The sequence below is a fragment of the Muscardinus avellanarius genome (genome assembly GCF_963383645.1).
Source record: "Muscardinus avellanarius genome assembly, chromosome: 18".
Lineage (NCBI taxonomy): Eukaryota > Metazoa > Chordata > Mammalia > Rodentia > Gliridae > Muscardinus > Muscardinus avellanarius.
In genome coordinates, this window is record NC_137804.1 from 7,331,224 (window position 1) to 7,449,735 (window position 118,512).

The window sequence follows — 118,512 nt, forward strand, 5'->3', positions numbered from 1 at the left end:
TTGCAACCGATTATGAAGTCAGAGATCAATGCTCAACAGAAATCAAGTCAGCCTGGAAACCTTGCCTTTGTGTGAGCTGTGTGGGTGGCCTTTCTGATAAGGTGCCCTCGCTCGTGTTGGCGTGTTGAAGGAGCTCTGCATCTCCAGCGCTCCTGGCAGTCCTGTTTTCTTCTCAGTGCCCAGGCGAGGCCGACAGTGCCTTCCCATCCATCCTTCCCAGCTGTGTGAGGGGCCAGACTGGTCCACGAGGCCCGGGCTTTGCTACGTGGATCTAGAGAGGCTGAGATGCCAGCGTGCGTCACCTCCAGCCCCCGGGGCCCCTTCCAGGTCCCTAATACTTCATAGTGGTCCCATAGAGTTTTCTCATTGTTTTTCTTTTTCCAACAACAAAAAATATTTTTTTTTGGTACCGGGGACATTGAACCCAGGGGACATTCTACCTCTGAGCTATACCTCCAGCCCTATTTTATTTTTTAAATTTTAAAACAGGATCTCACTAAGTTGTGGAGGGCCTCACTCAGTCCTGAGGCTGACCAGGGCCTCACTCAGTCCTGAGGCTGACCGTGAACCTCCTGTCTCAGCCTCCCAAGCACTGGGATTACAGGTCAGTACCACCACTCCTGGCTGTTTTTTTAATTTTGCCACAGGGTCTCGCTAAGTTGATGAGGCTGGCCCCAATGCAGTCCTCTTGTCTCAGCCTCCCAAGCGCAGGGGTGCGCCAGCACACTCCAACAGGAAATCTTTAAAGAAAGGATTTTAAGTACCAGGGAATTGCGATCCAATCTGGGGTCGTCGGATCCATCGCCTTTGCTTTGTAGAATCCAGAAAGCAAGTAAGTCAGGAGAGAGATATATAAACTAAAGGGATGGAGTGCCCATCTTGACCTATAGAACACAGCACAGGGCCAGGGAGAAGAGGGAAGGAGGGGCTGAAGGCAGGTGGATAGAGAGAGACTGAGGAGGTGGGCGGGGGCATGGGAGGAGCCCGGCCCCCACGGGGTCCCTGTGCAGAGGAGGCCTGGGATCTGGGAAGGTCTAGGGAGGGGTGAGGGGGAAGGCGGAAGGCCTAGTGGGCCGTTTTCCCAGGATTCCCAACTGCTGACCTAGTCCTTATTGGCTGCCCCGTGGCAGGGTGGCGTGAAGCTTGGCCTTTCCTTCCTAGGAGGGAGGAGGAGGAGCGGCCCCTGTTCTCTCTGTCCCACCCGCTCTAGGTCATGGCTCTGAGTCCTTCCCTCAGCTTTCTGCCATGGTGCAGGTCCTCTCCGAGAGCGATGGCTCCTCTTTTCCTGGCGTCTTCCTGCCGAGACTAGGTGCCGGGCAGACCCAAGTTCTGTAGATCCTGAAGCTCATACCTTGCAGATCTCTTTTCTTTTCTTTCTTTCTTTCTTTCTTTCTTTCTTTCTTTCTTTCTTTTTTTTTTTTTTGTGGTACTGGGGGTGGATCCCAGAGGCTTTCTACCTCCGGGCTATATTCCCAGACCTTTTTTATATTTTATTTGGAAACAAGGTCTCACTAAGTTTCTGAGAGCCTCACTAAGTAGCTGAGGCTGGCCTCGAACCTGTGCGATCCTCCTGTCTCCGCCTCCCAAGCGCGGGGATTACAAGCGTGCGCCACCACGCCCGGCGCAGAGATCTCTCTAGGGAAAAAGAATGTAGACAGAACTTTTGCACGTGAGCACTTTGCCGAGGTCTTCCTCAGTGGAGTTTCAGTGTCCCTGTAAATCTCCCTCTGACAGACAAGACCACAGGAAAGCCAGACCCCGCCTGGGATCCTCAGAAATCTTGGTGGGTCACGGCCAGCTGTGGGGGGTCGAGTCAGGCCCGTCATTCCCAACCTCATAGCAAGGAAGACTGCTTGATGAAGGAGACGCTGAAGGTGGTGTCACCCGCGGGGGGCGGTGGCAAGCCTGAGAACCGTTCTCACGGAGGGGCCGGGAGGCAGGTGACCACGGGCCTGCAGGGAAACCGCCTGCTTTGCAGGAGCTCTTACGGACTTATTAGAAAATTTGTGATGGAGAGCTCCCCTGCCCTCGCCTCCCTCCAGCCCACACCCTGATTACCCTGGTCCTGGAGCTCACTGCGAGCTAATCAGAGGGCTCACACTGCACAGGCCGCTTCAAGTGAGTTTAGAATCCTGCAGGATGGAGTCATGGGGTGCGTGACTGTAAAGAAGAATTCCATAGTAATGATGGTGGGAGGGGCCGGGCTCGGTTGTCCAGGGTTGGTGGGTAGAAGTAGGCTGTTCTCTCTCTCTCTCTCTCTCTCTCTTTTTTTTTAATGGTACTGGGGCTTTTCTATCTCCGGCTATACTCCCAGACTATTTTACACTTTATTTGGAAACAAGGTCTCACTAAGTTTCTGAGAGCCTCACTAAGTAGCTGAGGCTGGCCTCGAACCTGTGCGATCCTCCTGTCTCAGCCTCCCAAGCGCTGGGATTACAAGCGTGCGCCACCACACCCGGCTTGTTCTCTGTCTTTATCAGCTCCCGCCTCCGCAGGCCAACGAGGCGGTGGCTTCCTCCCTGCGTTCTCCCCTGGCCAGCAGCCTCCCTACAGCCCTCGACTCCACTCTGACGCATGGCAGTACTACTTACCCATCGTGGCTGTGACAAGCCTCCACAAATCTAGTGGCTTGGAACAACACAAATTAATTTTCTTAGCACTGGGAAATAAACAGGAGTCAGTCTCACTGGGCTCCAAGCCAGAGGTCAGCAGGCTGTGCTCCTCTGAGGTCCAAGGGAGAATTTGTTCCGTGGGCCTTTCCAGCGTCGAGAGGCGGCGCTTTCCTCTAGACCCATCTTTGAAGTCAGCCACGGCCGGACTCACGTCATGTCACGTCGCCGTGACACTCCTCTGCCTCCTTCTCCCATATTTAGGGACCTTTGTGGTTGTGCTGAGGCCACCTACGCAATCCAGAATCATCTTATTTTATTTTTTGGTAATAGAGATTGAACTCAGCAGCACTCTACCTCCAAGCTACACCCCCAGCCTGATTTTATTTCTTTATTTGGAAACAGGATCTCACTAGGTTGCTGAGAGCCTCACTACGTTGCTGAGGCTGGCTTCAAACCCGTGATTCTCCTGTCTCAGCCCCCCAAGTGCTGGGAATACAAGTGTGCGCCACCACGCCCGGCCGGTCTTATTTTAAAGGCAGCTGATGAGCAACCAGCCCCTCTTTGCCACACAGTGTGACATACCTGGGAGCTAGGGGACGGGGCTGGAGACATCTTTGGGGCCTTTGTCCTGCCGCTGTGACATGACAGCTGGTTTGCTCTGGGTCTTCCTGGGAGGCGGAGTTGGACGCTTACTGGCCCTGGACAGCAAGGAGGAGCCTTGACTGCCCCTCCAGTACAGCCCCAGAGGGCAGGGCGGGTGCTCCTTTGGGGAGGAGGATGCCCGCAGCCTGGTAGCCCCCACGCCCACAGTCCCCTTTCCACACGCACAGTCACGCCTTTCCCCGTCCTCCTCCAACATGTTTCCTTCCCAGCTTCCCCTGTCGTGAGCTCAGTGTCGGGTCTGTGACTACTGCCATAAAACACTGAAAAACTAAGACACTAAAAGCAAAGAAAAGGAAGCGGCTGGGCTTCATCATGGGACCCAACAAGGGGGCAGCACCTGCCCCAGAGAATAAGGCGGCAGAACTCCGCACCTAATGGGGGTGGGTCTGGCCGGACTCTGAAGCAGGGCAAGGTTCAGGCATCCTCCAGTGACGCGGTGATGCAGAAGCCCAGGCAGGGCCAGGCAGAGCTGAAGCCCTGAGAGCAGGAGGTACTAAAAGGCCATCAGCTTCACCTCTGTGAGGTGGGGAGGTGGGAGGCTGTGGGTGCCAGGGAATCGGGCCCAGCAGCCCACAAGATAACAATTCGAATCGAGGATTTATTATTTTTATTTATTTATTTTGGTGGTACTGGGGTTCCTGGAAGCCCTTCTACCTCCAGGCTACACTCCCAGATCTATTTTATATTTTTATTTGGAAACAGGGTCTCTTAAGCCAGCAAGGCTGGCTTCGAACCAGCGTGATCCTCCTGTCTCCGCCTCCCAAGCGTGGGGATTACAAGCATGTGCCACCACCACGCCCGGCTGGCCTTAAAGTTTCAGTCCTCCTGCCTCAGCCTCCTGAATAGCTGGATTACAAGTGTGGGTCACCATGTCCAGCTGAGAAGCACATTTTTTTTGTTTTGTTTTGTTTTGTTTTTTTGTGGTACTGGGGTTCCTGGAAGCCCTTCTACCTCCGGGCTACACTCCCAGACACCTATTTTGTATTTTTATTTGGAAACAGGGTCTCTTAAGCCAGCGCGCGCGCCTGGCTTCGAACCTGCGCGATCCTCCTGTCTCCGCCTCCCAAGCGCGGGGATGACAAGCATGCGCCACCACGCCCGGCGAAGCACATTTTGAATATGACTGATTTCTGCACATTGTGTGTTTTTGCAACCCCGTGACAAGTGGGCTCACCGAGGTGGCCCGTGAAGGGTCACGTTATCCTATGTGGCTTAGAAGGCAGTGCCATTCCTCAACCCAGGTGGGCAGTGGGAGGACATTAGTCACCCCACTGAACATTTCAGCTTCTATCTCAGATTCTTTAGAACACCCTCACAAACGACTAGAGGTAAAGCAGGAAAGTGCTCACTGGCTCAGGTTCTGAATAAACCTCTCTCCTTTCTTTCTTCAAAATATTCCCAGTGGCAATATTTTGTAACATCATGATAGAGCTCTGGGTGTAGGCTTAAGACTCCGATTCTCTCTTTACTCATCCACTCAACAGATATTTCTCGAGTGCCTGCTATATGTCAAGTATGTCGCCAGATGCTGGAGAGCCAGAGATAAAGGCCCATTGCTGCCTTAGGGATTCAGGTGAACAACCAGGTGCTATCAAAGCTAGACAGGAGGCACCGGGCACAGGGAGGGGAAGGGAGGTCTGACATTCACTCAGTCATCCATTGTATTAGGTACGTATTGCTGCATAACAAACAACCCCATGTTATAGTTAGATATGCAATGGCCCCTTGAGCTCATAAATTGGTGTTGAGAGTTGATGTATCTGAATCACCACGGCTGTAATCTCAGCAGTGGATAAAACCTCCATTCTAATGGATTTATCTGCATAGTGGCCTAGGCCAGTAGAGTGTGGCTGGCCCTGGGTTCCAGGGAGTGAGGTCTTGGGGATTATGTATGGTTTTCCCTCTCCTGGTCTCTCTCTTGCTTCCGGCCTCCAAGATGTGAGGACTGCAGCCCATGAGTTCTCCCTCTCTCTGCTGCGCGGTGCCGCCATGTCCCGAGATCCCTGGCTTCATGTGGCCTGAACCTGAAGCCATACGAAAATAGATCTTTTTCCTCTGAGTTTAGATTATTGCTGCAAGAATGCTGCCCGGACACCCCACTACTTAGCTGCCTAAAATGGCAGTGGATATTCCGGCACACAGTATTGTGTTGGTGGGCCAGGGACCCAGGATAGCTCGATGGTGGGGCTCAGAGTTTCTTGTGATGGTGAGTCGAGGTGTCATTCAGAGCTGTCACTTAAATACTTGACTGGGACACAAGTCGAGCTCCCTTGCATGGCCGTTTGGATGGCACAAAGTGGGACTTCAAGTCCCTGAGTCATGGCCGCTACTACCTAGCAGCAAGCTATCCTAGAAGTGAGGTGGCAGCCATGATTGTGTGTGTGTGTGTGTGTGTGTGTGTGTGTGTGTGTGTGTGTGTGTTTAATGACCCAGCCTCACAAAGCCTGCCCCATGGCTTCCGCCACATTCTCTCGATTTCACAGGACTGGATTCAGTACAGCAGGGGGGCTCCCCAAGGGGTGAGTTGGGAACTGGAGATCACGGGGTAGTCGTGGAGGCTGGCTGCCACGCCGGTGCATTCAGGCACAAACGGCTGCTTGCTAAGCACCTGCCAGGAGCCTGCCACCCTGCTCAGGATGGAGGTGCCAATGTGGCCGTGAGTCATTGAGTGGAGGGACTGAGTGTTCGATTTTTCATCCCCAGTGACTGGAACCCAGGAAGTCTCAATCGATGCCTATTGATTTGTCCAAAGAAAGCAGAATGCCTTGGTTAGGAGCCGAGTCTTCCTCGGTTCAACTCACTCCTAGCCCCCTTCCCCGCCTGGGTGCTTTCTGGGTGCATCTTGTCTCACCAGAGTTGGTTTATGCTGCTGCAAGCAAGAATCCCAATTAGTGCACTCAGTGTTCCCACTCATTCCTCTTACTGGCCCAGGGTCCGATCCCAGTCCCCACAGCCATTTTGTTGCCACCTCTGCCGAGCCCCCTGGGATCTGGGCCGGCTCAGTCTTGCCTGGTCCCATGACAACACCACATCCCAGAATATTGATCAGTGCCCGCCCGCCCAGGGGGCCCTCCGTTTGGGTTTCTCTGTGGCGTCTCCATGATTAGACTGAGGAAATGCCTCTTAGATGAGAACACAGCACAAGTCACGCTCTAAAGCGCCAAGGATGTGTGATCTCAGCGCGCCCTGTCCCGGGCCACCTTGGCTTTGATACCCTGGCTCCCGGGCCCCTTTGTGACTAATAATTATTCTATAGGGGAGCCCCGGAGCCTTTGCAAATATCCTGTTTCTTTTCACTCTTTTGCTCACAGTTTATAGCATTCATAGGTGATGCTCTCTGACAGCAGATCTGTTTACCTAATGCTCTTTCCTGCATCCTCCATGACTTCTCCATCAATTAATTGGAATTTTACTAGAGGAGCTGTCTCAGGTGGACTTGGTAGCTCATGCCCATCTGAGTACTTGGGAGGCTGAGACGTGGAGAAATTGCAGGTTTGAGGACAGCCTCAGCAACACAGAAAGACTCTCGTAGCAACCTAGCAAGACCCTGTTTCAAAAGCAAAAACAAAACAACATAAAAACAAATAATAGAGCTCTGAAAAAATATAGGACTGGTGGTGTAGCTTGGAGGTAAAATGCTCTGGTTTCAATCCTTAGCACCAAAAAATAAAAATAAAAAATAAAAAGGGCTAGGAATATAACTCAGAGGTAGAATGTCTCTGGGTTTAGTCCCCAGTGCTACGAACACAAGAGCTCTCCCTTCTTATTTACTTATCCAAGTATTTATTTATTTTATTTATTTTAATTTTTTTTCTTTGGCAGTACTGGGGATTGAACCCAGGGGCATTCTACCTCCAAGCTTTATCCCCAGCCCTGTTTTTTTATTCTTTATTTTGAAATGGGGTCTCACCAAGTTGCCAGGGCCTCACTAAGTAGCTGAGGCTGGCCTCAAACCTGTGATCCTCCTATCTCAGCCTCCCAAGTACTGGGATTACAAGCGTACCCCCCCCACCCAGCATCAAGTATTTATTTATATCAGTATGGATTCGTGGATGTTTCTTTATTCGGTTCTTATAACCCATTACTCTCATCACTTGTTGCCCAAATTCTCAGATTTGGCCACTGGGAAGCCTCTCAAGTTGACTTCTCTCTCTCTCTCTCTCTCTCTCTCTCTCTCTATATATATATATATATATATATATATATATATATATGAGTATTTTTAAAATATCTTTATTTCACGTTATAAAAGTCATCTCTACCTGGGGCTTCTGCACTATCGTCACAACTTCCTGAAAACCTATAATTATTTGAAAAAGAAAAGTAAAAAAATACTCTGTGCTTATGGTAAACATTTTTAAGAAATACAGAAAGGTGGAAAAAACCATCCTGCTCTCAGATACAATTTCTGGCTGTATTCTGGCATTTTTTTTCTCTCTCTCAATTTTTCCTTCTCATCCTAAATGGCGTCGTGACGTAACGGTGGCTGCTCCTAGCGGCCGCATTCTAGTTCTGGAATAGAGAGAACACAGCCTGGAGCGGCAGGGTTTCATCAAACCACCTTCCCCCTCGCAGTGTCTGCCCCGCCCTCAGCGGTGCACGCAGGGAGGGCCGTACTGACCAGCCGGAGCTTGGGGGGCCTCCGGGTTAGTTAGTAAACACCCGAGTTAAGCTAGTGGACGGGGAAGAATGTAGCCAGGTCAGACTGACTTCGCGGACAGTGGGAGGGGGAGTGGCGAGGAGGGGGACACGTTCCCAGAAGGGGAGAAAAGAGAAAAGAAACAGAAAATGTCCAATTTTTGTATTCTTGCGGCCAGGAAAGAGAAGGCAGCCCGAGAACCCGGTGGGTGTTAAGCCAAACAGGGCTGAGGTTCCCATCCAAGACGGACTTCCCGCCTCCGCTCTGGGTTGCCCTGACAACCTCCTCCTGGTATTGACATCCTAGTGAGAGGAGGAGGGCCTGCAAATGAAGACGCAGGTCATTAGCAGCGGAGCCAGCGGAGGTCTGGCTTGTTCCATCCTGGAGGAGTTGGGGAGGCGCTGGGGGGCCAGTGAGCTGCCGCTGCAGAGGTGGGCAGGCTGGAGGGGCAGGGTGGGTTTCCCCTGCAGCGCTGAGCTGGAGTCTGCGTGCTACAGACGTCCAAGGCTTCTCTGTTCTTGGGAAATTGTGGGTCCAGCCCATCTGCGGAATTAAATCTCAACAGCTATACATTCTCATTGTCTCACCTGCTTGCCCATTATTTTGTTGTTGTTTTTGGTACTGGGGGTTGAATGCAGGGTGTTCTACCTCTAAGCTACACCTTTCTTTTATTTTCCTTTATTTCTTTCTCTCTTTCTTTTTTCTTTATTTCTAAACAGGGTCTTGCTAAGTTGCCAGGATTAGCCTTGAACCTGTGATCCTCCTGTCTCAGCCTCCCAAGTACTCCCATTAAGAAGGGCACCACCATAGGTGTCTTCACCTGCTCTCTCTCAATTAGTGAAGGTGCTTAGAGAGAAGCCCCATTGCCCCAGGCTCACGCACCGGATGGCAGCTACTCATTCTTCTGGCAGGACACAGAGTCATCGCATCAGCCCGGCTGCCCTTTCCTCCTTTTACACTGAAGAGGGAGTGAGAAAAGAGGTGCGAGTCAGTGTCACAGAAACAGACGGAGACGTCAAGTAACTTGCCAAGGCCACACAGCCAAGAGATGGTCAGCATCCAAGCCAAGGCTGAGCAAGTTAACCGATTCCTTATAATCTCCAACCTTCTCTCTCTTGATCAACAGCTGCTGCTGGTCCCAGGCGAGAGAAGAAGGAGAAGGAGAAGGAGAAGGAGAAGGAGAAGGAGAAGGAGAAGGAGAAGAGGAAGAAGAAGAGGAGGAGGAGGAGGAGGAGGAGGAGGAGGAGGAGGAGGAAAGGGACTGTGTGTGTGTGTGTGTGTGTGTGTGTGTGTGTGTGTTACTGGGGATGGAACCCAGGGGCATCTACTTCCAAGCTCCACCCCCAGCCCTATTTTTTATTCTTTATTTTGAAACAGGGTCTCACTGAGTTGCAAAGGGCCTCACTAAGTAGCTGAGGCTGTCTGTGAACTGTGATCCTCCCGTCTCAGCCTCCTGAATGGTAGATCGCAAGCGTGCCCACCGTGCCTGGCTGGGTTCTAGTTTACTAAAGCACTGTAATCGTACATGATAGTGAGGTCACAGCGACTCACTCCCACGTGCACGCACCATTCTCTTTGGTCTGCTTCCTCTGGAACCCTCCTTCCCCTCCATCCCTCATCCCCTCCCACGGCTCTCTGGTGTCTCCCCTGGTTTTCCTGGGGCCTCTCTGCTTTGCCCTCTTCTCCAGCTCCCACTCTGGGAGAGGACGCGCAGCCCTCGGTCTTCTGGGCCTGGCTGATCTCATTCAGCACGATGCTCTCAAGTTCCGTCCTTTTTTCTGCAAATGACATGATTTCGTTCTTGATGGCTGAGTTCGGTGGAGTATTAGTTTTTGATGACTGCTAGTATGTTCTCTGCTTTTAAAAACGAAAAGACGGCTCCACGGTCAGTGGTGTGTGGGAGCCCTTTGCTGAACGGTGCTGGGAGGGGCTCTGTGTGGAGCTTCTCATGACCGGGCCATGGCTGCCTTCTGGATAGCATTTGTGGCGCCTTGGAGAAGGCTGGAATGGGCTCACTGGCAGCTTCCTGACTGTTTTGAAAGTGGCTCTCCCTGGTGGGTTCCCCTGTCCCAGGGGTCCATTGACAGGAACGGAGGTCTCTTTTGACGTCTCAAGCCCAGCCTCCTGCTTGGTAGGAGCAGCACTGTGTCCCCAGCCGAGGCTCGCAGGCTGAGAGCCCTGAGTCAGGGACAGCCCCCGGCTCCTGAGGCTCTGCCCTTCTGCAGGGGAGTTCTCACCCTGAGTTACTATAGAGAACCAACAAATTATTTATGTGCTGTCTGCGGGCAACGTTAGTCAGATGTGCTTCATAGGTAGTATAGTTTCTGCTACCGTGGGTGGTGGGGGTGCCTCTGCCCCCTGTTGATGGGGCCAGGAAACTGAAGATGTCTCAGCCAGGCTTGTCCTCAGAGGCCAGAGGACTCCAGAGACTTGGCCCTCCTGGCCACAGGATGTCCATCTTTCTATATACACTTTTTAGACCTTTTTTAAAATTTTTTTTAAAATTTTTGCAGTACTGGGGATGGAACCCAGGGGCATTCTACCTCTGAGCTACACCCCAGCCCTATTTTTTATTCTTTATTTTGAAACAGGGTCTCACTGAGTCACAGAGGGCCTCACTAAGGAGAAGCTGAGGCTGTCCGAGAACTGCAATCCTCCTGTCTCAGCCTCCCAGATCCTGGGATTACAAGTGTGCGCCACCACGGCCGGCTGTCCATCTTTCTAGATCCTACCTGGAGAACTTGAATGAACAGTCAGATATCTGCTATCACAGGAGCAGGACAGCACCGAATTCACCTCCTCCAGGAAGCCTTTCCTCGCCTTCTCCAGGCTGAGAGAGGTTCCCCCTCTGAGTACCACGATGCCTGGGCTTACTACCATCGTAGATGAGGGGTTCAGTCATCTGCCTCCACCATCAAGTCCTGAGACCACGTGTCTGAGGTCTCCCTTCTCTTGGTCCTCAGAATCGAAGATGGTGCTTAGTACAAGATGTTAGAACATCACTAGGTGGGTTGAGTAGATTCTTCATATGGGGCTAGTATAAATCTAATAGAAACTCAGTTATTGCCGGGCATGGTGGTACATGTTTGTAATCCCTGCGCTTGGGAGGCTGAGACAGGAGGATCGCACAGGTTCAAAGCCAGCCTCAGCTACTTAGTGAGGCTCTCAGTAACTTAGTGAGACCCTGTTTCCAAATAAAATATAAAATAGGTCTGGGAGTGTAGCCCAGAGGTAGAAGGCCCCTGGGTTCCACCCCCAGTACCACACACACAAAAAAAGAAGCTCAGTTATTTTGACTTTTGGATCTGCTGAGCACAATTCACACACACACACACACACACACACACACACACACACACAACCCAGGTAGAGATATGTTAAGAATGCTTAAAAAAAAAATCTCCAAGCAGCCGGGCGTGGTGGTACACGCTTGTAAACCCAGTACTTGGGAGGCTGAGACAGGAGAATCATGGTTCCCGGCCAGCCTCAGCTACTTAGTGAGGCCCTCGGCAACTTAGTGAGACCCTGTTTCAAAATTAAAGAATAGCTGGGCGTGGTGGCGTACGCTTGTAATCCCTGTGCTTGGGAGGCGGAGACAGGGGGATCGCGCAGGTTCGAAGCCAGCCACACTGGCTTAAGAGACCCTGTTTCCAAATAAAAAGTATAAAAATAGGCCTGGGAGTGTAGCTCAGAGGTAGAAGGGCTTCCAGGAACCCCAGTACCACCACAAATAAATAAATAAATAAATAAATAAATAAATAAATAAATATAAAAAAATTAAAGAATAAAAAATAGGGTTGGGGTATAGCTTGTAGATAGAATGCCCCAGCACCACAAAATATATCTCCAAGCACATTGGTAGCCACCTTTTAAGCAACAGTTGGCTAGCTTCAAATGATTTAAATGCATTTACTCAAGTAGGTTCAACAGGACCCATCTCTGCTTGGCAAAAGGTCAGCTCTCCTTTACTTTTACTGTTGGGCCTTAGAAGTAATTCACTTTCATTTGTTTCCATCTCTCCCACTTTTTCCTTTTTTCTCTTAAGTTTCACTATCTAAGCTTCTTGTGCGTTCAGATGGGCCTTCACCCCTGCAACCGCAGGATGAGTGAGCACCGCGAGGAGGAGGAGGAGGAGGAGGAGGAGGAGGAGGAGGAGGAGGAGGAGGAGGAGGTACGTCTCAGCCTTGCTTCTGCGACGTTGCGGAGGCCTCTGCCCACCCCAGCACTGGCAGCTAGACCTTTGCCACTCCCAGAGCGTCCCATGGGTGGAAGCCTCTGCATCCCCCGGGAGCCTGAGTATCCCAGGTCCCCTCAGGCCATCTGTATCCATCAGCATTCTTGCAGCTATAATCTTAAAAGGTTGACCACGTAACACAGAGGGGAAAACCCTGGCCTTGCTTCTTTTACAGATGAGCAGCCACTGATGACAGAGGCGGGTCTGCTTGCTGGCGTCCTCCAGGACGCGGACTGCGATAAAGGGCTCTGTAGCTGAGGGCGCTAGTGTCCTCCTCGTCCTCCTGGGGCCAGCATGGTCCAGGCATAACTGGATACAGAACAGTCAGGTTGACAGCAGCGCTCGCCGTGGCGGTCATCTGCCGTGCTCAGCCTTCGGGGCTTGAGAACGGCATTTCCTATCAGGAAGAGCCAGGGCCAGGGAGAGGATCTCCAGCCTGCCCAGGCTTGTGCATGAACCTCTCTTCTCTTCGCTATTCCTTCCCCTGCTCTTTCTCCTCTTCCCCTTCTCTGTTTCTTGTCTCCTCTTCCACTTCTCTTTTTCCCCTTCTCCTCCCTTGGCCACGCATTGGAAGCAAGGTCCTCTTTCTCCCGCTCCCCTCCTGCCCTCCTTGCCGTGGGCTGCAGGTAGGGGGTCGCCACGCTGCAGATGGCCGTCATGCTGCTGATAGATGGCTCAGCCGGCCAGAACTGCCTCGGTCCAGTATCTCTCCCCCCAGGGGAAGGAGGCCGTTCAGCTTAAAGAACTTCCAGTTCTTTTCCCTGGGAAGGGAAATCTCTGTTAGGAGGAGAAATGTATCCTCAGGAGTGATAGATAATGAAAGATATAGAAACTCTGCGCATGTGTGGGAGGGGTACAAAGATACAGAAGGGTCAGGAGGAAAAAGAGATGAGGATGAAGGGCCCTCCCTGCCCAGGACCTGCTTGTCACCAGCATGGGGAAGCCCAGCAGGGAGGCCGCTCCAGCAAGCGCCCGGCCACAGTTTATATTAGCGTTCCAAAGCCAGTTCCCAAGCGCTATTGGTGTTAAATTCTCTGCACACACCAGCTCTACAGCTTAGAGTAGGATCCGGAGGCCTCTGTGTTCTCTCCTTGGCGGCTCCATCCTTCAGGATGGAGAACACCAAGCTGGCCCTTTGGGAGTAGCTCGTAGCCTGTGGTCCTCTGTGAACACCGCTGGGTCACTGATTAAGAGTCAGGTTATCAACTTAATTCATCGATAGACGACTTGGGAAGACAGGTACCTACACACAAATTCAAGGCTAATTAGCTTTCGTTTATTCATTAAAATTGCAGATAACACCAAAAAATGGGTAAAGTTTTGTTTTTGTCTTGTAATTTTGGAAACTGGGGACTAAACCCAGGGGTATTCTACCTCTGTGAGTGACACTCCCAGCCATTTTTATTTTTATTTTGAAGCAGGGTTTTGCTAAGTTCCTGATGGTCTCACTAAATTTCTGTAATCCTCCTGTCTCAGCCTCCTAAGTACTGGGATTACAGGCTGCAGCACCAGGACGGGCGGGCAAGATGTGTTTAATACACTTTGGATTAAATATGCGCCACCTAAGCCCCTTCTTGGGCTAACAATAGCAAGTCCTGGATATCTCCAGGTCAAATGTGCCTGGGTGCTGTTTTCTAAGGGCCGTGTTTCTTCAAATAGGATTATCTTTTTCTAGAAGCAATTGCAAGGCCTAAGAAGATTTACAGTAATGAGAAGGATTTTCTTCCTCTCCTGTAACCAACAGATTAGAAGCTTAATCCCAAGGTCAGTCTCTGTGTCCTCATATAATTGTGGTGTGAGTCACATACACTGGAGAACATCAAGGATTTGAGGAAAAGCCTCATTAAAAGTCGGCGACAGAGGGACCATTCAGCGGTGGGTCCTTCTCTGAGTCGCGCTCTTAGGGAATCGCTGGCTTAACTCCAGGCCCAGAGGCTTCGCGGCCACTTTCAGAAGGTGTCCACCCCCATCTCCCTAGCTCCTGACCTGGACGCTGGCTTTGTGAAGGTAGCATGAGCCTCTGGCTCAAAACTTCCTGCTGTGTGCCACCCCCAGTGGCACATAGCTGACACTGAGTGGTAAAGATGAGAGCTGTCGCAGTGGTCCAGGTGGAAGAGGAAAACCAAACCAGGGGACATAACAGGTGCAGGGCGCCATGGAGGGGTGAGGAAGGCAGCAGAGGGAACGGGCCACACACGCGGAGACATGCTGTGTGGAGACATGCTGTGTGCACACAGTCCCTAGAGTTGGGTACATGGGCAGAGCAGACACGCTTTATTGCGGTAAGCAGAAATCTCAAGTGAGGTAGTTTGAAAAATGAAGTGGCCTCACCAGCTCCTGGGCCTGGAAAACCCAGGGCAGTGTGGGCTTCAGGCAGGCCTTGATCCAGCACACCTTTCTATGGTGCCAGGACCCGACTCCTCTTGTAACCAAATTCTGGTACTGGCCCCAATTTGCCAAGTCAAATAATTGGGGCAAGACTTTGAGAAGAAGGAAAAAAAAAAAAAAGTAAAAGAAACGTGTTGATTTTGCTAGCAAATTGGAGAAACCAGTGAACTTAAGCAACCCTAACCCTAACCCGAACACTATGATCTGAGAGGATGTTTGGGGGGTAGAATGGGAGAGGTAAACGTGGTAGTTAGGCAGGAGACAAGGAAGGAAGGAAAGGAGACTGTGGCTTTAAATCTAAAAATCCCACAGTGATCCTTAACTTCACTCTAAAGGGTCTGTGGAGCGCTACACATCTGTTTAATGTGCACACGTATCTTGTCCAGTGGAGTGTATTTTAGGATGATGAGGACTGTCTAGAGGGAGTGTTGCTAAAAGGTCAATGACACTGGTCCAGTCCAGGCGCCGTCCATCAACCAGGTGGCAGAAGCTTGAAGATTTTTAGAAAAACGGGACTGCCACCCCTGCTCTGCCCTCCCCAGCCGCTCTGCCCTCCCCCACCCCCATGCTGTATCAGCCAGCTTTTTTCTTTTTTTGGGGGGGGGGTCTGGGGATGGAACCCAGGGGCATTCGACCTCTGAGCTACACCCCCTGCCCTATTTTTTATTCTTTATTTTGAAACAGGGTCTCACTAAGTTGCAGAGGGCCTCACTAAGTAGCTGAGAGTGTCTGTGAACCACCATCCTCCAGTCTCAGCCTCTCGAGTGCTGGGATTACAAACGTGTGCCACCATGCCCGGCTTCAGCCAGCCTTTTCAACACCATGACCAAAATAAGCACAACTTAGAGGAAGACATGTTTCTTTGGGGCTCATGACTGCAAAGGTTTTGGAGGTTTCAGTTTTTTTTTTTTTTTTTTTTTTTTTTTTTTTTTTTTGGCAGTACTGGGGATGGAACCCAGGGGCATTCTACCCTCGAGCAACACCCTCAGCCCTATTTTTTATTCTTTATTTAGAAACAGGGTCTCACTGAGTTGCAGAGGGCCTAAGTAGCGAGGCTGTCCGCGAACTGTGATCCTCCTGTCTCAGCCTCCCAAGTGCTGGGGTTACAAGCTGTGCCACCACGCACCGCGTGGCCGAGCTTCAAGGCGTGGCAAAGGACGTAAGGCCAGCTCCACGCTCGGCTCCTGACAGCAGGAACCGAGAGGGAGGACGGGCCAGGGACAGACACGGCAAGGCCACGCCCAGTCCGCCTGTCAGCCTACACTCGAGGTTTAGGGAGATGTTTAAATCCAACCAAAACACATGCACAGATAACAAATACATTTCTTCTCTTTCCTTTCCTTTAAAAAAAAAAAAAAAAACGGTAGAACATCTACGTAACCCGGCAACGTTCCTCCTGGGTTTAGTCTTGCAGTTCGCAGCAAGCTCTTCAAGAGTGAAAGGCTTTGCTTTCATGTTACTGTCTTTGATGTAAAAATAGCAGCTTTTCAGCAAAGCAAATGACTTTTAGAAAAATCCTACCTAAGTAATCGTCTGGAAATGTCCGTGTTCACTTTGATTCAGAAGAGGAAAGAGAGCTTTGGAAGCAGAGGAAGGGTGGGGCTGTATTTAGGGTGTTGAGGGTAAGGGGCGCTCTGGCCGCGGGCGGGCATGGGATGCGGTGGAGCCCGAGCTGCCAGGCTGCGGCCTCGGCGTCCGCTCAAACTGAGCACCACGGCAGGGCGGGCAGAGCAGGAGGTCTGGGTTGCGGTCCACCCCATCCACCGCCAACGGGATGCGTGGCCTTCGCGAGCCGTGCTCAGCCTTTGGGCCTCGAGGCCCTCATCTTCCAAGACTAGAAGTGAAAGGGGAATCAGACTAAGAAATAGGGGAGATCAAACTAAGACAGCAAGACAGGATCTTTCCTGTTTCTCCCCCACTTCTCTCCCCTTATCCTGCTTGTGCTGATACCACACTTGTGGTTAACAAAGGGAGAACTGTGCTCCAGCTGCATAGCCAGCTGACCTCGACAGTTACAACCTGGAGATAGCCTTGAGACTAAACTAAGAATGCAGATGTGCTTGAAGCTGGATCCGGTGTAAGGATCACTGTATTCTTGGAACGACCACAAGGTTGCTGATGTTTGCCAAACCTTTATTCCTTTGTTTGTAAGACCTATACAAACCCCTGCGCCCAAAGCTCGGGCTCTCAGCCTCTGTTCAGCTTTGCTGATCATGCTCTGAGCCCCAGCATGCTGGAAGAATAAAACCTTTGGTTTTGCATGAAGAGAGTGGCTTGGGGTCCTCCTTGGTTGTCGTGCGGGGCGCCGATCTCAACAGAAGAGTTCTGACTCATTTTTCATTCTGAAATTTGGGAAGGCCACCTACCAGCCTGGCAGCTGGAGACCCATTTTGAAAAACAAACCTTTTACGAACGTGCACCATGGCCTTGAGCAAGAACTCAGCTCCTGGGGGCCTCAGCTTACACACCTGGAACACGGGCAGGCCGGAGCGCATCAGGACGGGAAGCCTCAGGCTGGACTTGCCCAGGCTTGCGTCGGACCGTTACCATGCAGTCTGATTCAGCAGGCCTGCCTGGCGCCTGAGGTTCCCATTTTTAGGGAGTTCCCCGGTGGGGCTGATGCTGGTTTGACTTGGAATAATGAGGTCTTTAGAATTTTTTTATACTTTTTTTTTTTTTTTTAACCGGGCTCTTAAGCCAGCGTGGCTGTCTTCGAACCTGCTCGATCCGCCTGTCTCCGCCTCCCAAGCACGGGGATTACAGGCGTGCGCCACCAAGCCCGGCCTGAGGTCTTTAGATTTTGAGGTCTCAGGAAATGTTGTGAAGGCCTTGGAAACTGGCACATCACTGTGTCCCTGGGTGGCCCGCAGGCGGCGATCCTACAGGAGCTGCGCACCTCTGCCTGTCGCCTTTTGGTTATTTTCTATTCATCCTGGTAAGAACAGAAGCAGGACGCAGGACAGGGAAGCAGCGGGTAGTAAGGGGACTTGTTTGGGAGAGGTGCAAGTGATTTCATCTCAGTAGGAAAAAAAATGGTTCCCACTCATTATTATTTTTCTTAGATATATTGACTATTTTATACAACTAGCAAATTCATTTTGGCATTCCTAATTGCTGATATAATGTGCCCCCCCTTCTCCTTTAAACTGATTTTATCTTTTTAAAAAGCATACTTTTAACACCATTGCTCTGTTGTAATTCATTGTTTAATTAATTACAAACAAGAAATGTGGCAGGTTCTGGCAAGGAAACACATGTGTGTAAATGCAGGTACCACTGTGACTTTTACGATCGCGTCCAATCACAGCACATGCGTTTAATCAGGAGAGGTAGGACCGCCTGCAGGTGCGCACGCAGAGGCAGGGGGCTGGGTACAAGCTGAGCAGGCGCTCTGTTTTCCTGACGCCCAGTTCTGGTCTTGGCCAGGTAATTCCCTCCCGGGGCAGAAAATCAGGGCTGAGGAGGAGGAAATCAGGAAGTGAGGCGTGTGGTCCAGAGCCCGCCTGACGGCCCCACCATCTTCCACCCCTGCTGGAGTCCATCCAGGTCCAACTCCACGCTCTCCTGCATCTGCAATAGCCTTTCTTTTTTCTTTCTTTCCTTTTCTCTTTTTTCTTTTTTGTTACTAGGGTTTGAATCCAGATGCGCTCTATCTCCGAGCTAGAACACCCCCAGTCCTTTTTATTTTTATTTTCTTATTTTTATTTAATTAAAAATATTTTTTTGTGGTACTAGGAGTGGAACCCAGGGGCTTTTTCTACCTCGGGGCTATACTCCCAGACCTATTTTATACTTTATTTGGAAACAGGGTCTCACTAAGTTGCTAAGAGCCTCACTCAGTAGCTGAGGCTGGCTTGGAATCTCTGCGATCCTCCTGTCTCAGCCTCCCAAGAGCTGGGATGACAAGCGTGCGCCACCACGCCCGGCTTTCTTTTTATTTTTAAGAACAGGGTCCTTACGCCGGGCGCGGTGGCGCACGCTTGTCATCCCCGCGCTTGGGAGGCAGAGACAGGAGGATCGCGCAGGTTCGAAGCCAGCCGCGCGCGCTGGCTTAGGAGACCCTGTTTCCAAATAAAAATGTAAAAATAGGTCTGGGAGTGTAGCCCGGAGGTAGAAGGGCTTCCAGGAACCCCAGTACCACCAAAAAAAAAAAAAACAAAAAACAAAACAAAAAAAAAAACCACAAAGAAACAAAAATAAATAAATAAAAACAGGGTCCTGCTAAATTGCTGAAGGTCTTGCTGGGTTGCTGAGACTGACCTCGACCTGTCTCAGCCTCCTAAGTCGTGGAGTCACAGACACGTACCAGCACACCCGGTGAGAACAGACGTGGGGCGTCCCGCACTCGCCTAGAGGGGCCAGGAGTTCGGCCCGAAGGGGCGGAGCTACCGCAGAGCCCCGCCCCCAGAAGCTCCGCCCGCCCCGCGGGCTGCCGGGAGCCGCCTTCTCCTCTCGCCCCGCCCTCGCCCCGCCCTCCCGCTGTCCTTGTCCGCGCAGCCGCGACCAATAAAGTTGTTGTTCTGTCAACATGGCGGCGCCCATGGTGCCAGGCCGCCCGCGCGCGCTCAGGGGCTCGTGGAGCCCGGCGTAGAGGAGCCCAGGCCCGGCCCGCGCGCAGGTAACCCCGCTGCGGCGACCCCGGCCCGATCGGAGGTGCGGTTCGCCGGGGGGGAAGGGGAGGTGCGGGCGGGTCCGTGGTCCCAGCCTCGCCGCCTCTGAACTGCAGGATCTCAGCCTCGTCTTAAGGTGTGCAAGCCTCGGACCCTGTTGCGAGCTCTGGACGCTTTTCCAGTACAATGCACGTGTGCACATGGCTCCCCGCTGTCCCCCTAGGCCACCCCTGACCCATGCTCCAGCACTGGGGGCTTGGACGCAGTCCGAGGTCCACCCGTGCACCCCGGGGCATCCAGGTCCTCGCCACAGCTTGTTAGGACCGAAGGCCCTCAGAAGTCATGGGTCAGCCGGGCGTGGTGGCGCGAGTTTGTAATCCCAGTACTCGGGAGACTGAGACAGGAGAATCACAGGTTCAAGGCCAGCCTTAGCAGCAGAGTGAGGCCCTCCGGAACTTACTGAGATTCTGTTTCAAAATAAAAAAATAAAATAGGGCTGAGGGTGTAGCTCAGAAGTAGAAGACGCCTGAGTTCAATCCCCATTATCACACACACACACACACACACACACACACACACACACGGAAATCATCGGGATCTCCTCCCTTACCTTATAGTGAGATAGTGAGAACAGGTGAATTTCAGGCAGAAAGTAAGTTGCCTGAGGTGACACGGGGGACTCCTAGCTGCAAAACACAAGATGTGGGTTTTGACCTTGGCTACTTTCTGGGTATTTACCCCGACACTTTTCCCCTTTCTTTGGGGGGCACACGCATGCCTTCCTGCCCTTCTGTCAGGTCCTCCTCTTCTAGGTTCCTCTCTCATCTGTGATCATTTTGGGTCCAGTCCTCAGGTCCTTCCTGTTCTGGAAAACCTTAGCCTTAGGTTCCAGGTGGGGTTGAGGTTAGGGCTGGCCCTCAAGAGGGAGAGCTAGGGGGATTGATGCTTTGGGAGGGTGTGGATGGAGAGATGCGATTCCAAGCCAGAGCTAAGGAAGGCAGGGGCCAAGTGTTGCTGAGTGTAGGACACCTGGGCCTTGCACATTCCTCAGGGCCCTCTGATACACCTGGATGGCAGGCAGGAAGAGGAAACGCCCGCAGTTCTTCAGCAGAGATACTTGGGGTGACCGCGCAGGCCTGGGAAGTGCGGGAAGGGAATAAGGCTGAGATCCTGGAAGTTGTGTGCAAGTCGCAGCCATGTGTACAGACTACTGGTTCCTAGTGAGTTCTCCTAGCAAATGAGAACCTGAGAATGGCCTTGAGGACCCCAAAGCCGAAGGGTGTGAACTCTGTGTGTTTGTTTATTTATGTGTTCATTTTTGCAGTGCTGGGGTGGAACACAGGGCCTGGCACCTGCTAGGGCTAGACGAACACTACCGCTGAGCTACCCCCAGCCAAGAACTTACACTATCTCCTGTGTTTCTTTGTCTTTTTCAGTGCTGGGGTTGAACCCAGGGCCATTGCACATGCTAAGCAAGCCCTCTGCCCCTGAGCCATAGCCCTGGCCTTTGGACTGCTCTCAAAAGATCTTGTATTACCAGATAGGTTGTCCCTTAGAGAGGTAGAATCAGTTGACATTTCCACCTGCAGTGTACAGACATGCATCCATTCTCTTTATTTAAACACATTTTTGCCAACCTGATAAGTAAAATATTTAATTATTGCTTCATTTGCATTTCTTTGATTAGCTGTAAAGCTGATCTTTTTAATATACTTATTAACCATTGTATGGCCACTGTCCTGATTTCCTGTGCCGTGTGAGTTGCTAGGGGTTGAATTCAGGGCTTTGCACATGCTAAGTAATTGCTCTCAAACAGTGATACCCCTGACACATTCCTTTGTGCTTTTTTGGGGGGCGGTGTTGGGGTTGAACCCAGAAACATTCTACCTCTGAGCTGTACCTCAGCCCTATTCTATCTTTTACTTTGAACCAGGGCCTCACTAAATTGCTGACGCTGGTGGTGAACTTGCAATCCTCCTGTCTTGGCCTCCCAAATACCAGGATTACAGGTGAGCACCGCCATGCCCAGTTACCTTTGCCTATTTTTTTTTTAAAGGACTAGGAATTGAATCCAGGAACATTCTACCTCCAAATATCCTCCCCCAGCCTTATTTTTGATTCTTTATTATGAGACTTAAGATCTCACAAAGTTGCAAAGGGCCTCACTAAGTAGCAGAGGCTGTCCTCAAACCGTGATCCTCCTGTATCAGCCCCCCGAATGCTGGGATTACAGTGTGCGCTTCCACGCCCGGCTGGATAATCTGTCGCTCTGTGATCTGCTTGTGCTTTTTCTTTAGGGACTTTAAATTCTTTACGCGCCCAGTTCTACTCAGGCTTCTCTTGTCCACGGGCCTGTGCAAAGGAGAGGTTCTTAGGAGCCAGGTACTGTGAAAGCTTATGCTTGGCATTAGACAGGGCATGGGATTGCATGTCGCTTATGATTTGGTGCTAAGTTAGTTTTGGAGACAGGATAGGAATTTTAAGTGAAAGAATGACCTTTGTATTATTTATATTGACAGTCTGTCTACACTGTGGTATGTCATTCATCACAATGACTCACCAGCATTGGAACCAGAAACTTGGCAGATTGCAATTTGGGTCCGTTTATATGTTCATAATGTTGTGTTTTCTTGAGAGGACAGCCTTGCACAGTCTCCTGTGTGTTCTTCGGGAATGAGTCTGGGAGGGAAGCAGTGGCATCTCAGTGCCTGCTGCTGCACAGACAGACCTTGGCTTGCAGAGGTGTGGAAGTGCTGACCTAGCAAGAGAAGCACACAGTCTAGGGCTTCTCTGGAGAGTTATTTTTAAGCAAGTAGAATTGCCTTCTCTCTACGAAGCCTGTGTACATTTGGTTGGTCATAGAGAGTTTCTAGTACTAACCCGTTGACCCTAATACCTATAGCCACATCCACCAATTTAAAATAGCTAAGCCCAGCTGCTATTTTTTCAGTCTGTCTCTGATTCCACCCCTAAAAAAGCAAGAGGTGCTAAATGTAATGAGAATTGATATGTCAAGGATTTGGGCAGATCTGTTCCCAGAATGCCATGTTATTTCATGTGAGTGTGAACTCCACGTTTATAAGCCTACAGTGGCCTTCCAGGCAACACTGGTGACCCAGTACCTTTTGGAGACAGGCCAAGCCCTAGTAGATAGGGAGGAAGTTTTTGAGAGAATCAGAATGAACACCAGTTCAGAATGCCAAGTTCATTTCTCTAGTTTTTAAAAGATTTGCTTCACTGCTGGACATGGCACACACCTATAATCCCTGTACTTGGGCGGCCGAGACAGGAGGATCAATCACAGTTCACAGCCAGCCTTGGCAACTTAGCGAGGCTCTCAGCAACCTAGAGAGACCCTGTTTCCAAATAAGGTATAAAATTGGACTGGGGGTGTAGCTTGGAGTAGCTTGAGTTCAATCCCCAGTAGCAAAAAAAAAGAAAGAAAAAAGGGAAAGAAATCTGCTTCGCAGTAGCAGCTCGTCAGTGCTATTATGTAAGACAACAGAAAGTTTAGGCTATTTAGTCATACTTTTTTTTTTTTTTGGTGTGGTACTGGGGGTGGAACCCAGAGGCTTTCTACCTCTGGGCTATACTCCTAGACCTATTTTTAAATATTTTATTTGGAAACAGGGTCTCAATACGTTGCTGAGAGCCTCACTAAGTAGCTAAGGCTGGCTTTGATCCTCCTGTCTCAGCCTCCCAAGCGCGGGGATGACAAGCGTGCGCCACCACTCCCGGCCTAGTCATACTTTTTAACTATTTGGTGAAATCTCAACCTCAATACCTTATTATTATTAATTATTTGTACTAGGTATTAAATCCGGGGCATTTTACCTCTGAGCTATACCCCCCACACCCTTTTGATTAGCAACTTAGCAAAGCTGGGTGCCTTGCTAAGTTGCTGAGCCTGGCCTTGAACCTGTGATCCTCCTGTCTCCGACTCCCAAGACCTGGGATTTCAGGTGTACACCACCACACCCAGCTTCAGCTCAACCCTTTAAATAGCGTTAAGACATGAAACTTCTTCCGTGATGTCATTTCCAGAATTCCCTAGGAGGAAACCAGTAGAACAGTAAAGTTGAATTTTGAATTGCCACTGGTCACCTGGTGGGCCCAGCGTGCATTCTCTTCCAAAAAGCTGCATCGCCTCATTGCTGCTGCACAGTGTGTTATATATTTATTTGTTGGTTTCTTCTCTGCTTCCCTACTAGCATGTAATTGCCAGACAGAAGGAATTCATTTGTTTTGCTTTTTGCAGTGCTGAGGATTGAACCCAGGGCTCCTGCGTGCTAAGCACACATTCTGCCTCTGAGCTACGCTCACAAAAGGGGACTGCTGTCTCTCCAGTGCCTGGAAAAGCGTACGGGCCTCAAGACCCCCTAAGGAGTTGGAAAATGAGTGAAGAACTAAATGAATAAGCAGGCCTCTAAATAACGGCTGCGCCCTGGCTTAGCCTGGAGGCGCTATTTAATTCGTAATATGTATGAAAAGTGCTAACCGTAGCTCAGATCTGTGGTCCTCCTCAGAGGCCTGTGTTCAGATCCCTCCTGCTGGCTGCGCCTGGGGCCAAGCCAAGATGTGCTCAGCGAGCTTTGCACCAGGAGAGGCACAGCGCAGCCTGCTCGGCAGACCTGGGCGGCCCAGAGACAAGGAGGGCGCGCCTCCCCGCACCGGATCCCGCAGGAGCTGCCTGGCGGCTCCCTCTCTATGGGGTTTGCGTAGCTTTGGCTTCTGGGGCATGAGCCACTTTTATATTCCATGAAACATTTTTGTTTAAACTTCTAAAATATTCTTTTCAGAGAAAAAGTGATCCAAAGAAGAAGTGAAGGGCTGTGAACAGGCAGGCCACTGGCCGGTGCTGGTGGGAAGAACGAGCCTAGAAGAGGTTCCGGGCGCCCCGAGCGCGCCCTCCCGTCCTCTCTTCCTGGACCGTCCAGCCTCAAGTGCGCCCACCCGTCCTCTCTTCCTGGACCGTCCCACCTCCTGAACCATGGCGTCTGCTTGGCGGGGACTGGGTTTCTGTGCCTCTCTCCTGAAAAAGCAGCTGAGCGGTGGGCCAGACGTCACCAAGTGGGGAAGCAGAGTCATCCCCCCCTGTGTCAGAAGGATTTACAGCGCCACGGGGACGTGGACCAAAGAGTACACGTTGCAGACCAGGAAGGCTGTTGAGGAGTGGTGGCATCCACGGATTAAGGAACAGGCCTCCCACTCTTCAGAAGCCGACGTGAGTATTCGGAGCCGAGGAGGAGGGCCGCAGGCTCGAGCTGGTCTAACGTGCGTGGCCCTACCCGGACGATCGGTCTGTGGGGGCGACGACGGCGGTGCACCTGTGTCCGGGGGGAGGGCTGTGAGAGGGAGGGAGTGCCCAGCCTGGTGGGTGTGTGCATGATGGCGCTGCAGGTGCAGGCTGGGAGTTCACCACACCAGGAGCACCGGCAGGCTCCTGGTCCATGGCTTGGTGGCGTGGCTCTCGGGCCAGCAGGGCAGATGTGAGAGTCCAGGAGAGGCGCTAATGTGTTCTGACAGGGACCTCCCCTTCCCTGGCACGACCTTGGCCTCCCTGATGTCCTTCAGCGCTGCGGTTGGGGTACCAGCCCCTTTCTGGTGTGATCTGGCGTTGGGGCCCGCCTTGCAGAAGCTCCTGGAGCAGTCAGTGGACGCAGGCCTCTGGGCCGCAGCGCAGCACTCCACAAGTTCTGTTGCGTTGTGCTGAGGGAAGTGGCTCCCCCTGGAGCCTGGCCCAGCGGGTCGGTCTTAGACATGCCGCCCTTGTTTCTTGCTGCTGGTCTAAGTGACAAGTGGGAGGCGTGATTAGTCCCTCCGAGATTGGAGTCTGGTCATAGCAAAGCAGGGTAGGAGTTCCGCTCTTCCCTTCTGTCCCTTGTAATCGTGATGGTCACGTGATCTGGGCCGGCCCGGTTGGATCGGCTCGGGTAGGCCAGGCCGGCGCGGACATGGCTGGCGAGGTTCACCTCCCGATCTGTACTGTTAGCACTCTCCTCCAGACACCTCCAGACACCGGGCGAGAAGAGGGGAGCTGTTTGTGTTCAACAGGAAGATGACGTTAGCGTGGCTTAGAAAATCTCGAAGTAAGACAGATGTCCTATAGAGCAAGCGAAATGACCTGATGGAAGGTTTGAGCGTGACGGTCATCTTAGAGTGAAGCTGGACTCCGCCATGCGGAAGTGAGAGCGTGTCCGCAGATGCGCTCCACACTCGGCGCAGTTCGCAGACAGGCTGTGGGGAGCAGCGGGCTGCGCAGGAGCAGAGAGAATCGCACTTCTCCCTTCTCAGCCTGGATTGTGAATTATTGACGTCTCAACATTTTGAAGTTGATTTTGTGTGTGTGTGTGTGTGTGTGTGTGTGTGTGTGTGTGTGTGTTACTGGGAGTGGAACCCAGGGGTTTTTCTACCTCCGGGCTACACTCCCAGACCTGTTTTATATTTTATTTGGAAATAGGGTCTCACTAAGTTGCCGAGAGCCTCACTAAGTAGCTGGGGCTGGCTTCGAACCTGTGTGATCCTCCTGCCTCAGCCTCCCGAGCGCGGGGATCACGAGCATGCCCACCACGCCCGGCTTGATATTGACTGTGTGACAGCTCATTAACCTTAAGCATTTTGTCTTTTGTTCTGGTGACTGGACCCAGGGCTCCCACCACTGAACTGTCTCTGCGGCCCCTTTTTATTTTGAAACAAGGTCTTGCCAGGCTGCTGTGTTTAGTGCCAAGTTGCTGGGCTGGCCTCAGACCTGCATCCATTAAATGGAAAAAAGTAACCATGTTTCTAACTGGGGAAATGGCTTAAGGCTGTCATGTGGTCCCCTGCGGCAGTGTGTCAGGGTTTGCATGGGAAGAGGAGGTGGAGCGACCGGTTGGTAAGGAGCGAGCAAGGCTGCTGTACTTACTGTGCCTCCTGGGAAATCAGTGTGGGCCGGCCAGTCACGTGACCGCCTTGGTACTCAGGCCAGTCACGTGACCTCCCTGATTCGCAGACAGGGCAGTCACGTGACTTCCCTGATTCTCAGACAGGACAGTCACGTGACCTCCTTGAGTCCCAGGCTCCTTGTGTCGTCTATTTCACAGAATTGTTTTGAAAATCCAGTGAGAAAACATGGCTGAAAGCATTTTACAAGCTGAAGTGTTACGTAGAGAGAAGGTACATGTGCTCCATCTTTATTAGGCACAGGGAGTCTGACTGGTGCTGTGGATTCTGCAGCAGTACTCTTGATCGCACTCTGGTACCAGGGATACTTGAAGTTGACCCCGATGGATTTGTGAAATCACATGTGTTGGCAGCGTCAAAAAGAATTTCCATCTAATGAGCACTTACCGTGCCGGGCCTCATCTCTCCATGGGCCTTCTACCTGACTCTAGAAACAGCCCTGAGGAGAGGTGTGGTGCCCTCATCTGGGGTAGGAACTGCCAAGGTGCTCAGCTGGTGTGCGGCTGAGCCGGGCCGGCCTCCACCAAGCGCTTGACCCAGAGCTCCAGCCGCGCGCCAGCCCTCCTCACGTCATGTTGATGAGCAGACAACAGAGCCCGCCCTGAAAGGCACAGGGGGCTTAAGCTGAGTCCCACAGCCGGTGGCAAAGCTGGGACCGGAGCGAGGTCCAGCTCTTGGGTCCGCCCCCCTCTCCGCATGGCGACAGCTTCAGAGCGCGATCCACAGAGCAGACGTCACCTCTCACAGTCAGAAGCCGAGAAAATATCAGGGCCCACTTATAACACCATCCTCTCCCACGCGTGCAATCTTAATTTCTCTTTAAGGCTTAACTTCTTACACTTTTATGTAATTATGAACATTCCCCTTTCACTCAGATTCCTGCTCGGTTATACCATAAACTCCCATCGTTTCTCCTCCTTCCCACCCCACACGGCAGAGCTCAGTTCATTGCCAAGGAGGAAAATGACTTAATTCATGCAGGAAAGCAGAAGGCAGGGCAGGCAGCAGCTGGGTACGTTCTCTGCATGAGCAGGAGCGGCCAGGGGCGTTGAAGGCTTTCCCAGCAGTGCCTTCCTAGTCGCGGGACCATCTGATTTCACTGCTGATTTATCTTTGTTGAATAAAAATGAGAGTCTAGTGAGGAAGCTCTATGTGGAAAAGGGGTTCACGATCCTTAAATATAATAGAGCGAAATAGACTAGCATCAAAATGAGGTGATCGTGCTAAAAATGTTCTCTGTAGAACTTTTAAAATGAAGAACTAGAATAGCATATGTCCGGGATTTTACTATTTTTCTAGCTCCCAAAGAACTCTAACAAAGCATTTTCCTATATCCCTAAAAATTCCCAGAGAAAAGGAAAGGGGCCTAATCTATTGCAGGAAGGAATAAAGAAAACTGTTTTCAAAGAGTGGGCGTTTCTTTGCTTTTATATTTGCACCTTGTAAAAGAATGGGCTGTTGCACCTCTCCTGAGGGACTTGTTTGCAAGCTACGAGGATTTTCTGTCACTCTCGTGCGTGTGTGCATGTGTGTGTCGCTGGGATGGAACCCGAGCCTTGTGCAAGCGAGGCCAGCGCTCCACACTGGGCTGCTTCTCCAGCCTGCCCTCCTTCCTAAGGCAGCGGATCCCCGCGTCTCTGTCCTCTCGCGCTTCTGCGGGCCCCTCCAAGTTCTGCTCGTGACCACGCCCCCTCTTTTAGCTGCCACTTCAGCAGCTCAGGTGACTCTGGAGCTCTGCGTCCCCTCCTGCAGGCGTGGCTCACTGGGAGAAACACTCTCCGGCTCTGCCGTGTGTTGGCGGCGCTGTCAGTTTGCTAAGCTTTGCCGAAGGCTGTTTGAGAACAGGTCACAAATCTGACTTCTGGTTTCTTCTGCTCATCTGACTATGGTTGCTGTCCATTATCAGCTGTGCAAATTGCAAATGTAGAAGGCACTGTTCTCTACTTGTACACTGGTGGGATTATGAATATTCTATTTTTCATTTGTTCTCGTTGCTTTGGGGAAAGATAGCTTTCAGGAAGCTTTGTAGTGCTCTAGGAAGGGAGAGCCGGAAGGCAGGAGTAGGTAAAGAAGCTGTGACGGCAGCAGGCCGGACCCTCAGGGACCACCAGGCGCAGCTCTGTTGCTCTCTCTCCAGGGGACCCCCACCCCCACAGGCCATGTAGGATTTTAGTCCTGGTGGGGGGGGGCCTCCTATGGCCTGGACAGGGCTTGTAAAGCTTGCTGGGACAATGCACTGTGGTAAAAATGCTCCCACAGGCCAGCATTTGCCCAGCAGTTATTAAACTCCTGCTGCGGGGCTGAGAGCTGACTACGCACAGCCCTCGGCCAGGAGATGCAGCTCTGTGCCGGAGCGCTTTCCTAATCCGTGCAAGGCCCTGGATTTAGTCCCCAGCACCAGAAAGTAAAGCAAGCCCGGCCTTTCCCTTGGACAACAGGTCCCCGGTGAGGAACCAGGCAGTGGCTGCTGCCTCTCCTGGAGCTCGACCCTCCAGCCCTTGAGAACAGGCACCACTGTGCCCGGGGAGGTGCCTGCCATACTCCCTGCGTGGCCTCCAACTTTCTTCCCATCTCGCACTGCTTGGGAGGCTGGAGAGTTACAGAGCGCTGACCTGGCTGTGCCTGTTTGCCCCCTGGAAAGCAGCGCCAGCCTTCAGTCCCCGTTGGCTGAGTTTCTCGGTGCCTGCTGGTGCTGCCTGAGGGGCCCTGGGCGTGGGAGGGCTTGTGCTCAGAGAGGTCCCATCATGCAGTTCAGCTCCTGTGTCCTTGCATCAAAGGGATGCGTGTGTTACGCTTATTTGGAGGAAGGAAGAGTTCTTTATGACCTAGATAGAAACTGTCTTCAAAAGAGAAACAAAAATTTAAAAATATATATATAGGTAATTAGTATTTAGAGGTTGTTCAGCATGATTTTGGACGTTCTTTAGCTTAAATTGGGGCTTTAGATTTTGAATTTTGCCATTTTTGTACACTCACATAACGAAAAGTTTTGTGAAAAGAAAGTTTTAAAATGTTATTACCTTGCCAAAATATTAGTGTGTGCAGAATTCCCAGAAATGAGTAATAAACGCTCGCTGTTGTTCTTTTCTAGAAGTCAAAGCCCAAGTTCTATGTGCTTTCCATGTTCCCTTACCCTTCTGGCAAACTGCACATGGGCCACGTGCGTGTCTACACCATCAGCGACACTGTGGCGCGCTTCCAGAGGATGCGTGGGATGCAGGTAAGGACCCTGCCACGGGTGCGTCCACACCATCAGCGGCACCGAGGCGTGCTTCCGGAGGATGTGAGGGTTGCAGGTGAGGAAGGACCCCTCAGCAGACGAGAGTGCAGCCGAGCGTGTTCAGGATGGATGGAGGAGGCTGCTCTTGTGAGGACCGCGGTGGCTTTGAGGGCGTCTCGAGCTCCACATTCTGTTCACACACACCAGACATCGTCACACAGCTCTGGACCAGCGGGGCTGCCGTGCGCCGGGAGTCATGCTAGGCTAGAGATGGGGTGGGAAGGCCAGTGCGAGGGTGGGAACCCGAGGTCCCGGGAGGAGCTCACTCGTGAGTAGAGCCATCGTACGGGGCGATGCACCAGCAGTGCAGAGGCAGGCCACGTGCTGAGTGCCCACTTCCTACCACTGTCACAAATACCGAGGGTCACCTTAGAGAGAGCTTCTAGTTCCCATCTGAGGATTCTAGTTTCCAGCCCATGATCAGGTGGACCCTGTTCTTTGGCCTCTGATGGGGGCGTAGCCCTTAAGGTGGGCAGCACATGGCAGAGCGCACTTCACTTGTGGCCAGGAAGTGAACGCGGATGAGGAGGGCTGGGAACCGGCTCTCGAAGGCTCCACCACCTCTCCATGAGCCACCGGTAGGTGGGCCTGTGGGCAGCCTTTAAGAGGTAAAGTATACCCCGGACATGGTGGCCCACATCTGTGACCTCAGTGCTTGGGAGGCTGCGATAGGAGGATCACAGGTTCACGGACAACCTCAGCGAGTAGTGAGGCTCTCAGAAAACTAGCAAGACCCTGTTTCAAAATAAAAAGTGGGAGCGATGGCACATGCTTGTAATCTTAGTACTTGGGAGGCCGAGATGGGAGGATCGTGGGTTCTAGGACAGCCTCAGCAAGTAGTGAGATTCTCATCAACCTAGTGAGACCCTGTTTCAAAATAAAAATAAAATAGGGCCGGGCATGGTGGCACATGCTTGTAATCCTAGCATTTGGGAGGCTGAGACAGGAGGATTGCGGTTCGAGGGCAGCCTCAGCTACTGCTTAGTGAGGCCCTTGGCAACTCAGTGAGACCCTGTTTCAAAATGAATAAAAAATAGGGCTGGGGTGTAGCTCAGAGGTAGAATGTCCCTGAGTTTTATCCCCAGTACCACTAAGTAAATAAATCAATAAAATAGGGATAGGCACGAGGTTGTAAGACTGCTTCTGGGTTCAATCCCCAGTGCCACACACACGCACGCGCACACACACACACACGCTCACACAGTAAAGTATAGCGCACCATGAATAGCTGATGTGCTGCAGAGATTTCTTTCTGTTGGATAGCTTCCATATTCTTTAATGAGCACGTATTAATTTTATAGTGGAAAAAGATTATAAGATAAAAATATTGGAGCGTCCCAGGCATGGGGAAGGCTCCATTGACGAGGGAGCCTCTGGCCTGGTCTGGAAGGACAGGGAGAGGACAGAGCCTCTTCCTTGGCTGCTTCCCCGAGCCCTCTCTCAGTCTAGCAGCACATCCTCTGGAAGCTGGGTGGGGATACTCATACCTCTCGTAACCATGGAGGGGAAGAGGCAAGATGGCAGAGGGGCCGAGAGCACGGCCGGCGGGCCCTGGCCGCTGGGTTTCAAGTGCCGGCCTTGGACTCATCAGCCACCCCCTCAAGACCTACTTTCCTCTCATCTTGTAAACCACGACGAAATCATGCCTGCCCCATTGGTCCTGTGAGGCTCGGAGCACGCAGCACTGGCTCCTACCCAGCACCTAGCTGTCGCGTCCCTCGACCAGCGATTAAGACACGACACGAAGCTCTTCTTGCAAGCCGTTTATTCAGGATACTCGTAATGGCGGAATGGCGAAGATCTGCCTCGCGCAGGGCATTATAAACATTAACTCCCCCAATCACTTCTTGCCACATCTCACTCACTCACTGGCTCACGCTCGTCAGGTTACCACCACGTCATGTGTTACGCAACCCTAGCCTCCAAATATGGAGTTGCTTCCTGCACAGCCATGTGCCTAATCAAGCTCAGAGGCAGGAAGCCGGCGCCATCTTTCAATGGCGGCTCACCACAATTCCCCCTTTTTGTTTTTATAGGCAACAGGTAAGAGCAGAGGTTTGACCCCTATTAATCACTGGCACCTTTTTCTAGGGACGGGTACTTGGGTGCCTAACCCGTGTGCAGTCAAGCGTACTCTTCCTGAGGACCAAACATGTGTCCTCAGCTGCAGTGCTTTGCCTTGCAACCTGAGCCACTATGCCTTAGCTGCCACGAGCCAGGCTTGGGGTGATTGTCCTGCCTCGATAGCCACACAGGCCTGTATAAACATGGCTGTATTATGATTAAAACTTTGGCGAAGACGAGCAATGCACCAGACACAAAACAACACAGCCACAACCAATAATCCCATCAAGGCCCCCAATCCAGCCCATTTCTTTAGATGATTCATGGCACGAGTTATCCAAGATGACAGTCCTTCAGCCAAACTGATGTCCACACGAGTCGAGTTGACGGTGACCACGGCAGTGCGTAATCTCTCTAGTTGGGTTTCAAATTCTCCCGTCCAGTTGCCTAAAAGATAAATTGACAACTCCCGAGACAGGTTAGCGGCTTTTGTAAAATTTTCATATTGAACGCTGGTAACACAGAGACCAGGATATCTCCATTCACATCCAAGCTGTGCAAGCTGCCATAATACCTCAACTTGTTCTTAATTTTGGTTAGATTACCAGCAGATTCCCCTGAGCTCCTAAGGGATTTCCATGTTCTAATAGCACAAAAATTTATTTGATTATAAACTTCCAAAGGAAGTCGGGTTTGATTTTGGGCATGTAGCCCTTGTCCTAAAATCATATCTCGATCCCATTGAGGATTTCCAGCAAGAGCATTAGCAGCAGCCTGATCAGAGGCATATTCTATGTTAAAGGCCTTCCATTCCAAAAATTGTCCAGGGGTGAGGCACGCTCGTGTTAATCCATTCCAGTCCCCTGGCGTCATGCAGTTTCTAGCCAGAGCTTCCACTTGGGCTAATGTAAAGGAAGCTGTGACCCCATACATGTGAACTGATTCTGCTAATGCCTTAATGACCTTAAAATCAAGGGGTTCATAAAAACAAGCACCCTGTGTATCTTGAAAAATAGGAAAGGCCAACGGGAGCTCAGTTCTAACACGTGACCAAACTTGAGGGCAAAAGGAATTATGAGATCCCTGAGTGGAGGATGGCGGTGGCCCAGGAGGAGGATCTTGTAAACCTGAGGGCATAGGAAAGTCCGGATCTAATTTAGGCAAACGAGATTTTTTCGAGGCTGAATGAATTGACACACAGGCCATTTGTTTCTTTAACGAACCCTTTTCTTCATCAGAAGAATCAGAAGAGGAGTCTGGCCCTTTAAATTCAGACAAATTCGGATAGAGTGAGGAACGGAAAGGTTCCTTTGCTTCACTAACTGCCCGTTCTGACTTATGCTTTTCAGATTTCTGTTCTTTGAGTAACTCGAGGGCGGTTTGCCCTTCCTTAATAGCATCATCATATTTTTGATCTTCTAAACAACCTCTGACCAATTTCCAAATAGGTAGAACACAGGGATTAAGGCTTCCCTGTTGCTTGGCATATTTAAGATCTCGACCAAGCTTTTCCCAACTAGGAACTGTCAGGTTACCTGAGACAGCAAACCATGGAGCAGCTCTGTCACAATCATTTAAAAATTTCTCTAAAGTAGACTCTCTAAATTCTAAACTTCTAGAATAAAGTAGCTCCTGGAGAGCCAAAAAAATTGGATGAGACTGTGAAGCCCCCATCCCAAAACTAAGCTCAAAATGAAATTCAAAAATGGTCCGCTTTGATCGCGGCTCTACCTTCGCGTTCCCGCGTCTGCTTTAACCGCAATTCCACTTTCACTTTTTCGCGTCTGCTTGACCGCAACTCGACTTTCACTTTTTTGCGTCTGCTTTAACCGCAACTCCACTTTCACTTTCCCGCGTCTGCTTGACCGCGGCTCTACTTTTCACTTTCCCGTGTCTGCTTGACCGCGGCTCTACTTCCACTTTCCCGCGTCTGCTTGACCGCGGCTCTACTTCCACTTTCCCGCGTCTGCTTTGATCGCAGCTCTACTGTCACTTTCCCGTCTGCTTTGATCGCAGCTCTACTGTCACTTTCCCGTCTGCTTTGATCGCAGCTCTACTGGATTTGCTCTCCCCTTATCCACAGGTGAGAGCGGTTACCCGCATTTTTCGCGGACCCCCCAACTTACCAGGGGACTTACCGGTGCACCTTCCCTGACGACAGCAAGTTCTGAGCTTCACGCACGGGAGCTGTTTTTTCCCCGTACGGGCCACCAGTTGTCGCGTCCCTCGACCAGCGATTAAGACACGACACGAAGCTCTTCTTGCAAGCCGTTTATTCAGGATACTCGTAATGGCGGAATGGCGAAGATCTGCCTCGCGCAGGGCATTATAAACATTAACTCCCCCAATCACTTCTTGCCACATCTCACTCACTCACTGGCTCACGCTCGTCAGGTCACCACCACGTCATGTGTTACGCAACCCTAGCCTCCAAATATGGAGTTGCTTCCTGCACAGCCATGTGCCTAATCAAACTCAGAGGCAGGAAGCCGGCGCCATCTTTCAATGGCGGCTCACCACACCTAGCCTGTGACCAGGAGATGCCGGGGGCCAGCTGTGGGCAGGAGCCGCTCAAACCGGCTCCGAGGGCGGACTGTGCGCCCCCACCCAGTTTCCTCCATAGTCCTCTCCTTGGCTTGAAAGGCACTACAGTGGGAGATTTACACCAAGCACATTAGCAAATCTACAGTGATGGTGCGCTCCTGGACCCCCGGCACCTGCTGTTCCCAACCTGCCAGGCCCGTGCAGTTGTGCCTGCCCTCCCGCTGCTTTATGAAGACTTCTTTTAGGAAGGTGATTGCGCCTTTTGCCACAGTTGCTGGACTGGCGTTGATGGCAAGAAGTCTCACGGAAAAAGGAGGTCACGTTGTGGTGTCTGTCACCTGAAGAGTTAATGACTCCTGCCAGTTGGAGATTTCAGACCACCTGGATGGGAGAAAGCGCAGGTCAGGCCGCTGGCCCCTGTGGGCACAGCACAGGTTCTACGTGGACTGTGAGCGGAGCGCTGAAGGCTTGGGTTGACGGTCACTCGAGGCTCAAGGGCGTTAGTCAAAGCTGCGATGAGACCTGCCTACAGCCTCAGCCTGGCGCAGGCCTCTGAGTGACCATGAGAACCCTGTGGAAGCCAGAATGCGAGTTTCCAGTGAACCCAGAGAAGAGCAGCAGTAACACGGGGTCTGGAGCTTGGTGTTTGAGCAGCGGCCTTGAAGCTGGAGAGAAACCCTCTTTCAGGAATCGGGAGCGGCTGTGCTGCCAGTCGGTTCCTTGGGAAGCTCACGGAATGCCTGATGACTTAGTTACGGCTCGCTCCATCTGGTGCCTCTGCTGTGTTTTCATATGTCGTGTGCACAGATGGCCCGAGATCGAATTGCCCGCCCCGCCTGGGCTGGCCTCCCGGCACCTTCTGGTCTAGGAGCCGGGCGGCGAGAGGCAGTGTGCAGGACCCCACAGGGTGCTCCCCGCAGGAAGCCGCCACCGCACTGCTCACCCCTGGGCCTCTTCACTGATCACCATGGCGGCAGGGGCGGGGGATGGGGGCTGCGTGTGGTGGAGAGAGATGGGGCTGTGTCGTGTTGGGGCTGGGGACTGCATGTTGTGGGGGACGGGGGCTGTGTCATGGGGGTTGGGGGCTGCGTGTCGTGAGGAATGGGGGCTGTGTTTGGGTGGGGGCTGCGTGTCGTGGCGGGGAGTGGGGGCTGTGTCATAGGGGATGAGGGCTGTGTGTCATGGTGGGGGATGGGGGCTGTGTTGTGGGAGTGGGGGCCGTGTGGCTGCAGAGCCCCCCACCAGCATGAGAAATCACGGGACCCTCGCATAAGGGAGCACAGTGTGTGCCTAGTTGGCTTTCCATTTGCCAGCCCATGGGCACACTGCCAGATTTTTAAATCTCCATGGCGTGTGAAAGCAGCTGATGGATTCCAGGTTTTTCCAGGGTCCCGGGAGGTATCATTTGAAGGGAGACATTGCTGCCTGGACCTTGCCTGGAGCTGGCCAGCTTGGCTGCCCGCCCCGTCCCCGAGGACCCTCACTGGGCCTAGGCACTGCCCTTCACTGCTCTGCTCTGGCTGACTCAGTTGATTTTTATATCCAAATGGAATCATGCGGAGTTTGTGTGTGTGTGTGTGTGTGTGTGTGTGTGTGTGTGTGTTACTAGGAATGGAACCCAGGGGCATTCTACCTCTGAGCTATACCCTCAGCCCGATTTTTTGTTCTTTTTTATTTATTTATTTATTTATTTATTTATTTATTTATTTATTATTTTTGGTGGTACTGGGGGCAGAACCCAGGGGGGCTTTCTACCTCTGGGCTATACTCCCAGACCTATTTTATATTTTATTTAGAAACAGGGTCTCACTAAGTTGCTGAGAGCCTCACTAACTAAGTAGCTGAGGCTGGCTTTGAACCTGTGTGATCCTCCTGTCTCAGCCTCCCAAGTGCGGGGATTATAAGCATGCACCACTACGCCCAGGTTATTCTTTATTTTGAAACAGGATCTCACTGAGTTGCAGAGGGCTTCACTAAGTAACTGAGGCTGTCTGTGAACCATGATCCTCCTGTCTCAGCCTCCCAAATGCTGGGATTACAAGTGTGCCCACCGTGCCGGGCTTGATGGGTTGTTACACTTATGTGGGCGCAGCTTTGTCTCTGGGTGGAAGGCCGGGCAGCCGGTTGGCAGAGCCTCAGCACCCTCGTGTCGTGGCTCCCCTGGCTTGTTCCTGCTGCTTGCTCTTTTCATTTCTATTTATTTTAAAATTGTCCCTAAAATCCCATGTGGCCCCTTTCAGGAGAGAAGCGCGCTTGGACGAGGCCACCTGCCTGGCCTCCTGGCTGGCGGCCAGCCCCTCGGCAACGGCCACAGGCTTCCCCAGGCACAGCCTTCCAGAGCCTCGCCTGCATTGTCACACGGATCTGCATCCTTCCCCTAGTCTGTGTGCCCTGCAGCCTCCCGCCAGCCTGAGACCCAGGCCAGCTGGAGGAAGGCAGAGGCCCTGCGGGTGCCAAGGCCCCAGGACTAGGCCCAGGCCTGTCCCACCCAGCCAGCTCCTGTCTGCCCTGCAGCAGCAGCCTGGCCTCTCTGAGCTCTCACAGCCTGGCTGGCTTGCGGGGCTCGGCGGATCTGCCATTGGAGCCAGGGCTTGTACTGCTCTGTGTCGCTGAAGGCTGGCCCCTCGGGCCACGTGTCTCTAGCTCGGGTCAGCTCCTCCAGCTCTGTTTCAACTGTAGGAAACCTGGGTGAGGCGGGAGGTCAGGAGGGATGGAGAAGCCGGGGAGTCCCCTTGGCCCCTGGCTCCCCACTAACCCACTTACGTTTCGTGGGCCATCTGGGCCCTGCGCGAGGTCCGCCCTGGGCTGTAGGCCGCTTCGCGGTCTCCCTGGCCCACGAGGGCTCGCGCAGTGCTGCAGTCTCCCTGGGCTGCGAGGCCTTGCGCCGTGCCCTGCCCTCTAGCCTTGGGCTGCAGCCGCTCCGCAGTCTCCCTGGGCTGCGAGGGCTCGCGCCGTGCCTGCCCTTTAGCCTGGGTGCTTTGCAGTCCCCTCGGCTCCTCACTTATTTTTGCTATAAGAACTAGGTGTTGCTAATCATTTTCTAGACTCTGGAAGTTTACTTATGGAGTGCCACCGTAAGCTGCTGGGATTCCTGACTCTGTTTCTGTATATTTTTACATTTATTATTTTAAATGATCGTTTGAGACATCTGCTGCCCTCTGTGATGTCACGTTCCCATTGTTCCAAGTTGATGTGTTGTATATTTCAAAGTCTATCTTCAGTAGATGTGAAAAATAAACCCAATACCTGGGGAGCGTCTGGAGCTGCAGAAAGCACCCACGCCCAAGCAGAGGTGCCCTCGGCGTGGAGGCCTCGGGTACTCACTGGAGAGGGAATGCAGATGCTGAGTTTTTGAGGGTACACGTTAGTTATGGGTACAGTTACTTCTTTAACTGGCAGAGAACTAAAACAAGTTATGGTGGTTCAAAGAAAGGAAGAAGAATTTTTAAACCCAAAGGAAGAGTTTAGAGTTCTTCCAGGGGTACTGGGTGGTTTGGATGGTCTTGGAATAAAGAAACCAAGGGCAGAAAACAGCATCAGAGCCCCCCAGCCCCCATGCTGGGGACTGAACCGGGCCCTTGTGCGTGCTAAGCACACACTCTTGACGCCGAGCTGCGTCCCCAGCTAGAAACTGCATCGTCCGCCTAGAATGGAGGCGGTTGGTCCAAACGGTGTTTAAGACGCGCTCCAGGCCGGCACGCGAGGCGGCTGTATCGGCTCTGCCACGTCAGTGGGCCTCAGCAACTTCTCAGGAAGTCGGGAGGGATGGAGGCTCGTGAGGGCCCTAGTGGTCCTCCTGCAGGTCCTCACTGCCCCTCCGCAGGAGGGGGCCTTCCCACAGCACAGTGGGCCCCCGCCTGGGCCGGCCCAGGTACACCCCGAGCCGAGGACAGGGACCCGGTCCCGGGGAAGAGATCTCCTGACTCCGAACTGCAGAAAGGCCTCCCACCGCCTCTGCTCTGCTCTTCTCCCAGGGCAGACACTGATTTTTGCTAATTTTGGTAAGAATCTGAAATATTAAACTTTTTAAGATTTTTCTAACTTTGTGTTTATAGACAGCTTGGATAACATGTGAACTAAGAATATCTCCTCATGTTAATTCCATCTGAAAACAAAAATAGAAATGAATAAGTCTATTATGTAAATGCAGATTCTGTGTGTGTGTGTGTGTGTGTGTGAGAGAGAGAGAGAGAGAGAGAGAGAGAGAGAGAGAGAGAGAGAGAGAGAGAGAGGAGGGGGGGAGGGAGGGAGGGATGGGCAGTGTCCTATTGACTATTTACAATATGGACGACTTAACAATGGTAGCGGGCAGAAGCATTGGGCCGGTGCCGTCCTGGCAGTTCTTGCAGAGACGCCACGTGGTGATTAAGTTGTCCCTTCCTGTGGAACAGTTACACAACAGTCACATTGCGCACTGCTGAAGCAGCCCTGGGAGAATTCCCCGCGCAGCTGGAGCTGAACTCAGCTGTTCTCTGGAACTGTCACAGAGCCTTCAAGTAGTCCAGCACTCGACCCCGCGTTGGATTTTTTTTTAAGCTCTTGAAAATTAAAAAGAAAAAGGAAAGCGCTGAAGGCTCTTGGGGAACCCAGGACGTTCGCCGTCCAGCTCAGGCCGTGTTCAGGAGAGGCCACAGCCCAAAGAGGGGCTGCCAGGGAGGACTCTGGCTGCCTGGGACTGAAGCCTGGCTCGGGCCAGCATCAGCAAAGCGGGAGCTTTGTTCTCACAGATCCTGGGGTTACGTGCAGGGTCCCTGGAGGCCGTGCAGAAGCCAGGTCCTCAGCTCCTCAGCATCCCGCCTCCGCCGGCTCCTCATCTGCTCTGTTTTCTCAGACATTTCCGTGGGAAGGGTGCAGGAGTAGAGCCCTCGGGGCTTAGCTGGAGTGGGCTTTGTCTAGTCAGGTCCTGAAGCTGCACGGCTGAGGGCTTGTGTATGTGGTGCGTAGCTTTAGTCCCAGGACTTAGGAGGCTGAGACAGGAGGATTGCAGGTTTAGAACAGCCTTAGCAAGGTCCTCAGCAGCTTAGCAAGACCGTGTTTCAAAATTTAACCTAGAGAATAGGGCTGGGGGTACAGCTGGGAGGCAGATGCCCTAGTACCAAAAAAAAAAGACATGTGCACATAGCTTCTATCTTGTCCATGTGTCTGTGACCTGGTGATGAAAAGCAGCGTCATAGATGCTCTCCACTGGGTGGGCACGCTCCGGGACGCGGTGTGCATACCATTTGAGTGGGGTGGGTGTAGAAGGGTACCGTGGCTGAGCCACTGGCTGCCAGAGGTGGGGATGGACACAGACCCCGAAACTGAGCAGAGATGAGGAAGCTTCGCGGGGAGCGCGTCTCACGTCAGAGGCGGGGCTCTGGCCTGCGGCGGGTCAGGAGCACTTGGGCTGCTTCACAGCCCAGAGCAGGTGCCGGTGGTGGAGCCCGAGCAGCTGTCCCGCTCTGTCTCAGCGTGTTCCCTCGCAGCGTGGGTAAGGGTGGGGTACGCCCTTAGTCCTGGAAGAAATGAGGAATGAGCCTTTCGGGAGAGTGTTGCTTGGGTTTGGGGAGGGAGCAGGTAGGAGGAACAGACGCTGTGCTGGGGGGGTGTGGCAGGTGTGCAGTGGTGTGTAGGATCTGCGGGTCCCCGGGGAGGGGCCGGGATGGCCTGCTCGGACAGCGCTGTCCACTGGCCCTGCAGGCACAGCTCTTGTTCATGGACCGAGTGGCTCATGCACTTTGGGAAGGTGGCCAGTGAGACTGAGAGCTGAGTGCTTTATTTTACTTGATTTTAGTTAAACAAGCTTGAAGACATTAGCCCGTGTGGCTGGGTTACTGGACAGCACAGCTTCCTAGCTGGAGAGTTCTCCAGGAGATGAGCTCTTTGAAAGCCTGTAAACTTATATGTATATGCTTATAGTGCATATTTTTGGAATCGAAGGAAGCTTCTTATAATTTTAGAAAAAGGTTGGGGTCACCGGGCGTGGTGGCGCACGCTTGTAATCCCCGCGCTTGGGAGGCTGAGGCAGGAGGATCGCCCAGGTTCAAAGCCAGCCTCAGCTAGTGAGGCTCTCGGCAACTCAGTGAGACCCTGTTTCCAAATAAAGTGTAAAATAGGTCTGGGAGTGTAGCCCGGAGGTAGAAAGCCCCTGGGTTCCACCCTCAGTACCACCCAAAAAAAAGAAAAGAAAAAGGTTAGGTATATTAAAGACAATACAGACAAGACGAAGGAAGTAAAGGGTTCTCATGAGAATGCCTGCTCAGAGACCCCTGCTGTGAGGCTCGTGTATAACCTTCTAAGTTCTTCCCTGTGCTTATTTATCCGCAGGCATCCAGCTGGCTCTCAAACACAGGGTCAGGAATCTCTGGGAAAGGGATGACGCCAGCTGGCAGGAGAGAGCGCTGCCCAGGGGAGAATGCTCACAGGGCCCAGCGGTTTGCCAGGCTGATGCTTCTCTTCTTGGTGCAGGTCATCAACCCCATGGGGTGGGACGCTTTTGGACTGCCTGCTGAGAATGCTGCCATAGAGAGGAATTTACACCCAGAAAGCTGGACCCAGAGGTACGTGTTGACAGGCATGTCCAAACACTTGTATACAGAAACCTTAAAAAACGATTAGCCCGTACATGGGAGAGAGGAAGCCAAGCAAGCGAAACACTACAGCCTGCCAAGACAAATGGAACTGCAAGTCAGTATTTATCTTTTAACACACTGCTCTCATCTACAACTATCAAAGAACATTGGGCGTTTATTCATTCATATGTTCATTTTTATGCTTTGTAACTTATCAAGTTATTCTTCCTTTGAGTATATGCATTGGGGAAGAAAAAGGTCATAATTTATTTGCTAAATCTCCATAATGCTGTCTTCTCAAGCAGTCGACCCATATTCAACACTCCGTCAGAATCTTCTCTGAGTGTTAATTATTCTGTCTCCACCATTCATGAGCAAGCGCACTTAGACAGTCAGTGTGAACACGGGGGGCCCTGGGAGCCAGGCTGGGGCACCCCAGTCTCCCTGTGCCTCGGCCAGCCTTGTCCTCCTGATGAGACCTGGGCAACGAAAGATGAAAAGCCCTCCGAGGAAGTGGCTGGAAAGCAGGGGCCCTAGGAATGATAACATATTTTTAATTAGAGCAAGCTCTATCTTATTTATTTGTTTATTTATTTATTGTGGTACTGGAGCTGGAACCCTGGGGCACTGTACCTCCGAGCTACATCCCCAGTTCTAGTTTTTCGTCTTTTTATTTTTGAAACAGGGTCTCACTGAGTTGCGAAGGGCCTTGCCAAGTAGCTGAGGCTGTCCGTGAACCGCGATCTCCGGTCTCTGCCTCCCGAATGCTGGGATTACAAGCGTGCGCCACCACGCCCGGCTTTTTTTTTTGTGTGTGTGTGATAAACAGAGTCTTGCTAAGGTACTGAGCGCCTCACTAAATTGCTAAGGCTAGCCTCAAACCTGCAACCCCCTGTCTCAGCCTCCCAAGTGCTGGGATTACAGGCGTGCGCCCCGCGCTCGGCTCCAGTTATGCGTGTGAACTAAGAAGTGTTCCACATGTGGCGTCTCGGTGCCTCTCAGTTTGTCATCTGTAACATGGGCCAGAGCGGTAGCTACTTTATTAGGTCATCACGAGGATTGACTGAGTTAATAAAAGTGCTGAGGACAGTGACGCTGTTGACATAGTGTTGACCGTTAGTTTACTATTGTTAGTAGTGGTAGTTTAAGTTATCATTTAAACTTCTCTTCCCACACCAGAACACGGCTGAGTCTTCTAGGCTCACTGCCTCAGCCCTTCTACAGAGACCTGAGACCTCCCTGCCCCTCAAGCTTCGAGGTGTAGACACCGCCTCCTTTCCTGTCCCGTGCCTGTCCCGCCCCGCTCCACTCGCCCGAGGCTACCTGTAACAGCATCCTGCGCTTCTACCCTTATTCCTGTTTCTCTTCCCCCCCAATCCCTAGTTTCTGTTTTCCATTTGCTTAATTCTAGTTTAATGGGAGGGATGCAAAGAAAAGGAAGTGATGTTTCAAATAAACGGACCAGACAAGGCTGAAGTTTGATGTAAGCTGACCAAGGCTTGGCAAGCTGCCACTGCGGGCCGAATCTCTCCTTGTCTGTTGTGTAGACACAGTCCTGTTAGAGCCAGTCAGATGCACGTACTGCAGAGCGCCCTGCTGTTCTGTGAGCAGGGCAGAGCTGCGCACGGTGCCCGTGTGGCTCCCAAGCGGGAGGCCTCACCGTCTGGCCCCGACGGGGGTCTGCTGCCTCCCAGCGCGGGCCGGCGGGTGGCCCCACTCCCCGCGAGGCCGAGGCCTGCCTCTCCCGCCAGCTGCTCCCGTGGGCAGCTGTCTTAGCCTCTCTGCGCCTTGCTTCACGCATCTGTACAAACGGGATAATCCTAGCTCTTCCCTCCTGTGATTGGATGAAAGTGAGAGCGTTTGCCCACCGTGCTAAACACGGGCCTGGAACTTAAGAAGCTCTCACCAGCTATGCAGAGACAGTTTGGAGGGCTCCTTTAGGGGGCTCGTGACTTCATTCTGCTTGCACTGAGAGAACCTGTCATGGAAGTGAATTAGTTATTGTTTTTTAAAAAGAGAAAAAGGATTTATGTTTTATCCCAAGCTGTATTATAAATGGATTAGCTCGCTCTTTTCCCTGTTTCCTATTGGACAGTTTTAGGGTTTAGAGTTGGATTGATAAAGAACTGCTTGTTTGTTTTTTTAATCCCCACAGTTTGTCCATTTGGGTTTTTTTTTTTTTTTTTTTTTTTTTTTTGCTGGTCTGGGGATGGAACCCAGGGGCATTCTGCCTCCGAGCTACACCCCCTGCCCTATTTTTCATTCTTTATTTTGAAACCGGGTCTCACTGAGTTGCAGAGGACCTCATTAAGTAGCTGAGGCTGTCCGCGAACCGCGATCCTCCAGGTCTCAGCCTCCCGAATGCTGGGATTACAAGCGTGTGCCACCACGCCCGGCTCCATTTGGGGTTTTTTAGGGAGGGTTTGTGCTGCTGCTGTGTTTGTGGTACTGGGGAGCAAACCCAGGGCCTTATACCTGCCAAGCAAGTGCTGCACCACAGAGCTACATCCTCATCCCTTTTACATTTTTAAGATAGGAACTTGCTAGGTTGCCCGGTTGGCCTCAGACTTGCGATCCTCCTGCCCCGGCCTCCTGTGATGTGAGCAGCTGGGACTGAAGCTGCGCGGCAGCACACGGCCTCGATCTCTTCCGAACTTGTACTTGCCTGGCTGAGCGCTGTGCTGAGTGCAGGATGTGGATGGGCCAGGAGCACGTGTATCGAGGGGAAGGGTCGTCTGTCTGAATGGCGAGGGGAAGGGCAGTCCCGGGGCCAAGGCTGCTGTGATTTGTGGTGGACTGTGGTGTGTCCAGTCAGTGGGTGTCTTCTAGGATGCCGGTATTTCACTGATTCCCAGTGGTTCACGCTCCCAGTGGTTCACGCTCCCTGGAATAACTAGACTTGCGCCATCCCCCGCGTCTCTGGGCGGCGCCGCTCCGAGGCTTTAACGTCACGCTTGTCTTTGTTTCGCAGTAATATCAAACACATGAGGAAACAGCTGGACCGACTGGGCCTGTGCTTCAGCTGGGACAGGGTAAGCCGGCCCTCCTGCCGGGGTGGCGGGTGGGCGGGGCGCGGTGGGCGCCGGGCTCCTTTTTGGGCTGAGGGAAGGGAAGGATGAGCAGTCTGCAAACACGGATGCTGAGCGGGTGGTGGGTCTGCGAGCGCTTTCCTGTGGGATTAAGCTAAGGGAGTCAACTTCAACTTCCCGAGGTCTTTGTGTGGAGGAAGCTCTGCCCCAGAGTTCTCTTGCTCTCAGCAGTCGTTTAGAGATTTTTGGAGGAATGAATCCACAAAGAGTTCGCTCCTGCAGAGGACATCTCAACATACACATTCTCTCTTGCCTTGATGAGAATCCTCAAAAGAGCCAGAATGAGGTTGAGGAGGGCTACCTATTGCCAGATTGTCCTCCGTAAAGGTCAGGCAGATTTATGCTTCCGTGTTATTACAGCCATTCACCGGATTTCTTTCGTTGTTTGTACCAGAGGTGGACGCGTAGGCCAGTTCGGAGCCCCTGTGGCAGGGTCGGGGAGGCTCTGCTGCCGTCTCTGCCGGGTTTGCTTCTGTCTAGTCTGGAGAATCCATGGCTCCCGTGTGTCTTCTTTCTGGTGTGATCTTTGCCAGGTGTGAGTTGTGGCCTCACAGACACTCTGAACACACGTGCGTGCCATGAGCCACCATGGCAGCCCGCTCCCTGGCCCTTTTGAGTGGGCAGCCCCTGCCTCTGGGGCCCGGCCTGCCCCTGAGAGGGGAGATGCTGGTGGCTCCTGGCCAACAGCCTCGTCCCAGCTGCTGAGACTCCCTGGCTCTGGCGTGTTCTCCCAGCGTCCACCTGGGCGAGAGTGGGAGGGACGTGGGGCCTGGAGTTGCGCGTTCACCTTCCTGCCATGGAAAGCGTGGTTCTCGGGATTGGAGACGACACGCATTCCCAGAAGCCGTGCCCATCTGGAGAGCCAGTCTGATGACCAGCCGTTGGCTCAGCACGGTGCTCCCCACAAGTCCTGTGGAGAGGGAAAGGAAGAAGCTGAGAACCACAGAGGGAAGTGCGGCGAGGAAGCGGCCTCCCTCTGCCAGCCGAGCCAGCTGGGGAGGAGGGAGGAGGCGGGCAGGTGCTCCTCCCCTCTGCCAGCCGAGCCAGCCAGGGAGGAGGGAGGAGGCGGGCAGGTGCTCCTCCCACGTGGAGCACTGGCCGCCTAAGGAGGCGTGCACCGCCTCAGTGCCAGCTGCTTCCATCACTGGAAGGAGCGCCAAGATGAGCAGCGTAAGAAGGCGGCAGGTCTCCTGGCCAGTCTTGGAGGCTTCAGGCTCGTCATGGGTTGGCCGGCTCGGAGCCTGTGGGAGCCCGCACGGCACGGCCAGTGTGTGTGGCGGCAAAGCCAGGGAGGAAGGAAAGCGGGAGGAGGCGGGCGGGCCCTCCATGACCTGGAGCCTCCAGCTGGCCCCACTTCTGGAAGGCTCAGCCACCTCCCAAGAGTGGCAGCTGGCCCGACACATGGGCTGGAGGATTAGAACCCCAGCTGGAGCAGCCGCTGGCACCGTGGTCTGCGGTGGCTGGATGATTGTGACCTGGCTTGGGATGGACTGGGTTCTGCGGCGGTGACAGGGTCACCTGTGGGCTGACCATCAAGCCATCTGTAGGGCCCTCGCGGCAGCCTGACCCCTACCTCTGCCCTCTCGAGTTCTTGGAGGGGGAAACCAGTCCTGGACTATGACTCTTGATTGACACACACTCTGGGCTTGGGTTTTGTCAGAAATCACGTGAGAAATCAGTTTGGGGGAAGTTTCTAGTTCTGCTCAAAATCAACAAGTAGAAGAAGAAAGAAATCCAAAGCCATTCCTGCCAGCGAGGAGCTTGCTGTGCTTGTGCCTGCTGGTGCCAGCACCGTCCTCCAGTGGAGAGCTGAGGCAGAGACGCGGCCCTCCGGGGCTGGCACAGGCGACACCGCATCCCCTGGCCCGTCTCCCGCTCCACAGTGCTGTGACGAGAGTTGACTATTGTCTGGGTTTCTTACTGCAGAGACCTGGTGTTCTCTCTGCCTGGTTTCATTGGGTTTTAAATTGCTGTGCCTGATTTATTTCTTGTCTTCTGTACATGTTTATGCCCAGCAATGAAGCTGGCTGCTCTGCATATTTCAAGGCCAGGAAAACACTAGAATTGCTGCCCCCAAGACCGTTACCTATTAAAACTGCAGCTGTGACCTACACTTCCCAAGGCCACTTGGGCCAAAGGGCCTTTGAGGTGGCTGACTGCAGAGAGGCGGAAGAGGCCGCATGTGAGTGGCAGCCAGTGGCGCATCCCAGGGGAGCCGTCCCCCTCTGCGTCCATCCGCCCAGGACCCAAGTGACTCCGAGCCGCCTGAGCTCTGGCCGTCTAACCTTGCAGCCTGCATCAAGTACAGCGTCCCTCCAGTCCCCGCGTCCCCCATCAGCAGACTCCTCTGTCTGTTTCTGCCCAGTACTGTTTTGCTGTAAATAGTTCCGCACATGTTGCTGCGCGTGGCGGCCGTCGTGTGGCTCGCTTGCTCACCTTGCGATCGCAGTTCCATCATTGCTCGTGCAGCAGCTGACGCCGCCTACGGCGTGGAGCACCGTGTGCCGAGTGTGCCAGGGTGCTGTCCTCCCGGGGCTCCTTGCACGCTTCTCTCTTGGCCTTTCTTCCCCACCCCCTTGTCATGGTGGAGAAGCGGGACCCTCTTCCCATCCCAACGCGCCAGCCTAGTCCGCGTTTAGGTTCAGGCCAGCATGACTTGGGTGAATTTAAAGTTAAAAGCGTGGTGGCCGCCAGGCCCTTCTCACTGCCCGCCACTGCACAGAGGACCGGCGCCTGAGAGCAAAGACCAGACCACAGGAATAGCCAGGTCTTGGAATGACAGTAGGAAGCTAGGCTTTCAAAGGGTTTTATTTGAAAAGAATTTCAAGAATTACTTAAAACAAAAAGGACATGGGGGCCTGGGAACATGGCGGGAAGTTTCTTGGTGTCAGAGTGGAGCCAGTTGCCATGACAACGTGTGACAGCTCTGAAGCGCCTGGCTCTCCTGTCCCCTTTCAAGTCCTCACAGAGGTGGAACACACTGTCTGGCAGATCTCGGCTCTGGATTGCTGGTTCTCATAGGAGTCAGTCGGCCTCCCCTGGATGATCCCCTTGGCTGGATCTGGATGTTCAGAGGGGAAGGTGATACCTGTGTTTTAGCTGACCCAGCTGTGTCTTAGGACGCTCACCTGTTTACAGGAAGGTTGGTGCTGGTGCGGGTGGGTTAGCGCCCTGTCGCTCAGGTCAGGACCACATCTCCTTCAGGGGCAGCAGCCGAGCTGCCCTTGTGGGCAGCGGGCCAGCGTGGTGTGCGAGGCCAGTTTCTCACCACCCTGGCAGGGTAGTGCTTCTGGATCTTCAGCCCTCACTAATGAAGGATGTCTCTAGGAGCAGTGTAGTAAAAGTGACTACCTGAGGAAGACGTTTGTTTCATTCGCAGTCCCATTTTAAGGCAGCTCAGACCCAGGCCTCCGATCTTCCTCCCGAGTCCTGACAAGCACCGATCATGGAGCTCTGTCCCCTTGGCCAGATGCCCCTTGACACCTGCAAGGGCTCATAATGGGACTGGGTGGGCCTCGAATGAATGGGTAAACAAGGGTGTATACGTGCATTGAAGTACTGTTCCATTTTTAAAAGGAAGGAAGTCCATTTTTATTTACTTTATATTAATTTCATAACTGTCAACCTTACTAATTCTCAATAATTCTAATACGTTTATTTTTTTGTATATTCTTGGTAACTGTCTTAAGTCCAGAATTGCCTTCCAATCCATTAACATGGAATATCTCTTCATTTACTTAGTTCTTTTTTATACCCTTACTGTATTTAGCGCTTACATTTCTTGTTACAAGCGTTAGTGTTCAGCTTTTACCTCCTATAGTTTCGTCCCAGGTTCTGTTAGCTTACAGCTAAGTAGAATACATTCTGAGCAGTCGCAGTGGGCACCTGAAGCTCTGTGTGTGCGTCCGTGGTTGACGCCGAGTCACAGTTGATGTTGATGTTGGTTCACTTTGCGGGGCACTTGTTCTGGGAGCGTTTTCATAGATTTTCTGCAAAGACCACCATGTCACTTGCAGCAGGGACAGTTTTATTTCCTCCTTTTTCATCTCTGTGCTTTCTTACCTTCTGTTGCTGTATTACACTAGATAAAGCTTCTAGTACTATGTTGAATCACGTGGTGAGAGTGGACCCTTGCCGTGTTTGTTTGTGTGTTTGGTATGGTGCTGGGGATTGAACCCCGGAGCATTCTACCTCTGAGCTGCACCTCCAGCCCTTTTTCATTTCTATTTATTTATTTATTTTTACTTTTATTTTTTATTTTTTGGTGGTATTGGGGATGGAACCCTTCTACCTTTGGGCTACACTCCCAGACCCATTTTATATATATTTTTTTAAAATTTGGAAACAGGGTCTCTTAAGCCAGTAAGTCTGGCTTCGAACCTGCGCCATCCTCCTGTCTCTGCCTCCCAAGCACGGGGGTTACAAGTGTGTGCCACCACGCCTGGCCTTTTTTTTTTTTTTTAATATATTTTTATTGGTGCATTGTAGTCAAACATCACAATGGAATACAAGACTTGTGAGGATATCCAAGTACACATCATCCAATTAGCCTTTATCTAATCCCCTTCTTTCTCCCTCGATTCCATATTTGATTGGTGATTAACTTTGATACATTTGTTTAAGTACATCATGAGTTTTAAAGAGAGTCCATCCTTCCCCATCCCATCCCCTCTGATTGGTTGCCTTAATTGCTCCTCCATAGGGCCCTTTCTTCAATCAGATTTTCTCCTATTACCCATTTATTCCTAGTTTTTGCATATTAGGGAAAGCATCTGATTTTTTTATCTTCTGTGATATTTCTCTGTTTATGCTGCATTGCAAGTTCCTGGCCACCTGGCAGACTCTGATCCCGGCCTTGCTGGCTCCGGCTACAGGCTCACTGCATGGCAGGCTCCGATCCCGGCCTTGGAGGCCCCAGCACCGGCTTTGCCTCACAGCAGGCTCTGATCCCCACGCCTGGCCTTTTTCATTTTTATTTTGAAACAGGGTCTTGCTAAGTTGCAGAGGGCCACAGTAAGTTGCTGAAGTTGTCCTTGAACCTGCAATCCTCCCGACTCCGCCTCCCAAGTAGTGGGATTATAGGCCTGCTCCACTATGCCTGGCTCTTTGCCTTGTTTTTGATCTTAGGAGGAAAAATATTCAGTCTTTGACCATTATAAGTGATTTCAGTGAACATTTTGGGTAAATATTCTTTATTAAGTTGAGATTGTTGCCTCTAATTCTAGTTTTCTAAGCATCTTAATTATAGATGGGTGTGGAATTTTGCCAGTGCTTTTTTTCTGCATCATATGAATTGATAGCTGATTTTTCTTCGTTAGCCTGCTAACGCAGTAGGTTGAGTTTTGAATATTGCATCCTTAGAGAAAACCCTTCCTGGCCATGCGGTACCCTTCCTCTTGTGTATTTCTTAACTCCATTTGCTCATATTTGGGTGAGGAGTTTTGTGCGTATACTATAAAAACAGTCATAGTTTGCTGCTGGGAGTCGTTTGTAGTTTGCAGCTCTTGTAATGTCCTGTCTGGTTCTGGTCAGGCATTACTGGCTTGAGAATGATGCAAGATGTTCCTCCTTCTGTTTCCTGGAAGAAATCATATAGAATTGGAGTTAGTTCTTTAATTCACCTCCACCTCACAGTGCAAAATGCACTAAGTCCATCCCCAAGAGCCCGTGAAATCTCAGCTCTTCCAGCTCAAAAGCCCATGTCCAGAGTCTGTCCTGAGCTCCAGGTGGGCGTTTAGCGGTGTGCCCTTAAGAAACCAAAAACACAAGTTCCATGCTTCTGAGCTATAATAGCACAAAATAAACATTGCCTTCCAAAAATGAGGATGGGGCCTAGAACGGAGGGAGCAGAACCTGGTGAGAGCGAGAGCTGTTGAGGCGGGCAGGTGGCCACACCCAGCACAGGTGCCGCAAGGCCGTGAGTGTGTTTTGCACATCCTGAGTGCAGCTCAGAGCTCCAGAGGAAGAATGCGAAGCACGGCCACTCCGTCTCCCAGAAGTAGGCACTGCGTCCCTTTAAGGTGCCCTCCTCCTGCTACCAAAGCGACCGTGTAGGTTCTTTCTTTCTCTTTATTTTCTTTTTCTTTTTTTTTTTTTTTTTTTTGGTACTGGGAATTCAACCAGGGCATTTTACCTTCAAGCTACACCGCCAGCCCTATTATTTTTATATTTGTTTATTTATTTTTTTATTTTTTATTTTTTGGTGGTACTGGGGTTCCTGGAAGCCCTTCTACCTCCGGGCTACACTCCCAGACCTGTTTTTACATTTTTATTTGGAAACAGGGTCTCCTAAGCCAGCACGTGCGGCTGGCTTCGAACCTGCGCGATCCTCCTGTCTCTGCCTCCCAAGTGCGGGGATTACAAGCGTGCGCCACCACGCCCGGCCCTTATTTTTATTTTGAGACAAGGTCTCAGTAGGTCGAGAGGGTCTCACTAAGTAGCTGAGGCTGGCCCCAAACCTGCAGTCCCCCTGTCTCAGCCTCCCAAGTTCTGGGATTACAGGCGTGCCACAGCCCAGCTTTCTGTAAGTTAGTAAAGCTGTGCTTTCTTCCTTGTGCCTGGTGTGCTGGCTTTGAAGCCACACAGGCTGCTGCTCCGCGCTGCTCCGTGGAGCCCGCAGGAGCCGAGCAGCTCGCCCGGGCACTGCTGTCGCCAGTGCCTGCACAGTGGACGGGTCACTCCTTCCTCTTCCTCAGGATCATGCCGTCGTTTCCCAAGGAGCCTGGAGAACGGGCAGCATGAAAACCTCTTTCAGATGGCCTGTCCTGGCGGTCCTGATGTCTGCAGGGAGGTTGTCAGCCCATCAGTTTTCTCTTCCTTCTAGAAAGACGGAGTGATTGTAAGCTCATTTGGCTCAAGCAGCTGAAGGCCTGGACCTGTCAACTAGGCCAACAAACTGCAGTGCGGACCAGTTCATCTCTCTGTAGTCAGTGGGGTGTTTGTTCCCACGTGTCCAGTTAGGAAAGATGTCTCTATTTCATCAAGGACCGCCTTGATGAAACTCTTGTCAGCCGGCAGAGAACAATTACCAAGAAGTTAAACAAATTGTCGCCTCTTGTCTGGTTGCCGATGGTACAGAGTCATATGTGGGATGCAGCGGATGACTCTCAGGCCACTGCAAAAGTGTCAGTACTCAAAAAGCACTGGTCAAGCCTGGCGTGATAGCACACGCTTGTAATCCCCGCACTTGGGAGGCGGAGACAGGAGGATCACGCAGGTTCAAAGCCAGCCTCGCTGGCTTAAGAGACCCTGACCCTGTTTCCAAATAAAAAAAAAATATATATATATAAAAAAAATAGGTCTGGGAGTGTAGCCTGGAGGTAGAAGGGCTTCCAGGAACCCCAGTACCACCAAAAAAAAAAAAAAGCACCGGTCAAGAAGCGAGCGGAAGAGCTCAGAGCAAGCTGTTTCCTTGGGAAAGGCAGCCGCACGCCTGGGATTCCCGCACTCAGGTGGCTGTGCCTCAAGGTTTACAGGCTAGAGGCTAACCTCATCCACTGAGCGAGGCTCTCAGCAACCTAGCAAGACCCTGTTTCCAAAAACCAAAATAAAATAAGGCGGGGGTGTGGCTCAGAGAAGAACACCCCTGGGTCCATCCCCAGTACCCCCCCCCACATACACACACACACACACACACGAAAACAGCAGAGACCATGGCTTCCCTGCCACTAATCTCTAAATTGGCCTCAAGAGCACTGAGAACAGGGACCTTTGAAGTCACCTAAGAATTTAGTTTGCGGCCCTTGATTTGGAAAGTAAGACCTTTAAGAATAAAAGCAGGCTCTGTAAAAGCAGCGTCTAGCAGTTGTCTTTTTTGGTTTTCCTTAAATGCTCATTTCAGAATAACCTTAGCCCTGAGTAAGGACGCGGGGTGGTGTCAAAGCGAACTCCTGACAGATGGCAGCTCCTCACACCGCTCCCGCCCTCCTATGGGGAGGGCTTGAGCAGAGCCGGGCAGAGGTGGGGCCAGAGGTAGACGAGCAGGAGGAGCGGCTGAGGCGGAGGCCACCCGTGTGACCGCCCAGGCCCCAGTGCCTGGGACTTGCTGGAAAGAGGCAGGAAGATGGGAGGGGTCCATGCAGCCCTCAGGCAAAAGGGAAGGCTGGGGGGGCGGGGGTGAGGGAGCTCTGCCCAAGGGCACTGCCCTCCCCAGTCCTAGAGGGAAGCCTAGGCGGGGCCATGGAGGGAGCTCAGTCGGCGTCCTTGGAGGGACCCCGCAAGTGGATGGACTCAGCCTCGTCTCAGATGGGGGTTGTCTTTCTGTCCCAGCACTGCAGCCCACCATGGGCCTCTGGCTGAGGGCTGGGCAGCTGACCCCTCATCCATGTGCCCGTGGGTGAATGAAATGGGACAGGTGAAGCCTGCTGAGCTGCCTGGCAGCGGGCACTGAGCGGCTGGCCTCAAGGGTCCTGAGAGGCTGCTTCCTTTTCAGTGAGCTGGACATTGCTAATGGGGGTGAGCCATTTGCCTTTGGAGCTTTGGAGGCGCTGCACACAGGTTTCTTACTCAGAACACTCTAGTGATATGTGCACACCCATGTCTACAGCAGAACACCAGAGTGTATGCTCACACCCATGTCTACACAGAACACCAGTGTACGCTCAGACCTACGTCTACAGCAGAACACTAATGATGTATGCACACCCATGTCTACAGCAGAACACCAGTGTACACTCATACCTACGTCTATAGCAGAACGCTAGTGATACACACACACCCATGTCTACACAGAACACTAGTGATACACGCACACCCGTGTCTACAGCAGAATACCAGAGTGTATGGTCACACCCACATCTACAGCAGAACACTATACTGATACACGAACACCCGTGTCTACACAGAACACTAGTGATACACACACACCCATGTCTACACAGAACACCAGAGTGTACGTTCACACCCACGTCTACACAGAACACTATACTGACACACACACACGTTTCTATGAGAACACTAGTGACACATGCATGCCTCTGTTAACAGCAGAACATACAGCGAAGCCATAGCACTGGCCTGGCCTGTCAGCAGGTGAGTGGGTAAAGGAAATGGGGATGTACACACAGTGGAGTTCTACTGAGCCATGAACACACACACAGTGGAGTTCCACTGAGCCACGAACACACACACAGTGGAGTTCCACTGAGCCACGAACACACACACAGTGGAGTTCCACTGAGCCACGAATACACACACACAGTGGAGTTCCACTGAGCCATGAACACACACAGTGGAGTTCCACTGAGCCACAAACACACACAGTGGAGTTCCACTGAGCCACGAATACACACACAGTGAAGTTCCACTGAGCCATAAATGCACACACAGTGGAGTTCCACTGAGCCACGAACACACACACAGTGAAGTTCCACTGAGCCAAGAAGAGGAACAAAATTATATCATTTGCAGGAAAATGGGTGGGGCTGGAGAAGAGCATGCTAAGTGCGTTTGGCCTGTCTGGGGAGGCCAGGGGTTGTGTTCTCTCTAGAGAGAACACAGGAAGCGGGGTGCACCCATCACGCGGGTGCTCTGATGACTGGGCTGTGGGACTCCAGTACTACTCTTTGAGAAGCCTCCAGAGTGGTCTCTGCAGTGGCTGTGCTGATTTGCAGCCCACCATCAGGGTGTAAGAGTTCCCGTTCCCCCACATCCTCGCCAGCGTTGGTTATTGTCTGTATTCCTGATGATTGCCGTTCTAAGGAGAGTTAGTTTATAGTTACTCCTCTAGAAACCTGGGAAGAACCAGTGTGTCATGCCGATGGGGAGGGAGGTGGGGAGAGGAAGGTGGCGGGGCCAGGGTGGGCTTGGAGGTCTGGGGGCGAGCCCACACTCCCACCCCATGCACTTGTCTGGCTCCTGAGCGGGTGAAGTCCTCTGCACCCCACACCCCTGCAGACTGGGAGTCTTGGGTGCTGAGACTGCTGTGCCTGGTGCGTGTGGGGAGCCCCAGCCAGGCGCCACGTGGGGCGGCTAGGTGGGCAGCGCGTGGCTGGCCAGTTGTTCACTCCCTGCTGCCTCCCGTGGGCACGCGGAGCCAGAGTGGAGTCATTTCATTTAAAAGAATATATTTTGTAATAGCTATCACTCCACTGTTTTTACAAAACAGCTAATAAGAGGAGCAAGGACTCTTACACGAGAAAACAGCCCTGGGGCTGCTGGAGTTCACCTGAGACCCTCCCTGCCTGCCCGGCCTGGCTGACGCCCCCTCGTCTTTTCATCCTCAGAAGAGCAGCTGTGCCAGTGCCAGCAGCGTGCCGGCCACCGAGGGCCGCGGCAGAGGGGGCCGCTTGACCACCCTTTTCTTCCTCTGTTTCTCTTTTTTGCTCTCTGGAGCTGGAGACCAAGCCCAGGACCTCGTGGCTCGGTGAGCACCCTGCCGCTGAGCTGAGTCTCAGCCCTTCAGCCGTTCTCTTGGCTTTTTTTTTTTTTTTTTAAGTTAAAGAACCCTAAAAGGCAAACTTGACAGTGTAGAGGTTTTTATGTTTACTTGACTTTATCAGTTGCAAGCCTTGTGAGTTGGTTAAAGAAGACTGGCTTTTTAAAATTCTGTAACGTGTTTTTAAGACAGAAAGTAAATTTGGAGAGCCTTTGATTTAGCCTTGAAAGTTAAGTCAGGGGTTTCTCAGTGCGTCCAGTGCCTGGCCGTGTGTTTAATTGGCCTTCCTAAGGTGACACAACTGGCGTGGAGGAGAAAGCGGAAGGCAGAGAGCGGAGCCCCCGGCCGGCCCCAGGGGCACACGGCTTACCTGGGAACGAGGGTGAGAGCGACATGGCCAAGTCCCCTCGGATCGCGTGCTCCTCTCCAAGAGAGCGCCTCTTGTTCAGCCTGTGTTATGCTGACCAGCATGTCAGTCACCTGTTATGGTGGGGGAGGCCAGGGAGGCGAGGAGTGTGCGGAGACAACTTGAGTCCCATTGTTGAACTTGCCAGACGGGCAGGCAGTTCTGTAACATCTCTTCTCTTGCGCTTTATGAATGGATGGAAATACTGTAGGCCAGTAAGCTGGTAATTACTTTCTCCATTTAATTACTCTGTGTGTGTGTGTGTGTGTATGTGTGTGTGTGTGTGTGTGTGTGTGTGTGAGAGAGAGAGAGAGAGAGAGAGAGAGAGAGACAGACAGACAGACAGACAGACACAAGGGATTGAACCCGGGGGCATTCTACCTCCAAGCTACACCTCAGCCCGATTTTTTTTTTTTTTTTTTTTTTTTTGGTGGTACTGGGGATGGAACCCAGGGGCCCTCTACTGCTGGGCTACACTCCCAGACCTATTTTATATTTTATTTAGAGACAGGGTCTCTTAAGCCAGCTGAGGCTGGCTTCGAACCTGCGCGATCCTCCTGTCTCAGCCTCCCAAACACAGGGATTACAAGCGTGCGCCACCACGCCCGGCTCTTTATTCTTTATTTTTGAAACAGGGTCTCACTACGTTGCAGAGGGCCTCACTAAGTAACTGCAGCTGGCCACAAACCTGTGTTCCTCCTGTCTCAGCCTCCCAAGTATTGGGATCACAAGGGTGCACCACTATGCCCAGCTTAATTGCTTTTTAAAATTGAATTGCAGGACTCAGCAATTTAGCACAATCCTGTTTCCAAATAAAAAATGAAATAGGCTAGGGATGTAGCTCAGAGGTAGTATACCCCTGGATCCCACCCCTGTGCCTTGAAGGGAAACTGAATTGCAAGGCTGATGCCCCTGTTCCAGGAGAATGGGACAGGGGCCTGCTCACATGTCTCTTTCCTTTCTGCAGGAGATAACTACTTGTTCCCCAGATTACTACAGATGGACACAGTACCTCTTTATTAAGCTTTTTGAAGCTGGACTGGCCTATCAGAAGGAGGTATGTTAAAGTTAGCCACACTTTGAAATTTTGTAATTCTTTTAATGCTTTCCGGCTCCTTGGAATATATCAGTGTTACCTAGAAAGGAGGAAGCCCTGTTTGCACAGTGGCAGTGAAAATGGAAGTGAAATGGTTTAGGAAGAGGTGCTGTGTGTGGCCTAGGGTGGGGAGACATCTGGGCTGCTCTCACCCCTGAGTTCCCAGCGGGTGCAGCGTCTGGTGCAGTGACGAGGGCTAGCCCAGGAGCCGCAGCACTTCTCATGTCCCGCCCCCCCCCTCCAGGAACCGGGCTGTGCATCTGCTAGGGGGGCACCCTCCCCCCTTGCCGAGTTCTTGGGGAATGGCAGTACATCTTGTTTAGTTGTTTGTAGTGCTGGGGTGGGAGCCAGGCCTCGTGCCTTCTGGGCAAGTGCCGCACTGCTGAGCTATGTTTCCAGCCTAGATCTGCTCAGCTCCTGACATTTTAAGTCCCGGACCCTTGAAATCCTGTCTCCGCCTCCCAGGCACTGAGCTTACACACGCGCACCACCATGCCCAGCTAAGATGGTAGATCTGTAGAATCAATATGGAGACAAATGCAAAAGGCTCAATTTGAATTTCATAAGAAAGCAAAAATCTCTTAAACATTAACAATATAAAAATAATAACAGAAACCAAGAGGTGAAATGGGGGGGCCGGGGCAAGTACGGAATGCCCTTCTATAGTGAGGAGTCACGGGGAAGGACTGAAGCATTGTGCCTATTTTATTAAAATTAGAAAGCTGGCTACTGACGCTCATGAGAAAGAGGCCAGAGGGGGCCAGGGCGAGGGCGGAAGAGGGAGGTGCTGGCGGCCAGGCCGAAGGTCTCGTACTTCACAGCCAGGGTCACCGAGACAGTCCACAATCCCAAACACATCAGAAGATGGAAGCCAGGCATGCAGTGCACCCCTGTGACCCAGGACTTGGGAGGCCGAGACTGGAGGATCACAGGTTCCAGAGCCTCAACAAATAGTGAGACTGGTCAACCTAGTGAGACCCTGTTTCAAAATAAAAAAAATAAAGAGGGCTGGGAGGTTTAGATCAGAGGTAGAATGCCCCTGGGTTCAGTTCCCTGTAACACACACACACACACACACACACAGTCCTGAACAGTACATGCTAAGAGCGAAGGACTATTTTAATAACCAGTTTGATGGTCATGGATCCTTTTACGACTCCTTCACACGGAGTGAGCGCTGGTTTTTGAGGGGTGGTCATGGCGCCCGTGTGGAGTGACCCCCTGAGCTGCTGTCCTGTCGCACCGCACGGGTCTGTATTGCCCTTGGGCTTCTCCCTGTGCTCAGCTGGAGCATCACACCCTGGTCACATGGCACTGTTGGTCCGGGTCTTCCGAGCATCGTGCCCTGGTCACGTGGCACTGTTGGTCCGGGTCTTCCGAGCATCGCGCCCTGGTCACGTGGCACTGTTGGTCCGGGTCTTCCGAGCATCGCGCCCTGGTCACGTGGCACTGTTGGTCCGGGTCTTCCGAGCATCGCGCCCTGGTCACATGGCACTGTTGGTCCGGGTCTTCCAAGCATCGCGCCCTGGTCACGTGGCACTGTTGGTCCGGGTCTTCCGAGCATCGCGCCCTGGTCACGTGGCACTGTTGGTCCAGGTCTTCCCAATGTCTCAGTGTCATTGTGCAGCCGCATCAAGTCTTGAAGCTGGAGAAGCTCCGGCTCGGGGCGGCAGAGACGGTCCTCCAGCTACATTTGTTTCTCTGTGCTTGCTTAAAAATCAGGGTGTCCCAAGCCGGGCGTGGTGGCGCACGCTTGTAATCTCCGCGTTTAGGAGGCGGAGACAGGAGGATCGCGCTGGTTTGGAGCCAGCCGCGCTGGCTTAAGAGACCTGTTTCCAAATAAAAAAGATATAAATTAGGTCTGGGAGTGTAGCCCGGAGGTAGAAGGGCTTCCAGGAACCCCAGTACCACCAAAAATAAAAAATAAAAAACCAGGTGTCCCTCGCAGTAAATGCTCGGAGTTGAAAATCCAGCGATGGGGGTCTGGCCCTGGGAAGCTGCAGGTAGGCAGGCTGCGAGGGGCGACCCCCGGTTGGGCCAGTCCTGCTCGGAGTCTGGCCTGAGTCTGCAGCCCGCAGGCAGGAGCGCGGTCCTGGGCCCCGCAGCTGATGCAGCCCGCCTTGGGGACCGCTCCCTGGCAGCTCCCAGCCCTCCAGCCATCCGGGGGTCGGCATGACGCAGGAGCCTTCTGGGAGCACAGCTTCCCCTCGGGTCTAGCTACTGGAACCCAGTGCTGGGCACTGGGAGATGTTAAGGAAGCGGCCGGTGGCTTGCGGTCGGCAGGCCCACTGTCTGCCTCGCCCTACCTCGGGGGCTTGCAGGGCAAAAGGGAGGCAGCTAGGGCCTTTCTCTCCCTTTCTTTTATATTTTACACAATTTTAGTGGTGCTTGGATTGGTCTCTCTCTCTCCATATGTCTCTGTGTGTGTTCTTTTATTTAGTGGAGGGTCACCTCTTGACTGAACTGTTACTCAGTAGACGGCATCGGCCTTTCAGTTTGCCTGCCAAGTGGCACTCTCCCAGCCCCGTGCAGGCAGTGGTCAGAGAGAAGGAAGCCGTCTGTGTTTAGGTCTAAAGAACTTTGTCTCCATCTCGCCTCCCTGTGTTTGTGGCCCTCGCACTGGGGCCTGTTTCAGAGGAAGTACATCGTTGCCTCATGTCATGTCCACTCTGACCCTAGGCCCCACGGGGTTACACTTCAGTGGACTTGTACTTGTAAAACCAGAGCCCACTGGTGGCTAGCCTCTCCGCACCTGTCACTGTCCATTAGCTATGTCTCTGGATCAGCTGGGGCCCAGTAGGACACAGAAGGTGTGCCCGAAAGGAGTAGGGAGGAAGGCAGTGCAGGACTTCCGCAGGGCCGGGCTCGGGCCAGTGTGGGAGCAGCAGCAGCCGGCGGGCCACAGCCTCGGAGCGGTGGGGGCCACCGCCTGCCACGCACACCAGGAAGAAGCCTGGGCACCCTTCTGGCGAGGGTCCCGGTTGATGTGGCCCAAGGACAGGCTGCACAGAGGCTCTGGAGGGCAGATGGACGGTGGTTAGCACCACCCCTAATTAGAACTGCATACTAAAATCTACTGTGTGTGCTGGGGCTTGAGCTCAGCACCTCGTGTACGCCAAGTACAAGTCTACCACGCAGACCATAAGAACAGCATCTGTCAAGTGAGGACATCATAATGCCTGACACATCTCTGTCCTCACTGCCACCTTTGACCAGGTGGTTCCTGAGTGCCCTAAAGTAGCGATGCGGATGGCAGAGGTGTGGGTTTTAGTAAAGACAGACATTGCCTAGGGCTGTGTGGATGGGGAGAATCTGCACAATGGTGGAGACTGGGCTTGCGGATGTCGCACAGGGTGGCTGACGGGAAGCGCGAGGTCCTGCACTGGAATGTGCTGGCCATGGTGCGAGCCATGGCTCCGTGTGTGTCTGCCGTGTACATTCATCAGTGGTGCACTTGACTTACACCCACTTATGGATGTCATGCTGTACACACTTTTTCTTAATAGCTAAAGTAACTTAGTTTCTGGAGACCACAACTCATAACTGTGGGACCTGAGGAAAGGCTTCTAACCTCTCCGCTCCTCCAGGGCTTACCTGCTACATGAGGGTAAGAAAATACTTTCCTCAGAAAGGTAAAAAGACTAGATTAGTGGTTTTATTAAAATCAACACATCTGTTCCTTTATAATAATTCCATTGTACTAAGTTATAAGTAGGTGCCATTTCTTCTCTGCTTACTAAGATTTCTAAGCCTACATGTTCATCCTGAAAGGTACAAAGGTTCGAGAAGGTTCAAGAAAGCACCAAAGGAAGGGCTGGGGTGCGGCGCAGCAGTAGAGCGCTCCCCTCGCATGTGCAGCCCTGGGTTGGGTTCCCGAGGCAGCGCCGCGAGAGAGCAGAAGCTGTGTGCACCACGTCAGACGCACACTTGGAGGCGGCCGCTGCCCAGGGGCCCTTTGCTGCTGTTTCGTGGCTGGGCAGTTCTCTAGGGAGGGCGTGTGGTGTTTACAGGCGCTGTTGGTGCAGCCCTTGAAAGGATCCCGTGAGGCCCCTGCTGTCGCTCACCATCTTGTGATCCGCAGGCCTTGGTTAACTGGGACCCAGTGGACCAGACGGTGCTCGCCAACGAGCAGGTGGATGAGCACGGCCGCTCCTGGCGCTCCGGGGCGAAGGTGGAGCAGAGGTACCTCAAGCAGTGGTTCATTAAAACCACGGCCTACGCCAAGGTGAGTGCCGGACCAGCTCCCCCGTGCCCGCAGGCAGGCCTCGATGCAGAGCGTTCGGTGTGGGCCCGTGTCAGGCCGGGCTCAGGAAGCCCTCTGGGAGCCGTGGACCAGCCTCAGTGTTAAGCAGGGTCCAGGGAGGAGGGCCAGCTCTGGGTTGAGCTGGGTCGGCCCCTGGAGGGGACTGTAGGCCTCTACAGACTCTTCAGTTCCCTGCTACAGAGGTGAAGAACCTGGCATATGTCAATTATGTATCAAAAAACTATATATTGAAACAGAGAAGAGTAGCTGGGCGAGGGGCACAACTGCACACCTGCGATCCCAGTACTTGGGAGGCTGCGACAGAGGGATTATAGGTTCCAGGCCAACCTCAACAACTTAGACCCTGCTTCAAAGCAAACAGAAGGATTGGGGTGTAAATTTTAAAATAGCACGTCCCTGGGTTTGGTCCTCATTACCTATGTGATTCTGGTAAGACTCCACAAAGAGGGTGAAGATTCAGAGGCCCGAGAAGGCTACCCAGCAGGCCAGGAGACCGCGTCTCCACGAGGGCGGCCAGTGTGGGAGGAGCTCAGCCAAGGACGATAGGCTCGGCCCAGCGTGTCACACACGCGAGTAATCCTAGTACTCTGGAGGCTGAGACAGGAGGATCGCGGTTTGCGGACAGTCTCAGCTACTTAGTGAGGCTCTCTGCAACTCAGTGAGACCCTGTTTCCAAATAAAGAATAAAAAATAGGGCTGGGGGTGGAGCTTGGAGGTAGAATGTTCCTGGGTTCAACCCCCAGTACCACAAAAAAAAAAAAAAAAAAAAAAGGAAGCCCCAACCTGATTCTTCCTGGCCTGGTCAGCCTGTGACCGGCCCAGGCTGAGTTCTCCCTTCAGTAAAGCGAGGGGCTGGACCGGTACCTTCTGGCCTCAAGGTACCTTCTGGCTTTTTCTGCATAGGGAGAGACACAGTTGAAAGTAGGGCTTGCTTGTGCTGCGGTCACCCGGGTGTGTGTGCACTGGAACCTTCCATGCAGGGCATTGTTCTTTAAATCATCAGCTGTGAAGTCCTTTTGCTCCCCAGGCTCCCACCGTCGCTCTGACAGGGTGCTGCTCTGATGCGTTCTCTGCTCAGACCCGACACCACAGCTCTTATGCAGAGGAATCACGATGTCTGAGATGACCCAGGGCCAGTAGGAGGCCCCCCGGCAGGGGCGCAGCACGGCGCCACGCCAGCGCGAGCAGTGTGCGGCTGTCCTGGCTGAGGCTGGCTCCCTCCAGGCCCCTGGCTGCTGTCCTTTCCCATTCGGAACGCAGCAGAGACCAGCACTCAGTGTAAAGCGCTCGCTGACTCCTGAGCACAATGCCTAGTGCCTTCTGAACCCAGTAACATGGCACCCAGAGCGAGGAGGGGGCGAAGCCAGGAACATGGCTCCCTGCGCCATCCCAGCCAGTGGGCACCCCTTCTGCTGACACCCGGGGTCCACCGCAGCCCGGAGGGAAGCCGGCCCCTCGCGGGCCTGGCCGATAGCTCTGGGCAGGCAGGATTGGGCAGGCCACCTAATTAGCTGTTTTGTTTTGACCTCTGCTTCCAGTTGGAAATGTAATAACCTGATGGAGGGGCATTATTCCTTAAATTGTCAGCTGTAACTTTTCAACTGTTCAGCAGAAATGGTTCGTTTCCATGGTGACTCGCCAGGTTCTTGCTGAACTCCTGTGCAGATTTATTGAAAAAACTGTCTTTGGAGGTCAGAGTTAAAATACAGGAGAAGAGGGAGAGAGAGACTCCATGAGGCCCAGCAGGACACGTGTGGGGCTGCGAGCAGGGCAGGCGGAGGCCTGGGGGTTATGGCGGGGCTGACGAGGCATGGTGCAGGCCCCAAAGGCCACGTGTTAGAAATAGGGACGGCACAAATGCTGAGGACAAAGCCAAAATAGACTCGCCTTCGCAAAAATAAAAGCTGAATCCCAGTAGCTTAGGAGGCTGAGACAGCAGGACCCCGGGTTTAGGGACAGCCTCAGCAACTTAGGCCCAAAAAATAAAATAGGGCCGAGGATGTAGCTTGGAGGTAAAATGCCCCTGAGTTTAGTCTCCAGTACAAACAAACAAACTGAGAGGCTAAGAGGATCTTGCAGGACAAATCCCAGATCTTAAAAGGACTTCCTATGAGAGTTTATCTGCAACATCCAACATATAATAAAAAATTACCAGACATACAGAGAAGCAGGATATTGTGACCTACAATCAAGGGAGAAAAAGTAGCCCCAGGAAAGTAGACCCCGAGACAGCCCAGACGTTGCATAGTGGATGAAACCAAAGGCATCGTCTGGAAACGGCCAGGCCGAAAGGCGAAGGTGGTTGTGATGCAGGGAGATGGGAAGGCTTGGGAAGGACCCGAAACTCTGTAAAACTGAACCAACTGGAAATCTGGAACAGAAAGGCACAGTGTCTGAAGTGGGAGGCCGGATGGAGTGCGGAGTGAAGCTGGAGGGAAGCCCCTCACACCAGGCGGGAGCCGCTCCACGGCAGATGTGCGTCTGACGGGCTTGAAGCCAGAAGGCCAGGGTAAACCGAGGCCCTGGGGCTTCGAGACGGCTGGGCGTGCGGAGGCCTGACCTTTCGGGTCTGGGGCAGCTGATGTTAGATAGGAGCCCCGAGGGACCTTTCTGGATCCTGGGAAGAGCGGTGAGGCTGGGGTCACCGTGGGGGCAGAGGTCTATACGATGCTTCTGCTGTGGTCCAGCACACAGGGCTTGCACTTGGGCAGGAGCAATGGAGAGGAAGGAGCAGGTCCAGGAGACATTCGGGTGACGGGACCCTGGGGGCTGGGGATTGGCTGTCAGAGGAGAGGCTGGCGATGGCAGCCAGGGGACCTCAGCTCGAGAGGAAGTGGGTGGTGGTGCCCTGCGCCAGGCAGGGAGCCCTGGAGGGGATGTCATCCTGGCCCTTTTGAGCTGAGGGCAGCCATCAGACACTCTAATAGAGATGAGAAGTCTAGGGCCATGTCACCCCGGACACACCCGATATCCTCTGGTAGGGATGTGGAAATAACCGGTGCTTGGAAAATGAGGCCCAAAACTTGAAGAAGGTCCAGTGAGATGAGGCTGGGGTGTGGCTGGGTGTGGCACGGTGGCCAAGTGCTGGTCCAGCACACACGGGCCCAGTCCAGTCCCCAGTACTGCAAGGAGGCGGAGCTAGCACTGGTGGGTGGGTGGGAGCTGCTGCGTGCTGCTGAGATCTTGACTCCTCTCTGGCACTTTCAGCTGCAGACACTGGTGCACAGGCCTCTGCCCGGACTGTGCGCACACACGCACTCCTCGTTGGCCCCACCAGATCTGTGGTTCTGCTTCCCACGGTTCAGAATGGAGGTCTGTGGTCCCGCCGCAGGTCCCAGGCGCTGGACTGAACTTGGTGGACGCTGGCTCATCAACGTCCATAGCCTGTCCTCCTGCTTGTGATCTCACGGGGCAAGATGACTGCTGCAGCCAGCCCTGGGGTGGGGGGGAAGCACGCATGTCTAGGTCTTTCCATCTGGAGAGCAAGAACTTTCCCAGCAGCCCCAGCAGGGCCACTGTTGCTCCGTGAGCTTGCCGTGGCGTGGCCACCTGCTTCAAGGGAGGGGGCGGCAGGCCTGGGTGCTCCGCTTGCCTGAGGGGGATGGCGGGCGCCTGCAGAGCTCCAGGTCTGCACACCACCTACATGACGCGTGGCGCGGGCTGCGAGCCAGCCCTCCTGCCGCCTTCCTTGGCAAACCCCAAAGACGCGGTATGATAGCGGCGGGGGTGTGAGGCCGTGCTGCGTGTGAGGCCCTGTCCTGCCCTGTTTGCTGTGTAGTGTGGGACTGAGCCGTTGCCCATTGTGGATGAGCAGAACTGTGGCGGCGGGATCGGGGCGCGGGGTGAGGACCAGCTGAGCCGGGCAAGCCGGGAGGACGGACTGGGCCCCACATGCAGGCAGCAGGCCTCTGAGGGTCGCCTTGGTCTGCCGGCAGTGACCAGTGGCAGGGAGAGAGAAGGGGCTGCTGTGGGCATGTCTCCCTGCTGCACCTGGGCTTCTGCCCTCCCCGTGCCTGCTGTTGCTGCACCGCAGGCCCATGGCCTGGGTGCTCCATGCTCCTCTGGCACAGAGGTGGCACGGCTGCACCCAGTGGGACCAGCGGGGCACCCACGCCAAGTCTGCAGGCGTCACCTGGCCACTGCTGGGACCTGGAAGAAGCCTGTTCCCGTGCGCTTCCGCCCCGGGCCTCACACTCAGGCCTGACCTGCTGCGCGGTAACCCACCGTGGGTGCTGCTGAGAAAGCTGAGGCTCTGCCTGGAAAGCCACCACCTGCCTCACACGTGGCTGCACCCCGCTCCATCCCCCTGCCCCTCTGGGCCACCATTTGCCCCTTTTCCCCCAGGCTGCTGTCGAGCAGAGTGCAGCTGAGTGATGCCAAGGTCCCCCCCAGGGGGCCTGCAGGGGAGGCCCAGGGAGACCTGGTGGTCTGCAGGAGCGCGCAGAGAGAGGAGGAGGAGCCCGGGTCTGCACAGTGGCCCAAGGAGGCGTCGCCCAGCACATGGCGACAGGGATGCGCAGGGCGTCCCTGAGAGGAGTGTGCTTCTTTAAAGCTGTCTCAGTTCAGGGCTGGCCACTGTCTACAGGCTCTGAGTCTGTCTTCCACGTGGTCCACTGTGCTGGAGAGGTTTCTACCCAGTAGAAGCCTCTGCGCAGTCCACTCTATTGGAGATAAGTTCTTTATTTATTGTGCCTTTCATTTCCAGGGTGTCTGTGTGGCGCTTTTTCAGTGTCTCCATCTTGTTGTTGAGTTCTCATTCATATCCTGCGCTGACTTCCTTAATTCATCCAGTGGTTTTCCTTGTTCTCTTGGAGTTCATCGATCTTTTTAATATTCGTTCTTTTGAATTCTTTGTCCGGCATCTCATCCGTTTCAGTGTCTCCGGAGCGGGTTGCTGGTGGTTAGGAGGCTGTAGGGGTGCTTGCTACCTCGCTCTCTCCTCACACTTCCGAGAGCCCTGTCCTGAGCCGTGGCAGCCGCGGCATGGATCCTCTTCCTCTGCTGTCACTACGATGCCTCGAGGTCCAGCCTTTGTGGGCCGCAGGTCTGTATCCCAAGGGCTGTGTGGTCGGGTCCCTGCTGCTTCTGCGGCGTTGACCAGTGGCCCGGTACGCTCTCTTAGCTGGGCTGGGGCGTGGTCCATGTTCTGGAGCATTGACTCAGACGCAGACTCAGTAGCATGCGTTTCTGTGTTGACTTCTTAAAGCACCTCATTCCGGCACCTGTCCTTTTAGCGCGTCCTGGTAGAGGTGACGCACCAGCCCCTTGCAAGCCACAGCGCCGCTGTGTGTGCTAAACAAGAGCCACAGGGAAATGTGAGCGGTACCTGTGATGATTTTAAACATGGCGATTCCTCGTAGAAGTCAGGCAGTACTAATTTCCAGCGTTTGCCTCTGGAAGGACTTGTCCTGTGTGATTTACACGGAGACACCGAGCGCTGAGCATAGCCGTCCTGGGATGGTGTAGACCCGGATGACCTGTCACCTTGATCTGCTGCAGCAGTGAGGTGAGGGAAATCCCACGCACCGCCTCTGGAAGCCCATGGCTTCCTTGACCAGACAGAGGAAGCCGATGACTGAACTGTGTGCCCAGGCCTGGGAGCCGGTGGGAGAGGCGGGCGGAGGGCATCTTCTTGCAACTCTGACAAATTTTATTTATAAAGGAATTTCAGAACCCTTTTAAACAGTCTGGAAACCTGTGCTCCTCAGGTATTTGCATGTGTGAGTAGTGGGGTTTCTCTGGGTTGGAGGACCCGGGCGGGCGGGAGAGACACTGGCGATCGCGTTCGCCAAGGCAGGGATGTGAAGTCGGTCAGGACCTCGCTGCCGCTGTAACTGCAGCACCGGGGGGGGGGGGGGGGGGGGGGGCGTGGTCCCCACAGAGGCCCCGGTGCTTAGGGGCAGCCCACATCAGTCATGTTCCTCACCTATGTCTGGGCCACGGGTGCCGGCGAGGTGCGGAGCCGGTGGGCACGGTGCCCCCAACGCCCTGCACACCCAGAGCAGCCCTGAATAGTGTGTTTATACGTAGGGGCTGAAAGAGCTTGCTGGATGATCCGAGATGCATTTTCATTTGGCCAATTCTTAAGATTTCTTTTGGTTTTTAAAAAATATTCATGGATATGCTCGGGTTTAAGCAGGCATCTCCCCAAGATCTGCATATGAAAGAAAGCATTCACACTTCATTCTGAGTCCTTTGTCCTCCTTGAGGGCTGAATATTTTAAACAAAGCGCCAGAAGTTACCCAGCCTTGACAGCTCAATCAAGAAGAAATAATGCGGTGCAAGGGTGTCTGGAGGGGCGGCTCCGGCGGCACCGGGGAGGACGGGTGCACACGGTCAGACGGTCATGGCCGCGGAGGATGGGGCAGGGGATGGACCGGCCTAGCTCAGCAGCTTCATTGCTTTAGTCCCACACTGGGGAGAGCGTCCGCCAGACACATTATCCAAGATGTGCGTTATGATCTTTCTTTGTTAGTTTTCTGTGTGTGTGTGTGTGTGTGTGTGTGTGTGTGTGTGTGTGTATTACTGGGGACTGAACCTAGGGGCATTCTACCTCTAAACTACCCCTGTTTATTTTTTGTTTTGAAACAAGGTATTTCTAGATTACTGAGGGTCTCGCTACGTTGCTGAGGCTGTTTTCGAACCTGCAATCCTTCTGTCTCAGCCTCCCAATACTGGGATTACAGACGTGTGCTACTGTGCCTGGCCTTGGCCCCTCAGAACAGAGGAGTCAGTTTAGCCCTTCTCTGCACTGTGTCATTGTGGGCACAGCTGTCACTGGCCTTGCCAGCCTCCCCACCCCCCCGACGGCTGGCAAGCAGGGGAAAGGGCTGGCCTGGCCTCCGCGGGCCTCCTGGAACGAGCCCCCTGGCTGGCTCACTCTCCACTCGGCTCCATTCTCCCGAGTCTCTCTTCTCTTCCCTCCCCACAGGCCATGCAGGACGCCTTGGCAGACCTCCCTGAGTGGTACGGGATCAAGGGCATGCAGGCTCACTGGATCGGAGACTGCGTGGGCTGCCACCTGGACTTCACACTCAAGGTGACCAGACCTCTCCCGGCACTCCATGCTCATGACTCCTTCCTGAATTACCCTGCCTAGGAATTCATTGAATAAGCCAACGACTGCCATTCTGAGCAGCATGTCCAGGGAAAGGTGTTGCTAACCACATATGTATGTTAAATTTCCTAGTCACCACATTTTTTTAAAGTGCAAAGAAGCCAGTAACATTAATTTTTATAACATTTTATTTAAACCACTTTATCTAAAATATTAACATTTCAAGATGGGATCCATAAGATTTATTAAAGAAATACCTTAAATCCATGCTTCAGAAGGGTCTGGCAGCCCCTGTGTTTTTTCCTGACAGTACGCTAACTGTGGTTCACACGTGTCCGCATAGAGCCACTGGCCGCAGCTCACACAGCACACAGATTACCTGAGGTCGTACACCGCGTTTCTGAGCGTTTTTTGGGTGAGAGATGGCAAGAGCCCTCCAGTCAAGTACACGTACCGCTGTCCAGGCTGCAGCGTTGCTCTCGGGCCTGTGCGGTGGCCGGGCTGGCTCCCAGGTCCAGGTGGCGGCTCCTCAGCCAGGATGCGGAGCCTGAGGCTGCTGTGGGTGGGATCCCTCCACACACGTCCCTGCCGCTGTTCCGTGATACCCAGCCCCCATTCCTGGGCACATCCTGGCTCCTGAGGGGCGCCATTCCCAGCCCTGAGGCAGCCGCGTGGCCGGCAGCTGGACTTCGTGGGCGACGCAGTTGGCACCAGGCTGTGTGGTGGATATCTTTTAGCTGGCACTGTCAGTGTGTTTGAACAGGTGCGTGCCTGTCCTCTCTGTCCTGCCTGTCTGTGTAACCGGCTCTCAGTTGGTGCCTACTGTATGCCTCCTCCTCAGAAGACCTTTCACCCGCTTCAGGGACTCAGTCCTGTGCTCAGGGGCTCCGGCAGGCCTTCCTCACTCTCAAACGGTTGTAACCTCAGTGGCTCTTTTGGCTAGAAAGGTGACATGCTAATATTTTACCCGTACCCTTGGGCCCCAGAGGAGAATGTCCCCCTCCCCAGCACTGACTCGTAGCCCAGCAGGCGTCTTCCTGAGCGTGCCTGACCCATCATGGGGACCCCGCGTGCCTGGAGCTGGTCCTAGGGACGGGCTCAGACAGGACCGTGCTTCTCTTCCTGCTGGGCAACATCTCAGTCCCCACACCCTGGGCCCGTGGTCAGAAGCTATGGCCTAATGAGAAATGAGGGTGGCCAGGAGTGTGCTGGGGAGGGAGGGCGTGGCCAGAAGAGCACGTGGATGAATCCACTCTTGTCTTCCCTGCCAGGTGGACGGACAGGACACAGGAGAAAGGCTGGCCGCATACACGGCCACCCCTGAGGCTGTCTACGGTGCTTCCCACGTGGCCATCTCTCCCGGCCACAGGCTCCTGCATGGGCACAGCCATCTGAAGGAAACCTTTCGGAAGGCACTTACCCCGGGCAGAGGTAAGCTGGCGCCTTCAAGTGGAGCGGGGCAGGGCGTGCTGCCCACACAGCTGCTCCAGGACTCCTGGGCACCAGCCTGCGCGGCCTGGCCTTCCTTGGCCTGACCTGCTCTTAATGATAAGGCAGGAGGATAAAAAGGGCTCTGGAGAGGCTGACACAGGAGGATCGCGGTTCGCAGCCAGCCTCCGCTACGTAGTGAGGCCCTCTGCCACTCAGTGAGACCCTGTTTTAAAATAAAGAATTAAAAGTAGGGCTGGGGGTGCAGCCCAAGGTAGAATGCTCCTAGGTTCCATCCCCATTACCAAACAAAAGAACTCGAAACAGCGAGTTTCTTGCCCGGTTTTGCTGTGGGCTGCTAGTCTGCGCCTGGGGCTCCTCACCGAAAGCCCAGCTCTTTCCCTTTCAATATAATCTTGATTTAAAGCTCTTTTCTTTTGAAAAGAAAAGTTTTTATTATAAGAATAAAACCTCCTTAATTTACAAGTTCACCATCAAATTAAACATACAGAAGGGGACTAGAGGGGATTGGGGTGGGGTGCAGGGCCACTCTTTCGACAGCTTTACCATTTTTTTTTCTTTTCTTTTTTTCTTTTTGTAGTACTGGGGCTGGAACCTAGGAGCTTTTCTACCTCCAGGCTATACTCCCAGACCTATTTTATACTTTATTTGGAAACAGGTCCTCACTAAGTTGCTGTGAGCCTCACTAAGTAGCTGAGGCTGGCTTCAAACCTCTGTGATCTCCTGTCTCGGCCTCCCAAGCTCTAGGATTACAAGCGTGCGCCACCACGCCCTCTTCAGCTTTACCATTTTAAAGGTCTGCGCAGGCATGATGCCCTCAGGCTGTCTGCAGCAGATCTGCCCGTGGAGGCCCCGGCCAAACCAGCACTGTCGGGAGGGAGGGCCTGGGCCTTAGTCAGGGCTCAAACCACAAAGCCCTTAGAAGAGGGGACGTATCAGAAGCTGTGGGAGGCTCATGCCTAGAGGAACAGCTGGAGGATGGTCTGGAAGAATCGTACCCAGCAAGGTGGGGGGCAACAGCAGGAACTAGCGGGCGTCCTGGTGGCCTGTCGGAGTGGACCTCCCTGTCCCACCCTCAGAGCCGAGTTCAGCTCAGGACTCTACTGGAGGAGCCGGCCCAGGAGTGCGCACCTGCAGTCCCCACGCTCGGGGGTGAGGCGGGAGGGTCCCTTGAGCTAAGGCAGCTTGGCAAGACCCTGTCTGAAAGATAAAGAAGCTTGCTGTCGGTGGAGCAGGTGTCTGAGTGGTCTAGCCAGGGCCCTGGTCCTCTCCTTGGCTAGGGGGGATAGCTGTCCTGAGACAGACCTTGGAGGCTCTCACAGAGGGACGGAGTGTGGGACAGGGACCGAGAGCGTGTCCCTTGTCAAGGAGAAGGGGATCTCTGGAGTAACTCAAATATTTCTACAAAAACCTCCTCCCTGTTCTCTTGCCTAGAGTATAAGCCCCAACCCAAAGTATGCAATCTGAACCATTGGGTCTGGACCAAAAGGATCATTGACTAACAAAACCCTTTTGAGGGTGGTAGGCGTTGCCATTTGGGAAACCAGCAGGAGGAAGCGCCGCCTGGCCAGCCCTGCCCGGCTCTGCCTTCCACCCTTTCAGGTCAGCCGGGGTCCATACGCCGTGCTGACCACAGGCAGGCGGCAGCGCCGGGTCCACCTCGCTTTTGTTACATACTGAAATAAAGAAAAGCCTCTTTTGTGTTAGAATATCAGTGTGTGCTTACGAGCCCACCATAGCTCTCTCTTGGGTTTATTTTCTCTGCTGACGCCAAAGGAAAATTGGATTTTTTTCATCTATTTAGAGGGAAAACTCATGATTTTTACCCTGATGAGCAATCGAGGTTCCTTGAGGGTTCTGATAGTTGACTAATACCCAAAATTAAAAACTAAAAAATGGGGCTGTCTAGCCCTTACATATTTTCATATGGTTCATTTGGGGACACAAATTAAAATGAGGAAATTTTAATAGGAGATTAATGAGCTAATAAGTTATAAAAGATGAAGTTCCTGGGGCACAAAGATGCTATAAATTGAAAACATTTCCATATGTAATAAACTGGGGAGTCGTTCAGCAGGTGCGCGCGGGCTCTGAGGTCAGGCTGCTGCTGCCTGGGCACCGGCTGTGGCACTGGAGAGCCGAGGCCAGGGTTGCCCTTGCAGTGGCTCATTGGTGGCTCCCCCCTCTTTTAATAATCTCTGAAATCATTCCAAATGTAACGTTGCACTTGGCAGCAAATCTTTCCAGCTCTCATTTTTGAGGAGAAGTGCCCTTTTTGCGGAGGTTTATTTATTCAGTCTGTGGATTAATTTGCACCCAAGACCCTGGCTCTTGTCATGGCCTGAGGCCAGTGTGGTGCCTGAGTGTGCTGAGTTCTACCAGAGACCAAGGCTGCTCCCCCAGGAAGGCGGCGCGCACCCCTGGCAGCACACCCTGGCAGCACCCCTGGCATCTTCGAAGGCTGCTGCCCAGCTGCTGCCTGGCGCTGGCCTTGTGTGCCCTGAGCATCAGGCTTGGGGTGCTGAGTGTTGCGGAGTGATGTGCGGGCCGTGGCAGCCACCGCTGGGGCTGTGCCGTCACAGGCAGCAGTTTAGACTCGGACGTGAAGCCGACGGCTGCTGAGCTCATCTCTGACGTGGCTCTTGATCCCTATCCCCATGACGCAGTCTGGTCCCAGGTCCGCCCTGTGCCCAAGGAAGGCCGAGACCTGGAGGCGGCTTTCCCAGCAAGCAAGCAGGCCACGGGCGCCTGGCGTGTGGGCTCGTGGCGGGGGTGCCACGTGGGCAGGGTGACGCCTGGGTGCAGGGCAGGGGCAGGCAGGCCAGCCCTCCACTCATTAAGGGAAGGGCCACGGCATCAGAGCGAGCGGAGGCCAGCGCCGAGCTGCATGTGGACGGTGGCGAGGGCGGCAGGCCCCAGGACGAGGCCCTGGCTTCTGGCCTGGCCGGCAGGGTTGCAACCCTGTTGTTATTGACACATTAGCGAGCGGAGCCTCCCCGGAAAGCTCAGAGCAGTCAGTACGAATCCTCGCTTGGCTTCGCCCACCTGCACAGGCTTGGCACAGCATGGAGGAAGGCCCAGGGGCAGCAGTCCTGGGTACAGACGTGGCTCTTCACCAGACTGTTTCTTAGCACCATTGGCTGTGAATAATAGGTGTGTTAATAGGTGCTCTGTGGAGGGGTAGGTTCCGTGTTCCAAAATCTAGACAAAACTAGGCATGGTGGCGTATACTTGTAATCCCAAAACTTGGGAGGCTGAGACGGGAGGATTGCTAGGTTCAAGGACACCCTCAGCAACTTAGTGTGCCCTCGTTTCAAAGTAAAAAATAAAATAGGGCTGTGGGAGTATAGCTCAGGGGTAGAATGCCCCTGAGTTCAGTCCCCAGTAAAACACACACACACACACACACACACACACACACACAGAGTCTAGATTAAACAAAACGAGCAAGTTGCTGTGCTCTGGACTGCTCAGAACCCACACAGTGCTGTTGTGCAGTGCTACTGTCCCACAGAGGAGGTCATCTGTCTGCGAGACTTGTTACCCTCTGTGAATACCAGGCGAATGTCTTCTGCCTCTCCTGGGGAGGGAGGCCTGCCTGGGCCGCAGAGGGGCCAGGTCCGGAACATCTTCATTACTAATGTGTTCGGCGACTGTCCTGAACTCCAGCATCACAACACCAGCAAGACCTAGAAAGTGCAGAGAATACTGGCCTGGTCAGGAACTTCCGATTTTAGTTTCATTCTTTAAAAGAGAGATTTGAACCAGGTTCAGTATGCAGTCATTGCAAGTCTGCTGATAATGGTTTTTGTGTGTGTGTATAATATTGAGGATTAAACCCCAGGGGCATTCTACCTTTGAGCTACACCCCCAGACCTATTTTGTTCTTTATTTTGAAACAGGTCTCATTAAGTTTGGGAGGGCCTCACAAACTGCTGAGGCTGGCCGAGAACCTGCGCGCTCCTCCTGTCTCAACCTCCCAAACACTAGGATCACAAGCATGTGCTAACATGCCTGGCTTGATTAAAAAAAAATTTAAAGACCATTTTTTCCCCTAACTGAACAAATGGCATAATTAAACTTTTATGTGGGATGAGAAAAAACCCTTAATACAGTCCTCCACATTTTTTATTATTTGTTCCTATAACAAGTTTATTGAGATAATATTCACACAGCACACAAGCTATCCACTTATAGAGTATAATTCACTGACTTAATGTCTGCCAGCGCTGTGCAGCCTCAACCAGAGCCCACTTTAGAACACCTGCATCACCCCAGGACATCCCGCGCCATCAGCAGCGCACGCCCCGTTGCTGCCTGGTCCCCAGCGTGGAGCCGCCACACACCCACTTCTCTCCAGAGATTTGCCTGTTCTGGGTATTTCGGGTCAGATGATCTTTGTATTTTTATTTTTATTTATTTATTATTTATGTGTGTGTGTGGTACTAGGGATAGATCCCAGGGACCTTCTACCTCCAGGATACACTCCTAGACCAATTTTATACTTTATTTGGAAAGAGGGTCTCACTAAGTTGCTGAGAGCCTCACTAAGTAGCTGAGGCTGGCTAAGAACCTGTGCGAGCCTCCTGTCTCAGCCTCCTAAGCGCTGGGATTCCAAGCGTGCACCACCACGCCCGGCTGATGTTTGTCTTTTTATATCTGGCTTTTCATTCAGCATAACGTTTCAAGGTCTGGCCACGTGTACCGTGCACCTCATTCCTTTTTATTTCCACGTAATCACCCCTCATATGGGTATGCCACTTTACTTAGCAGTCATCAGGTGCTAGGTGCTTGGGTTATGTCTGCTTCTCCACCGGGGTCCACGGTACTGCTTGAGCGGCTGTGGGCCCTCGGTGCCGCTCGAGGCGCTGCTGGACTGTTCTCTGGCAGCTCTAAGAGTCCGCGTCCTTGCCAGCACCTGCCCTACCTGTCCTCCCAGCGACGGCCATCCTGGCAGCTGGAACATGGGGTCTCCTCGTGCTTGATTTCCATTCCCTGGTGGCTGGTGGCCTTGGGCGTCTTGTGATTTGCTTATTGGCCATTTACACACCTTCAGGGAAATGTCCACCCACATCCTTTTGGCTCATCTCAGTGGCTCTTTGAGTTTCGCAGGCGCGGCCCTCGGCAGGTGCGTGGCTCAGTGCCCGTTCTGGGCGGCCTGTCGTGGTCCTGACGCCGTGGAAACATGAAAGCTGCGTGACCAAAGGCCGGGTCACCGAGCTTCCTCTGCTGTTGCCTTTCCTTTGTTTGGATGTTGGTTAAAGAGCCATGGCCTAGTCAAAGGCCACAGATATATATGCATGTGTGTGCATGTGTGTGTGTGTGTGCGTGTGTGTGTGTGTGTGTGTGTGTACGTATGTTTCCTTCTAAGAATCGTATAGTTTACATCTTAAGTCTTCCGTTCATTTTGCATTAAGTTTTAGACGTGGCACGAGGTAGGGCTCTAGCTTCGTCTATGTAGTCGTGTTACTTGTAAGCTCATGTTCCCCAAGTATCTTAAGATCAGACTGCTCTCCTCTTAATATGTTATCAGAACATGTTTCTTTGGATTCGTGCAGTCTCCACAAGTGCTTGTTTGTGTGTGTGTTTGTTGGGTTCCTGGGGATTAAACTCAGGGGCATCCATCTCTGAGCTACATCCCCAGCTCTTTTGATTTTTTTTTTTTGTGTGTGTGTGTGTGGTGTGTGTGTGTGTGTGTGTGTGTGTGTGTGGTGTGTGTGTGTGTGTGGTGTGTGTGTGGTGTGTGTGTGTGGTGTGTGGTGTGTGTGTGTGTGTGGTGTGTGTGTGTGTGTGTGGTGTGTGGTGTGTGTGTGTGTGTGGTGTGTGTGTGTGTGGTGTGTGTGTGTGTGTGGTGTGTGTGTGGTGTGTGGTGTGTGTGTGTGTGGTGTGTGTGTGTGTGGTGTGTGTGTGTGTGTGTGGTGTGTGGTATGTGTGTGTGTGTGGTGTGTGTGGTGTGTGTGTGTGTGTGGTGTGTGTGTGTGTGGTGTGTGTGTGTGTGTGTGGTGTGTGGTGTGTGTGTGTGTGTGTGGTGTGTGTGTGTGGTGTGTGTGTGTGTGTGTGGTGTGTGTGTGGTGTGTGGTGTGTGTGTGTGTGTGGTGTGTGTGTGTGTGGTATGTGTGTGTGTGTGGTGTGTGGTGTGTGTGTGTGTGGTGTGTGTGTGTGGTGTGTGTGTGTGTGTGGTGTGTGTGTGTGTGGTGTGTGTGTGTGGTGTGTGTGTGTGTGTGGTGTGTGTGTGTGTGGTGTGTGTGGTGTGTGTGTGTGTGTGTGGTGTGTGTGTGTGTGGTGTGTGTGTGTGTGGTGTGTGTGTGTGTGTGGTGTGTGTGTGTGTGGTGTGTGGTGTGTGTGTGTGTGTGTGGTGTGTGTGTGTGGTGTGTGTGTGTGTGGTGTGTGTGTGTGGTGTGTGGTGTGTGTGTGTGTGTGGTGTGTGTGTGTGTGTGGTGTGTGTGTGTGTGTGGTGTGTGTGTGTGGTGTGTGGTGTGTGTGTGGTGTGTGTGTGGTGTGTGTGTGTGGTGTGTGTGTGTGTGTGGTGTGTGGTGTGTGTGTGTGTGGTGTGTGGTGTGTGTGTGTGTGTGGTGTGTGTGTGTGTGGTGTGTGTGTGTGTGTGGTGTGTGTGTGTGTGGTGTGTGGTGTGTGTGTGTGTGTGTGTGTGTGTGTGTGTGTGTGTGTGTGTGTGGTGGTACTGGGGTTCCTGGAAGCCCTTCTGCCTCCGGGCTACACTCCCAGACCTATTTTTACATTTTTATTTGTGAACAGGGTCTCTTACGCCAGCGCGGCTGGCTTCGCACCTGCGCGGTCCTCCTGTCTCCGCCTCCCAAGCGCGGGATGACAAGCGTGCCCACCGCGCCCGGCAGCCCTTTTGATTTTTTATCTTGAAACAGGCTTTAAGTTTCTGAGGGTCTTGCTAAGTGACTGAGGCTGACCTCAAACCTGAGATCCTCCCGTCTCAGCCTCCCACGTATTGGGATTACAGATGCACACCATCGTGCCCCACTTCACAGTCATTTTTAATCCATATATAATATTCTGTCAACTGAGTGTACCGTACTACCCCAAGCCCTCACTATCAGGGTGAACGTTCAGCTCTTTTCATGTCTGGGTCTACCGGGGAGATGGCCGGTATGAGCAGTTATGTCTTCGTAGCCTTTTCTCTTTTCCCTAGTCAGTATTCCAAGAGTGAGGTTATTTTGGTCGAAGGTAGGAACATTTTCCAGTTCTCACTACATGTTGCTTTTAATGATTTCCAGAGCTTTAGTAGCTCACTGCGTCATAGCTAGCGATACATGAATTTCACTGTAACCTCGCAAAGAGATGCTACCTAACTCCTCAGGCGGAGAGTGTAAAACCTCAAGATTACTTTCATTCTCCTCTGTCTTTTTAAAAGTTAATTTGTGTTTTAAAAATCCAAATGAAGCTGGGCGTGGTGGCGCACGCTCGTAATCCCTGCACTTGGGAGGTGGAGACAGGAGGATTGCGCAGGTTCGAAGCCAGCCGCGCTGGCTTAAGAGATCCTGTTTCCAAGTAAAAATAAAATAGGTCTGGGAGTGTAGCCCGGGGGTAGAAGCCCTCTGGTTTCCACCCCCAATACCACACACACACACACACACAAAATTCAAATGCTTTGTGTCCGTTACATCTAAAGGCATACTAACTGCGGTGTGACTGCAGAGAGCCGTAGCCCCTACACAGCCACTTCTGAGCAGTCTGGGTGTGTGGCTCTGGGGGCAGGTTTGGGGGCTCTGGAGCAGTCCTGGATGCACAGCTGGAATACGCTTGACCGGCTCGTGGTGGGAGGTGTTGGGGCCAGGGCTCTGTCTGCTTCCTCTCTGCCTTCCAGGGTCTTCCAAGATGTTTGTCTGTGTTCCAGGAAGCAGGAAGGGGCAGGACTTGGGAGAGGGCAGAACCCACAAGTTCCTCTGCAGTACCCAGTGGCCATACAGTGCTGCAAAGGAGGCGGGCACGGCTGCCTTCAGCCGAGCAGCTTCGTGCAGTCGCTGAGTCAGAAGAGCAGCAGGGTCTATGCCACACGCTGCTTCCTTGCGGGACTCCGGGTCCAAGTAACCCGCCTGCGCAGCTGTCCGCACAGCAGCTCTACACGTTGTCTGATGACTCCCGCTCCCCTCCAGCTCCCTAGAACATTACTTCCTAATTGCAGGACTTGCCAGTATCCCTCTCATCTCGGAGCAAGGGCAATATGGAATTAGAATTATGTCTCCACTCTGGGAAGTGAGGCTGTCCCCGCTGGCAGCAGCTACAGGGGCCTCGGCTAGAACAGCCACAGCCTGGCAGCAGAGCCTCGGCCTGGGCCCCGTGGGGTCCTCCCGTGCTGCTGCGAGGTGAAAGGACAGGATGCATTCCAGGAGGGAAGGGCACTGCTGAGAGTGTCTGCACCCGAGTGGACAAGAAGCGCCGCTCACGTCTCCATGAGCACGGAGGAGCAGGGCTCCTGTGCTCGTGGTGAGCATCCCTCCCACAGGGCAGGCCCCGGGGCCATGAGCTTTCTCGGCGACACGCTCTCTTTCAGATTGCCGCACACCCGTGACAGCCGTGAACTTGCTCACCCAGCAGGAGGTCCCTGTCGTCCTGGCCGGAGCCGACTTCGAAGGCTCTCTGGATTCAAAAATAGGTAAGCGGTGTGAAATGTCATCCAGAACACCCTTCAGACTGCTGTCACTTGAGGGCGCCGACGGCGTGCGTGGTCTGCTCTGCCTCCTTGTACGATACACGCCCTTTCTGCAGTGCTGGGGATTGAGCCAGGCTCTGCACGTGCTGGGGCGCCAGCCTGAGCCCCCGCCGCTGGCCACTGGCTCAGTCACCCTTCCTTAGGGATTGCATTTTGGAAACATTAAGTATGTCACGCCTGGCTGAGCGCTTTTTAGAACCATCAGAAATGTCTTCCCACTTGGTCAAGAGTTAGTTGTTGGCTGGGCATGGCGGCGCACACATGGAATCCCATTACTTGAGAGGCTGAAAAGTGAAGCTTGCAGGCTCGCGCCCGACCTCCGCGAGGCCCTCTGAAACTTGGTGAGACCCTGTTTCCAAACAGAAGAGTAAGGCAGGGCTGAGGGTACAACCTGGACATAATGCCCCTGGGCTCCATCCCCAGTGCCACAAAATGAGTATGGCTATTGGGGTATTCCTGTTGTTCATTTGGCATTTTGAGTTAAGTCACTGATACAATATGGAGGTTGAGCCGGTGGTGCTCCACCACCGACCTACACCCAGCCCTTTTCACTTTTTATTTCAAGACAGGATCTCATTAAGTTGCTGAGGCTGGCCTTGAGCCTGCAGTCCTCCTGCCTCGGCCTCCCAGGTTGGGCGCTTGCAAGGAGCCGTTTTCTATTTCTGCCCTCAAACAGGAATCCCCAGCACCAGCATGGAGGATGGCAGCCTCGCTCAGGCCCTAGGCCTGGCCTACTCTGCGGTCATCGAGGTCCTGCCGGACGGCTCGGAGAGGCTCATCAACTCTGCCGAGGTCAGTAGTGCTTGGCGTGCGCCTGAGGACCAACCTCTGTAGCATGGCCTCTGCAGTGTGATGGGACGCTTTCCTCCAGGCGAAATCACGACTTGGCTTTCGCCTGCCTCACGCCCAGTGGTCTTACACCCTTGCTTCTTCATCCAATGAAAACAAAATGCTATCCTCCCTCAAGATTTGAAGTTAGCTGGGTGCAGTGACACATGCCTGTAATCCCAGTACTTGGGTGGCTGAGACAGGAGAATTGCAGGTTTGTGGCCAGCCTCAGCTACTTAGGCCCTGTTTCAAAATAAAATAGGGCTGAGGGTGCAGGAGCTCAGAGGTAGAACGCCCCTGGGCTCAGTTCCCAGTAAAACACCTGGAAGTTTACCAACGTTAAGTCCAATCTAACTCCAGAATAGTGTGGTGTCAGAATAACTACCCTTTACTTTAGGACTCTTCCTCTTGAGACCAGCAGTGTTTCACAGGGCTCTCTGGTTCATTGGAGAAGGTGGCTGCGCCCACTCTCCTTCCTGGGCAGGACTGCTGCTCTCTCCAAATTATTGACTGTCTTTCCACCCAAAGTTTAACTCGTTTTAAAAAGTGAACAGAGAAGTTCTGAGTCATGTTATTTGCAAGGTCTTGAGCTAGCCTTGAGCTTGCAGTTCTCCTGCCCCAGGAACGGGCATCGGGCAGGACTTGCCCCGTGCTTGCCGAAGCAAAGCAGGGAACGGGAAGGAGGAGGTGGCAGCGCGGTTTAGAGCAGTGAGTCTGAGACTTGGCACCTGCAGAGTCACCCGGCCCGCCCATGCCACCCCCATTCCATTCAGTCCCTTCAGGCAGGAGCCGAGAACGTGTTTCTCCAGTCAGGATCCAGTGCTGCCGCAGGGCCAGGGCCACATCCTGAGCAGCTCTGGCTGGGAACCCGTGCTCACGGCCTGCTCCCTGGGCCAGCAGCCTTGGCCTCCCTTGTTAGAAATGTGGCTCTCAGGCCCTCCTGGCCACGTAGGATCCCTGTGTGATTCGCATGCGCGTTAAAGTTGAGAATACGGTCTTAGAGCACTCTATTTATTTATTTTGCAGTACTGGGGATGGAGTCCAAGGGCATTCTACTTCCGAGCTACACCTCCAGCCCTGTTTTTTAGTCTTTTTTTTTTTTTTTTTTTAATGTCTGAAACAGGGTCTCACTGAGTTGCGAAGGGCCTCACTAAGTAGCTGAGACTGGCCACGAGCCTGCGATCCGCCTGTCTCAGCCTCTCAAGTACTGGTATTACAGGCCATCACCACCACCCCGGCTAGAGCACTCTTTATTGAATGTGGCTGCACATAGAAGCCCCTGGAAAGTGCTAAAATACTGCTGTAAGAGCCCTGCCCCAGAGACTCTGCTTTAACGACTGTTGGTGCCGAGGGCTGAGTTGGACTTCTAGAACGTCATGGCCCGGGGTAATTCTAAGAGAGGCAGATCTGGAGCCACTGGCTTAGAATAACCAGACATTCTACCTCCCAGCTACACCCCAGCCCTATTTTTTATTCTTTATTTGGAAACAGGGTCTCACTGTGTTGCAGAGGGCCTAAGTAGCCGAGGCTGGCCGTGAACTGCGATCCTCCTCGCAGGAGACTTTCAAGGGCTTCCTCCAGCCTGCATCCCAGCTCTGTGCTGGCGGGAGTGCAGAGCACAGAGCCGGTCCCCGGAGCACGGGAGCTCTGCACTCCAGAGACGCGCCTGACTGCGGGTAGAAGGGCCGCCTGCCCAGGCGTGGCTGCTACTTCTTGCTCTCATGTCTCCAGACTGAGCTCCTCGCAGCGTGGGCAGGCGGTCTCCATCTGTGCCCCAGATCGCACGGCCCAGCACACAGTAGGGGTGCAGCTTCCCGGGTGCTGGGGTCCAGCTCTTAGCAAGTTGCCAAGCTCCCTGAGTACAATTAGTTCGGCTCTCTGAAAGCATCAGTGAAAAGAGGACTTCTCTGTTGAACTATTAGTGTTCTGCTGCTGGCTATAAACGGCAGCTTTTAAATAGGCAAGGAGGTGGGTTTCCTCAAAGCTGCAGTCGGCCCCCACTTGCATATTGCAGTACTGAATATTTCTTCTCTGGGTATTCTCCCTCCAGCTGGGGTGAGTCATTCAAACACACATCACGCAGCTCCTCACTGGCAGCAAGGCCTGATACCTGCTTACCTCTGCAGGTGCAGCCAGGCTCTCAGAGGAGAGCACAGAACTGGGGCTGGCTTAGCCACGAGGCGCGGTGCCCAGGCCCACAGTACCTGGAGAAACTGAATTTTGCTAAAAATCTTAAGGAAAAAATGAACTTGTCGAAAATCATGTTACTGTTGGGCGTGGTGGTGCACACTTGAAATCCTAGTACTTGGGAGGCTAAGACAGGAAGGTCACGTAGGTTCGAAGCCAGGCTTAGCTGCTGAGTGAGGCTCTCAGCAACTTAGACCCTGTTTCCAAATAAAATATATACTAGGTCTGGTAGTGTAGACTGGACGTAGAAAGCCCCTGGGTTCCACCCCTAGTACCCCCCCCACACAAACACACATTATGTTAGTCTGTCTTTCAGCGCCGGGGTGCAGTGGTTTTTTTTTGTTTGTTTGTTTTTTGTTTTGGTGGTACTGGGGTTCCTGGAAACCCTTCTACCTCTGGGCTACACTCCCAGACCTGTTTTTTATACTTTTTTTATTTGGAAACAGGGTCGGTCTCTTAAGCCAGTGTAGCTGGCTTCAAACCTGCGCAACCCTCCTGTCTCCGCCTCCCAGTCGCGGGGATTACAAGTGTGTGCCACCACGCCCGGCATGCCGTGGGTTTTTAATATTATCTTAAGGGGGAAAAGCCACTGCACGTGGGGCTCATCCCGTGTGGAGCCACGCGCCCAGCAGCAGTGCAGGCGGCGGTGTGGGCGGGGCTCGGCTTCTGCAGGCAGAACAGGTGTCGCCCCCTCCGTACAGTTCACAGGTATGACCCGGCAGGAAGCCTTTCTAGCCCTGACCCAGAAGGCCCGCGAGAGGAGAGTGGGAGGAGATGTGACCAGTGACCGGCTGAGAGACTGGCTGATCTCCCGGCAGCGGTACTGGGGCACGCCCATCCCGGTGGTCCACTGCCCGGCCTGCGGCGCAGTGCCCGTGCCTCTGGAGGAGCTGCCCGTCACCCTGCCCCACATCACGACCTTCACCGGCAAGGGAGGCTCCCCACTGGCCGCGGCTCCTGAGTGGGTGAACTGCCCCTGCCCACGGTAAGCGTCCCACACACCCTGCCTGTCCAGTGCTGGTCGCAGAGGCCTCCCGAGCCTCTGTGGCCCCGCCCCCGGCAGGCGGTCACCTCTCCACGGAGCATTGGGAGGCGGCGGTGGTGGTTCAGAGCTTTTCTAGAAACATCTGGTCTGGGGGTGGGAGAGCACAGGTTCTCACAGCGGTAGACGGACTGCAGAGCTTCCTGGAGATGAGGGAGGGGCCTCCTCTCTTCTCCTCAGCAGCCAGGTCTGCTCCTGCACCAGCGCCAGAGCCGTGCGTTCGCTCGGGCTGGCTCTATGATACCCAAGGCCCCTCGCTGAAGGCGGGATCGAGTTTTTCTGTCATTTGGCTGGCAAGTCTCAAGTGTGGTTTTTATGATGCTCTATCAGCTGACTAAACAAATAAATAATGAGAGCAGGCGCCAGCCTTCCCTCCCCCCCTCCCTCCCTTCCTCCCTCCCTCCCCCCTCCCTCCCTCCCTTCCCACTCCCTCCATGGAGAACTGTTCTCTGCGAGCGCTCCTGGTGAGGATGTGAGATGCTGTCCTCCCACCCACCGCCGTGTGCAGCCATTACGGTGGGCAGTCATAAACAAGGACAGGGAGCCCCGGGCTGGGGAGCGACGTCAGGGTCCAAGCCTGGCTCTGCTCAGCCAGCTCTCTGGCCTCACTGGGCGAGGCTCCTCCTTGGGAACTAGAGTAGCCTCCTGGCCGCTCGAGGACAGAACTGGCGAGCTGACCTGCATGCCGGCACCGTGCAGGCGCCTCTCTGGCAGGAGTGCTGCCCCTCCCAGGGCCGCCCCAGGGGTTTGAAATCTGAGGTGGGGTTTGTGAGCACAAAGCCAGAAAGCCCTGGAGTGTGGGCTCCGGGAGGAGAACAGCGGCCTCTCTGTTCACCAGCAGACTCCGGGCTGAGCTCCTCTGTGCTGGGCTGACCATGCCACCCCAGGTTCCCAGGTGGAGTGGCTCTGGCACCCGGCCGCTTCTTCAGCCTAGGGTGCTGTTGGGAGGTTCTGCGTCCCGGGCCCTCGGGGCGTACCCCCCCCCCCCGCCCTGCACACTCTGAGGCTCCCTTCCTTCCTGGAACGTCAGGGTTCTCCACCCTGCAGCAGGGAGCACCTCGGCCGCAGCAAGCTTATAAAAGGCAAGGCCTGCCCTGAAGGTTCTCAGGCAGAGCGTTTGCCGGTTTCTGTGGTTTGCACACCCACCAGAGCTCATTTCAAGTACCCACGTGCACCCTCCTCGTGTAGTTGTGAAGAGAGGCTAACGGTTGATCCGCACGCCCGGCCGAGCCGGCTCCGGCAGGACGCTGCCTTTAGGCTTGCGGCATTCCCTCGGGTGGACCCCTGCCCTCATGGGAGCAGCAGGAGGGGCGTTCATTTGTCAGCGCACCCTTACTCTTGGCTTTCTGCATCTCTCCCGCATCTATTTGCTTTGTAAACGTAAAGCAGGCGGCGGCGGCGGCGTGCCTGAGAGAGAAGCCGTGCCCAGTCGAGGCGTCCACTCCTGCGTGGCCAGGCTTTGCCCCACATCAAATGAAGAGAGTGGAGAATACAGCTTGGAACTGTCCAAGGTCACGATGTTTAGTTTGTGAACGTCTTTAAAACATCATGTAGGCCGGGCGTGGTGGCGCACGCTTGTAATCCCCGCGCTTGGGAGGCAGAGACAGGAGGATCGCGCAGGTTCGAAGCCAGCCGCGCGCGCTGGCTTAGGAGACCCTGTTTCCAAATATAAAATGTAAAAAGAGGTCTGGGAGTGTAGCCCGGAGGTAGAAGGGCTTCCAGGAACCCCAGTACCACCACCAAAAAAAAAAAAAAAAAAAAAACATCATGTACTTCAGAGTCAAAAACAATTTCTCAGCTGTCTTTTCATGATGCGGCACTCTTCTTACAACATTTAAATTCACACTTGTCCTGGCTTTCTCAAAGGCTGGCAGAAAAGTGCGTTAAAGTTTAAGTAGAAATCACTGACGAGCCTCGTTTATCTCTCAGGTGCAAAGGAGCAGCCAAGAGAGAGACGGACACAATGGACACCTTTGTGGATTCTGCGTGGTACTACTTCAGATACGCGGACCCTCAGAACCCCCACAGGTACGCCCTGCCGAGGTCCTCGGGATGGGACTCGACACGCGGGCGTGCTAGAGCGACTGGCGTGCAGGATGCGGTGGCGGGGGCAGGCAAGGGGAGCCGGCCAGAGAGCTTTGGCCAGGCCGCGGCTCCGCTCTCTGCCCGCCGCTCCCTCCTGCGGCAGCCAGGGCGCGCAGCTGCGGACCCGGACCCGGGGTGGCGGGGACCCAAAGGCACCACACCCAGTGCTGCCGGTCAGCTGGGCGGAGCTCAGCGGCAGGTGTGCACGCGGCCTGGGCTCCATCCCTGGACCCGGAAAGGAAACTAGCGGCCTCTTGAACGCAGAGTCTCTGATTATTAAATCAGGTCTTTCGCAGCCGAGTGGAAGCAGGAAGGACGGGGTGGTCATAGTGCCCTCCCCGTCGCCGCGCTGTGTGCGTATTTAACTGAAAGTACTGCCACAACTGCCTGGGGGCGCAAGGGTGCAGAAGCCTTGTCCCCGTCATGTGCAGTCCGCACAGTTTCCCAAGTTGGTAAGCCAGTAAGCAATAGAAATGCTCATGTTTATAATTCTAAGCGAGGAGCTGCTTAGAAGTGGCTAAGGGACGGGGTGGGGGGCCAATGGGGAGAGGCAGGGCTGGAGGCCACTGTGCCCTATGAGGAACTTTCTCAAACTGCTGCACTCTCCAGCCATACTTATGTGTTTCTTTGACAAAAAAAAAAAAAAAAAAAAAAGAAGAAGAAGAAGAAGAAGCAAATAGCCAGATGTGGTGGTGCATTCGGGAGGCTGAGACACGAGGATTACAGTTCACAGAAAGCCTCAGCTACTTAATGAGGCCCTTTGCAACTCAGTGAGACCGTGTCCAAATAAAGAAGAAAAAATAGGGCTGGGAGTGGGTAGAATGCCCCTGGGTTCCATCCCCAGTACTGAAAAAAAAGAAGAAGCAAATACTGAAGGAGCAAGCGTTGGGTGGCAAAAAGAGAACAAGTGCTAGAGAAAAGAGAACAGGAGCTAGAGAAAAGAGAACAGGAGCTAGAGAAAAGAGAACAGGAACTAGAGAAAAGAGAACAGGAGCTAGAGAAAAGAGAACAGGAGCTAGAGAAAAGAGAACAGGAGCTAGAGAAAAGAGAACAGGAGCTAGAGAAAAGAGAACAGGAGCTAGAGAGACTCTGCAGAGCCCAGGAAAGCTCACAGACTGCCTCGGGGACCTCGGCGTGCGCACGCCTGTGATACTCAGTACAGCACCCCTGGGTTCCATCCTCAGTACCCCCCAAAGTTGCTTATTAGTCACTGGTTGTAAAATGACATATTTCTGTGGAGACAGGTGCTCCACCCCCTTACCCCACCTGCAGTAGTACAGTTCTACAATTTGACTTCATTTCAGAAGTTAGCAGGGTCCTGTGTAAATGGTTCCCTCAGAGGAGGCATGGGCGCAAAGCCACCCTGAGCCCAGTGTCACAGGGCTCCAAAGGAGCCCTCACAGGGCCCCTTTCCTGGCCTTCCTGGAGTGGCCGTGCTCCCCATTCAGTGACAGGCTCCTCCCTCCCCACGCCCCCTGGGGAGGTCACATCCCAGCTATGGCCACCCTTTACTTACCCCAGCTTGCCATGACCCTGACACCCTCCACTTCCCTTTCCCCGCGCTTTCCTGCACCACCAGTTGGGTTTCTATAGGGATCCATTTTTCACTAAAAAAAAAAAGGCTTTTTTTTTTTTTTTAATTTACCAGGATGCTGGCATAGTAAGAAGAGGGGAGAAGGTGTAGCCTCGTGGGTGGCCAGCTCTGCCTGCCTAGTGATGGCTCCTGCCCGCCTCAGAGCTGGGCCAGCCATACTCGTGCCTGCCGGAACAGGCCTTGAGGCGAGGGGAGAGAGGAGCCGCTGTGCTCAAAACCTCCGTACAAGTCCTCCGACGGGGCGCAGCCAGCACCACCGCTCTGCCCCAGGTCCCAGCCAGAATGAGCTCCTTGCCTCTGGGAGACGGGCAGGCTGCCTTGCCTGCGTCCGAACTGGCCGAGGAGTGCGTGGTAGGCACGAGCCTACCTGCTGGCAGGCTCGTCCCTCCCCGCTTCACCACGCTCAGCAGGCAGGGGCGGGCCCTGGTGGCCACAGAGCCACGCTAGAAGCCAGATTGTGCCTTGCTCTAAGGACATGGCTGGCGTCTGCTTCTGGGTCTCCTTTGCCAGTGCCATGTCGCCCTCTGCCTGTAGGGACTCAGAACCTCCTCTGCCCAGTCACAGTGAGCTTCAGACTAACCTGGCTCCTCACACCTGCACCACTCCAAGGTGCCTCTCTGCTGCTGAGTTTTTCTTTCATTCTCATTTCATATGGAAATTGCATTTATTAAAAGATGCCATGCCATGCGCCGGGCGTGGTGGCGCACGCTTGTAATCCCCGCGCTTGGGAGGCGGAGACAGGAGGATCGCGCAGGTTCGAAGCCAGCCGTGCGCGCTGGCTTAGGAGACCCTGTTTCCAAATAAAAAAAATGTAAAAATAGGTGTGGGAGTGCAGCCCGGAGGTAGAAGGGCTTCCAGGAACCCCAGTACCACCAAAAAAAAAAAAAAGATGACACGCCGGGCGTGGTGGTGCACGCTGGCTTAAGAGACCCTGTTTCCAAATAAAGATATAAAAAATAGGTGTCTGGGAGTGTAGCCCGCAGGTAGAAGGGCTTCCAGGAACCCCAGTACCACCACCAAAAAAAAAAAAAAAAAAAGATGTCTGTGCTGTCCTCTGTAGAGAGTTTTATAAATTCCCCAATTTAGCACTAATCAGACTTTCTCCTTATTACATAGCCTTTTTTTTTTTTCTTTTTTTTTTTTGGTGGTACTGGGGGTGGAATCCAGGGGCTTTCTACCTCCGGGCTACACTCCCAGATCTATTTTATTCTTTATTTGGAAACAGGGTCTCACTAAGTTGCTGAGAGCCTCACTCGGTAGCTGAGGCTGGCTTCGAACCTGTGCGATCCTCCTGTCTCAGCCTCCCAAGCGCGGGGACTACAAGTATGCGCCACCACGCCTGGCTAGCTTTTCTCCTATGACATCAGAGGACATGGCTGCTCCTCGGACACAGCCAGCAGGTGGTGGCACTGCCTGGCAGTGGTGGTGACGCGCCGTTTCTCGCCCCAGCCCTTTCAGCGCGGCGCTAGCGGATCACTGGCTGCCCGTGGACCTGTACATCGGGGGCAAGGAGCACGCTGTCATGCACCTGTTCTACGCGAGGTTCTTCAGTCACTTCTGCCACGGTCAGAAGATGGTCAAGCACAGGTGAGCGGCGCCACAGAGGGCGGCCTGCGCGGGCCGTGCTCTCTGGGCCCATGAGAAGAGTCGGGTAGGCCCGCGTCAGCGCCACCACAGGGTCACTGTCGCCCCGCGGCGTGAGCACAGGCGTCCCTGTCGCCACCCGGTCCTGCCTCCCGTAGACTCTGGCCGCCTGTGTGTGTAATGCCTTTCCATGTAGCTGAGTTTGTGACTCAGGGTGTTCCCTCGGAGGGCAGAGGAGCCACCATGGTGCGATGCAGCATTTCGTGGCAGCTTGGGCGAGGTCGTGGTCATCTGGTCCTCTGCATAGGCCCCTCAAGCTTGCCTGAATCCTGCCTCAAGGCACACTCTGATAAAGTCCTACAATGGATTCAAAGCTGGGGACTCGCGTGAATCCACCGATTCTTTCTCTTTTGCCCTATAAACTTCGTCCGAGTGTTCAGAAAACATGTATGCTTTCCCCAAGAAACACATCATATGTGTGGTACATGTAGTATATTGTAGAATCAAAAGAATATAATGAACATCCATGCTGTACTCAGAAGTCACGGACATATTGACAGGCTCCACAGATGCCCGAGGACAGAAACCGGTCCCAGGAGCTTACTTAAGCAGTCATCTGTTCTTTCAATTTTTATTTCTGTTAAAAATCCAGTGGCAGGCCGGGTGTGGTGGCGCACACTTATAATCCCAGCACTCAGGAGGCTGAGAATGGAGGATTGAAGTTCTCGGACAGCCTCAGCTACTTAGTGAGACCCTTCACAACTCAGTGAGACTCTGTTTCAAAAAATAAAAAGACTAACCAGGCGTGGTGGCGCACGCTTGTAATCCCCGCGCTTGGGAGGCTGAGACAGGAGGATCGCGCAGGTTGGAAGCCAGCCTCAGCTACTGAGTGAGGCTCTCAGCAACTTAGTGAGACCCTGTTTCCAAATAAAATAGAAAATAGGTCTGGGAGTGCAACCCGGAGGTCGAAAAGCCCCTGGGCTCCACCCCCAGTACCAAAACTAACTAAATAAAAATATATTACCTCTCAGACTCTAATGCAGAGAGCCCAGGTTCATAAAATGAAGCGCACCAAAGGCTCCCGCGTCACTGTCCCTCGGACCAGCTCCCTGATGCTGCACGGCCTGTGGCTTCAAGGCTGTCCACTGTCACAGAACCAACTTAGAACAGAAATGAAATGCTTAAATGAATTTTCTTCTCATTAGTCCCAGATCGTCATGTGTAAAAATAAACTGATGTGCATCCAATCCTAAGTTGCTAAACACATCTGCAGCTCTGACCCTGGGCAGGGAGCTCGGCTGCAATGTTTGGATTGCTACTTAGAGAACTGACCAGGCTGCTCTGCATTTCTTATTCTTTTTTTTTTTTTCGTACTGGGGCTTAAGCCACCCAAGGGTGCTTTACCTCCAAGCTACACCTCAAGCCCTTTTTATTATTTATCTTGAAGGAGGGTTTTGCTCTGTTGCTGAGGCTGGCCTCAAACAGGTAGGTAGAATGCTGTCCCCGGGTTTAATCCTGAATACAAAAAAAAAAGCAAGTAAGGAAGAATCAGGCACAGTTAAGGTGGTGCAGCCGCCCCGCTAGAGGAGCCCCAGGTGAGAAGGTGGAGGAGCGCTAGCTGCCCAGGTGCGCATGCGCGTGTGTGCATGCACGCATGCATGGGGAAAGCGCATCGGCCCACACCCCTGGGACTTGGCGACTTTTTCTTATGTGTACTATACTTCATTTAACACTTGACCTTAAGAGAGAGGTAGCTCTGGGGTTGGACCCAGGGCCACAGGTAGGTAGGTAGAAGTTAGATAAAGGGGTTTGAAGGAGGAGGCCTGAGGAGCGCAGCCCCGGGCTGGGGCTGGGGCTGGGGCTGGGGCTGGGGCTGGGGCTGGGGCTGGGGCTGGGGCTGGGGCTGGGGCTGGGTCGGTCAGGTTCTGGCGGCTGCAGTTCTTCGTTTTTCCGCTAGGGGACAGTGCAGGGCCGCCAGTGAGCTCCCTGCCACCCTCTGGCCCACTCGCCTGTATCTTTCAGTCCAGATTATGCCCTTCTTTTTGTCATAGAGATGTCTTTTTTTTGTTGTTTTGCTTTGGGTTTTTTTTGTATTGGTTTTGGTGCTAGGGCTGGAAGCCAGGGCCTCCTGTCTGCTAAGCACACTCTCTAAAACTCATCCCCAGCTGCCAAGCACCGTACATCTCTTAAGAGTGATCAGAGCCGCCAGCTCAGTGCATCCGCAAAACCTGGCGAAGGGGCAGTTGCGCCCAAGACAGGCGCTGAGCCTGCGGGCCGAGGCCAGTTCTAGAGGACTCCGCCCACACAGCCAGTGCGATTTGTTCTGTGCTCTACAGCACATTGATCCAGATCGCCCTCCAGCTCTTTTAAATCTGCCCTGTTGCCGGGCACACGCTTGTAATCCCCACGCTTGGGAGGCGGAGACAGGAGGATCGCGCAGGTTCGAAGCCAGCCTCTCTGGCTTAAGAGACCCTGTTTCCAAATAAAGATATAAAAAATAGGTCTGGGAGCGTAGCCCAGAGGTAGAAGAGCTTCCAGGAACCCCAGTACCACCAAAAATTAAAAAATTAAAAATAAATCTGCCCTGTGATCTGGGGTGCTGAAGATGGCTCCAGGGGTTGAGCAGCCCCATGCACCCCGTTCTCCACCCCCACCCACGCATCCGTTTTTTCATTCGCTTGGGATTTGAACCTTCACAAAGGAGCCCGCTGCCTGGGCTCTGTTCTCTGCGCTGGGAGTCACAGAGTGCGAAGGCCTCCTGGCGTATGGTCACTGAGCAGCCCGCGCGGCCTGCTGCTCGAGGGAGGGGCTGGGCAGAGTGGCCAGCCAGGGCGGGGGTGTGGGGTCGATCGGAGTCCTCTGGCGAGGGCCTTGACAGCGCTCCCGCTGGGCCTGGGGAGCTCGCCGGGTGTGGAGCCCCTGACTAGAAGGCTGCACCCACCGTGGGGGTGGACTTGGGGTACCTCTGGGCTGGCATTTGGGGGGCATGTGTGCCGCTGGTGGCGCTCACAGAGACCCCACTGCAGCCCGTGTGTGCGCGTCGACACAAAGCTGCGCGCACGTTGGCGCTTGCACGTTTGCCATGGCTCTTGCTGAAACGTGCCAAGGCTGAATTGGGTTCATAAGAACACACCTTGAAACGCTGTTCAGATTCAAACCCTGTTAACATTCACAAATTTAGTACTAGCCCCAGAAAATCTCATCAAATTTCAATGTGATGTACTCGGTGACGGGGTTTGTATTAATATCCTTCTTTGCATTTCCCCTCATCTGATAAATGCAAGAACTCAAGTCCTCCCTTAAACCTCAAGATGACTTATTGGAATCAATAGCACAGTAGTTTTTCTAGTTTCTCTTTTATATGGAGTCAAAGGGAAATAAACCAAATGATATTTAATAAAAAGGAAAGGCTATTCCGTATGAAGGCCCACCTCAATTTGTCCTCTCAAAGGACTCTCGGGTTCACTCCTCATCCAGTAAGGGTGCGACGTAGGGTGTCACACCTGTAACCCAGCTGCTGAGGCTGAGGCAGGCGGGTCACGAGATCGAGGCCAGCCTGGGCCACTTGGTGAGCCCCTGCCTCAGTAAAATAAGCAGGGCGGTGGGCCGACCCCTGGGGCCTCGGCTCGTCCCACCTTGCCGAGCCAGCGAGAAGCAGGGCTGTGGAGAGAAACCCTCCCATGTGCGCGCTTAGGAGGAGCTGTTGGTTGGGGCTGGGCTTTGTGAGCGGCCATTGTCATCACTGGCCAGCTTACCCCATGAAGCCAGTTGTTTCTGCCTCAGTGAGTAGGATGCGGGTGCAGGTGTGGGTGCGGGTGCGGTGCTGACTTCCTGGCGCTTCGCCTGGCGCCCCCAGCTCTCCTCCTCCCTTCCCTCAGGGAGCCCTTCCGGAAGCTGCTGGCTCAGGGCCTCATCAAGGGGCAGACGTTCCGCCTTCCGTCTGGACAGTACCTGCAGAGAGAGGACGTAGACCTCACGGGTAAGAAGCCCCGCCATGTGGGTACGCAGAGGGCGAGTCCAGCCCAGCACGGTGCGGCCAGCACACGGCTGCCCTGGGCGGGCGAGCGGGCGGGACTGCGGGCTGGGCCCTGTGCAGGCCACTTGGGGTCTGGCGGTGTACCCCTCCAACCCGCTCACACACCCAGCACAGTCTCCAGCTTCCCTGGGGGTCTTATTTGTACGTGACACAGCGTCTACTTGAGTGTCACCTGGCCAGCTCGAGTTTGAGCCCAGATAAGGACAGACCAGATGTTCTTCCAGGCTGACATTCTCCCGGCAAAGCCTAGAGACACACTTCAGACCCTTGGGACCTCCATCTCCCGCTCCCAGCACACAGCACCATGCTTCCCCTGGAGCATCTTCCCGGCCCCTGACCCTTGGACCCCAACCTCTCCCCTGGCCCCCGACCCTCTCCCCTGGCCCCTGACTCTCTTCACTGGCCCCCGATCCTCTCCCCTGGCCCCCGACCCTCTCCCCTGGCCCTCCCAGGCCCTCTCCTCCTGTGTCTCCACCCTTTCTCCAGCATCACCTGCCAGGTCCTCGGTGGCAATCAGGTGTGTCTGCCCAGCACACAGATGGGCTTGTGGCAGTAGAAAGGGGGGCCACTCAGGGCACCGTGAGAAACCTGAGCCATAGGACACAAGACCCAGGAGAGCAAGCTGGGCGTGGTGGCTCACGCCTGCAATCCCAGTACTTAAGAGGCTGAGACAGGATGATTGCAGGTTTGAGGCCAACCTTGAAACTTAGGGAGACCCTGTTCGAAAATAAAAAATAAGCAGGCATGGTGGCACAACCCTGTAAGCCCAGCACTTGGGAGCCTGCGATAAGGGGACCAGAGGTTTGAGACCAGCCTCAGCAATTTAGCAAGATGGTTAGCAACCTTAGTGAGGCCCTGTTTCAAAATAAAAAGCTCAAGGGCTAGAATGCCCCTGGGTTCCACCCCTGGTACCAAAATACAAATACATAAATAAGTAAATAAATAATAGGCCAGGCATGATAGCACGCTCCTGTGATGCTGGTGGCTAGGAGAGGAGGATCCGAGTTTCGAGGCCAGCCTCAGCAATGTAGCAAGACCTTCAGCAACTGAGCGAGACCCTGATTCAAAATAAAAAGTAAAAGAAATAAAATAGAATGAATAAGCCTGTTTCAGGATGGTGCCGGGGGCGAGGAGGCGGCGTGTCGCGGACTCCTGCTCTCCCGTGGCTCTCGCTCGCGGCTCCTCCGGCCTTCGGCTCCTGTAGGCCGTTCACAATCCATGCGTTCCCGTGCGGTCTTTCGGCATCTAGGCCCTGCTCCTGTCCACGCGAAGACCGGAGAGGCGCTGGAGGTGACGTGGGAGAAGATGAGCAAGTCCAAGCACAACGGGGTGGACCCCGAGGCCGTGGTGGCGCAGTACGGGATCGACACCATCCGGCTCTACCTCCTCTTTGCCGCCCCTCCCGAGAAGGACGTCCTGTGGGACGTGAAGAGTGAGTGGCATCCGCTGCCCGGCCTGGGCCCTGCTCACCTGCCCTGGGCTCTGAAGGAGCCCGGGGAAGAACGGCCTCCGCTTGCGGTGGAGGGCTCCAGGACTGGTGCCACCCGCCGGAGCGGTGCGCACCGCGTGCCGCTCCTCGGACACCGTGCCGCGTGAGCCTCGGGTGCTTTGCCGGGTGGGTTGCAAATGCAGACTCCCAGCCCGACGCCGCCGGCCGGGACCTGCCTTGCGCCTGTGCTGCCGTCCTCAGGCAGGTCCGTGCGGCCCACGCTGGAGGCTGTGGCCTGGAGACAACGGCTTCCTCTCCATCTGCCCTGAAGGGTTTTCTAGAGCCGGTCATGTCTTCACCAGTGCAGAAAACCCTGGGGGCCCGGCCGGCAATGCCTGCACCTCCCAAGTCCTGGGATTACGGGCGCGCCACCGCGGGCTTCCATGGCATTTAGTCACCACAAGCGAGCAGGCACGGAGCTGCCGGTCTCGCTGCGCGTCCAGGGCCCTGGCGGGGCGGCACGCGGCGCTTTGAGGAGCCCGCCGTCCGTCATTCGGGAGGGGGCCTAGATTCGGAGTCAGCCCTGGTCCCACCATAGGTGCCAGGGTGGCAGGACGCAGGCACGGAGGGGTCGTCAGCCGGCGGACGCTCTTCCTGCTGGCCATCACCAGGGCCACCATCCTCATGAGCACTGTCTATCTCTGTCCCATTGCCTCTAACTGCAGCCGACGCCCTCCCTGGGGTGCTGAGGTGGCAGCAGCGGCTGTGGGCCGTGGTCACCCGGTTCATCGAGGCCAGGGCTTCTGGGAAGGATCCCCAGCCCCAGCTGCTGCAGACCGAGGACCAAGCCGAGGCCAGGAGGCTGGGGGAGTACCGGAACGCGGTCGTCACTCAGGTCAGGAGGCGCAGGCCCTCGGGAGCCTGCACCGGGAGTGCCTGGGGGTGGCCATCAGGGGCGCCTGTGTCTGGGTATGCCTGGCCCTGCCCAGTGGCCGTTGGGGGCGCCTTTATCTAGGGATGCCTGGCCCTGGCCCCTGCCCAGGGGTGGCCATCAGGGGTGCCTGTGTCTGGGTATGCCTGGCCCTGCCCAGTGGCCATTGGGGGCGCCTGTGTCTGGGTATGCCTGGCCCCGGCACTTGCCCAGGGGTGGCCGTTGGGGGCACCTGTGTCTGGGTATGCCCTGCCCCAGCCCTTGCCCAGTGGTGGCCATCAGGGGTGCCTGTGTTTGGGTATGCCTGTCCCTGCCAGGGATGGCCGTTGGGGGCGCCTGTGTCTGGGTATGCCCAGCCCTGCCCAGGGGTGGCCATTGGGGGCGCCTGTGTCTGGGTATGCCCAGCCCTGTCCAGGGGTGGCTGTCAGAGGCGCCTGTGTATGGGTATGCCCTGCCCCAGCCCTTGCCCAGTGGTGACCATCAGGGGTGCCTGTGTCTGGGTATGCCTGGCCCTGCCACGGGTGGCTGTTGGGGGTGCCTGTGTCTGGGCATGCCCAGCCCTGCCCAGGGTGGCCGTTGGGGGTGCCTGTGTCTGGGTATGCCTGGCCCTGACTCTTGCCCAGGGGTGGCCGTCGGGGGCGCCTGTGTCTGGGTATGCCCAGCCCTTGCTCAGGGGTGGCCGTCGGGGGCGCCTGTGTCTGGGCAAGTCCGGCCCTGACTCTTGCCAGGCGTGGCTGTCAGGGGCGCCTTCCTGCTTCATCAGGGTGGCCCTGCTCACCTTGGTGAATTGCTCCTGCTGCTTTGGATGTTCTCCCAAGACACACGTCTAGCAGAAGCGACACCCGGGAGACGGCTCCCATACCGTTTCCCAGCTGCCCGTCAGCATGGGGACCTGCTGCTCCATGGGGACATGCTGGACACGCCCGGGGGGAACAGTCACTGGGTCAGTGTGACGTGCTGCAGACGCTGTGCTAGAATCCCGAGGGGCCTCAGAGACGTCTCCGACGCCTTCTCGCCGTACAGAGGGGATGAGACCCAGAGAGGGCGGAGGTCCTGCTGACAGTCACATACAGTGGCTTCGAGCCCAGGCTTCCCGGCGCTGGCAGAACAGGGACTTGCCTGTTGCTGGCTCGGGGACACCACGTCCCTGTGAGTTATTCGAGGTGTTTACAAAGCTGAGGTCATTTGTTCAGTGGATACCTGGCCCCCAAATTCTTAGGCTGGCTTTATTCCCCCCTTAAGGTGTACTGATTCAGACCAGTCATGGTGATACATAACTATAATCCCAGTACTTGGGAAGCTGAGACAGGGGGATTGTAGGTTCAATGCCAGCCTAGGCAATTTAGCAAGACCCTGTCTCAAAATAAAATATAAAGCCTGGTATGGCGGTGCACACCTTAATTCCAGTCTTAGGAGTCTGAGACAAGAGGATCACAAGTTCAAGGCCAGTCTCAGCAACTTAGTGAGACTCTATCTCAAAATAAAATATAAAAGGACAGGGGTGTGGCCGAGTGGCAGAGCGCTTGCCTACCGTGCCAGGCCCTGGGTTTCATCCCCAGCTCTGAACTAGAAGATGTGCTGGCTCGGGCTTGGAGGGGCAGCCAGGCTGGCCCCCCTGGACTCTGTTTCCCAGGACAGTGATGGCGCAGGCTGTCCTCCGTCCGGTTCGCGAGGCCTGCAGTGGCCCTGTGGCGCCGCGCCTTGGGCCCTGCCTCCCTCCCAGGTGGACTCCATCCGCGGCGCCGAGCAGTTGGGTTCATCCCACGCGTTCTCTCCAGCCCCGGCAGGTCCTTCTCTTCTGTCACATAATACACTTGGATCATCTCAACAAGTGGAAACTCTTGGCCTGGTAAAGATACATTGTTTTATATTCTTGCCACGGGCAGAAATGAGGAGCGCTCCGCACGGAGACGCCGGGGCCTCCTGCCGTGCCTCACACGGGCTCCGCGTCTCAAGACACAAAGCCGACCTGCGCCCTGTCCAGTAGCCTTCGCTGAGAGCACCTTCCTTTCCTCCCTCCTTCCTCCTTCCCTCCTTCCTCTTTCCTTCCTTTGTTTCTTTATTTTTTAGTATGTGTGTGTGGTATTGGGGAATGGAACCCAGGGGCGTTCTACCTCCAAGCTACACCCCCAGCTCTCTTTATTTTTTTGTTTTGAAACACTTGGTTGCTGAGAGTCTTGGTAAATTGCTGAGGCTGCCCTCAAACCTGCGATCCTCCTGTCTCAGCCTCCCAAGTATGGGATTACAGACCTGAGCTGCCACGCCTAGCCTTTGCCGTGAGTTTAAGGCATACAGCCCTGGAGAAGTCCTGGCCTCCCCCACCTCCGTTTGCTGGTGTTGCCGTGCTTCCTGGTTGGTGGGCCCTGCCTCCTGTTCAAACAGCCAGCACTGCTTCCTTAACACCTATGGGCCAGGTGTGGTGGCGCAAGCCTGCCGTCTTAGTACTGGGGAGGCTGAGACAGGAGGGTCCTGGGCTTGAGGACAGCCTCAGCAGCCTGGCAAGACTCTCCCAGCAGTGTAGAGAGGCCCGGTTACAAAACAAAAGATAAAAGTAGATCAGAGGCACAATGCCCCTGCGTTCATTCCCCAGCACCACCAAAAAAGCAAAAAACCCACCACCTCCTCCGAGAACCAACGCTGCTCATCACATGGGATGGGGACGGTCTGAAACAGTGGAGGAAGTCAGTGGAAATAGCGTTGGCTCTGAATAAAGAAATAGCGGTGCTGAGAACAATAGTAATTTTTTGAGAGAAAAAATATGTGTATAAATACCTTCAATTGCATTTGTTTAATTTCACTCTTTTGATGATTCAGGTTTTTCTGGGAAACAGATTTTTTTTTTTTTTTTTTTTTTTTTTTGTGGTACTGGGGTTCCTGGAAGCCCTTCTTCCTCCGGGCTACACTCCCAGACCTATTTTTATATATTTTTTTGAAACAGGGTCTCTTATGCCAGCGCCGCTGGCTTCGAACCTGCGCGATCCTCCTGTCTCCGCCTCCCAAGCGCGGGGATGACAAGCGTGCGCCACCACGCCCGGCATGGGAAACAGATTTTGAATGAAGTGACTAATTCGGCTTCTGTCCACAGGTGACCGCCCACTTCACAGAGGACCTCGCGCTGAATTCTGTGATCTCTCAGCTGATGGGGCTCACGGGCGCCCTGCTGGTGAGAGGCCGTCCTCTTCACTGGTAGTGAGGGAGGTGGAAGGTTAGGTGGACCCAGAGCGGCACAGCGCCCTACTCCAGGCGGCTCTGCTCTCTTACGGATTTTAGCCAGGTGAAATACACCTGGAATCTCAGTACCTGGGAGGCTGAGACAGGAGGACCGTGGGCTCAAGGCCGGTGTCAGCAACTTAGTGAAACCCTGTCTCAGAATAAAAAGGGTGAGGGTGTGACTGGAAGGTAGAATGTCTCTAGGTTAATCCCCACAAACAAGAAGACATTGGCTTGATTGCCCCACCCCGGGCCCCATTTCCTTGTGTAGTAAAGGGGGTAAGAATTCTGCCACCGCCGCTGCCTGTGATACCGATGGAACGGGGACGTGGTCTGTCCTGGGCAGAGGGGTAGCTAGGCTCTCCTCCGCTGGTCGCTGGCCGGCCCGCGCTGCCCACCGACTTAGCACGGCTTCTCGTCCTGTCTTCCTCAGCAAGCATCTCAGAGAGTCGTCCTCCACAGCCGCGAGTTTGAGGACGCGCTGTGTGCCTTGCTGCTGATGGCTGCCCCGATGGCCCCCCACTTGACCTCGGAGCTCTGGGCAGGTGCGTGTCGCCCTGCCGTGCCAGGGCCTCTTGTTTTCTTTCTTTTTTGGGGGGTGGTACTGGTGATTGAGCCCAGGGGCATTCTACCTCTGTGCTACACCCCCAACCCTGTTTTTAAATTTTTTATTTTGAAATGAAATTATTTTTATTTATCTCACTACGTTGATGAGAACCTCACTGCTTGCTGAGGCTGTCCTTGGACCTGTGAGCCTCCCAAGTGCTGGGATTCCAGGCGTGCACCACCACGCCCGACCAGAGCCTGTGTTTGGATATTACTGGGGCTCAGATGTCCTCAGCCCCAAGGTCCCATGCTTGGCATCTGCGCTCAGGGACTGTCCTGTCGCCTGGCCCGGTTCTTCTTCTGTAAGATCGCCGCTGACAGAGAGAAAAAGCTTCCCTGAGATAACGCCAGGCTGACGGCACTGCAGAACATCCCCTCCCAGGCCTGGCCTCCTGGCAGCCACGCCACGTGATGGCCTTGTGTGACCCCTGGGATGAAAGCCCATGTTTGGCCCTCGTTTACAGTTGGAGGGCGTCTGGATTCTGTCCTCTGCTCCCAGTGCTATTGCTAAATGAGGCACCATAACAGGCCTGACCATGCAGCCCCAAGAATTCCACGTCAGGAGAGCTGCTGGCTCAGAGAGAAGCAAGCCCTTCATGTAAACCCTCACTGGGACTGGGTCAGGCCCCGCAGGGCAGGCAAGCAGGCATGCGCTCAGGAGTCCTCAGATGTCTCCAGAAATAGCCTGTCCGAAGTGCGCTCAGCTCGCAGCCCGTTGACGTGACAGCTCTCCTCGTTAAATGGCCGGCATGGCCAGCGAGGTGCGCCTCGACATGTGGGCGCTGTCAGCAGGCCTGAGGCCTGGGCTCGGGCCCCAGCACCACGCAGTTGGTAAGGACCCAAGTCTCATGTGGTAACAAGAGAAGAAGCGCCCGGGAGGGGCCCGGGAGGGGGCTGGCGGAGGAGCTCGGGCCAAGTCGGGGATGGCCACGGGCAAGGGAGACAGCAGCAGACCTGTGGACAAGTGGGCACAAACAAACCCGCCTGGGTTTCCTCCACGCGGAGGCTCTGGAGGCTCCCAGTGTGGCGGGGTCCCGGGGCGAGCACCCGGCCAGCTGGCTGGGAGGAAGGCCTGCCTCCCTTCTGTGGCTCCCCACATCCACATAGGAGTTTTAGGTGAAGGCCTGAGGAGCGAGCAGGAGTCTTCTGCTTTTGCCAAAAGGCATGCCTGTTAGGCACAACACAGGTTCACCGAGAAGAGCGAGGGCCCAAGCCACCGGAGCCTGCGGCGCCCGGGAGTGTCCTGCATCCTTTATGCCAATGACGCTCAGCCCCCAAGCCCCTTGGCTCCCCTCATGTGGCCTGCCACATGAGGGCACGCGTGTGCCCGGCAACGACAAAGAATCCCTGGTGCTGCCGAGAGTCAAGATGGTCGAAGGAGCAGAAAAGACCAGTGCCGCTCAGGGAGGCCTGGGACCCGAGGCCTGGGAGCTGTCAGCCGTTCCCAGACAAGACGAGAGCTCGTGCGCAGGACAGAGGCCAGCTCTCACTTGGCGCGCACATCTGCATCTCAGGGACCAGATGCCCGCATTGGACTGGATGTCCGGGCCGCAGTGCCTGGGGACAGCCCCTGAGGAGGGCGGCTCGCTTTGGCTCCTGATTTCAGGGTTTGTTACCGGGTCCTAGGTCATGGGCCTGTGTCCCACAGAGGAGGGCTGGCCACCAAGAAGCCAGCAAGAAAGGTCGTGCTGAAACCTGAGAGCCCCCTTCTTTCTTCTTCATTTGATTTTATTTGGCACTGGGAGACTGAACTCGAGGACGTTTTATCCCAGCTACACTCCCAGCCCTATTTTATGTTTTATTTTAAAACGGGGTCTCCCTAAGTTCCAGAGGGCCTCACTCAATTACTGAGGCTGGCTTCCAACCTGTGAGCCTCCTGAGTCCTGGACTGACAGGCATACGCCACACACCCAGCTCGAGTCACCTTCCAGGCCCTATAGAAGGCAGTGAGGGAGGGTCCGGGCTTGCGCAGCTGCTGGAGCCTGGTGCCTTGGCAGGTGTCTGTGCATTGTGGCCGCAGGCTAAAGAGCCATCTCCCCAGGCCCCAGCAGGTTGCCGGTCAGTCCCCTTGCCCTGGCTGCCACCATGTGTGCGCTGACCAGCCTTCTGGCCTTGCCTTGCAGGCCTGGCGCTGGTGCCCCAGAAACTGTGTGCCCACCATGCCTGGGATGCCCCCGTGCTGCTGCAGGCCTGGCCCTCCGTGGACCCACAGTCCCTCCAGCAGCCGGACGAGGTGCAGATGGCCGTTCTGGTAAGCATCTCCCTCATCCCCAGGGCCGGGGTGGGTCTGGGCAGGTCCCCGTCCTGCCTGCGGCTGCTGAACCAGCTCAGCCAACCGGCCCAGCGGGCGCGGAGTGCAGAGGCCCGTCAGCCCTTGGCCGTGGCTCCAGGTCTTCACTGGGACCAGAGCACGTGAAAGTGAGCTATCCTGGCCCCAGGGCCTGCCGCGGGGCAGGCGAGCCGTCCTGCTGTACAGGCCTGCGGGGCCTGCTGGGGCTCTTGCTGGACACAGGGCAGCACAGAGAAGCAGCTGGTGTGCAGGGCACCTCCTGATTTTGTCATTCAGACGAGAAATTCTTGTTTCTTTTTGGTGAATTGGATCATTGTAAATACACGAGTAGGCCAGGCATGGTGCACAAACCTGGACTCCCAGGACGGGGGAGGCTGAGTCAGGAGGATCACAGGTTCGAGGACAGCCTCGGCAAGATAACAAGACTCTCAGCAACCTAGTGAGACCCTGTTTTGAAAACAAAATATAAAAATGGCTTGGGTGTATCTCAGTGGTAGAATGCCCCTGAGTTCAAGTCTTAGTACCACATTAAAAAAAAAAAAAAAAAAAAGAGTAGTAGTCAATTGTTTAGACCTTTTGGGTAGGAAATGCTCCCTTAGAGTTTAACTTTGTAATTTTTGTGTATTGGCTATGTTTAATGTGAGGCAGATTTAATAGTATCTCTTAAATCTGCTGCTGTGGTTGAGAGGGAAGAGGGTAGGGTGGACTGTCCACACTGTCTCCTGAGCAGCAGCATGGGGCCAGGTAATGTCCACCAGAGTGTTCACCTGGCCCCCGGCGCCCTCCAAGGCGGGCGTCAGTGTTCTTTTCTATTGAGGAAGCAGGCTCAGCGTGGCAAGTGGCCTGGCCGGCATTGCTCAGTCATCTCCAGCCGCTGTGATGGGCCTGCTGTGCGCCAGACAGGTTCTGGGGCCTCAAAACCAAACAGGACCGGCGCTCGTGGGGCTTGAAGCCCCAGGAGAGAACAGGAAGGAACAGAAGGAAAGGGAGCTAGGTATGGTGATGCACACCTGTAGTCCCAGCCACCAGGGAGTCTCAGGCAGGAAGATCACAAATTTGAGGCCATCCTGGGCAATTTAGAGTCAGGCATGGTGGCACACGCATGTGATCCCAGCCCTGGAGAGGCTGCAACAGGAAGATTGCATGTTTGCGGCCAGCCTCAGCAAGTTAGGACCTGTTTCAAAATAAAAAATGAAATAGGGCTGGGGTGTAGCTCAGAGCTAGAGTGCCCCAAGGCTCAATCCCCAGTATCCCCCCCCACACACACACGTTTTAGAAAGGGCTGTGGCTGTAACTCAGAGGCAGAGCACCCCAGCTTCAATCCCCAGTACTGAAAGAGAAAGAGAGCGATGGCCAGTATCACAGTCAGACCCACCCCGGGCTGAGGGGACTTAGGGCGGAGGTGGCCGGCCGGGCCCAGCCTTGGGCACTGTGCCTGGGCCCAGCACTGCTCCAGCCCTGGTACTCAGTCCCCTGCCGCCCACCGCACCCCAGGGGGAAGGCAGGGTAGCTCTGGAGGCCTCACCCAAGTCCTCAGGACCAAAGCATCGTGTTGTGAGAAGCGACTGCCCACGGACCCTCAGGAACATCCTCCACACACCTGAGAAGCGCCAGCGTGGGCGCCCATCTGTGGAAACGTCCTTCTGAGCGATCACGAGTTTGTGTGGAATATCACCACGTTGAGTGTGATCATTAGTGAACTAGTGTTAGAAGAACGCTGAAATGCAGGCCCAACCTACAAACGAGCGGCTGGACCTGCAGCCCGAGGACCCGGAGCAGGCCTGGGAGGGCTGCCTCGGGCCGCCCGCGGGGCTCACCCCCCGGCACCTGAATAGAAGCTGGGAGCGCAGTCAGCTCCGCTGCGCCCTGTTCCCGTGCCTGTATCCGACTGTGGATACCAGAGCGCGCAGGTGGCAGCCAGGGATGAAGGCCACACATGCACGGAGCTTGCAGCTCCAGGGCGGCACGAAGCTTGGAGCCAGGAGTCCTGCGTGTGAGTCTCAGTCTGCAAAACACCTTTCCGCCAGGCACGGTGGCTGACCCCAGTCCTCAGAGGCTGAAGGTTGCACGCAGGGCCAGAGGGGATCCCAGGGACAGCCCATTCTGGCCCAGATCTGGACCTGGGCTGATCCCCGGGACCAGCAGTACCCCTCCCCCGGGAACAGCCAGCACCTCCTGCTAGTGTTCCCACGTCCTTCCCGGAACGCCCAGGTGTGGCCGCGGTGCCAGCTGTTGCAGGGTGCGCCTCCGCCTGCCTCTGGCTGCATCGTGCTCCTGGAGGCAGCTGCTGGCCTCCTCCTGGCCTCCTGTGCTTCCTCCTACAGCCGGCGGGCGGCCTGCACGCTCCCCGCATCCTTCCTCATCGCTGCCTCGCTTTCTCCTCCCAGATCAACAACAAAGCCTGCGGCAAGATCCTCGTGCCCCAGCACGTCGCCAGGGACCAGGACAAAGTCCAGGAGCTGGTTCTCCAGAGCGAGCTAGGCGCCCGGCTCCTGCAGGGGAGAAGCATCCGGAAGGCCTTCCTGTCTCCCAGGACTGCCCTCATCAACTTCCTGGTGCAGGAGTGAGCCGTCCAGGCCCTGGGCAGGGAAGAGAAAGCGCCCTGGAAGCTGACCTTCATCCTGTGACAGCGGCCCCAACTGGGGTGAGGGCGGATGTGCACGAGGCGAGCCTCCAGGTGGGGGAGCAGCGCGCTTCTGCCTGGCCTTCAGAGGCCCATTCGGGGGCCCTGCGTAAGGAGCAGGACGCTGGGACCTCACGAGTCTGCGCAGAGCCAGAACCAGCGGTGCGGAGGCCCGCACGCGCCTCTCCACTCCCGGCCCAGCGCCGGCCTCTTCCCCCTCCCCACCCGCCAGCTGAGGCATGGAGCCCCGCAGGAACTGGGCAGAGCTCCACTTCCCAGTGCGACCGGGGTGTGCGTCGTGACCACCCTCCGCAGGGGACTCGCCGTGCCTGGAGCGTCCCCCTCTGGGCAGCTGGCCCCAACCTCAGGGCCCCACTGTGGCCCCGCAGAGTGAAGGCTCAGGCCCGTGGTGGACGCAGCCCCTGTGTCTGACCAGGAAGACGGCTGACCACAAGGGAGCCATAGAGATAGCCAGCAACAGGCGGACCCTGGCTCTGTATGGTGCTGGGGTGCTGTCTGATCTGGACGTGGTGGCGCACGGTTGTCGTGCCAGTACTTGCCAAGCTGAGACAGGAGGGTCCTAGGTTCACAGCCGGCCTCAGCAACTCAGTGAGCCCCTCAGCAACTTAGGTCCTGTTTAAAAAAAAAAAAAATTGCCGGGCGTGGTGGCGCACGCTTGTAATCCCCGTGCTTGGGAGGTGAAGACAGGAGGATCGTTCAGGGCTAAGAGACCCTGTTTCCAAATAGAAATATAAAAATAGGTCTGGGAGTGTAGCCCAGAGGTAGAAGGGTTTCCAGGAACCCTAGTACCATCAAAAAAAAAAATTAAAAAGAATAAAATCAGGCTGAGGGTGTAGCTCAGAGGTAGAATGTCACTGGTTTCCATCCCAGCACCACAGAAAAGAAAGAAAGCAAGCTGTGTTGCCACCTTGCTTGGACGTGGCCCCTGCACTGCAGATGATAACTTTTCCACTGTAATAAATGTATGTCACTTTGGACGCGTCTGTGATGTTGGGATAGTCAGTCGGGAGCAGATGGAGGCCCTCCGCCACCGCTAGCGACCGTGGCTGCGGCCCAACTCCACACAGAAGCCTACAGAGAAGCTCTGGGCCTGCTGTCTGCACAGGCAACAGTGACTGGGGCGCATCATGCTGGCAGCTGAGTTGCGGGCTCTCAGCTCAGCTCAGGTCTACTCCTCTGCCTCGCCCCCATGCCCATGTGCAGTGTAGCTTGGGCATCAGGGATCTTGAAAACTCTAAAGAGGAGCCAAGTGTGGTATCAAGTGCCAGTGACCCCAGTACTGAGATCAGAGACAGCAGGATTGCAGGTTGAGTCCAGTCCTAGCAACTGAGACCCTTGGTAACTTAGCAAGACCTGTTTCAAGCAAAAAAAAAAAAAAAAAAAAAAAGGCCAGCTCAGAGGTAGAGCACCCCTGGGTTCACTCCCCAGTACAAAACAAAAACAACCCTCTACAAGCCGGGTGGGTGTGTAGCTCCGTGGTAGAGCGAGTGCTTAGCATGTCCAGAGCTCTGGGTTTGATCCCTAGCAACACACACACACACACACACACACACACACACACACCCTCTGCAAGATCGTACAGGCAGTGAACCTGAGACCACTGGGTTACTAGGTGCATTGAACACAATGCGTCCTTCCTCTCACAATCCTCAGCCTGGCCCAGGGCCCAGTCATGTTGACGTGGCCTTGGGAAAGCCTAGAACCAGAAAGGAAGGTGGCCGGAGCCCAGGGCAGGCGCTGCTGTGGCGCTGACCAGAGGTGCACAGTGCCGTGGCGCGCTTGGCAGGAGGGGAGCTTCTGCCTGTCGGTCTCTGCGTTTCCAGGGTGAGCCGAGGGTCTTCAATGAAAGGAGGGTAGGACGCGCTTTGCACATTCTCCAGCCAGAGCAGTGACTGGCCATCACATTCCAGCACCCCTGCATCAGCAAGAACTCCCAGGGCGTGGAAGCTAAGCTGGAACAAGAGCCCCGGGTCAGTAGGCGGGGTAGGGATAAACTCAGTCTTTACTGACCGCCTTGATTAGGTCAAAACTGAATTCGCCCCAGAAGCCCTGGGGGAAGAACTGTTCTCTCAAAGAAACCCAGGCTCTGAGGTCCAAAGATGCGCCCAGTTTTCACAGCTAACGAGTTGTCCCAGGACCCACACCCACATCCTCCGGCCCTGCTGACGCTGCCCGGCCACATCCCTGGCCCCTCATCTGACTCCCCATCTCCCCGGGTGTCCGACAGCCTGGTGAATGTCAGCCAGGCATTGGCTTTTTGAACAGAGTTGGCTGGGCTCTCCTGGAAGGACTGTCTGAACATCCACGCTCACTGCCATGGCCCCCTTTGCAGGGGCAGGTCGAGCACGCAAGGCCAGGAGCCGGTTCCGGAGGGCTGGACACGAAGGCTCCTGCCCAGCGCCGGGGAGAGGCGGGTCCAGGCACATGTCACAGTGATTTATTTTGGGAAAATGAGTGAAGAAAGTCCATGCACGAGAAAAGCGACCAAAGCTGAGACAAAAAGCCATCTGGGAAGCCCCATGGGCCTTCCTTGGCGCACACCCTGGGAGCGGCCAGGACGCGGGGGCTCCTGACGACCGGAAAGGAGGAGCTTCTCAGGAACCGCAGACGCACAGCACGAGCCCGGCCTTTAAGTCCAACCCTTACAGCATAGGGGAGAGGACATTTATCCATGGAGCACTGGGTGAGAGTCCTCTGAGGTTTTGTCTCCTGTTCACTTAGTTGCATTTTCTAGATTTTATTGGCTGTGAAATATTTCAGAGGTAGAGAAAACATCAAGATGGGCGATTTGGGGAAAACCCACATAAGCCAAGACCCCGCCCCGGGTTCTTTTGTTTCTAGGAGGGAGGGAGGGATCATGGGCCTGGGGGCAGTAGCCGGGCCTTCTGGTGCCCGACACTATGATGTATCCCTGCTCCCCCGGCCCTAGGCTGGGTCTCCGGCTCCTGCATGTGAACACCACATGCCGGGACAGGCGCTGCGGCCTGTCAGTCATTCCCGCCTGCAGCAGCAGTAAGAACACCTGCCCTTTATTGGGGACCAGTTACCATGGCGCCTTGCCCAGGACCACACGGGAGGGTGGCAGAGCCGCGTTCCAGCCTGCTGCACTGCCACTGTGCAAGCCCGCCTGGAACCTGCCCCAACCATGAGCATCCTCGCCCTCCGCAGACATCCCCAGGCAGACGTGCTAGTGTGGTCCTTAGGCCCTCCAGCATCTCCTGTGACACCTCGTGGTCTGCTCCTGTCTTGATTGTCAAACAGTCATTGCCAGCACTAAACATCCCTCTCGTTACCAGCTAATGAATAGCCCATGTGCTGCTGAAACAAGCCCCCGTGAGCCTGGCATGGTGGCACACACTTGTAATCCCAGCATTCAGGAGGCTGAGTCAGGAGGATCATAGTTTGCGGCCAGCCTCAGCTACTACTTAGGCCCTTTGCAACTCAGTGAGACCCTGTTTCAAAATAAAGAATGAAAAATGGGGCTGGGGTGTTGCTCAGAGGTAGAATGCCCCTGGGGTTCGTCCCTAGTACCACAAACAAACTTAAAAAAAAAGCAAGCCCCCCCGCCCCGCCCCCAGTCTCCAGTGGTCTGTCTGCTCCCTGGCTCTCAGGGCTGCCCAGACTCAGCAGCTGCAGAGCAGAGAGAGGCGGAGTCCCAGAGGGCGTGGGGGCCAGGCTGGACCGTCACAGCCTCTGCCCACTTCCTCTGCGCTGCCTTCAGTCACGCGCCCTGGCTACACACGGCGGCAGCAGCTTCTGAGCCTGGCGCGGCCGGCTCCCCGGTCACAGAGGACAGGCTTTGTTTTCAGAGTTGTGCCTGACCTGTGAAGCTGTACTTGTCTGTGTTCTTGTTGGTGCCCTCCTCACTGGCTCAGGTGTCTGCTGACACCCAGTCCTACAGACGCCTCCCAGTGACAGCCGTTTGCCTTCTAAACGTGCAAATGCGCCCGAGGGTCTAAAGTAGCCGCCTGATCACAGACACTCTCCGGGTTCACCCCCTGCCTGTCTGCCCTCCGTCCTGGCCACGGTCCCCATCCCCCGGCACACCGCGAGTCACAGGCGTGTCTGAGCCCTTTCGGACAGTATTCAAACTAATTGCCCGCATTTGTGACTTGCATCCCGAGTTTCCCTGCTCGCCAAGGAGACTCACATCTAGGGTCCCAGCTGGTATGAAGCACTTGGTGGCTGAGGCTGTCCTCAAACCTGCAACCCTCCTGTCTCAGCCTCCCCAGTACTGAGATTACAAGCGTGCCCACCGTGCCCAGCGTGCAGCCATACATCCTCCTGGAGTGCAAGATAGTGGAGCCATGTGTGCACACATCCCTCAGCCCTTCCCCTCTCTCCTCGTGTCTAGCTGACTAGTTGGCTTTGATGTTTGTGAGTTTCGCTCTCCCCGTCCCGTCGCCCTCAGTCCGGCCGCCGTGTTTGCTCGTCTGTGGTTTCTCCCTCTCTAGAGTTCCTCCTGTGAGCCTTTCTCCCTAGCACCAGTGATGATAACATTTACCTGGAGTCTGCTGAGCCCAGTGCTTGGAGCCTGAGACAAGGACTGCAGGTTTGCAGCCAGTCTCCACAACTGAGTGAGGCCTTCAGCAACCTAGGGAGACCCTGACTCATTGCAGGCGCAATGGCACCCACCTGTCATCCCAGTACTTGGGAGGCGGAGGCAGGAGGATCGCAAGTTCAAAGCCAGCCTTGGCTCTCAGCAACTTAGCAAGATCCTGTTTTCAAATTTAAAAAAAAAATGAATAAATAACTGGGCATTGGTGGCACACACGCTTGTAATCCCAGCATTTGGGAGGCTGAGACAGGAGACAGGAGGTTTCATGGAAAACCTCAGCTACTTAGTGAGGTCCTTTGCAACTCAGTGAGACCCTGTTTCAAAAATAATGAATAAAAATGAAATAGGGCAGGGGGTATAGCTTAGAGGTAGAATGCCCCTAGGTTCCATCCTCAGTACCCCCCAAAAAATAGGGCTAGGGTGTAGCTGTCGGATCCCAGTAACACACACCCGTACACGCCCGTGCGGTGGGTTGCAGGGCTGGGGTGCAGCTCAGTGAGAGTGCGTGCCTGGCAGGCAGATACAAGCCCTGGGTTCGGTTCCCGGCCGTAGACTTCTGGGTGGAGCTCAGCCGCGCAGGGCAGTTCTGGCTCTGACCCTCCGTGGGCTCTGTGACCTCCAGCAAATTGTTAAGCACTAAGAGATTCTGGTTTCTCCAGAGTTGGCACAGCTGGCGGGCGGGGCTGGTGTCCTAGGAGGAAAAGCTGCTGACAGTGGTTTGAGCACATCTGTGTACTGGCAGCGGCCGGGAGAGCGTCCTCTCCCAGCAGCTTCCTGGCTGGCCTGGGGTGAAGGCCAACATGATGGCTGGGGGCCGGGCTGATCCCAAGGCCAGAGGTCTCCAGGGAGGTTGGAGGAGCCAGCTGGCAGGGCGGACGGGCGGGCGGGCGGACGGGAGGGAGGCTCCAGAGGAAGCTGGGGTTATTTTGAGACTGGAAAAGAGGGAAGCCATGGGACCACAATGGGCCCAGTAATGGGCAGGCGCAGCAGACCCCGGCTTTCCCGGACATCTTCCCTGAGGTCAGAGGGTGGGAGTGGAGGCGCTTTCTGGACCAACATGCTGGGGCCAGAGCCCAAGAGGGAGGGTGGGTGAGCCAGCGTTCAGACCACGTGGCTGCCGGGTGGTTTTTTTGGCCTTTCCCTAAAACCCGCAGCAGAGGGGCCCTTCCCTCTTTGGACCCTGCGACCTGGCCCCGGCCCTCTGGGCTCTGACTGCACTGTCTGCCCAGGCGAGCTCACCCAGGGGAATGGCTCTGAGCAAGGAGACCCGAGGGACAGGGCAAGAGCGCCCGGACCCACGTCCAGGCGGCACGCGGGTCCCAGGCCGGGACCCACGTCCAGGTTCGAGCCCACAGTGGCACGCTGATCCCAGGCCTCTTCGCCCCGGTCTGCTGACGGCTGAGGGTCACGCCTGGCACCAAGCCCCATGTGTTGGTTACATCCGTGAAGTTCTAGTGAAGGTCACAGAGCACAACCCACATGGAAGCCTGTGGTCCTGGTATGTGGGAGGTTGAGACCGGAGGACTGTAGTGAGGCTCTCAGCAAGCTAGCAAAATAAATAAAACAGGGCTGGGAGTATAGCCTGGAGACACAGTGCTCCCAGGCTCAATCCCAGTACTGTCAAAAAATAAACTAAAAAAACATAGAGGAAAATGATTAGAGATTTTTTTCCTTAAGAAAAAAGTAACCTCTAGTAGGTAAAATGAACATATCCAAGCTGGTGGTGAACACTTGTAATCCCAGTATTTGGGAGGCTGAGACAGGAGGATCACAGGTTCGTGGACAGCTTCAGCTACTTAGGCCATTTGCAACTTAGTGAAACTGGGTTTCAAAAAAAAAAAAAGAAGAAAATGGGGCTGGGGTATAGCTCGCACCTCAAACATATATCTCCAATCTCCAACACAAAGAACTAAAACGGCCCTCTTAGCTCACATGCCTGCACTGTAGATTTTACATGTATGAATTCGCCTGGCTCAGATGCGGCCAGCGTGTCCCTCCCTAACCACGCCTACCCGCCTCTCAGAGCTCGCATCTCCTCCCTCCACTCAAAGTCCACTCCCCTCAGAGCCTCCCTGTGACACGCTGCTCAGTTTCCTCCAGTGATGACGTCAAGACCCCTTAGGAGCGGAGGCGCAGCTCCTTTGGGGACCCCTCAGGACCCCGTCCCCCACAGCTCGAGACCCAGGGCCCAGGCTTCGCGGCCCAGCCACCAGCCCCTATGACGTTTCTTGCTTCTTCCCAAATCTGTGCAGTCTCAGTTGACAGCTGTTGCCTGTTGCCCAACCTCCTGTCGCTCAAACAGAACTCTCCTGGGTGCCCCTCCTTCCCTGCTCTCTCGGCCTCCGCCCCTGACTCCGCCCGCTCTGCCCTCGGTGTCTGCAGCCCGCCCACTGCGCGTGGCTCCAGGGCCTTGGTCTCCTCCTCGGCTCCCCATAGCATCCCTGGGGGCCGGGGTAGCGAACAGTCTTGGCCCCAGGTCGCTGGCACGGAGCCCCCAGCCCCAGCAATTTCCTGATAGGACCATGCTCTATTATCCCTCTGCACCACCCCTAAACACGCTAGGAGCCAGCTCCCAGAGGGAGGGACAGCTGCCCACCAGAAAGACCAGCACTGATCACAGTGGGGGACTTTCCGGCTGACTCCCCACCTCCCTCCACGAAGGGGAAAAGGGTTGAATATGGCGTTTCAATGGCTGACATGCGCGATTTGGCATATTCGTTTAAGTGATGGGCTCTCCATAACACCCTAAACCATGGGGCTGGGGGCTTCGGGGTTGACACGGGCCCAGGAGGACGGTGGCACCCCCAGGGCCCCCGAGCTGCCGCCCCAGGCTGGTGCAGGCGTCTCCTCCGATTGCTGTCCCTGGCTGCGTCCTTCATAGGAAACTGAACAGGGACGGATGGGTGAAGCGTCTCCAGGAGCGGCCCGTGCTCTGGACGGGAGGAGAGCGCTTTCCACCGCCCTCTCCAGTGCACAGGAGGACCTCCGGCTCTGGGGGCCAAGCCGGGCTTGGCGTCGTACCCACCCTTGCTGTGGCAGGAGGCAATTGACGCCACAGAGGACGAGGCTCAGCCACTCCAGCCAACGCCGGACCTGAGCAGAGGTGTGCGCACCCGACCAACAGGAGCTCTTTCAGATGCACCGTGGATCTCCAGAGTAGGATGCTGGTGGAATTGCATCCTGACAAAACTATTCCAAGCAGAAAATGTGGCAGGTTGAAAGTACATTTACTACCTGGAGAATCTCATCATAAAGTTCAAAGGTCGTCAGCCGGACCACTGAAGGGGTCTAACTGCTGGGCGTCTTCCCTCCAGACGCGGCTTGCACAGGTGTGACACAGATCGTAAGCCATCGGTTCCCACCGCCTGCGTGATACAAAGGTGTGGCAGTACCTGGAGGGCTGGGACAGGAGCCGGGCTAAGCCTGCGACTCAGCCGTCCTCAGCCGTCCGAGGCTCAGCTGTCCGAGGCTCAGCCGTCCTCAGCCGTCCAAGGCTCAGCCGTCCTCAGCCGTCCGAGGCTCAGCCGTCCTCAGCCATCCGAGGCTCAGCCGTCCTCAGCCATCCAAGGCTCAGCCGTCCTCAGCCGTCCAAGGCTCAGCCATCCAAGGCTCAGCCGTCCTCAGCCGTCCAAGGCTCAGCCGTCCTCAGCCATCCAAGGCTCAGCCGTCCTCAGCCGTACAAGGCTCAGCCATCCAAGGCTCAGCCGTCCAAGGCTCAGCCGTCCTCAGCCGTCCAAGGCTCAGCCGTCCTCAGCCGTCCAAGGCTCAGCTGTCCTCAGCCATCCAAGGCTCAGCCGTCCAAGGCTCAGCCGTCCTCAGCCGTCCAAGGCTCAGCCATCCTCAGCCGTCCAAGGCTCAGCTGTCCTCAGCCATCCAAGGCTCAGCCGTCCTCAGCCGTCCAAGGCTCAGCTGTCCTCAGCCGTCCGAGGCTCAGCCGTCCAAGGCTCAGCTGTCCAAGGCTCAGCCATCCAAGGCTCAGCCGTCCTCAGCCGTCCGAGGCTCAGCCGTCCTCAGCCATCCAAGGCTCAGCCATCCAAGGCTCAGCCGTCCAAGGCTCAGCCGTCCTCAGCCGTCCGAGGCTCAGCTGTCCTCAGCCGTCCGAGGCTCAGCCGTCTTCAGCCGTCCGAGGCTCAGCCGTCTTCAGCCGTCCAAGGCTCAGCCATCCAAGGCTCAGCCATCCAAGGCTCAGCTGTCCTCAGCTGTCCGAGGCTCAGCCGTCCTCAGCCATCCAAGGCTCAGCCATCCAAGGCTCAGCCGTCCAAGGCTCAGCCGTCCTCAGCCGTCCAAGGCTCAGCTGTCCTCAGCCGTCCGAGGCTCAGCCGTCTTCAGCCGTCCGAGGCTCAGCCGTCTTCAGCCGTCCAAGGCTCAGCCATCCAAGGCTCAGCCATCCAAGGCTCAGCCGTCCTCAGCCGTCCAAGGCTCAGCCGTCCAAGGCTCAGCTGTCCTCAGCTGTCCGAGGCTCAGCCGTCCAAGGCTCAGCTGTCCAAGGCTCAGCCGTCCTCAGCCGTCCAAGGCTCAGCCGGGCTCCTGAGATGCTGCGAGCAAATTTCCAAGAACAATGGGGAGCGCAAAGCCAGGGCCAGTGCACTTTTATTTGCTGTAGTTTTTTGGTCTTGTTTTGTTTTGGGTAGGACTGGGGATTGTACCCAGGGGTGCTCTACCACTGAACTATAGCCCCAGCTCTTATTTATTTATTTGTTTGTTTGTTTGTTTGTTTACTCACTTATGTGGTGCTGGGGATTGAACCCAGGGGCATTCTACCACTGAGATACAACCCACCCTTATTTTATTATTTATTATTTATTTATTTGAGGTACTGGGGATGGAACCCAGGGGCATTCTACCTCTGAGCTACACCCCCAGTCCTGTTTTTAATTCTTTATTTAGAAACAGGGTCTCACTAAGTTGCAGAGGGCCTCGCTAAGGAGCTGAGGCTGGCTGCAAACCCACGATCCTCCTGTCTCAGCCTCCTGAATGCTGGGATGACAAGCGTGCCCACCACGCCCGGCCGGAAGCATCTTCCCTTCACTGTGTGTTCATTTTCACTTTTTGAATTTTAAGCCATGTACGTGTATTTAAGAATAATAATTAAAAAAAAGTAAACCAAGCCGGGGGTGGTGGCCCACGCTTGTAATCCTAGTACATGGGAGGCTGAGACTGGAGAATCGTAGGTTCAAGGACAGCCTCAGCAAGTAGTGAGACTCTCATCAACCTAGTGAGTGTCTGTTTCAAAATTAAAAAATAAGACAGGGATGTAGCTCAGAGGTAGACTGCCCCTAGGTTCAGTCCCTAGTACTACACAGAAAACAAACAAACACAAAGTAAGCTAGGCCCTGGGGCAACTCAGAAATCAGCCTGTAGCTCTGGAGCCCAGTTCAGCCTTTGGCTGCCCTCGGAGCAGAAGGCCTCCCCAGGGCCCTGGGAGCCCCGCGGCCTGGCCAGCGCAGGGCTGGGCGCGGCGGGAGCCTGGGGAGGGGAGCGTGGGCGCCCGCAGCAGGGCCGGGGCCACACACAGAGCAGGGTCGGGCCTGAGACCTAGGTTCAGCCAGGCAGTTTCCAACGGCAGAAAATCAGGGAACAAAGGCTCATTAAGAGCCAGGAAAGGGCGTCGGGGAGCTGCTTCTCCTCGAAGGGTGATCCCACGGCGAGCCTCGGGCCGGAGAAGCCCGAGGTTCCGGAAAGAGATCGGGGGCCGGGCTTCCTGGCCGGCCTGGCACTGGCGGGCGGAAAGAGCCCAAAGGAACCTGCTTCATCATTCTTTGTGTCTCCTCAGCTGAATAAAGGCTCTTTTCAGAGCCGTCCCTGAAGTGGCCCACAAGCTTGGGCACACTCACAGCACTGTGTGCGGGGCCATTCCTAGAGCCAAGCTGAAGCCACAGAAAGGCCTTTTCAGCTTCCTGCCAAATAAGCAGGGCTCTGTCCCAAGCCAGGAGCCCTCTGCTCACGGCCCGGGCCGGGCCACTCACAGGCTGCCTGGCCACAGGGGTCTGCCCCCAGTCTTTGGGACTAGGATTTTTCAAGCACCCTTTTGCCAATAGTTTTTTTGTTTTGTTTTGTTTTGGGGTTTTTTTTTTTTTGTGTGTGTGTGTGTGTGGTACTGTGGTTCCTGAAAACCCTTCTACCTCTAGGCTACACTCACAGACCTATTTTTATATATTTTTTTTAAATTTGGAAACAGGGTCTCTTAAGCCAGCGAGGCTGTCTTCAAACCTGCGTGATCCTCCTGTCTCCGCTTCCCAAGTGTGGGGATTACAAGAGTGCACCACCACGCCCGGCTTCTAATAGTTCTTAATATATACACCTACATAAAAAAAAGTATATATATACTTTATATATATATATGTATACACATACACACACACACACATGCAAGCAGGTATTCTTTTTGTTTGCCAAACTGAGGATTAAACCCAGGGGCATTCTACCTCTGAGCTACATCCCCAGCCCTATTTTTTATTCTTTGTTTTTTTTTTTTGTTTTGTTTTTTTGGTTTTTTTTTTTTTGGTGGTACTGGGGTTCCTGGAAGCCCTTCTACCTCCGGGCTACACTCCCAGACCTATTTTATATTTTTGTTTGGAAACAGGGTCTCTTAAGCCAGCGCGGCTGGTTTCGATCCTCCTGTCTCTGCCTCCCAAGCGTGGGGATTACAGGCATGTGCCACCACGCCCAGTCTTATTCTTTGTTTTGAAACAGGGTCTCTGTAAATTGAAGAGGGCCTCACTCAGAAGCTGAGGCTGGTCGGGAAACATGATTCTCCTGTCTCAGCCTCCCAAGTACTGGAATTACAAGCGAGCGTCACCATACCCTGCTAAGCAGGTGTTCTTAAACATCTGTACGTTCAAATACACATACACACTTCTTTTTTTTTTTTTTTTTGGTGGCACTGGGGTTCCTGAAAGCCCTTCTACCTCCGGGCTACACTCCCAGACCTATTTTTACATTTTTATTTGGAAACAGGGTCTCCTAAGCCAGCGTGCGCGGCTGGCTTCGAACCTGCGCGATCCTCCTGTCTCTGCCTCCCAAGCGCGGGGATTACAAGCGAGCATCACCACACCCTGCTAAGCAGGTGTTCTTAAACATCTGTATATTCAAATACACATGCACACTTCTGAATGCAGTCGTCCCTCACTAAGCTGCGTGTCAGTCATTCACTTTTGCCCTCTATTGCCGAGATTACTTCCTCTTCCTCGGCATCTGCGTGAAGATTTCCCACGCAGGAAATAGGCTGGCCTCAAGGAGGCAGAGCCCTGAGAGGAAGTGTTGTCTCTGGCCAAAGTACTCCCCCACTCTTAGGTATTCTTTCATAACTATTATTCTTTTGGTAATGATTCTTTTAACTTTCCACACGAATTGCTCCGGTGATGTAAGATCAGGACTGTGAGAGAAACTGAGTCCGTGAAAAATAAATTTTCTAGTAATTTGTCTAAGCCTCTAAACGCCCTCGGCTTTGTTCAAATGGTAATAAAATCTAGTTAGAATTCAGATGCAGTGGCAGCATTCCAGTCACAGTAATTACAAAATGCGGATTTCCCCTCTATCTCTGACCTTTATTCTAATCATTAACTTACAGTAAAAGCATTGAGTCAGCTGAAACCATTAGCCCAAAAAGGGAGGCAACCAGTGCCTCTGTTTACCCCCTCTCCTTGTGATCCTGCGTAGATACAGAGAAGATAAACTTTGTGTGTGAAATCAAAGCAGCCTAGTTGATGAGCAGCCAATACTGCCCAATACAATAGAGCCGAAGGCCAGGAAGATTCTTGACCTTTACACCCAGTATGTGCACTTCCCGAAACAGGGAGGTGCCACGTGGCTAAGAAATGAATATGTCAGAACAAAGGACAGATATAATAAATGTGTAAGTGTGAAAGAAAGGAAATATGGTGAGAATAAGAAAGGATTTTTGTATGAAGAAGAGCTTATCCTAAGATTGTCCCAAATGGGAAAGAGAGAATCAGGGTAATCAGAAAAGAAAAGAATGTTGCAGAGGGTCAGTGATAGGAATATGGATTATTAAAAGAGGAATAGGCTTCTAATAAGCCTATCGTTTGAGGAAAAGTGCTCAGCAGCTAGAGAAGTACATCTGACAACTAAATCTAAAAACTTCATGTTATTTTTTGGTGTTTACCTGCTAAACTGTGTTGTGAGCTTGCTTAAGCTTTCAGACTTTAAATGGCAATGCAGACGAAACCTGGGAGACCTCCATCGCATCCCCCTGGATCGCTACATCTCCCCATGCCTGTCATATGGACTAAGCCCTAGGAATGGAAAGTTCCGAAGAAGATTCCATGAGAGGCCTTATTCTCCAAGCCCTGGGCGTGCCTGTGCCTTCTGGAATTTGCCCATTGGAGCCGCCTGTCTGCAAGGGCATGGGGCTCAAGGGCAGGGGGCTGGATTCCCGGACTAGTTTTTTTTTTACTTTGTTTACATGTCCTTCACTATTGATTTATGGTGATTACACTCCTTTCTTCTTCTTCTTTTTTTTTTTTTACTATTAATCTCACTGGTGAAGGATATAAATTTTCTGGGTTCTTGTAATAAAGTGTCAATTGCTCCAGAGGCTTTTGTCCACATCAGATTCTTTCACCTTTAGCGCCGTGAATAGGAACTTAAAGGAATTTATTTCATAAAAGGGAAAGAATCGCTGCAGATAAGTGGCTGCAGAACTGCACCCGAATCCTTGCCCATCTTTCTGAGAAAATCGATCTCGAGCATATTCAGTGCTGGGTTTATTATTCCTGACTGAGCCAGTCTGCCGCACTCTATGATCTGCATCAAATATTTGGCCCCAAGATAATCAGACAAGATCTACAGAAGGTTTGCAGAGACCAAGAAAGTTGCAAGAGTAATACAGAACCTCCCTTCTTTGCAGTCTGGACAATCATTTGGCCCAGGTAATTTTTCCTTCCTTCCTTCCTTCCCTCCCTGGGGATTGAATCCAGGGACTTTCTATCCTCAAGCTACACCCCGCAGTCCTTTTTATTTTTACTTTGAAACAAGGTCTTGCTAGGTTGCTGAGGTTGCCCTCCAACTCAGATCCTCCTGTCTCAGCCTCCAAAGTACAGGAGTGTGCCACCATGCACAGCTTTTCTTTTTTTTTTTTTTTCCAGTACTGGAGGCATTCTACCTCCAAGCTACATACCCAGCCCAGTTTTTTTTATTCTTTATTTTCAAACAGGGTCTCACTGAGTTGTAAAGGGCCTCATTAAGTAGCTGAGGCTGAGCTGGGCATGGTGGTACACACTTGTAATCCCACCATTTGGGAGGCTGAGACAGGAGGATCGTGGTTCATGGACAGCCTCAGCTACTACTTATGGAGGCCTTATGCAACTCAGTGAGACTCTGATTCAAAAATAAAGACTTAAAAAAAAAAATAGGGCTAGCGGGTGTATCTCAGAGGTAAAATGCTTCCCAGTTCCAAAAAAAAAAAAAAAAAAAAAAGTAGCTGAGGCTGTTCGCAAACCGTGATCCTCCTGTCTCAGCCTCCCAAATGCTGGGATTACAAGCGTGTGCCAACATGCCCGACTCCCAGCTTTTTGTTTTTTTGAGATATGAATCAACAGGCGTTCCCAAGCACATGAAAACTGGCCGATATTAACTAACCAGGCTGGGATTCTAAATACTGTGCACCAAATGTGAAAGTCCTGTCTCAAGTATTAAACTACAATAGTAAACCACGCACGGCCTCCTGGCCATTTCTAGCACTTCTTTTTTTTTTTTTTTTTTTTTTTTGGTGGTACTGGGGTTCCTGGAAGCCCTTCTACCTCCGGGCTACACTCCCAGACCTATTTTATATTTTATATTTATTTGTAAACAGGGTCTCCTAAGCCAGCGAGGCTGACTATGAACCTGTGCGATCCTCCTGTTTCCGCCTCCCAAGTGCGGGGATTACAAGTGTGTGCCACCATGCCCGGCAGGTTCAGTGATTTTTTTTTTTTTTTGGTACTGGGGTTCCTGGAAGCCCTTCTACCTCCGGGCTACACTCCCAGACCTATTTTATATTTTTATTTGGAAACAGGGTCTCTTAAGCCAGTGAGGCTGGCTCTGAACCAGCGCAATCCTCCCGTCTCGTCTCCCAAGCGCGGGGATGACAAGCGTACGCCACCACGCCAGGCACATTTCTAGCACTTCTAAGTACCCTTTTCACAGTGCTCAGACTCAGTGTGATGCCCAGGGGCTCCTGTCTTCCTAAGCTTTTGTTGTTGTTTTATAGTGCTGGGGATCGAATCCAGGCCCTAACATACACTAGACAAGAGCTCTGCCACTGAACTACACCCCAGCCCTAGAAGCGTCTTTTAGGACAAAAATGCCTAATTTTGGTGTGCTTTATAGCAGTGCTTCTCAAAGTCTACTGTGTACTCCCGCCCCCCAAGAATCTTGTTAAAATGCAGGCTCTGTGCCCGAGGGTTGGGCTGGGCTGAGCCTCTGCATGTTCAGCAAGCACTCCGGGGACTCGGTAGCAGCACTTGGGGCTTACAGAACACAAAGCATCTTCGCGTACAGTACCTTACTTGCTCCTTATCACGACCCTGCAGACAGACGCGCTGAAACCTCACTGACCAAGGCTGAGTGTGCAGATATGGTTGAGTGGAAAAACCTAACAGCCAATCCACAAAACCGGCATGGAGACAGGTAAGTAAGTAATCACAGTCCACCCTGTAATGGCCTCCAGGGTCCACATCTGGGGCTTCAACCAGCAGAGGGTAAAAAATATTCAGAAAAAGAGTGGGTGTGTACTGGGCACATATGGACTCTGTTTTCCTGTCATTATTCCCTAAAAAATACAATCTAACAACTATTTGCATGTTTACAATGAATCAGATGTTTTATGTAACCGAGGGATGATGTCAAATTATGTGGCAGGACTTGGCAAAGTCATGTGCAGGTGCTACCACTTTATATAAAGGTCTCCAGCCTCCCTGGGTGTTGATATCTGTGTGCGCGGTGGGGTGGGGGTGCTGGAACAAGCCCCTCGTGGGTAGCAGGGGACGGCTGAATAACCGGTGATCAGAAGCCAGGCCCGGCGTGCACATCTGTGGTCTCAGTGCTTGGGAGGTGGAGACAAGGAAGACCGCAGGTTCAAAGCCAGCCTCGGCAACTTTAGTGAGACGCTCTAAGTAATTTTTTTTTTTCGGTACTGGGGATGGAACCCAGGGGCATTCTACCTCCGAGCTACACCCCCAGCCCTATTTTTTATTCTTTATTTTGAAGCAGGGTCTCACTGAGCTGCAGAGTATCTCACTAAGCAGCTGAAGGTGGCTGAGAACAGCGATCTCCTGTCTCAGCCTCCCAAAGGCTGGGATTTGTAAGCGCTCACCGCCATGCCTGGCACGCTCTCAGTAATTTAGTGAGACCCTGTTTCAAACTAAAATAAGGCTGGGGGTGTAGCCTGGAGTTAGAATGCCCTGGGTCCAAGTCCTAGCTCCACAGTATAAATCAATAAATAGTGGTCAAGGAGCCAGGCATGATGGCACCTATGTATAATCCCAGCACTTGGGAGGTTGACAGGAGGATCACAGGTTTGAATCCAGCCTTGTCAACTTAGTGAGGCTCTCAGTAACTTAGCAAGATCTGTCCAAATAAAGATCAAATAGTGCTGGGGGTGTCGCCCAGAGCTGCACTCCTGGGCTCTATCCCCAGCAACACACACACACACACACACACACACACACACACACACCAGGAACTAGCAGGAAGCAGAGGGTGCTGGGCGGGGCCTCTACCTGGTGATGTCAGCAGGGAGCTGCACAGGGATGGGGCTCTACCAGGTCCCCGGAGGCAGGCCAGGCCCGCTGGCTCCAGCCCAACTCCCTGGTAAGGGTTTAAGTAGAGAAGAGACAGGTCTAGCCTCTCCTAGACTGTGTGGCTCAGGAAACCTCTCCAGGGTCACCTGGGAGCTGGTGGAGGATGCGTCAGGCCAAGCAGTACGCCCCACACCCCCAAGACCTGCCAATGTACTGGGATCCATGAGTCCCACATGTAAGCAACGCACCAGGGCACTTTTAAATAAAAGTGGGGTAGAGCTGGGCGTGGTGGCACACGCTTGTAATCCCTGCGCTTGGGAGGCTGAGACAGGAGGATCGTTGCACAGCTTCGAAGCCAGCCTCAGCTACTTAGGCTCTCAGCAACTTAGTGAGACCCTGTTTCCAAATAAAGTGTAAAATAGGTCTGGGAGTATAGCCCGAAGGTAGAAAAGCCCCTGGGTTCCACCCCCATACTACAATCAATCAATAAATCAATAAAAGCGGGATAGTCTTTAATGAAACCAGGGCGTTTTTAATTAATCAATTTATTTATTTATTTTCGGAACTGGAGATTGAACCCAGAGGCATTTTTCCTCTGAGATACACCCCTAGCCCTATTATTCTTTATTTTTGAAACAGGGTCTCACTAAGTTGCAGAGGGCCTAAGTAGCTGAGGCTGGCGGCAAATCTAGGATCCTGCGGTCTCAGCCTCCCAGGTACTGGGATTACAAGCGTGAGCCGCCATGCCCGGCTAAATCGGGTCGTTTCTACGGGGAAGCTCTCGCTGCGGGGCCGCGCGGGAC

The 118,512-nt window shown here is 54.0% G+C and overlaps 1 protein-coding gene across 3 annotated transcripts; it reads left to right on the forward strand.

The window, feature by feature from the left end:
* Positions 1 to 24,136: 24,136 nt before the first annotated feature.
* On the forward strand, positions 24,137 to 101,333 carry LARS2 (leucyl-tRNA synthetase 2, mitochondrial; the record flags this gene model as incomplete). Of its 3 annotated transcripts, none has more annotated exons than XM_080715225.1 (20): positions 24,137 to 24,370; positions 29,180 to 29,308; positions 40,424 to 40,545; positions 43,499 to 43,559; positions 55,365 to 55,454; positions 59,575 to 59,718; positions 66,690 to 66,797; positions 68,087 to 68,246; positions 76,786 to 76,887; positions 77,621 to 77,736; positions 80,661 to 80,944; positions 82,931 to 83,029; positions 86,130 to 86,267; positions 90,143 to 90,243; positions 91,550 to 91,732; positions 92,455 to 92,624; positions 95,746 to 95,823; positions 96,304 to 96,415; positions 98,600 to 98,727; positions 101,154 to 101,333. In XM_080715225.1, 20 exons carry the CDS (start codon positions 24,137 to 24,139, stop codon positions 101,331 to 101,333), a joined length of 2,739 nt encoding a protein of 912 aa, XP_080571351.1. The 3 variants fall into 3 exon arrangements, with proteins under 3 accessions (XP_080571351.1, XP_080571350.1, XP_080571352.1); XM_080715224.1 differs by having other exon boundaries at positions 40,424 to 40,515; positions 43,499 to 43,588; positions 55,319 to 55,454; XM_080715226.1 differs by having other exon boundaries at positions 40,424 to 40,515.
* Between the last annotated feature and the right edge of the window lie 17,179 nt (positions 101,334 to 118,512).